At 40.6% G+C, this 144,179-nt stretch overlaps 3 protein-coding genes across 4 annotated transcripts; 1 reads left to right on the top strand and 2 right to left on the bottom strand.

The window, feature by feature from the left end:
* Nucleotides 1-16,056: 16,056 nt before the first annotated feature.
* HYAL4 (hyaluronidase 4) lies at nucleotides 16,057-20,704 on the bottom strand. The gene is given in 10 exon segments (XM_086462187.1): nucleotides 16,057-16,301; nucleotides 16,304-16,372; nucleotides 16,375-16,459; nucleotides 17,603-17,657; nucleotides 17,659-17,687; nucleotides 19,715-19,745; nucleotides 19,784-19,965; nucleotides 19,967-20,547; nucleotides 20,550-20,652; nucleotides 20,654-20,704. Coding segments are annotated over 10 exon segments (1,431 nt in total).
* A 13,616-nt stretch (nucleotides 20,705-34,320) lies between these two features.
* LOC104351270 (hyaluronidase 4) lies at nucleotides 34,321-44,032 on the bottom strand. Its single transcript, XM_009957330.1, has 4 exons — nucleotides 43,160-44,032; nucleotides 36,409-36,498; nucleotides 34,954-35,267; nucleotides 34,321-34,381 (listed from the first exon to the last, which is right to left on the bottom strand). Exons 1-4 carry the CDS (start codon nucleotides 44,030-44,032, stop codon nucleotides 34,321-34,323), a joined length of 1,338 nt encoding a protein of 445 aa, XP_009955632.1.
* A 37,648-nt stretch (nucleotides 44,033-81,680) lies between these two features.
* Nucleotides 81,681-131,442, top strand: WASL (WASP like actin nucleation promoting factor). Of its 2 annotated transcripts, XM_086473460.1 has the most exons (12): nucleotides 81,681-81,800; nucleotides 109,071-109,205; nucleotides 110,445-110,531; nucleotides 111,073-111,169; nucleotides 116,192-116,215; nucleotides 121,329-121,497; nucleotides 124,641-124,683; nucleotides 125,086-125,239; nucleotides 126,061-126,078; nucleotides 128,393-128,913; nucleotides 129,904-130,012; nucleotides 131,381-131,442. In XM_086473460.1, exons 1-12 carry the CDS (start codon nucleotides 81,681-81,683, stop codon nucleotides 131,440-131,442), a joined length of 1,539 nt encoding a protein of 512 aa, XP_086329586.1. The 2 variants fall into 2 exon arrangements, with proteins under 2 accessions (XP_086329586.1, XP_086329578.1); XM_086473452.1 differs by lacking the exon at nucleotides 126,061-126,078.
* The last annotated feature ends 12,737 nt before the right edge of the window (nucleotides 131,443-144,179 follow it).

Genomic DNA, 144,179 nt, shown 5'->3' with positions numbered 1-144,179 from the left:
ATAGGTGTTGGTAGAACAGCCAAAGAGCTGTTCTATTTTGTACATTGCTCAGCTGCATAGAAGATGATTGTAGTACCTCAGTATAAATACTTCCAAGTGACAGCACTTTCTTTATTGCCATTGGCATCTGCAAACACAATGAGCTGGCAAAGATTAACAGGCTCTACCATTTTGTACCAACGGAATTTGTCTACCTGCCAGCATCATGGCCTTTCCGTAGCTCTGTCTCTCTAAGAGAAGAATGTGACTTTTTGAAATCTCGCTACCATTACTATTGTCATTGATGTAGTAGGAAGACAACATCTTGTGTATGTGTCAGTTCTGAGAGTCATTTTTTTATATTGTATCCCCTACTTACAGTGCATTAAATAGATATTTTAGTGCATACAATGCCAGACCAATAGGAATTAATGTACACAATAAAACTCAAACACACAGTGTTGTTATCAACACTAACACTTTTAAGAGCAGTAACCAATGCTGTAAAGTTTATAGCAGGCCTGTCTGTGTATGTGTAAATAAATTTGACAAATTGAGCAATATATTTGTGAAATGATGCTCAGTATCCTCCAGTACATCTTTTGGTAGCTGCTTCTCACATAGCTTCCGAAGGAAGCTGTGTATATTTTAAGCTGCTTGCTATATCTGTACATAAAGCTCTTGATTATTTTTTTTTCCTGGCTATTTAGAATATTCAAAGCTTTGTGCTAAAATGTGCTAAAAATGAGGGGACTGTGCATAAACAAATGGAATTTCATGGCTTTTAGATGCTAAGTGATTTGGAAGATTTTCCAAGCTTGTCAGCAGAGAATCTGTGTGGTAGAGCTACTCTTTTGCTTAATTTAGCTTGTTATAAAAGGAGATTCCCTCAAATCTCTTTTCATTTTCCTTGTATTTCTATTTCTCTACATTCCTGACCTCTCTCTGTTCAATCCTAAGGTTAAATGAGGCAGGCAATGCTTTAATAAATATGTAAATTCCAGTCGGAAAATGTATTAGGAGCAATTGATGCTAGTATTTCCACTGCAGATCTCATGAAGATGATGAATTAAGAAACTTTTTGAAGGTGAAAAACAATCATAGACTTTTGTATGGCCACAAAATATGTTAAGGACTGAAGCCAGAGCAGTTCCAAGAGGTCTTAATCCAACACTTCATCCGTGGCCTGCAGAGCTCTCACCTTACAGGGAGGAATCTGTTTTTAAATGTGTTACTTGTAGGCTTCAGAAAACTCTCTTGCCCTGCCTTTCTCAAAATAAACACCTAGCTAGGGCACATTGCTGGGAGTTTAGGGAACTTGAGCCTTTTTCCTGCTACACCAAGCTGTTAGGAGAGGTACCTATGTCACAGCGTCCAAAGCTTCTCATGGATATATTTCAACTCACGCCTGGAGCCCTTATCTTCCATGTCTCGGTGAGTTCAAACTGAGGGGTTCAAACACTTCTCTATCACAGCCTTGAAGGCACTGACAGCCTTTCTGTCCCTGCCCAGCTTCCCCTGTGGCCTCCATGCACCCCAGCCCATAGCCTAGGAGCCCCTTTTCAGCTCAGCCCGGGGCTCTTGGTCCCTGCCTCAGAGATGTCGCAGGGGTGCCCATCTCGAGCCCTGTCTCTGGCCTTGTCTTCTGGGTAAATCCTGTGGGCCCACACTGTCATCTCCTGCTGCTTCTGACTGGGCTCTCTGGGCCACCCTTGGGGCTGGCTCACATCGTCTGGGGCTGTCAGCAGGCTCTGTTACCAGTAACTGGCTTTGCCCACCAGGTCCAGCCCCCATGGTACTGCGCCTTGTGGTGAAGGCATGCCCTGTCCTGGGGTCACCATCGGCTCCCAGCTGCCCATCCTTCCTGGAGCAGCCAGTCTTCACAGCCCCAACACCCTCATCTTGGCTTTCTGTTCTGAGAAAATAATCACATTACATGTACCAAGAACAAAAGCTCACTGTTTTTCCCACCACTGTAATGTTTCAGCAAAAGTACTTCTTAGTTTTTGCATCAGTATCTAAAGTTTCACCAAGCTGAGTTAGAAGTGCAGGAGGCCTGGGTTTAAGTCTCTGCTCCCGAACAAGATCAAAGAGGTCTTTCAAACACATTTCCTACAATACTAGCCCGTTGAATAAAATGAGGCAGTGTTGGGGTTTGTCAGTATTATCTGTCTCTCCCTCAGATGTGCAGGAGATATGCTGTAAGGACACCTAGCAAATCACCCTCTGGCAGTCAGATAGATGACACTTCCAGAGAATCCCACCAAGTCGCAAGTGTGAAATAGGTCTCCAAGTAGCCAGGTGGCAAGAGGGGTCAGGTGGTGATAAGGCATTACCAGGAAAGCCCAATGTGCTGAGGAATACAGTGGTCTAGAGAGCTAGGGAATACCTGAGCAGAGGTGTTTCAGGAGTTCGATAGTATCTGCACACTAGATGTAAGCATCTTAGCTCACTGTGGTTGCTACTAGTGCACATCTATTAGTAAGCATACCAAACTACTTTTGTGAGTGTCCCTATGCATTCGGGGACAGACATTTCTTTTCTAAAAGCGAATTTATGCAGACTAAAACCCCCCCAACCCCAATGCAAACAGTTGTAAAAACACTTGGTGATGATTGATTTGTCTATATACAGTACATTATAACTGCCCTGTTCTTTCCCAGGTGTCTCCATGGGGTTGGCAGGTATGATACACGATGCACAAGTCCCTCTGGGACAGCAGCTGGAGGCCAGGTGGGATACACCTGAATCCCACCCTTAGCTTAGGAATGACCCAGCTCAAACTGTATCAGGCTTAAACCAAAATAAGCAAATTCATGCAGAGCTTTTTACCTGGTTCTGATGAGGTCTGCTGCTTACAAGGCTCTGCAGGAGAGAGCTACCAGAACTGCCTGTTCCCAGGCTACCTTACCTTTATACTGGCTGGCAGAAATCCAGTCCTTCCCTGAGTGGCACAAAGTGAAGTTTGTGGCACACCACTTATGCCCATATTCACTTGTTACAGCATGTACTCTTTGGCACGGTAAACAAAGTGATCCCAACCTCCTCCCAGTGTTTGAAATCAGGAGGGGTGAGGGCTCTTGGTATGCAGACGGAAGCACTCGATGCTTTATAAAAACTCAAGTCCCTGATCAGAGATGTAAAGAGAATGAAAACAGGCCATTGGAAAAGCTGCAAGCTTCTGAAACGTTGGCACGAGTCAGAAGCGTGACAGGCAGCTAGAGGCTTGAAGTGAGTGTGTTTGCACTTTTTACTGGACTCTTCTTGAACTAGAGCACCAGGCCTCTTTAGTCAAGCCAGACATAGCTCACTGGCAAGCAATGCTACCTAACAGCAGGCTATAGGGGTGCTTGGGCAGCCCTAGCACGTTTATGAAAGCCCTGTCCATATGCCAGTATGCTGCTGCAGACTCAGAAATGTGCTTTTCTGATTAATTTGAAACCCCATCCAGCAGAAGCAGGGCAGAGTTGCCAAGGAGCTTTACAAATCCTGCTGCTCACAAGCAGGAGCGAAGCAAACGAGTGCCCACCTCTGCCCATGTAAATAGGCTGCATTTCTTATTCCTTCTCCCTGCATGGTGGGGCTAATAGCATGGATGAGTTTGGTTTGTTGACCCTGTTGCTGTGCTGCTTCCTCTGCTGCCCAGGCTCCTGCCCTCAGCACCACGGCACAGGAAGGGACTTGGAACTGTTCCGAAAGCAGAGCCCTGGAAGCCAGCAATGGGATGCAGAGTTACCAAGGCAAACACAGTCAGAAAACATCTCTTTTTTTCCTGTCTCTTGAGTCATCCTGGAAAAAGATTTGGATTGGATTCTGAGAAAATATATACTCAATAGTGAAGTCTGGAATAAGGAAAGGCAATGTCACTCTTTCTATTTTCAATCATAGGAAAGGTTTACTTTGTTTTGGAAGTGGTCCTTTCTCAAGAGATACTATGAAAAAGTCATAAGTTTCACTATATTTGTTGATTTTTACACCATCAAATCTTCTGCTGAGCAAAGAGACGATTAGGCGGGTTATCTTGCCATGGTTTTCAATGCAATGAATTAATCAGTGCCACAAAGTCCGTTTGAGAAACTACATAATCATGTTCCTCTAGGCAGATTTCAATAGATATGTGACTCTGTTCACGACCCTTTTCTGTCTGTTTCCAGTTAATATTTTAATGAGCAAGTTTTCTTCGAGGAATCTCTTGAGGAAACAGCAAATTTTATTTGAAAGGAGAGACAATTTCTAAAACGTAAATTTTACCTTTTTCCCCATTAATGCTTGCCTTGAAGCTTGTTTGAAACAATTTAATTGATCTAGTTAGAGAGATCAAGTCACTCAGATAACAATAAGATTGTGGGTATTATCCATTAACCTATCCCAAAATAGGACAGAATATAAAAATGTAAAGATTGTAGTGTAAAATTCAGGTACTGCATTATATTCAAGTAGGCAAACCATGTAAAAAAAGCTAATCTGCTACAGCTAAAGCAGATTTCTATTTCATAGGTTTGCTGGCAACATAAAAAAATACCTTTCATAGACATTAGTTCCTTTGTGTTGAATTCTGTATATGCGATAACATTTTCAGCAAGTAGACAAGACAGTTCTCACCGTGCTTATATGTTTATAGATCAGGTTTTAACACTGTGAACTAAATTAACATTAACCAGGCACCACATGGGAGGTTCATAGCTCTTCTGCCCGTGGTGCCATACGCCCAAAGATGTCTGTCCAGGGAGGCCTTGTTCCCACCACTCTGGAGCAGGCTGTACAAGAGCAGCACTGGTCCATGAACAGCCTGTGACAGTGATAGGCAGGTCACCAGAGCTGCTCACTTTACGGAGATTTTAGAGATGCTTTTCAGTTGAGTTCCTTCTTGCTTTCTAGATCTTGAGCCTGAGGACCACCTTTTGAGACTTACTTCCATGGTCTCAGGAGTTAGTAGTTTATGACTTTTCTATTCAGCAGCTGGAACTGGGAGCAGGTGGATGGGGAGAGATGGGAATGGTGCTGTGGACTAGATAAAGTTGTGCATTTAAATTGAGTGGCACTGACTATATTAAAAACCTTGTGTGGCACTTTTCTTCAAAAGTAAAGGGCCTTTGCTCAAGTTCCTTTAAGTCACTCTTGGAGTAAAGGGAGACAGGATGAATTAAAACTACTTTTACCAGTTAAAAAGCATTCAAGAAAGGATATGATATAGTTTACCTGAACCGGATAAGACACATAAACTGCTCAGAGTTTCACTTGTCAAGCTCTGAAAACCCCTGCTTATTACAATTCACATTTTTAGGGGTTTTTATGCAAGTCTGTCTGTGATTTTTTTTTTTTTTCCGAATGAGTGAATGAAAGTGCCTTGTAGAGATATACCATAGGTCGTTTCTGGTATCATTCCGCACAATTAGCTGCTCTTGCTGAGAACAGATAGGATCAGGAGTTCAATAGATGTACGCTGCCGTAGCTGCACTGACTTGGCAAGAACTATGCCAGTGCTTTTAACCTCAAGCACTGAAAAAATTATAAGAAAGACCCCAGAGGAAATATTATAAATTTCTGAGGCAAAGAAAGGACCATTTGTCCATTGGGCCCTCCCTGTGCTGTGCTTGAGGATGTCTTCTTTTGCAGGATGTACATTTGCAACATTCTGTGGTAAGGTGGGATCCTGTTCATGCTTTGGCTTTGGGGGTAGCACGTTCATTTGGGGTCTAGGGGCTCTTGTCCTGTTCTCGTCTCAGCCATCATCCACATCTGTCTTTTTGGAGTGCAGTTTGACCATCCGTAAATGGTTGTTTATGGTCTTTGTAAAGCATTTCAAGATTCATGGGCTGGACACGCTATAAAACAGCAGGTATGCACTGGAATCATTATGTGAGTGACTTAAAAGCCACCAACTATTAAAAACAATAGGCATTAAGCTCTTACTGACATTTGGCTTTATGAGTTTTCAGTCATATCTCCACAACACACAGGTTAAACCTAGTGTGGCTTGAGCAGTGGTCCAGCACCTCTGAGAAGTGTCAGCTTTCTGGGGCAGAAGTTTTATAGCTGATCTGCAGAGAACATCTACTGTGTTTGAAATACCTTGGATCTGCATCATGTACGAAAGAGACACGCCATTTCTTGAAAGGGTCCGATTCAATGACGAAATGTCATTGATTTGATCTCATCTGTAGCCATGAACATGCATAGAAATGCCAGACAAAATTTTCAGTCAGAAAAACTGGGCATGCTTGGAGAAACCCATCTACAAGCTAACCCCAGCCAAATGCTCTCCTTCATAAATTAAAACTATTATTTCTTCTGTACTCTATATTTTGCCAGCCAGCACTGGAGGAAATCCTCCAGGTGTTGAAAAGCAATGGTAAATGTGCAGAAGTTAGCAAAGCTGGCTGCCAATACACCAGCCAAAGAGTTATCTGATGGCAACCACCAAGCAGCCCAGCAAGTCACCTACCAGTGCTTCAACCCGTCGCAGAGCAGATGGGGCCCCAGAGCCCAGAGATCACATCTCACCCTCACCTTCCACTTGCCTCCAGAGCTTTGCACTGTTCAGACACTCCATCTGGACACAGCTCAGATGAGTGTCATGGCCTCTCCGTTCCCTGCCCAGGAGCTCACTGGCGTGTGGAGGATGGCAGTGTCACAGACCAGGGAGCAGGCAGCCCCGGAGAACACAGGCTGCTTGCAATGCTGCACCCAAGACCTGGCTCCACGGTGATGCTCACCACTGCCCTTGCTCCTCTGCCTTCAAATCCCACCATGGAACACAGTCCCAGCACTACAAAGCTGCAAAGTGAACATGTTCCTCTAAAACTCTCTCTGCCAAGCTTGCACAGGACCAGTCATACTGATAGTCCATTATAAAGCCCTAATATGTATTTAATGACACCAAGTTTTCTGCAATGCCAGTTGGTATTCTAATAGCCTTAATAATAGCACATATTAGTAGCATTTTTACTTGCTTGGGTAACACTCTCCACCTCCACCATGCTATGCCAACAGTAACTAATGAATGCACATTCTAGGGAATTTGTCCACCTGGAGCTGAGTAAAGCTTCAGGGAAATGGGATGTGAGCTCATTGTGAGAGTGGGTATGAGAGATTTTTGATGCTCTTTTGGAGTTATAGATGAGCTTCCAGTTTCTGCTGATGCAGAAGTCATTTTAAAAATAGATAATTCCACCTGGGCCGTTTGTGTGCCTGCTGCTCCCGACCCAGCCAAGAACCGCAGACCTGCTGCACAAGCCAAGCTGCCAAGAGGTAGGAATCCAAGATGGGGAGATGCCAATGTGCCATCTTTCAAACGGTCTTTTCCATCCATCTCCCAGATGACCAAAAAAATTATTAGCAAGAATAGATAAATGAACAACATTACTGGGTTACTATATCAGTTTTGGTGTGTCTGATGAGAGGAGCTCACCGGCAGCCTCATAGACATTGGGGAAAAGTAGAAAACCACACCTTATTTCAGGTCTTCTGTTTGGCCTTGAACGTTCCTTTTTACCCAAACACCATCCAATCATAGGCCTAATTTATCAAGTCAACAAGACAGTGTTAGGACTACAGATAGCAGATTCAAGAAGAAAGCTAAATTCTACAGCTTGCTGCTGAGATCTGCCCCATCCCCTGGGAAAATGCTGTAACCACTTATAACAAATGCTATACATGGTTTTTTTAGGCTGTTACTCAAAAGGTGGTTGTCAGCACCTCTGATAGGAGCCCATAATCAGGTGATACTGTGGACGCTCAGTGGGAGCAGGTGTTGGCCAGACTTGTGCTGAGCACTTGTTCAGGCTGGGTATTTGACTTTTGCTATCTATTTGTTATACGCTTGGTCCGCACACTGAGCATCAATACCTTGACATCCTACACGGATCATGCTTTACTGGCACCGCCCTTCTTCCTGTGTCTATTTGGGAATCCGGTTAGTATCAAAGAGCTGGTGCTAATTTTAGGCACACTGTTTTGCTAAGACTTGTTTTGACTCATAGCAGCTCCCAGGATGGTGTGTGTGGGTTATCATTTCGACACAGTCACCCAGACTCCATGATGATAGTTAATCCTTTGCCTTTCCCTACCCATCTGCTGAGAGAAATGATCCCAGCACACAAGTCCTATACGGTTGTATTTATTACCATTTCTTCCCCTTTCACATACTTCCTGGCTCCTTCCACCCCTGCCACAAAAACATGTGAGGCCATAACAGCTGTTTTGAGCAGAACCTGTAACTGCTACTGGGACAGCCACTGAAAGTGTTGAGACAATTTTCTTTGCAAAAACTCCACCAGAAAAGCCAGGGACTGAACTGGCAATTGAATGTTATTTTTCACATACTGACTGAAAGTTTTTCCTATTGATTGGCAATTAGCCTGTTCTAAAAGACTCAGGGTCAAATTCCCAGCTGGTGTAAATCAGAAAAGTCCCACTGAAGTCTCTGATTTATTTTCCAAATGGTTTAAAAATTCAGCAGGAGCTTTAAACTGCCAATGGTATACATCAAACAGCTGGCTAAAATTCAGAAAGATAGCACATTTTCTGTAATGCTCTTTGACATTAAGTATTCCTTACAGACCAGATATAATCAATACAAGTGCTAGAGCAAACTTTCTGCATGTTTAAAAACAACACAAAACAAAACAAACAACAGAACAAAAAAAAAACAAACAAACAAAAAAAACCCACAAAAAACCATGGACCTGATGAACATAAGTTTTAGGAATAAGAGTCAAAATTTGGAAGCAAATTTTACATTTTGAGCCTTTGTTATCCTTTACAGCTGTGTGTTAGTAGTTATAATGAATCAAAACTAAGTTTTAAGAGTCCTGCACTTCTCTTGGATGGAAGTTTGATACTCCTGTCAAAGTGCTAGCTCTTGGTGGGAGCTAAACAGCTTTAGGAGAATTAGGGTGGTGAAGGAAAGGGAGGGAAGCTCCAGAATCTGCCTTCTCTGGTAACAAAGACTTTGTCTTAGGAGATAAACAAACATTGCCTGGACTTGTTTCCTAACTTCTGGAAAGTGTAATGTCAGGCCTACCTCTAGCATCTATATATTTTAGGAAACCTTTGTAAACCTGGTAATTCTGACTGCAATTTTTCCTGTGCTTCCTTCAGTTGCCTAATGAAGCAGAACTGGTTCGGGGCTGCTGCTCCTTAGCAGACACGTCTTCTTTCTGGACATAATTACAGCCATACTATGTTTCTCCACCTGCTCCACATTGTTGTGCAAGCAAGTCACTGCTACTGAAGACTATATTGTACCAAAATAAGATCATGATATATGTGATATAGAGTGGTGATATTTCATTTTACTGGCCAGAAACGGTAATAATTGTTTACATAAACGCAAGACCAGGATGTAAATTACGTATTTTCTTTTATCCTGTATTCATTTAAAACAAACAAAAGCCTTTTCTGACTTTAATACAATTAGATCCTTTAGATTAGATTCTGTATTTAGAATACAGAAAATCACAATACAGAATATAAAAAAAAAGTGTAAGAAAATGTGTATTATTAAAATAAAAGCAATATACTGAGAAAGTAGAGAAAAGGATTTTACCTCCTATAGAAATACCCACTTCTTCCCTCCCAGGAGTTACAAGTAAATCTTTTGTATTCATGTTGCCTTAACTGAATGCTAGTTAAGTCTGTGTTGCTGTCTAATAAAGATTACATGCAGAAGTATGTAGTAGTCTTATTTCAGAAACCCAGTCTTTTAAATGGAGGACTTTTCCCTAAATGCTTAGCTGCCATCCCTCCTCCCACTGTCTGGGAGAAACAAGCCAGTGTCCAGTTTGTTTAACATAGATGGCTCTGGTAGATACAGCCACAACTGGGAAAGCCTTTGCCTTCAGTACTGTGATCATTTCGATGACCTCACCTGAAGATTTGGAAAAAGGCTCGGCTTTGCTTTGCTGAAGAGCAAATTCCCCATGCGGCAGGAAACTGCAGAGCTGCTCCAGCTCTAAACAAGTCTTCAGAGAATCAATGCTCAAGCCTTCACCAGTCACATCCAGTGAGCGTTAAAGAGCGAGCCACATTTTCCACAGTCACATCTAAGGTATAACTGCAGCCAGTCCCAATAGATTTCAGCATAATCTTTGCTTGTCTGCTGAGAGAGAATCCTTACAGAAACATGGATTTCAGGAAGAGCAAATAAGCTCCTGCTATCAAGAATTACTGTTTGCCCAGAATCCTAGCAGAAAATAGATTCCTTGCCATCATTAAGACGTATGGCTTTTATTTTTTTTTCAAATAGCAGAGCTTTGGCTTTCTGTTCAGGAGGCTTACCTTTACTTTATAGAGAGGCATGGGCTGAACTACAAATCTTGTTTAAATAAGGATCTGAAACATCTTTGTTGAGTAGCATGGTGGTGTGACATTTCATTCAAAACAAGGAAAGAACTGAATCCAAATCTCCTGCCACGTGTATTAATAGGTGATTATCAGCTGTTCTAGTTCATACCGTGTTTCTCCTTTTCCACTCTTTTAAAATATGTTTGTAGGCAAAACACATATACAAAGTCCTGAAGAATCAGAAGAACAGAAATCTGTAACAACAGTTGACATCTCATTTCTAAATACTGAGGAAGTCATGTGTAGCTGAGACTTTGTTTTCTGTAGGGAGTTTGTATCGTATACCAGTCTGCGAAAAGTGATATGAGTAAGCAACCCCCATTGGTTAAGTTCGCATAGCATTCACATAGCAGAGGAAAGCCACGATACCTCTGAATCTGTCGGGTTTTTTTTGAAAGACAGGCCTATTGAGAAAATCCCACATTAAAGTGAGACCCCGGTAGAAAATTCAGGTAGTAATTCAGCAGGTTAGGGTTCAAGACAAATGAAGATTTAAATGTAATTCTGTAATTTTCAGAAAATGACATATCGCAGACTTCCACCAGTGGAGCACAAGCTGGAGGTATATGCAAAAAGATACAAGAGATCTGTAATTTGTTCCTCTGTTCTCAACACAATGACAGTGGTGATCGAATTATTCAATATAAGCATAAAATAATCTGTCACAGCTGAGAGTACTAGGACTCAGGTAGCTCTTTAATCCCCTCTGCCCAAAAATGAGAATAATAAAAACAAACTCGTAACTATTAGTCTGACTCATTAAGTGTACTTTGGAGGCTCATTGTCATCAGTTTCAATACAGATTACAATTAAAAATGATTGCGCAATGCAATCTGTACAGTGTTATTGCTGAGTTTAACCATCATTTCAGGGAATTAGGCACCTGAATTATGCCAAGGCAGAACCCTTTTGCATTTGACTGTCAAACTGATGTGCAGCAAAGCCCCAGCCTGGGATTAAGATCAACATCCAGACATCTGGAGCTGGTTGAGTGATAAAGAAAAATCCCTGTCTGTAAAATCAAGCAGCAGCAATGGGCAAGAAGGTGCAGTATTACCCTTCAGCTGCCTTGAGGCTAATGGGAGGAAAACAGTTTAGTACTGAATAAGTTAGGATGACTGGGACAAGGGCTGCCTACACCTGATCAGAATTTCTGATTTAATTTGAAACACTAACTTAACCTTGCTGTCACTTGGATCTGTACCTCTTAACTGGCTACACATGCAGGTGGGGTTTGCCTGGCTGGGCCTAGATGAAAGAACAAGGCCATGAATTTTACAGTCACTTCACAGTACGACTGCAATGAGGTGCCAGCTTCAAACATCTGTCCTTTGCCAGGATGACCATAAATAGAAGGAAACAGAGAAGATATCTTTGTCAACATAAAACCAGTAGGAAATGTGATACAACATGTCAATACCAGAGAGTTACTATGAATGGAATTTCCAGATAACCTGAAATTTAGAATTAGTATCAGATTTCCCATTTCAAAGTGACTCATAGAAGAGCTGAGGATGGTGGTCAGCAGGTAATAATGTTAGAGCAGTTTTCCTTATGTCCTCTTCTCACACACAACTACAAACCTATTTCAATAACCTTGGTTGCCTCTGCTAAAAGACTGGATGTACTGAAAATTGTACACGATTTCAATTATTAGTGAGATACATACAGATTTTTAGCTGACTGTTAATCTTTTGGCTAGGTGAAAGAACATATAAGGTTATTCTCATACCTTATGCCAATAAATATTGTTAAATACCAAATCACATGGATATTTATTGGTTATCTAAATGCTTAGTAGCTTATCAAAGCCTTTAACAACTTAGATAATAAGCTCTTTTAGATGTTTTTTAGATATCTTTTGTGTTTAGGTGCCTGCATAAGCTTCTTCAAAACTCGTTTTTGCTTGTAATGCATGCTTTCTGAGCTATTTTAGGAATGTTCTAGCATGGAAGAGGACCTACCAATACCTTTGCAGTGTAATTCCCTGCGAGGCACCCCAGCTCAATGCAAGGCCTATTGAAACCCCATTGGGTTGATTCATACAGCTTTAGGTCAGACCATCAAGAGCACTAACTAAAATATTTCTGCTTATCATCTGTCCTCTGATTTTTAGTTTCATATGTTATTATTTTCACATGATACTACTAAGAAATGTTTAGCCTCGCAAAACCAAAAGGAATAATCACAATTTGTACTATAATAGGAGAAAGTATGTTTATTACACTTAAAAGAATCCATTCTCGTGGATATACAGAGATTAGTTAATTTTATCACTACCATTCAGTAAGTATAATAACATAAATTGAACTTTAATCCTCTGCAGAGAAAAAGCCTACAGCTAGAATAATTTTTTTTCCACTGTCAATTTTATTATGACATGCTGCATTACATTCTACATACCACATGAGACAGTTTTAACCATGCAGCTTCTGAGAGCCCAGGCGCAGATTCTCAGGCCTGAAATGTCTAAGGTGTCTAACTCCTACTGAAATCTGTAAAATAATTTAGTCACCACAATGCTCAGTTTTGGCATGCCGAAATCTTAGGGATATGGACGCAGAGAGAAACACATAGTCCGAAGTTTAAGCAATCTGATTCTTCATAGGGTATTCTATGACAGTTAGATCCCAGGAAAGCAATTTACAAATGCCAGAACATCAGTCAAGAATCATGAAATATAGCCAACAGTAAACACAAAGAGAAGAAAACAGAAATCCAAAAGATCCAAAAAGTTATAAAACTGCAAAGCAGAAGTGCTCCTCACAGGAGAACAGAAGAGAGGTGGTTTGATCCTGGAGATGCAGCTGATAAAAATTTATATGAGATCTCACATAGCCTGAGTGTCCAGCCTTAAAAGTAGAGGGATGCTAGTAGAGGAATCAGGAGCACCTGGTTCAGCTTTCTCTGTGAGAACAGACTCTGCATGTGAGGTATTTTGCTGTGGGGGGTAACCTGCTGTGATTTGGGAAGTATCTCCTCACTACACCATCCTGCAGGTCATCACTGTCACACTGCAGATCTTGGCTACTTGAACCTCACGAAATCGTCCTACCTGCCAATACTGTTGAGAGAGAGAGAGACTGAAGCTTGACAGATATTTCTGAAACATCTGAAAGCCTAGTTTCATTGTACTGGCCTGTGCTTTGTTGTTTGTCTGCTTGAGCTGTAATAAATAAGAATTACAATTCTTAGTGTAATCTGAATTTTGACATCTCTCTCTGAATGCAGGAAAGCACTTAAAAAAAATTGAGTCACTGCAAAACAAACCCCTACCCTATGTCTCTCCATGGAAAGAAGCAATACAACAGAGCTGATTTGTGCTATGATAAAGAGGCGTTACACCTCTGCCTAAAAAGCAAATGTGGCCCAGATCCAAACCAAGGCTTATGTGCCTGGATTGATACTGAGGTGATATGTAGGGCCCTCTAACCAATACTGCCATTGCCAAGAGCGTCTGCCCAAGGGCTACTTACCTCAAAACCAGATAAATCCCACTCCACCTGAAGTGGTCCTCAGGAGATGCCCTCTCCCCTAACAGGTTACCTTCTAATTTAGTTGTCCCACTTCAATGGATATATTGGGTGGGAGAAATCTGGGTCTGAGTGCCTGGATGCATGTTTAGATACCAAGGAATATCATAATATTTATATAAGATGCATTAATGTGTTACAAACAACTCCTAATTTGCAGAAGAGCTTGAAATTTGGTTCTACAAAACACTGTTTCTCTTTCCCATTGTTTAGTTACTATGAGCATTAAGATGTGACCTTAACAAAGACATCAAGGAGAGTCAAAACCAACATCCAATCCAATGCCACTTAGAAAACACTGAGACATTTTGTTTCCTATTATCGTGTACTTCAGTCCTACAACACAAGCAGAATGTCAAACGAATTATTTGTATACCTTTCCCTTTAAAAATCCACCACAATCAGCACTTTGATTTTAACAAACTGCATTTTTCTGAGAAAGCCGTTTCATCAAAAAAAAATTCAACTAAAATATCTCTAGTTTTCTTCACTAAAAATATGCTTTACAAAATTTTTAGTGGATCCCCTGCATTTATTTTTTGAAAGAAATAGCCTGAATTTGATTTATATTTTTTTCTGTTACAGAAAGATCATTCTAAATTCGATTTGTTTCTTATTGATTGGCTGTGGTTTAGTCATAGTCTCCCTTAACTTAAATGGAATTTAAAACATTTCTTTCTACAATGGAGTTCTGTAAAAAAAAAAATTAATGGAAGTTTTTTTCACTTGCCTTTAAGAGCTCTATTAATATAGTGTTTGTTCACCTTACAATAATTTTTTAAACATAGTTATTGTGACAAGAACTCACTGAGGTTAGATATGAGGATAATAGCATATGTCTGAAGAATGAAAAACTGCTCAGAGGTGCAAAATCACAAAAGTCTAAGCCTGATGGGATCATTAAGGTTTGGGAACAAAAGGAGTAATAGAGACCAGTGGGAGTCGGATGGTATGTTTCAAATGTTTGCCTGGGTCAAATAGAAGAAAGCAGGGAACACAGCATAGGTCTGATAGATCCCTTATTTGGTTTATGGCTATTTGTCTAATCTTTTTCCAGTTCTAGAGATTCTAATGTAAAGACACAATTATTTCACATAGATATTATATGTGTGCTTATGCATTTTTCATGTATATTACTCATAACCAAATGGTTTGTAATTGTCTCATTCAAGTAAATTCTCTTTCAAGGATACTTAACCCCTGAGAATCCGGGAAGCTGAGAAGCTGGGGGTTGACAGAGTGCCCTGGAGACATGCCAGATATTCTTTCTGCTCATGGTCATCTCTAGAAGAGTGTTCTTCTCCCTGCTGACTGGAAGAAGAGCCCTGGGAGCCTTTCCACCTCCTCCAGAGGACAGATCTTACAATGGTAGTTGCGACATAAATAAGTTTCTTGTCGAAGATGATAAAACTTGCCTGATTCTTGTTGATTGCATCTCTATAATAGCCATGGTGTCATTAGCTTTGAAACTAAAAGTCACTGGGGTATTGTCACACATTCAAGATGGAAGTAGACATGTCTGAGATGGCGTTCTTGTTCCTAGCACTACTTAAGTTTTATTTTAGTCGTGGCATTAGAAACACACAGGGAGACCCTTTGTTGATGGATTAGAATATATACATTCCTTTCTCAGTAAATACGCTAATCAACAGAGTGTGGCTTATGCTTTTTCTTCCTGATCTCCTGACTCTTTCATTCCTTTCTACCTCATGGAGGGCTCAAAGCATGAACACCTCCATCATGCAGGACATGAAAGAGGAAAACATGGGCTTGAATTCACTCAGATGAAAGAGAAACTAGAAACTTCCCCTCATCTTTCATTTTCTGGGAGGGTGCTCTATCCACTATGCCATCCAGTAAGTAATTTTTTTTAGTAGTAGCAGGCTGCTTCTGTCCTGGTCATGGCTTTCAGCTGGGCAGAAACCTGGCTTCTAGCCTCCTAAACAGCCTAATCTCAGAAGGCGGGATCGAGCGCAACACATATTCCTATGGCTCATGCGTTTTTGACTCAGCCTTCAAGGTGCCACACTCTTTCTGTGCCTTACAGGCATTAAACTTTGGGGCACAGCTGCAGGGTTTGGATTACATCTGGGACCGTAACGTGTTCAGTCCGAGCTGCAAAGTGTATGAGACTTTTTGGTGGATCCCTGCTGCCATCCTTCTCAACTGCTGAAACCAGCCCTTTGACTGAGCATGGTTAGAGAAGACTTATCAAAGGCAAAGGAAGCAGGCAGATCACTGCAAATCTTCTGGGTGAGACAGAGCCTGCAGAGCTTCCTGAATGGTCATCAGCAACTTTAACTTCCCCACAGTCAGTTCCTTCATAACCCTGATAACAGTGGCAGAAAAATGTCTCTGCCATTATTTCCAGATCTTCATTTGATGCTTCTCCTCTCACAATAAATCCTTGGTTCTCCAAGGCATCTATCTGGAAGCTCCTAGATTCGAATGTAGATATGTTGAGGCTCTCCAGGTTCTTCACACACATCATCCATTGTCCTGACAAAGATGTCTTCACACACCTCAGCTGCTGCTGTGGCATTGATACTGTAAAGCCCTAATTCAGAATCAACAAATATTTGCACTTCTCTGCAGTTGCTCTGTAAATGGTAGAAAATAAATTTTAGCTGATGTGAAACTAACCACTCCATTTTTTCCTTTTACATTCTGGAAAATATACGATATGTAAACAGCCTGCATTAACGAATTCATTGAGGATAACTTAAATTTGTCCAATTTAATGGATTGTTAGGGAGTTTTATACAGAAAATATAACACAATTGAGGTGCAAAAGGCTTTAGCAACCTCAGCTTTCCAGAAAACACCACAGTCTGTAGATCTGCAAAGAAGCCATGAGGTATACGAGAAACACAGGTGATAACAGTGTGGCTGTGTGGCAAGACGGTGGGGTCTGGAGCTGATAGAGATGCTCCAGGGGCTTCCTTTTGTCACTCAACTGAGTTGGAAAGATGTTCACCCTCCTATTCACATTGACTCTGACAGAAACCTGAGCTGAATATTTTAAAAAATTGGCTGAAGAATTGAATTTGCTGAGGACAACTGAACATTTACTTTCAGCCATTCATTCTCATGCTGGCTGGTTTTTCTATACTTTCTGCCAGGAGAAAAGCAGCCCAGAACACCCATTTCACACAGCTTTAAGGACAAAGTCTTTTCTCATGACAAAGTTTGATGTGTGGCTGTCTAAAAGCTCTAGGACATGATGGAGCCTCATTAATCAATCTTTGATTTTAATGACTAGGTCTGATATCACATAACATGAAGCCTTTCTATCTGATCTCAACAGCCTGCTTCATTTTACTTGCCCACACACAGGCACAAATAGAGTTCCCATAACATGACTAATTGCTGGGCACCACTTGTACACCTAATCTGGTTTGACTGATGTGCTAATCAGGCTCTAGATGATTTCCTAGTGTTTTATCCAGCTGGGATGAATCTGAAGAGGATGATAACTGTTGAGGAACTGTCTTCCAAAATGCCTGGTATTAGCCTTTGGCTTCCTTCCCGACCACTGATTGCCTGTGAGCCTCACAAGACCTTGTTGAGCCAGGGAGAACTGACCAAGTTCCGTGGTTGTCCTGACTGGGGAACAGCAAAGACTGGTTAAGCAGTCACCTCTGCTGGTACCAAGTACTCAGAACTGGTTCAGTCAGACAGTGTCTATTAATAAGATAAAATTAGGATCTTACATATTGCATTTAAATAAAGCACAGACTTACCTCTGAAGAAGTTAAATTCATATCTCGCCAAATAACAATGCCTGCAGCTCCCAGCACTATCTCCAATAGTGTTAATAAGATCTTGCTACAGAGAAAAGACTAAAGACATCACTGTCAGGCTAATTCAGCATTTTACAGCCTTTCTAAAGTAATCTAATGGTTTGCTCTGTGGCTGTCCCTTGGACTACATTTTCTTTTCATTCTGGTCCCTGTGAACTATATTTTATTGTGGCTAAAGGTTTGTTGTCTAGAATACAAATATTATTAAACAAAAGTTGCAAACTTAGGTAGTGGCTGAGATGTTGACAATAAGCAAGTGAACAAACACTGGGAAAAATGCATTTTAATTTACTTTGATGCAAAATTTAATTATAATTATTTGTTACCTCATCAATTACTAGAAGCCACTAAAATAATTTCATTAAAGTGGGATTTTTAGCATGAGAATTCCCCAAAGCATTTCCCCAGTTCTGTTTTTGCTGATAAGGGGAAGGAGAGAGACATTTTGCTATGTCAATCAGCTGTTTTCCAGTCCCTCTCCAATTTGAAAGCCGTGATTCCAAAGGCATGCATTGTTCTTGCTGCTTTCCCTAGGAGCTCACTCAGATTCTTATAAAAACCTTAGAAAAAGTGACTGTAAATAGGCACACACTGAAGGAGGGAGAATGTCAGCATTGTGCAACCTTAAATGAAAGGGAAAATGCAACGCTTGGTGACTCAAGAATTTCAGTTTCAATTTTTGTGCTCTTTCTAGGTTTGTTTCAGAGGGGTCTTTCACTGTATCTTTTCCTCATATCGCAGGCTGTAAGGAGAGGGTATTTGCTGCTTGGATGTTTATCCTTAATTTGAACAGTGATTAAGGATCAGCAACAAGTGAATTACTATGCTAACACTGAAGATGAAAGACCATTGATATGCAAGTGACTCCCTAGACTTCACCACCGATTTAAGGGAGATAGAGGACCACAGCACATCAAGAATCAAAGGAGAAAAACTTCAGAAGAATTAGTCGCCTGAAGGGGAAAAGAGGCAGAAACTGGGTATAAAATGGCAAAGGGGATGCACACCAGCCTGCAGCAGTTATTGATGTCTATCTATCCTCTTCTTGCAAAGCTAAGGAAGGGCAAGTTGGATAAAACTACCAAAGCAGGTGTCTCCACCTCCTTTAATGCCTAAGAATATGCATTTGCCTTCAAAAGGCACAGCCCCTTACTGGGAAGTGTAGTGTGGTGATGGCAGTGCTAGGAGAGTACTGTGACCTAATAGGAGAGGCAGCTAATGTCCTTCCCAGACAAGGTGCCAGCTTCAGACTCTGTACCTGGGCTGAAAGACTGAACAGCCTTTAAAACATGAATACAGCTCACTTGCCAAGCTCTGAAACACAGAAATTGAAACCTGCTGGTAGTGCAGTCACTGTCTACAGGGGCAAACGAAACCAGGACTGTGACAGATAGGTAATGCTGCTTTTTCACAGGAAACCTGCTGTCTTCATCCAGTTTCTGGGAGGATGTCCAGAATCATGTAAAAAAAGACTAGGGTAAGGCACTTAGCTTGAAAATACTTGTGTGTGTGCTCAGCTCATGTGGGCAGTACTCCTTGGTTCTGGGTACCATTTGCCTGCTCTGAGGTAGATGTGAGACTCAACTAAATATTTTTGTGATGGACACATGCAGAAAGACTGCTGTTTTCAATTTCCCACTCTGATGTGACACTGAGCAAGTTGCTAACATCTCTGCCTTAGTTTCCCTTCTGTAAAAGGGGCAGCTATTGGGGGATTAGTTGGTGACTGGATACCTGAGCAGAAGAAAATACATCAGGGAGGTTTAATGTATTAACTGCCTCCTACGTACTACATCAAATTGCTAAAATCCTTTTACTCCATTCAAATGCACGTTTGAGTGTAGCCTAGCAATGAATTAAAGTAAAAAAAAAAAAAAAAAAAGGTATTTCAGTCTGCATTTTTCCTTCAGAACACTGAGCTCTTTAAAGCATGTGGACAATTAACATGAACCAGCAGAGCTGGCCCAAGTAGGAGGTTTTCCATCCTTATGCACCATCTGCAAGAATGGTTAAAGCATAAACGCAGCCCACATTGTTCCAGCAAATGCTTACCATAGAGAGAAATAATAATGATTCATCTCTAGTATACGTAGTATATAGTATATATGTATATATGCATAGTATACGTGTCAGATATACACAAATGTGGGCAAAGCATAACCTCGGGATGTCATGAAGGAAATCCTTATGGTTTCATTCAACCTAAACTGATAAAAGTACAAATGTTTTTTACTGTTTCCAAGGGGCTTCTTAATGCCAGTGGAAGGATATAGAGTTGCACTGCTATTCCAGAGCCAGGAAAGTTTCATTGTTCCTCAAAACTTTGCTCTTTGGGCAGGAATCAGTGTAGTTCTGGTCATGGAAATTATAATTATGATAGTCAGGGTATGAATAGTGTCCCCACAGACCCTTTAGTCTCCTTTTCATTCCTAATGCAATTGTTTCCTTCATAAAAGCTTTTGCACTTTCATCAAAGGAAACTCTGGCTAAATGTTCAACGACATTTGCTGAATTATTCCCTTCCATTTTGGTTATGAGTTTCCTGGACTGTCTTCTGTAGACATCTTTTGCATCTCAGTTGTGGGCCCACTGAGGTCTCCAGTGCTCCCAGTCTACGAGAGCTAATCCACTGAATTCCTTACCTGGGACGTAATAGTTGGTGTCACAGCCTTCTTTTTCCAGATGAGTTTGCAAACTGAAGTTCTAGGGTAGTTCTAGTCCATTAACAGGGACTTCCGGTGATGTGTCCCAAGGATAATAGCTTAGCCTAGAAAAATAAAACATGGTTATGTTCTGCCCTCTTGCTTTAGCTAACAGGCTTCTAATCATATGGAACATTTTGAGGTTCAGTACAACATCATACCTCAGGGAGCACAGGTCAGTCAATCATTCCAGGTGGCTATGAAAGGCTTCCTCTCCCAGACTGGTGGTCAGGCTGGTTTCATAGCAAGAGAAGTCCAGATGAATGCTATGCTCAGCCATGCCAGGGACTGAAAGGTGAACAGTGCATAACAATGTCCCATTTTCAGACAGTACTTGCATGGCTTAAGAGACAACATTAGGCGGATCTCACAGTTTGTCTGTAGAATGTAACAGAAGAGGCATTAGTACTTATTCCATATATAGCTGTATGAATTGGTATCAGACACTTCTAAGGTATCCACCATGCTAACACTGAAGAAATAATCTAGCCCAAATAAAGAGGGAAGATTCCCAGCTGCAGTAAATCAGTGTAAGTCTGTGGAAGTCAGTGTAACCACTGTTGCTTGTCTCCTCAGTCTAGGTCTTACTGAAATCACCGAGGATGTTGCTATCAATTCAGTGGGCCTCAGGGTGTATTAGTGGCTGTGGCTTTTGCAGTTGGAAAGGTTGATGAAGAAACGTCTCCTTATTCTTCAAGCTTTATCAATAATAACAGAGGTAACTATAAAATAAAACCTTGGGGTTTATCACCATCTTCACAGCTTCATGAACATCCTTGACCTGCCTAGTACAGTGCCAGCCAGAGTTACTCCAAATAGCTCTAAACAAGCACACGTATTTCATTGTCATTGTGCAGTACCATAAAGGGATACAAGTTCAAATCCCTGACAGCAATAAAGCAGATCCATGAAAGCTTGCTCTGAGCTATTTATTAGCCTGGCTGCACTATCACATGGAGCTAGCATCTTCCAGACCAGCTCTGATAGCTCTGCTCAGCACTGCATGGTACAGTGTGGACCTTGATGCTAAGGTCTGTGGTCACTGCTGCAAGCAGAATCATTAGTCACAGGGTCCCTGCCAGTTATGTGTGTATTAAACAGAAAAGAAAGCAGATATACAGCAAAACCTAAATACTTATATGTAAGAGAGAGAGAGTCTTATCCATCCTCCAACTCCAGGCTCCCCCTGCATTCAAAACTCTGGGAAAATCCTACACAGCTGTACAATCAACCATCAGGGATGATGATGGATTTGTATTTGAGTCCTACTTGTTGTTGTTCTTCAGTCCTTGCCTATCTATTTATCTCTTCTGGGGTTGTGACCTGCTGGAGGTGAGGATAATATGTCATATAGGCAGCAGGCTGTTACATATACTAATGGGAACAGCGCATCTGTGTTGTCCTTCCTTTCTCTCAAAACAGAAAAACAATCAGGAACATCTTGAACCTGAGGTAGTTTTATGGACCTCCCCACTCCCCCATTTCTTTGCTGTTTTAGGGTAGAACTAACATGACACAATTCCTGGTACCTGCAGCAAAACCATCAATGTCCAGGTAGCCAACCTAGGTACTTATAATAAGTCACGGATGCTTTTAGGGTACAGCCATGTGACAGTTAGAGACATCCAAGCTCTCTGAAGTGTTTGAGATGTGCCTGTTCCTCCTGCTGACCAGGCAGGCAGTCCGCAGGACCAAGGCAGTACAGTGTAGACACTGCAGAACTCAATGTTTCCTCAGAGATATCTCACCCATGAGACCCACAATACTTCGCGTTTAGTGAAGATGAGGCTCAGGTTTTCAAAACCTCTATCCACATATCCACAAGTGCAATAACAGTATTAATGGGCCTTTTAGAAAATGATATTCATGAAAATTAGCCCAATTTGCTAAGTATCTCTCAGAAAACATATACCATACCAAGAAACCAAATTCAGCAAAGCCACTCAGGACGTTAGAAGCTGAACTGAATTTTCTCGCTAGAAGGCTGTACAGCTGAAGCTGGAAGATGGTGGGCTCACTTTTGTGAGGAGACAACCAGCTTTAAAGAGCTAGGCTTGCTGTCCCTTCGTCCCAGAGGAATGGAGAGAAGGGACAGGGTACGTCTGCCCCTTACACAAGCCCCTGCCTGGGGTCAGCATGTGCTTATGGCTTTCCAGGAGGGCTGCAGGGAGGCTGCAGCAGTGGTGCTCAGAATTTTGTTCTGCTTTGCTGACAACCAACTGGGAAATGCAGAGACCTTGCTGTGCTGGAGCACCGTCGCTGAGCACTGCTCTGGCAGTTCACAGAGAATCAGAGCTGTAAGAAAATACTGCCAGAGGGCAGCAAATCCTTACAATTACTTTTTTATATATTGCAGCATGTGATTCTAAATTGCAGCATGTTGAATTCCCCCCGGTGAGACCTGTACCACCATTCTACCTCTCTGCTCCCATGTTTGTCACAGTCTGGTTCAGGGAGGTGTCACCAGCTGGGCTAGGGACATCCCTTGGGTGATTTACCCCAGTTTCAGGGAGCATGTCCCATGCAGGACCTATGTCACTTGGCGCAAGCGTGCCAGTGGCGTGCACCAGAGGCCACCCATGCCCTGGGGCACCCTGTGGCATTGCACCCCCGGGGCAGGCAGAGCCAGCACTGCCCAGCCAGGCCGCACCGAAACTGAGGGGCTTGGCTGGAGGCTGCTCTCACTGGGGTCTGCCTGCTGGTGGGAAGAGGGGAGGCCCAGCCCTACCTCACACTGTGGGTCTGCACGTTCCTCCTTGGGCAGGGCTGGGGTGTAATTAGCCCTATGCTTTACTGCGTCCTGGATATACTGATTTGCTGCCCCACGGTTCTCTGAGCTGACACATGGGAAGTACCAGCAGTACCAGCAAGCTGAAAATAATAAAAATGCTGATAGCAACAACCACAGCAATAATAATATCACTATAGGTTAATGAAGACTGCAGGGAAGTGGCAGACCACCCTGCCCACTGAGAAAAACTTATCATGGGGGACTTAACACAGAAAGATATTTGTAGTTGCTCTGTTGTTAAGGAGGAAACAGTTACCATTTTATATTCTGTGTGAGGGCAAATCACTGCATTTAGCCACCACACGAGCACACACATGCTCCAGCTGGGAACAGGCTCTGAAGCCACTTGTTTGCAGTGTGTAGAAAGCATGTTCTGTGCCCAACCTCTGCTCAATATTTTTCTTTTTCCCCAGGTTTTTCAAATTTCCTTCCAGTTGTGCAGAATTGCATTAAGCTTAAAAATTCTCCTCTTCTTTTTGCTAGGTATTTCTTTCATTTATATCTGTCATAGTTGACAAAAACCAGAATGAATGTATCCAGTTATACTCCTTCTGCTAATTATGTTTTTCTTTGTAAACCAAGGCAACACAGAGGCAGCCCATCTTGGCGTCCAGCTGACAGTGAAAATGCACAGTGGGCAGCAGTTCCCAACAGAGAGAAAGTAGAAACTGTATATCTTTACAAGACAGCAAATAGCTCTAGCTAAGACTAAGCAAAATCAGCTTAAAACAGGCAGTTCTGAATTGAATAGAGATAGAGCGAAGTACTTGAACCAGATCACAGGATATTGCTGAAAAAAATAGCAGGCTAAATGATAAGGAAACAACTAAGCATTCATCAGATGATATAAACCCTGTATCTGTCTCCCCCAATTTATCTAGAGCTGAGGAATGCACTCTCAATCTTTGGCATCTATCTTGTAGTAAAAATCCTACTCCAGTGATGTTACACTATTCATATCAAGGGATTAGAAAAGTTACAAATGATGGTTAAAGATAATGATCTTTTCTCCTTTCTGGTGCAAATTATTACAACAATATGACATTGACGCAGTACAACCTTGATGGACTTAAACCAAGCTGTCTCAACAGGCAAGCCAATTGCCCTTATTAAAGACGTGCATGGTTTTTGCAACAAGATTTTTCACACCCACAGAGATCAAATAAAATCCCTGGATTTTTATACAATAATCCTTTTGTTGACTTTTTTTTTTTTTTTTTTTTTTTTTTTTTATCAGCAAAGCTAAAGCTGTTACACTCAGAAGTCTGCTGGGCTGGAACAAGTTTTGTCCAGTTAAGTCATGCTGTCAGCAGCGAATCTTGGTTTCTGTGCTGGATCTGGATTTGGAGGCAATATTTTCAGAGGCTGGTGACAGAGATGACCCTGAGAGCCACAGACTTTGCAGCAGCCTCAGGGAGGACAGTATGGGAGGATGCATTGCTGCTGTCCTCTACCTTCACTCATATGGATGGGGGCTATCAGCCCAGGGCATCCTTTAGTGATTTGCCTCAATGAGGTCCCGCTGAGTATCTCTGTTATGTTAGTAAATGCAGGGGACTCAATATGCAGCATAATTAATAATAAAATGGAGCAGGATCTCACCTCACAATTGTCTGACTGACCCAGTGACACTGATAGCTTATTATAGCTGAGATTCAAACCCCTTTAGTACAATGCTTCGCTGATCCTGATGAAGGTGCTAGGAATCCTGAGCAGCATGAACTGCAAGGGACATTTCAAATTTAGGGCAGGGCACCCCCAAAATACTGCAAATTAAAGTATGGAACTGGTGCAGGAGAACTATTTCTCATAGTACTTGTAAGGAATAAGCTGAATAAATATAATTCAACATTTTAACACATGTATGAGAGGTTGGAAGGCAGGTACTGATAGCAATTTTGTAGTAAAATGTAATTTATTGTGATGAAAAATTGGGGCTGCTGGACAGAGGAGAGCAGATTTTAACAGACAAGCTACAAGTCTGTGTGGGGTTAATCAGGACAGTCATCTGGCCTCTGTCATCTCAGCCCCGTTTGCCACCATAGTGCACTTTTCTTATTATGTACATGAGAACACTTGCATTTTGGTGGCTTACCAGATAGCTGGGCTCCTGAATACGGAAAATTAAGAAAATCGATCAAGTGTCCTTATGCTATTTGCTTCTCCTCCACTTCATGCTGTGTAGATGTCTCTCATCTGTAGACAATTACACCTGACTGTGGTCCAGCCTGTGAGATTAGACTCGTGCTTAGTCCTAGCAAAAAGGCAGATGGTTTGATGGATTGATTTAATGGCCCACTGAAACATCCATAAAACCAGTTTTTCTGCTTAGCTTGTACTTTCCTGATGCTCTTAATGCCAGTGACTGGGTCATTTTCTGGCATACACTGAAATAATCACAGAGCTTTTTGGCCTGCGTCCAGCCTGGCAAGGTTCTCAGTGCTCCATACCACAATTTCCCCCCTGTTTTAAGCCCAAAGGTTTTCCAGTACCCCCTTTTGCAAAGACGGTAGCCGTTATACTAGGAGCTATATTTTAGACGCTTATACTATAGAATCAGCATAACGGCCTGAATCCTGGAACAGCCTGAGTGGGCTGCATTGCTATCACATTGCCTTCATGCGATAGCATGTTTTAAAATTATATGGATTACACCATGTGCAAAGCAAGAAGATTCACAATCTTTGAGGGTACGTCAGCCTCAAGACATGAAGACTGTGTTCAGGAGTGGGCTTAAAATGACTCCCAGGATGTCTAGGTTTCCTGCTACACTGCTCATTTACATGTAGTTCAAAATACTCACCTGCGAAGAGCCACGTTTGGGGGGTGGGCTTAGAGGACCACAATACAGCATAGTCAGCCACCTGACTTCAGGCTGCTTTAGAAAAAAGTTGGAGCCCATTTTAAGGTACCAGAACTGCTTCGGCTTTCCCTCTCCAGGGAGCTCCTGAGTACATGGTGCATTCGTGTGGCATGGATGGAGGGCATTTTTTGGACCATGGCAATGGATCATTACCACCCTCTTCTTCCTGAATTTCTGAGGCTGAGAGAAAAGAGCAAACATCAACAAATTAGCGCTGACTAACTCTTATTCCTCATAGCATTTTAAATTGTGTAGAACTGGTTCTTTAAGAAATAGCTTTCCTCTCTGTCCACTTTCTTGATTCAATTGTATGTCAAATTCTAACTGAAAACTGAGTAAGTGATGCTTGATGTTCTGAGCATCTTCTTCTCACAGAAATGAATCAAAAGGTTAGCCCTGCACAATAGAAAGGAGCTGACTCTCCTCCCACTAAATTTCCTGGGAGTCCAGCAGAGTTAATTTGTTTTTGCACTAGGGTAAGATCATGCCCCCAGACTGTGCAGAACAAACACCCCCGCTCACACTGGGGTGATTACAGCTTGCACCCAGCACCAGCAGATTCGGGTGACATTCCTTTCTTCCTACTCCTACAGAGTAGCTGTAACACAACAAAAAAAAAATGCATTTGATTCACCACCACCACCAGCTGAGTATATTCCTGAGGAAGAAATACAACAATTCAGTGTTGTCAGTCTAAGGGATTATTGTAATTATTTTAAGCCGGCAGTCATGTAAACCTCGGTAAGCCTCGTGCATGGATGGAAACTTTGAACAAACCTAATGAGCCTTGCTCAGTGGCCATGCCCCAGAACAGCGTCTCCATATAGCTCTCATCAGCCGCCGTAGGACCTGATGCTTCACTGGGAGCACAGAGAGGATATTTTGAGGAACTGCTGCTGACTGTCCCTGCAGCAGCTGGTGGGTGTTGGGAACTAGTGGACTAATGCCAGTCTAAAAGGAAAAATTCAAGGGTGAACAAAGCAAATATGATTATTTCATGCTTGCTTTTCAGCTACTGTGAATCAATAAAGATGTACCACCTTACATCAGATGAGGCTGTGTTCCATTAAAAGCAAGGAAATCCCAGAAAAATTAAAATAGGAGATTGCATTCTGGAAAATCACAAATCAGGTGCTTTCTGTCAAAAGTGAGGTAACTCTACTACTCAAATTAGCTTCTTCACTGCAATCATGTCTATTTATTATTGGGTTTTAATCCCATTATACTGAGAGCTGAGTATTGCTGCTGAAACATAAATGCAACAATGGTGCTTACACATCACTACTCCTAAATCAAGGTGCACCAGTACCTGAATTCCTACAAAGGCCCAGGGAGAGCTTGTGTTGTTCCTCCCTACTTCTAGGGTTAGCAAAAATGTTATTTGTCCAAATTCCACAAAATAAAGTTTGATGCTGAGACTTACGAAAAGAGTACTTGTCCATAGAACAGTCCGATGTTTCCAAAGGGCTTCAGTTCATGGTTGTGTTAATCAACCCCATGTGATCAGCATCACCTACCATTGTAGGCACTCAAGGACTTAGCAGGATCTTTGTGCATGACTCAGTTTCACCAAACTTGAAGGAGCACCTTTGGTAGAGCAGTGGAGTGGCACGCACTGGCCCTGACTCTGTCCTGTCATCTCCAAGGCCAGCTTGCATCTCACCTGGGGACAGTGCTCTCCCATCCCTGGGTCCCATCATAGCCCACTGAGGGTGAGGAGGGGCAGCAGGAAGGTCAGCATCACCACTAGGGCCTGTGCTCTCCCATGTAGGGGAGTCCTGTATCAAACAGCCCCCGCCAGCACTTGGGTCCTCCCTGCACCCACAGAGCCAAGGCAGCCCAGCACAGGGGAGGCAATACCTGACGTGAGCCTGTTTTAACATCCCCATCGGGAGCCCTGTGCAGAAACGGAGAGTCGGATTCCCTGGGCATTGAAATGCTCATGTTGACGGTCACTTCCACTCCCCACGGGGAGAGGCACAAGCAGCCGTACACAGGGGCAAGGGTAACAACACAAAGTGAAAACAAGTGTCAGCTTAAGAAAACTCAGCTGCCCTCTGTGTACATGACCCATTGCCCATACTGCAGTCGAGGAGCGAGGCCCCATAGTGTTTCCATAGCGCACAAGGTGAGTGGACACAAAGCCAAGGTAAGCAGCAACTTTAGTAAAGGGAAAAGCTAAATGCTTTTTGTTCTGCCATGGAAAGCCAGCGTCTGAAGGAGCAATATAAAAAATGCTCTTAATAATCTGCTGTCTAATTGACTGAGAAAGTTATTACTAGCATGGAAACAAACATAATTTTTCCAAACCTGCTAGCAAATGTCAGACTGCTTGACTGTCTGAAGAGAAAAAGCAGGACTGATACTCTGAGCTGCCTGGCTGCTCGCAGCTATTGGAGAGCACCTTAAGTAAAAGCCAGGACAGTTCTTGCTGTAATGGAAAAATCAGAAAGGAGCTCTGACTCTCTCTGAGAAAACAGGCTGCCAGCATGCTAAAATATTGTCCTTGTCAAAAAATAAACAAATGTCTGAAGCAGCCACATTTGTTGTTGAAATAGGAGCAGCCGCATGAGCGAAGTTTAAAATATTGTCCTTTGAAATTACAGAAGTCTGATTATTTTTAGCTTGATAGTTGCTGTTAGCTTCCTGTATAAATGTGGTTACATAATAGACATAATCCGCACGGCCGCAGAGGCCATACGTGCCAAGCTATAAGATTATGCAACTGCCTCCGAGCTTGCTCACACCAGGCAGAAAACAAAGCCTCACATCCCTTGTAACTGTGGTCCTGCTTCTGGGTCAAACTTACAGACTCATTTATTACAATAGACACACACATATGCTCATTCATGTGCACATGTAGATATGTACATATATTAACACACACATGTCCCTTGCTTTCTTAGTCCAGCTTAAACAAGGTATTCATTGAATCAGAAGAATACTACTTTGGAATGACTCTGGTGACATTAAACAAGGAATAAACCTGCGTGTTGTAACTATCAAAAGCAGTAAAGTTAAATCTCAAATGCACACTTACTTTGGGAAACTACCAAAAGAGTTCTCCCCTCTTTTCTAATGTGATCTCTAACTGCTCCTTACTCCTGTGTGCTATGGCATGTGGAAAGCACGTGGTGCCATTTCTGAGTAAGAGCAATTTAGGAGCTTTAATCTCATTAAGCAGTATGTGTCAGCGTTGTTTTTCCTTGGGTTTTTTTTTTGAAGAATCAGGGTTTTGTCTCTGAGAAGCTGTGCCATTCCCAGCCAGTATCATTCTTCAAAGTGTACAGAACTATCGTTTCCAACTTATTTTTAGAGTAACCTATGTTTGCAAATACTCCTACTCTCCGAGCCTGGCCCAGTTTGACAGGAAATTACTTTTCCTGAAACGTAAACAAAAAAGAAGTTGTGGCTGCCACAGCATTTTAAGGGTATCAAAGTTTCTTTGGCAAAAAATCTTTCATATGTCTTCTTATTATGCATGATGTGCAATTCTAATTCACTATCTACAACAAATGCTTTCAGTGCAAAACCTAGGTAATTTTTAATTTAAGCAACATTTTTTTATCTCAGTGAGGAGTTTTAACAGAAGAAATGTACACATGCGTATTTGTGCACCATGTTACAAATCCAAACTGGTCTGAGAATGCATTCTGTTGTTTTTGCCTGTGAAAGGCAGTTGGCACTTTTTTTTTATAACAATATCATTTCCATTTTTACAAAGCCACTGACCCTAGCAGAGAACACCACGTTTGGAAAAAGCTGACAAAACACAAAAATGCTGGTGTGACTGTGTTCAGCCAGAGAGACTTTCTCATCTTTTTTCACCTTGAAGACTCAGCAGCAAAAGGGGACTTCAGAAAACGTTAAATATCCACATTCCCAAGTTAGGCCACTCCAGGAGGATTTACTTACCCTGACTTTGGCATCTGGTGAGACACTGAGGTCTTGGGCTTCTCACCGTGAGGAGCCCTCAGCTTTGGCGGGGAGCCCAGCAGGCGCCCTGGCACGGCAGTACCCCCCACCTGTGGACTGATGTGCTGCCTGCTGTCCCCCATGGAGGCACAGAGGAGAGCAGAGGCTGCCAGGTGCTGCCTCTCCCCTGCCACACGGACCCTGTGGGATGGGTTGGGTGAGCCATGACTGATGCTGCCAACTACGTATCAAGAAGGCAGCTTACTCACGGTGTATCGCCTTGCATGGCAATACTCGACTTACGGCTTTGCTACCACTTCCCTGTGGGTTTTGACCACTTCCTTAGCCCTGGCTCAGCTGTGTGAGTAGCGCGATGTGAGTCAGATAGAGGAATTAATCTGCCCTTAATAAAAAAGCATCGGGGGGAGGCACCTTTTCTTTTAACAAGGGAACTTTTGACCTGGATGGTTTCCCAATCCAGGTCAGCACAATGATACAAGGATGGGAGTGAGAGAAAAGGTTGGAAGTGGGAAGAAGATGCCAGTGGCACCTAAAGCCAGTCAAGCTGGGACTGCAGCCCCACACATTTACCTGTTGGATTGAAGTGAAACAAAATGAGTCCCAGCCTTTCTATACATTTGTGAGTTGCTCAGAACACACAACATTTTATTGAGCGCAACACCCAGCAGTGACAAGAGAGAAAAAGGAAATGAGCACAACATTTCCCCAAATTTCAAAGTTTTGGAATGCTAAATCAGCAAATTTGAGAAAAGCTGGAAGTCTGTCAGTTGTGCTTCTGTTGGTATTGTTTATCCTCTGATGAGAAGCAGAGGATTAGAGAACTCTACAGGTCAGCATCCGGTAAAAGCAAAGATAAGGAGTCTGAGTCCATTATCATCTTGAGGCAGAGGTGGTTCGAATGAAATACAGCAAATCCTTGTTCCTTTCATCTCTGGCAATTAATGCCCTCTTCCCAGGATCAGCTATGCTTTAAAAGCTGGTTCTAGCTAAGGATATCATTGTTAAGGTTATAGCACAGTTCTCTGCTGCTTTAAACTCTCCCTCCTCCAGATAATTCTAACATAGATAGAAATTTGATCATGTCTCTCCAGAGACTGGACCATACAACCTGCCTGGGGGGATCAATGAAGTAGGGAAAAGAAAAAAGAAAAAATATGCATTTTCCCTACCTTCCAGGTAACTGGGCTTTGCAAGAAAGCCTATTCACTTCACTTTGATTTCAGTATTCAGACCTGGATTAGATGAATCAGTTAGTTCATCACTTATTTTGAAGACTATTATTAATGTAATAGTAACAAAGGTGAAAATTTCTCATTAACAAAAGTTTTGACTGTATTTCACATTTCCCCAGATGGAGAAGAAAAAAAACCCACCAAGATGTAAGTAAACCATCCGCTGGAGGGGTGCTGAGTCCCTCAAAGAGCACAAAGCACCCACAAAAGAAGGGAAGGGAGCAGAGCAGGCTTTGGCCTCCTTTGCTTTTGTGGCAGCTGGCCAGCTGGCCCTGCAGGATGGTGCATGCTCTGTGGTCCTGACGAGCATCCGGCTCCAGCCAGCCCTGCATGACCCCGTCCTGCACCCACCCTGGTACAGGACACTGATGCAACGCCACGTTGTGACCCTATCCTGATAGGTGACCTAGGGGATAGTCACCTGTGGAGCTAAGTGGTGCATCCTGCCTTTTGTACTGGCTGGCATGGTTAGTGGTCCCACATGGGAGCACACAAGACGTGGGAGCACTTAGATGCATCTGTGCAATCTCTGCCTGCCCCGTCAGCAGCACGGCTGCCCCCAACCACACCACTGGCAGCTGTAGCTATAAAGAACTTTCAGGGACATTGTCTAAGAGTTAATCTTATTTTCTTTACAAAAGGAAGGGCTCTAACTAGCTGAAACAGGAAAAAAATCTGTAAAATTACATTTGCTTAGATACTTGGTTTCTTCAATAATTATTACAAAGCCCAGGCCAAATTCTGATTTTGGTCTTCTACCTAAGACAGCCTGGTGATGAGGATGCCAAACTGGGCTTGCAGTTCTTCACAGAAATATATGAGCCAAATTGAAATACCTTTGTTTCGCAGCTGTACTACCACAGAGACACTCATACACTCTTTTGTGTGAAGTGGTAACCTAGACTAAAGAAGAACCATTGGGCAAATTACACCTGGCATAAACTGATAGAGCCCTATGGACTTTAATAGGGCTCTGCCAGTGTACCCTAATAGAGAACAGACATCACAGACTGAATCAGGAATATTGCTACTTCACCCCCAGCATTTGTATAGTTTGTATAAACTTCCCACAAAGTACCACAACTTTAGCTGATGAAGACCTTATGTCAGTTTAACTGAATTATGCTATCCAAATAAATTGTGTATATAAGTCACAACAAAGTTTGTTCTTATAAGGCTACAGAAATAATGGAAAGACATTACAAAGTGACACAAAACGTTTAAAAAACATATTTCACTAACACAGTGCATGAGGATTACAGCATTTTCACATCACCTCTGGTTTCAGAACACAGGACAACATTACACAAAACAGGAGCATCCAGTTTAAATATAGACCTACACTGGTGACAGGTATTTAGCAAAACTGGGCTAATAGTTTCTATGCTCTTAATACACTAAAGAATGTGTAAGTTTCCCCTGAAGTTTAGTAAACATTGAACTGAATAAAGGAGCTAAAGCAGAATATACATAATCAATAAAATATATTTGAAAAGGTAAACACCCTGCTTAACTGCCAGTTTTTCTAAACTTTAATTTTAATCCTTTCTCTCCCACACCAACATAACGTCTTTTATGTTCACTTTTGCTGTCATCCATTGCCATTACACACTACAAAGCAAAAGGTTGGTGACAAAGCTCTCCTGTAGCTTCTCAGCACAATGTGTCATTACAGAGTGACTCGCTATATCTAGCACTAAGCCTCTGTTTAACTGAAGTCAGTCCCATTTCAGTGTCTAGGGTTATGGGGATCATTGCAGCCTTAACATATCCACTGCAGGTCTGTTATGAGGTGGTTCTTTGGCTCGAGTGAATCTGAGCATCACAGTTCACATCAACTGTGAATCTGGTCCTGGCAAGCCAAAGAAAATTTTTTTGTGGGGTTACCGTGAAGAAATGTTCAGAGGTAACAGGAGATTACAAAGAACATAGGACACTCCAGCAGATTACAAAGCATAGAGACATGTTAATGTTTAAAGTAAATTAGGGCAGAAGAGGGCCTGGCTAAGGGCCAGATTCAGACTTCCTTTCTCAATTGAGTATCCTCTCCACATAGCCTTGCTGATTTTAACCAATCTGCTACAGGAATAGGGTACTGTGTAATCTGATCAATGAAGTCTGGCCACAAATGGTCAATACAGACACTAGTCAGGGTAAAAAAAAAAAAAAAGTCTTAGACCCACATATGGATTTCTTATTAATTTCTGTGTCCATGCTGTGGAAGAGTACTCAGCTCAATGCATCATAAAAAGCCTCAAAAGAAAATTATTTTAGTATCTTCCCTGAGTCAGAGAGATGTAGGGAATTTCTTGATTTTGTCTGCAATTCAATGAAGGCATTAATTGTTTGTTACATTGAAAGGCTGTATGGAAGACAGATAGGCCTTTGATGAAATATGTTTGTTCACACATGAACATGGTCCAATGAGTAACTGCAAATGGACATGCCACAGCCTGGCAGGACGGAGTGTTATGGATGTTAAATTAATCGTAATCAGTAGCTCGTTAAACTATACCACCTCCAAAGAGGTCCCCATCTGAAGCTGAAGGCTGCAAGCCAAAACCTTGCCAGTGAGTCTGAGTTCTTCATCTTCTCCTCCCCTGCATGAGGGAGATGCGCACCGGCAGCGGGATCTGTCAGTGTGTTCCCATTTCCCATCCAGCTTGGTCGAGTGAATGTGCAAGAGCAGTAGGAGAGCAGAGTCACCAGACCCATGTAGTTAGCAGAACAGAAAGCAAAGACCTACAGTGGCCCCAAAGGCAGCAATGATGCCAAGCAGGAAGGCTGCCTGCTTCCCAAAGGGTTGGAGTGAGAGGAGAAGCACCCTCCCATCACCTTCCTGGGCAGGAGCACTGCAGGGTGCCAGCTGCCAGCACCGCCCTCAGAGCTCAGGAGCCCCCCACCTAAGCACGTATTCATTCTGCTGGTTGGCTGGTGCAATGGGAAAATGAACATTTGACCCATTGACCGGCAATTGCAGAGAATTTCAGTCAAATAGTATCTTTAAAACTGATGGCACAGAACTACCACTGGAAATACCGATACCTCTAGAAGTAATATGAATCTAGTTAGGCCTTGAAATACTGAAAAACCCATTTTTTTAAAATGTGCACTGATGTAAAACTTTATACTCTTCACATTGTCCATGCAGAAGCAGTAAGATCAGTGAGCTGCGGTGGAAGTGGCTCTGAGCACAGCGCTGCTGCTCACGTAAAACGCCATTTGACTTCAGCAAGAGCTGCAGTGAACAGTTTGCGATCCCTGGTCTGTGTGAAGACTTTCCTCATCGCCATATGTTAAATAATGCAGCCCTGAAACAAAGAGGTTCTGTGTCCTTTTTCAAGCTTCTACACGGATACGAATGCTTGTACAAGTTTATCCATTTTTTTTATTCAGGTAAAGCTTTCACTGTTGCAGCAGAAGCTTTATCTGTTGAAAGTATGAGTAAAACGAGTTAAGAGTAAAGGGGCTCGTAAAAAAGAGGGGGCAGTTTTCAAAATGTCTAATGTCTGAAACAATTCCAGGAGTGGGAGACGAAGAAAACAGAATAAAACTATTTAATCAACAGTGCCTTTTCTCTGTGCAATAAAAACTTGCTGAGGAACAATTTAAGAACACCATTTCTTATTTCCTTGCACTGCCTCAGAAGACTTTAGTGTGCAGTACAAAGCAGAAGAAGCTGCATGGCTCCTAAGAGGAAGACATAAAGCTTTTGTTTTCTTGATCTACTGAACACAACTTGAACCCAGCTCTCCATTAGCCTCTGGTCAGGCAATTCACAAAATATTCCTGTCCAGCCCTGGTAACACTGACACATGAATCTCTGCCTCATGGCTTCAATAGTCTCCAGGCTGGGTTCACCAGTAACCTGGAACCTGGGGCCCTTCTCTGAGTGGCGAGATCGGATCTTAAAATTAGTGGGTGACAAATGGAGATAAGCAGAAGAGCCGCTGTTTTTGCGGATACATCTTCCATTCTTCTTGCACACGACTTTGCTACAGAGTTTGGCTGCTGAGGTCACATTAATGACATAATGTCCTAAGGGTCCATCAATGTACCGTTTCACAGTTGAACAGCTCTCCTGTGGATAATAAAAGACCATGACACATTTCTTAGTACTTAGCATTATGTTCAAATTTATTGTATCTAAGAAGATGCTAGTACAAAACTGCTCTTGGCTAAATAACCTGTTGAGATAAACCTTCTTGGATTTATACACTGGAGTAATCTATTGGGTTTAAGTGAGCTTACTTCCATGGGTAAGATTAGCAAAATATTGATCTTTACTATATTGTCTGTTTGAATGCTTGGTAGAAACATACAATATTAGACTAGGGAGGAGTCCTAGTAAACAGAAAGAGAGTTTATATGCTAATCTGAGACTAACTAGTTCCTTAAGTAGCGATTTCTGGTAACTGCTGACAAGGAGCAGTGCGTGGGACTAATACCTTTTAGAGCACATATTGGGTCACCTCTTTGGTCCTGATCTCTCCAAATCCTTCGGTTTACAAGGAGTCACATCATTTTCAGAAACCAGCACAGAAGTCGCTGCAATTGTGGCTAGAAAGTTACAGTTTAGGTTTCCCTCTTCCTCTGCCCAAGTCAGTGGTTCTTTGCCAGAGACTTCAGGAAGAGGAGAGCAGACTGCATGAAAAGCAGAGTGGGCATGAAAAGCCCAGCCCAGGTTTAGGAGTGGGGGCTAGCCTGCCATGGCCCCCTGTGAAACCCTGGTGCAGCCTCCTGCCTCCTCCATCACTATAAGAGGGATTATTGGTAAAAGCCTGAAGAACCTGGAAGGAGGAACTAGGCCTTTTCTTGTGATAACAGTATTTTCCATGTGTCATTTCAACACTAGTGATCAGAGAAAACACACCCCCTCCAGACTCCACTCCTTCTCTGTGGATCTGTACAGACAGCCATAGCTACAAAGTAGAACACTGTAAAACGATCTGTGCTTTTATCTGTATGTTTTTGCTTCAAAATGTGTCTTTTTCCTAGTCTGGACTTATTATTCCATGATGCTACAAATGACCTGCGCAAAGCAATGTGCTCTGAAGCGATGGGACTTCTCAGCTTAACAAAATTATAGAACTAACAAGACCTGAAAGTAGTACTGAGCCATCGTCCTCAGTCACTGGCTGATGACATTGATAAAGATAGATAGGTGCTACAGCAGGTGTGGTGGCAGAGAACGGGTATTGAGGTGATTCCTAAATACCTACCTTTGAGCTGGCATATTGCATACTGCCCCAGAGAACAACTCCAGCTGCTCCCAAAGCTGCACTTTCGCCAATGGTATTGACCAGATCTGTCTGAAAAAGAAAGCCAAAACCAGACATCAGGAAAACAAAGATATAAAAATGAAAGTAAAAAAGCAGTAGGATATGAGCATCACTTTTTAATTTTTTTTTTTCCCAGAGGAAACATGGGTCCTGTGGTATAGTTTTCACAATAAAATCGCTATTTGGTTTAGAAAGCTCTTCTGTATCTCCAGAGGGTGGCATGCATGAGTTTGACTACTAAATAATGAAATCATTGTAATTTATTCACAAGTGGTCCTCCAAGCAACTGGTGAAGAATTGGATGATCTATTTTATCCACCAGTCCTTGAATGATTACCATATCTACATAGGCACCATTTTTGGCAAGTGATGATAACTATGATCTCATATCATTGGATCACCCTTATAGTGTCTAATTGCAGTTGATAGGCTTTAGACAGGGGTCAAACTTGTGCTGCTTTAGCCATGCCAATACAGTTACAGAGCTGCTGTTCCTACCAGCATGAATGTCACTATTCCAGGAAACAGGTCTTTCAAAAATAAGCCTCTCCCAGTGCTACATAGTGCCAAATGGGAAGAAAAAGCACATACATTTGCATACTGACTTAACCATGTCCACTTTTAGAGCTCCACCAATAAGCAGTCAAGTTGCAGCAATAGCAGTAACACAGCTCTACCAGAGCACAGACTGTGTAGGACAGGAGTCACTGGTGCCTTGCCAACAACATAGCAATGTCCCTTGCAAGTGTCTTAAAGTCATTCCTTGAGCCCTTGTTACCCCCAAATTTAAAGACATGATCAATTATATCAAAACCCATTTCTATCTACAACAATTGATTGGAAATTCCTGATCAGCATTTGTAATGACAGATACTACAATACTTCTTGGTTTAATGAAGAAATAACAAATTCCTTTAAAAAGTTAGTGATGGTCTTCGGTACAGTCTTTTCACCTCTTTTTAGGAGAAAACAATCCAAAAGACCAGCCAAATTATCACGGTATGGTGGTGGCACCTTAGAAATGCAAAATGAAAGAACCATGTTATTATTGTTAATTAGTACTAAATAATTTTCCACTGTGTAAGTGGGCCTGTTGATTTACCAATTCACGGTAAAGGGGTCCCCATTCCTGAAATATTTATGGCCCAAGAGATATAAAAGAAGGTACAAATAAATGCCTTGATAAAGGGAGAATCTGCTGAAGCATTGAAGACAATTATAGAGAAGTCAGAGCGAGCAGTGACTTTGACTCTTAACTGAAGGTTGGACAAAACAGTGCAGGAAAACCTGCAGAAGTCTGAAAGAGTAGAGCTTGCCTACTGACTGTTATTGTAGGGTTCAGAGTGATGTAAAGTATAATTGGTCTCACCTGAAGTTTGTGTTGCTGCTGATCATCCAAGCAGTCATTTAGAGAATGTCATTACTCTTAAAGTTATATAGTCCAGTGCTAGTTTTATAAAAGGATAGTGGCATGGGCTGCAGGTGTTACTTTCATGTGGGAAATGGTGGGTTTTTTTCATAGGGGAATTAATTTATCAGTAAAAAATAAATAAAATAAAAAAGTATGTGAATTAAAGATCAAAATATCAAATGTTAAAAGAATGTGAAATACAGCCTGACCTCTTGGTAATGAGGGTTCCCAGGCTTCCCTCATCTGCAAAGCATTTTATGAAGATTATCCAGACACAAAGGCTGGACTATGATTCTACATTAGCCACATGATGATTGAGGGATTTAGCACTTTCACAGTTCAGGTCTCATTAACAAATTAATGAAACCTTTTCAGACAGACAAAATAACTAATCAATAGATATTTAGCATTGCAGGATGAACTAAGACCTGAGCAAATAAGGATTTTGTAAGTAATATGCTTTAGGAGTTAGAGTGCTTGACCAGGAATCAGTAAATCCAGTTTCTATTCCCTCATATTCCACATTTTTCTTCTGTTACTTTTGGAGACCATTTAGATTCAGATCCACGAAGGGCTTTCAGCACTTCATGTCTAATTCATATGGATATAAAATAATCAAAACCAAGAGCATGATCCTTAAAGTTCATCTAGTCCTCTGGGTGTGTGAAGTCCAATAGCACTGATAATTTCACAACTGAAGTTCCCAAGGTACCTACACTTTCCCGCACACCTAGACTCACCAGCCTTGTCTCAGGCTAAGGCCAAAATCTGGCATTTGATTGGAATGTATATTCCCTTAGGGATGCCTAGAGGACTCTTATAGCACCTGCACAGACATTGGATTCTGGCAAGAACAGCAGCTTACTGCAAAAAGAATTGTGTGTGACTTCATTTAAACACTCTCCTTCCACCTTACATTTCCTTATTTTGTATTTTTTGTATTCTTTAAAACAAAGGTCAAATGCTAAGAGTCCTCCAAAGGGGGAAAGTATTAGAAAGATATGGGTTGAATTTTTCTCTCTTCTCCAATGCTTAAAATATACATCTCCGGCTAACCCTCCAGCAGGGTTTACCTTCACTGTGAGGTTACAGACAACATGTAGAGGGTTGCCATTTCTCTTTCTGATGCCATTTCACTTTGCACTAATTCAATGAAGGTTCAAAGGAGAGCAAAAGAAACAAGTGTGAACCTGACTACAGCTTATGATGAATTCAGCTTAACGGTTGGTAACTTGCCCACAACGAAAGAAACAAGGTTTCTGACTGTCATTTTTAGGCATAGTTACATCTTTTACTGAATGACTGGCTTGTGTTCAGTACCTCAAAAGCCATCAGCACAGAAGGATTCTTCCCTGAATAACCTATGAACAGGAGGCTGCAGCCTCTCTTTTATTTTTGCTCTCTTGTACACTTGTTCTTTTTGGTCTGGTAACTCCCTAGCTCTTTCCTGGTGACTAATACTGGGTGCTGGATTCATCCTGACAAGGATGGGAAGGAAACTGAGCAAAGAGCTCCCATGCCAAAGGTTGGTGCTCTGGCCACCAGATGGTCACACAAAGTGGGAGGCCCCACTCCCCCCTTTCCCTGCCACAGACAGAGTTAGAAAATAAAAGTTTCACACCCCATTTGAGTATTTTGTGAAGAGGAAAGGTAAGTGCCTCTCATAATGGTTGAGAGTGGCAAACTGGGAGCAGAAATAGGGAAGTGCCTCCATGAAGCCCTGGGTGAGGCACGTGAGCTCCGCCAGCAGCCTCAGACACAGCAGTCCTGATTTCAGGACTGAACCTAGTGCTGTTCCTCACACAGCACAGCTTGGCATTAGTGGGGGCTCACTGCCATGGCCCTTCCGTGTGAGTGCAGGAAGTACCTAATATGGAAGAAAACATGCAAGTTTAAAAATTTTAGATACCATTTTAAATATGAGCATCTTGGCATTTGTCTAGATTGGGAATCCTATTTTACACCTTATACTAGACCCTTATCCGTCCATGTTAGAGGACTCCCCTGAAGAGGCGACTTTATGAGTCAGCTGCCACTTAGGCATCTGATATTTCTCCAAGTGATAAACAAGTCAACAAAGCCTCTTCCCTTCTGATGCTCATTCGCGTTTAAGCTTTTGGGGGCAGTGTGCAACAACCAAAGATCCTCGAGATTATGCTGGACTATCTCCGAGCAGACAGTTGATTTGGCAGTGAGGAGGAGGCTCTAGTTTCTATCAATACTTCTTGATATTTTGATCAGCCAAGTCACTGCGTGGAACACTAAAAAAATAGGAGGTAAGCTAAGCTGTTTCAGTTCTGGAGCTGGAGAGGAAACAGGACAGTCAGTTCTAGTTACATGTTAAAGAAAGGAAAATAAGTACATCTGTAATCTTTCCTTTAAGTTTTGAACAGTCTTAGTTGCAGGCGTGCTTTATCTGTATTCAGGAATGGTAGTGCAAGCCTGGTGTGGTTGTGGGGAATGATGTCTGTACACATGCACACCTGGTCATCAGAGCAGACTATCTGCAGGTGAAGGAGGGAATTGTTAACTGTTATTCATCATTTGTTAGTTGTCATCCTGCTTTATTAATGACTTCAGCCATCTAGTCAGGAAGCACAGATGCTACTGTGTAACTTCCCTCCCCCACGCACTTAGAAGTGAATTGTCAAGGCAGATAGTTTCTAAATACCCTACAGATGGCAAACTGCTTATACACATTTCTAGCAAATACAGAAACCTTTCATAATGATTTGGATCCCAATTCAGAATTTATAAATTGTTTCCAAGAAAAAAAGCAGGATTAATTTTTCAGATACCTTATGCACAACTCACCTGATTTCCAGATGCAGTCAGGGTGAAAGGTACAGCACACATAGCTACAGCAGCTGTTTTGGAGCTGGGTCATTCATATTTCTGAAGGTCTGCTAGACCTGTGTCTCTCCCTCAGTGACTCTGACCCACAACCTTTCTTTCTATTTTCTTCCACTGTGATATTTACTGTATTTTTTGTACTGTGTACAGAAGGGCTCACACACAAGGCTTGAATGTGTTGGCAATTATTTCTGTTGGACCAGAATATCACAGCTTTTGCACAGCTTGATGGACCAGGACAGCGGCTTTCCTGGCCCAGTCCCTGTCAGAGTTCAGGTATCTATTAACCTGCTGTCACAATTTTTCTATGACCGGTTAGCCTGGATGTCATCATACTACATTGGCTCCTTTCCTTGTCATATTCATGCATATTGTTGCTGGAGCTCAGAGGCTTCCTGCTTGTTTGTAGGTTTGTGAGCACCACTTAGGGGCATGTCATGGATCAAATGTGAAGCTCCAGTCTAGTCTAAAATCTGAACACACAAATTTGAAATATCTTGGTGGTTTCAGAGTTATGAAGGAAAACAAGAACATTTTTTTCCTGGTTGTTCTTATTTAGAGTCTTCTTAAGTGCAACCCTGCAAGTTCCTGGCAGTCCCCAAGCTGTTTGCACAGACGATGTGTATAGTCTGGAGTCACATCACGCCCTGTCCTCATGTCTGCCTGCAGAGCTGGGCACTGTCCTTGTTAGAAATATACATAGTGGAGCATAACCCAAAGATGTTTCTCTGGCTATGCAGGGATCTTCCCTGGCTCCAGAGTTGTGAAGTGATCTTTAAAGCATCCAAAAGTAAATGTCTACATGCAAGAGAAAATCAGGCCAGTGACTTAAAGAGCACAACTTAAGAGGAATGCTATTCCAAATTACCACTGTACTGTTCAGAAAATAGCATAAGGTAAAGCAGTAACTTTATACCACCGCAGATTTTGAACTCATGCATAACTGGTAACAGCACATTAGTTTTCATAGCTTTCAGTAACATTTGTGGTATTTTTATATTCATCAAGAGACAAATTTATGTTATAAAAATGTATTATTACAGCCAGCATTTGAAGAATGTGCATTTATTTCACAGCCTGAGTTCTTCAGTGGAGGTGTTCTGGTGAAATCCTGCCTGTACCGACCCAAATGGCTCCTTGCCTTCAGTGGGACCCAGCCTTGCCTATTTGCCCACAATTTCTGAGTCAGCCAGGACCTGCAGTTTCCACATCACACAGAAAACAGCTCTAAAGAGTCACTGGTTGCTAAAATGAGGCAGACTGAAATCATGATTGCTTCTATGTACCATTTGCTTCCTGGGAGCAGCTTGAAACAATTCTCAGGTCGTCAGGGCTCCACTGCACCTCCCCAGCTCTAGCTCCAGGCTGAAGCCACATGCAGCCTGTGGCTTGCGGGACTGACCGTTGCCTTTTCCCTCGCCCCTTCTTTCCCTTTTTTTGTTCTGGTTTCAGTTAAGAGCTTGTCTCTGGCAGCAGCAGAAGCAAGCTCTCATACAGCTCTCCATAAACCAAAGGGAGGGAGCACCACCAGACACCCTTAGCCATCGAGAGGTTGTTTCCATGCGCTCACTGCCCCAGATTTCCTCCCCTCTTGTGGAATTGATAGCAATCGAAGCAAAACTGTGGCACTTGGGACAACTGCTAGAGAAATGAGTAAGCATCTGTGCCTCTCTATTAGGTGCATAAACAAAGTCAGAGCCACAATTGTCATTATATATTCAGAAGGTCTGCGATTTATACGCATATTTTTTTACCATCAATGTTGTGGCCACTGTATATTTATTGCACTTGATCATTGCTTGAAGGAACATTGCATGACTCAAAAACCTGTCTTCTTTATTAAAAGGACTCCACAGTGTTAGCACTAAACATTGGATCATGAAGATATTTGAACATATTATACCTCTGAAAAGATGGCCAAAGCTCATCACGCAGGAGTTAGGAACTCCAGGCCAGACTAGTTTATTTGACTCTTTTGTTTCTATACTGAATGAATTCACGTTTGGATAAAGAAACAAAAAAAAGCCCTGAGGCTCCTTTCTCATGAAAGTTTATCTTTCCACTACACTAATTAGTTTTAAACGTTACAATAATTTGTCAAGTTCATTTCACAAGCTGTCCTGAAGAATTAAAAAATCAGAATGAATTACTTCCTTAAGGAAATTATTTCTTTGTACTTTCTTTCTAAATTACCCTCATTAAAAATGTACAATGTTATCCTTCAGAAGCAGACCAAAGCACTGCAACATTAACTTTTGAAAGGTGCAGAGTTTTGTACCATGACTACAGTGCTTCCTTTTAGAGGGGCTGCTTTAAACATGAAAAACAAATGTATAAGTGCTTTTATACAAGGAAAACTTGTATAAAGTATTTTTTCTAAGAGGCTGTTTCTAATCTCTAAATTTCTAAAGAAGTCTGTCTGCTTACCTCTGTTAAAACATGAAAAGTATAGGCATAAAATGGTCTGGAGTAAACAAACACAGGCAAAACGTAGTCTTTTCTAGCAATTGAGGCAATACGTATTGCCTCCTTAACCCGATAGTGAACGAATTTTAGTGCATTTGGACTTGACTTCAATATATAATCCAGGTATATAGAAGGGTAGAGAGCAGTACTTTCCTTCCACAGCCAAAGCAAGAGGTCATTGCGGGAAGACTCAATGGCTGGGCATTTCCCCGTGTATGTTTGGGGGTGTTCTTTGTAATCATAATTGTAGCAGTCTGGGTAAAGGTAGTAACCCCACAAACCGTTTGGTCTCATATGCTCAGCCAGAAGGATAGTGTTGTTCATAAAACTCTTGCCAGCATTTTCAAATTCCTCTTTAGCCACTTTCCTGATTTTGTCCTCTGACCACTGAGGATGCCGACTCCTAACCATCTCAAGAGATTTATTTCTATAAATGCTTTTATTGCCCCAGTTCCTATCCCACTGGGGCCTCCAGTTTTCCCAGTCAATGACTGCAAGTCCCTGAAATTTCTTCATGGGTATGCAATAGTCAATGTCAGACTTTGCTTTATTAAGGTGTTTGATAAGACTTTCGTTCTGGGGCACCCCTCCATTGACAGGATCTCCATTATCTGAGTAGTAGGGGTAGTATCCCAAATGAGTGTGATAGAAGATTGTCACATTGGACCCACTCAAAGTCTCATTGGTGTTGGAAGCAATGTCAAAAACACTGAGATCCAGGTCCACCTTGTACCGCAGCCTGCACTGCTCAGTTGGTGCATTCCAAACAACCATGAAAGGTTTGTGCAGAACCAGAGGGGCCCGTGCCGGCTTCAGCAGCTGAGCATCTCCCATAGTAAGCAGTGCCACCACTGCTAACTGTTGGACCCAAACATCCATTTTTTTCCTGGGAAATTGTTATGATGTGTCCTTGAAAACAAAAATAAAAGAAGACATGTTAGAAGGACAGTAGCCACCCTGGAGGCAGGTAGGATGACAAAGGGATGTCTTTTGGTTTGATTTGGTTTTGTTAGCATTACACCCAGTGCAAACAGAGAAAAGTGCAAAATTGTGATCTTATAAAAATTAAGTCTAATTTCAAATGCTTTGGAAGACTTTACGACAGACTTCACTGTCCAGAAACGTGTTCTGATGCTCAGCTTTTTTTTGCTTGTCTTCTCACCCAGACACTTCCCACAGCTGCTTCAGACCTTTCCTTAACACTTATTTGCTCCCTGATATCTACAAAAAATGAGTTAACAAAAGAAAAACTTGAAACAACAGTATAAAAAAGAATGTGCTGCTCATTTAAAATTTGAGCTTCCAAGCGTGTTCTGTCACGGTCAGTCTGACTTGCCTAGAACATCATTATACCAGGGCCAAGGCCTTCTTTGCTATCTGTCACAACAGGAAAGGCAATTTAAACAAAAGGCAGATACTTGTACCTCACACAGATTAATCAAGAGAACTCAGAAACATTGCAATTTTCAGCATATCCAAAAAATATGTGTATTGTTGTCTACCTCTGAATTTAATTAGATGCAAGAGTGATAACCAATCTGCAGGCCAGAAGGGTCATGCTATTAGTGACTTACTGGTTTAAGCTACTCATTAAACTGGAAGTAAATTAAATATCAACATGCTAAAGAAAATAAATTATGTTAAGCAGATCTGAACTAGCTGCATGTTGTACGTTTGAAAATGGGATCTAGTCTGTAGAAGTGGGGGCTTATTAGTGTTAATTTTTCCTTTCAGAGTGCTGTTTTCCCTGACAGTTGCCCTGGCTTAGGGGCTACCAGTACCCTGGGAGCTGCCGGAGCTGCAAGGTTCCTGTCACCCCAGGCACCCCCACCTCCACTTTGCACCCCATGGGGCAGCTGTTCACCTGCTGCCTGCAGTCGGCTGCTTCAGAATCTGCCCCTGCTCCTATCTCTTCGCCAAGAAGCACAGCTCCACTCTGTCCTGGGTTTGTCATTCAGGTCTCTTTGCTAGGGAATATGGTATCTATTACGGATGCGTATGAGCAAACACTACATGGTGGGGTCCAGCTGATATATCACTTTGAATCCTGAGATCATAAAAATTCTTTGTTCTTATGAACATTACTACATCTGTAGTATGACATGGTTTATCCTCTCAGATGTTATCTTCTATCATTCACCTGTCAACTTCCTCCATTTTAGTCGCATGTTAAATCACTGTCTGCATTGCAGGTTCAATTCATGCACTAGCCGCCTGAACTTGAAATGTCCTGAAACTGGCTATTTCCCTATTTTTATATCCATTTTTAATGATTTCTCTCCTTGCCTGTAAAGTCAGACCCAAGTTATCCTATTGTAGTTAGCCTAGCTTCACTTGTCCCCGGTATTTTCTCACTCAGTTAACATCGGTTAATCACTTAACTCCTTTCCTGGACAAGGACAGCTCTTCACACCTATCCGTCCATTAGCTCACAGCCAGGATCCATAAGTTTCCTGCTTTCCAAACCAGTGTAGTCAACTCACCACTCTAAATACTAGATTTTGTAATACCCCTTGGATATTACCTTTACTATGTAACAGGATGCAAAATCTACAGGAAGGCTGCTGGTACTCTTATCCAAATCTGCCAGCAGACTTATTAGAGAAAAAAACCTTTTGAGAATTTGTTGGCTCTCACAAGTTATGTAATCCAGAACTTCTCCCCCTGTTGTTTCTCCTTCCTTACCACTCTTCCATTCTCTGGGTTTGATATTTCTTTTCCTATCTGCCACTGACCTTTCTCCTGACCTTCTGCCTTCCCCTTAAGTCTCTACTTTGTCTTTTTACCTTGTACAGAACAGCGTTTCTCTCCTCTATCCCAAATCTTGTGGTTTTCCATCTTCAGTTCCAGAAAAGCATTGAGTCCCCCCAAACAGCAGTCTGGTACAAGAGCACTATCCCAAGAGGTAGAGGAAGGCAGTTTAAGCAATGGCTAGGGGCAGTGAGTGAAGAGCAGGACTGCAAGAAGCCACAAGGCAGGACTCCCCAGGAGCAAGCCCTCATTAGCAAACTGGAGATGTGTGCTCCTGTTGTTTCCTCACCCACTCTCTGGCTGCTTGCTTTGCATGCCTAAATATAGATTTAGCACCAAGTTTTAAAACTTTTCTCACAATCCTTTAGATCCTATTAAGGATAACATCCTTGAGTGAAATGGGCCATTGTTACAGGCCATCAAGCTGGTACTACCCACAAGCGTGCCTGTTAGAAAAGGATGCCAGGCTATTTTCACTCCACTGATCTGCTGGAAGGAAGTCTTATGCTTGCAATTGGTATCTTTTTCTCTGTTTTCCTGCAGAGACTTGCATAATCATCTAAGTAATGTCATAGGCTGGGAAACAAACAAACAAACAATCAAACAAAAAGTCACAAAAAATACCTTTCCCTTCCTGTTTTATACAAACTGATGAATGCATCACAGTACTTTTCTCTCCTTTGATGCAGCAAACTGACTTAGTACACTCGTAAGTGCTTTTTCATGATTTGGACTGGCTTGCTTTGCAGTACATGAGAACAAACCCATACTATAAATATACATTTTCTCAAAAAAATGATAGTTCAGATGAAATGGGAAGAGACGAAGAGAGAAAGAAGAGACATTTAGTGACTTTCTGTATAAGAAAAGATCTGGGAAAAGATCTCAGCTGCCTATTCCCACCATCCAAACGCTGATATTGTTCAGCCCTCTGTTATTACGTACATATAATTAGATCATTTTGTCAGGTATTAATGAATAATACAGTACAGTTCTTGTCTAGAACTGACAGCCTTAGGCATTACAGCATTGCAGATAATAAATTGTAATAAAGATAGGCCAGGAAATAATAGTGCAGGATAATTTTAAGTTATATTTTTATTTCCTGGCCAACTCTTGTCACTGTCCCTGACAAGGCTTTAAATCACAGAACCACAGAATGGGTGAGGTTGGCAGGGACCTCTGGAGGTCCAACCCCTCTTCAAGCAGGATCACCTAAAACTGGTCTCTCAGGACCATTGTTGAGCTTTACTTGCAGAATATTAAAATTAATTATGTGATTGCTTAAAATTAGGTTGAATTGAAACTTGTTTTTCTTTGCGTAGCATGAACGACTTTGCTTAGTGTTAGTTACTGGAATGCTGAGGCCTTAGGCCACAAATCGTTAGCTGAACTGTAGTTGAATTTTTTCTCCAGTCAAATGGAGAAGTAATGGGAGCCTTGCATACTGAGAGAAACTGGAATAAGCCTATAATTCAAGGAAAAAATCTTAAAAAAAAGAAAAAAAAAAGAAGAGAGAAACCATTCCATCTGACACCAACAGAAAACAGGTGAGACCCAGGTGCCAGATAAGACAGGAGAGGCATGAAACTACATGAGCAGGTAAAACTCCAAAGATGCTACATCAATAATCACAGAGGAAAGGTGGCTATTAATCAAGCTAAGTGGACAAAAAGTCCATGCATGCCACATGTACAGGAGCATGAGCACCTCATGTGATAGATTGTGAAGCCTAAAAATGCACAGGGAAACAACCAAGGGAAGTCCCTCTCTGGAGGCACCCATCCCTAGCTGAAATAAACCAACTCTGTGGAAGACAGTATGGTCCAAACTCTTCTTTACAGTCAGAGGCTAAAACTGCATCCAGCCATACCAAGACTTCTGTCTGAGAGGAAGCTTAGAACGCAAGGGGATCCAGTCTGAACCTTGCAACTTGGTGAAGGGTCTTCCCGGACTCTTCCATAACAATCATGTAGGAAACACCACAAGTGACAAAACAAAAATGTTTATCTCAGGATATGTTGAGTAATTCTTGAGGGTCTTTAACTGGATTGACCAAATCTTCAATGAAGCTGTGAAGAAGCCTAGATACTTTCCTCAACTGCAGACATGCAGATGTCTGCATCTGCAAGATGAACCCCACAAAAAAAAAAAAAAAAAAAAAGGCAGAAATCTGTCTAATCCTATTGAAGCTGTTTAGAAGTTAGGGGTCTGGTCAAGGACAGTCATTCAGGGTCCTCTAGTGAATACTGGACACCTCCCAAAGCTACTGTAAATTCCTTGTTTAAATCTATATGAAATTAGTCACCCAGCTATCTCTGTTAACCTAGAAAAGGAGGTGATAAGTGCCTAGATAACATGCCTATCTTTTAGATAGCTAAAGCACCTAACTGCAAAGCATCTCACTTTTCCTGTTACTGTCTATTACACATAGGAGACATTCCAATATAGACAATTCCTTAAACGGGAGACAATTAAAAAAAAAAAAAATTATCCTTTGAAAAAGTTCCAATCCAGTTGCATTAATCTGCAATTAATTCTGATGTTATTTGCTCCTGGGAATTTAATTACAGATGCTTGTTTTTTTCTTTAAAAAGCCATCTGAAGCCAAGTGAAACAAGTTTTCAAAGAAACAGGTAAGCCTATAGCTCTGAAAGAGGGCAAAATAAATTATCTGTTGTTTCACAAATGCACAAAAGAACCTCTAAACAAGAACAAAACATCTTTTATTACAATTTCTACTGCTCTATCTTTGGACTACGGCCTTTTTAGTCTCATGCATGGGCACTAATTGGACTGCTTTAATGTTTGTTTTTTAATGAGCACAGACACTGACGATTCCTCCTTTAAGCTCATTACCAACCTTGATTCAAATTCTCCTGTTTTCCTGATTCAATGACATATTATCATGGTTAATTTAACTTCGCAAAGATGCACATAGCTTTCTGAGGCGCTACAGTGTTTTCAGAGCAGAATCTGTTCTCAGCGTTTCTGCTCTATATTCTAAAAACAAAAATTAATTCTTTGTAAGGGAAAGAAGTGGGGCCTGATCACAAATCCATTGAAGTTGATGAGATATTTTTCATTGTATTCAGGAAACTTTGGATCATGTTCTTACTGCACAAAATAACCTGTAGTTTTCTATTTGCATCAGTTTCTGCTATGCAGTTTAGGATGAAGCAGGTTATGGCTGGATTTCAATACATCCTTTAATAAATGGAGTGAAATTCACCATTTCTTGGGAAAAGTGAATTCATTTCTGCATATTCCTTTCATCATTCTTGTAAAAAGAAACAAGAAAATATTTGCTTTTCCCAAGCAAACGCAGTTAACTTAGTCTAACCTTTATTTCAACTGTGTTTATTGGTCAGAATTCCACTATATTTCCATCTCCAGATAGTCAATAACAGCTGAATTAGACATCTTAATTGCACACTTTGATTCTAAAATAAACAGCTTAAAATTGGTAAAAATATAGACTCTGACCCTAAAGATACATTTTTGCACACTATGTTTTCCAATACAGCCCAATGGTGTTCTCCAGACGGCCAGTTCTGCTTCTCTGCTGGCTTTTCTTAATTAACTCAGTGTTCTTTGCACTGTAACACACGATGTTACATCTGGTACTTTTGGTTATGATTCATACCTTGGTCATACAGCCAGCCAACACAACTTCATAATAGCCAGCAAACGCATCCTCTCATTTCATACTCCTCTGTATGCTGACTTTTCAAGGAAGTATAATCCATACGTTTAGCTATAGCACCATTCCGTGTTTTCACCTTCTGCTGAGTTTGATTGTTCTTGATGCCCGAGGTTTATAATCTGGATGAACAGATTATTTGTATGGACATATTCGCTATTCAGATTTATCTTGCAGGAGTGGGACATTTTAAGTGTTTTGACTACATATGCAGTTTAATGTCAATGGGCAACAAGGTAAGAAGACTCATTCTTCAATCAAATAAGCATTTCATAAAACTTACAAATCTTTCACGGTACACTTTAGCTAATAGTTGATGTTCTGGAGACTTCATTTCATTATCATTCTTCACCTGTCATATGAGAAACTTACAGGATATCTATGATGTCATTTTTGTACTCATTTTGAAGAAATTGGTGTAATTTCACCAGAGCTATAATGGCAAAATATGACATAAGGGGAAAGAGATTTTAAGCAGAAGTTGCAGTGAAGCAGAGAGAGTATGTAGATATAGACCTAACTTCAAGTAAGATTAAAAAAGATAGTTTAGCTGACATTTCAATCTTTCTGAAATATCATAAAGATGATCTTAAAAACTAAATCGCATTACAATTGAAGCATCTGGAAGCCCATATCCTATGACTAAGTTGGGCTTATCTCAGTCCTTCAGTTCAGACAGGCAAGGGAAAAGTACACTCTCAGTTTCAAGACTGTTGAAGTGTATGCAATGTCATATGCAGTAGGAAAGCAAGAACTCACAGACATGGTTTTACCTGTGAAGTATGAGTTAGGCTGCACATCTTTCATTGAACTCCTTAAATATTTCAGAATTCAGAAACATACTTTGAAAAAAAAAATAATCTGGAGTTTCTACAGTAACAATCACTTCAGATTCTCTTATTAACCAGTATCTGACTAACATAATTTAAAATCCAGAATAGGAAAGAGGTACAGTTAAATCATAGAGGAAAAGTGATGTTTCCAACAGAAAAGAGTCATACTTTGTGGCCTAAACTAGATTTACAACACTTTACCAAGCTTGTTTTCAGCCTCTCATATGCACTATTAACTCCTGTTTTGCAGCTGCTGAGTGTAGCATTGTACTTTCTTTCATTGTAGACATGTACTCATCTTAGCTAGTATTTCTCATATCTGTAAAGAAGCATTTTGCTTGGAAAAGAGATTAAATATGATGGCCCTTAAAAACAAAGTTAATATAACTGTATGGTTTGCATTCCACTGAGGAATGTGCAAAATCAGCAGCTAAAAGAAATGTCCTTTTTTTGAACGTAGGCTGACCACATTTGGGGTAGAAATCATTATTCTGGCTAAGAAATATGGACATTTCAAGCATATTTAAACATTTTACCACCATACAATCACATTTAAAAGTACCTTGCAAATAATGTGAGGTATCTTGTGCATCGACACATTATTCTCTATGAGGTATGATTTATATGCACACAGTATGCATCTACAAGATACCACATGCTTACCTACACAAGTATGTATATTTCTCTGTCTTCTTAGGGAATAAGGGAAAGATCAAATCTGTCCGTTCTCTCTCTGTATTGCTCCCTCTCTTCTGTTTCAAAATTATGTAAAAATTCTTGGTTTCCTGGTTTTGTTGAAAAATAGCTTGTGTTAGATAAGTTGGTAAGATGGACACAGACTGCCTGTCCTGAATCCTTCTGTCGTCCAAAAGCATAAAACTGCATTAGAGAGAAAGTATTCACTGTATCCTCACAACTACCAGACTTCAGTCTTGTTGACTCGCATGTCTTCCTAATTCTCCAGCTACATTTCTCAGCCTAGATTCCAAGTTAAAAAGTGAACAGAAGAAGAACAACATTAAAATTTTTGTGGTCTTCCTTACAGATCAATAAAGGTATGAAAATGAACATATGATCAACTTTTGCCTTTGCAATTCATATTACAGTTCACTTCCAATAGGTGAACAGTGATACCAGGTTGCAAGGTGCAAAGTAGCATCCATTTATTTGTGTGCAAAATATGTGAAAAGAAATTCAAAGAGGATTCAGGCCTATGCTATCATTGCTGACATTTTTGTAAACTGTGGATTATTCATTTTAAAGCAAATGGAAGATGCCAGAGGACATTCTTGGGTGAGTATCACAGTTTTACAGTAAATTATATTTGGGCCAGAGATCTGATTAGGCATTTCCTGTTTAGCTTTGTGTTTCTGTTATGTGCAGCTCATGGCATGCCTTAAACTGAGAGAAAACACTGCAAGGAAGCACGGGAATGAAAGAGAAAAGAACTGGTATTGAAAAGATATTCTTCCCATGGAACCTGTGATTCTTCTTTTAAAAATAACTATTTCAGTACTTCATGTGTTCTGGTTTATCCTAGTCTACCTGTAATGTCTTTGTCAGATAGTAGTTAGAGGCCAGACTCTTACATCTTTACACACACAGTTTCTTATGCCAGGTATCACATTTGTACCAACAAGACTGAGAGCTACTTGGTGCTATAAATGGTGATGGAGTTTCACCCCCGCCTTGGCTATAGGACTGGTTTCATAGAAGTACAAATCACTCCTTAAACTACTTTCACCTCAGTATAAACCTCAGTAAAACCAGGAGACTCATAACTTTTCATTCCCAGTTGTAATTTTTGATGTGTGGAATGACAGTTTTTAGCTGTGTTTAAAAGTGTGAAACAATAGCACAGGTTAGCAAAGGGCAGACATGTCGGGCTATCCCAGCTCACCAGTACAGGTTAGCAAAGGGCAGAAAGGTTGGGCTATCCCAGCTCCCCAGTACTGGAGCCAGACCCTCAGCACAGCCTGCAGCCAGCTGCATCCGTTCCGTCAGGCTTTGACATCAAAAGTGCTCTTTTGTCCATGCAGTTAAGGCTTGGGCCCTGGTCGCTTCCAGATCTCAAAGATAAAGACACCTACATCTGCGTGTTGTCACCAAAACCCCACTGGTAAGGTGTTTGACCTTTCCCTTTTCATGCATGCAGTTTAGGCACCCTACACACCTACTGAGCATCCACTGCTCCAGTACTGCAACAGGTTTGTCCCAGAATTGTCCCAAGTGCCTTCACATTCCATTTTTGGATCCCGCATCGTCTTTCTTTTCTTTTTTTTTTTTTTTTTTGATCTAACTGTTCAAGGCTGGGCACAGCCTGCTCAGTCACAAATGGGTGTGCTTGGGTCAGCTTGTCCTTGCTTCGTGCTCACATACAAGCAGTGGAGACTTCCAGGGCTGGGATTTCCTTCCCTGCTGGCTCTTCTCCCTCACTGCCCCACTGCCTTTAACACAGGGACCTCAAACATTTTTCAAATGTTAATTCTTCCTGTTGGAGAGAAAAACGTTCCCTATTGGGATACTGAAACTTTTCAGTCATTTACTAGCAAATTGGTGACAGAGGGAAAATCAAGACACAGGTCATGGTTCCCAGTACTGTTTTAGTTAAAAGACTGTCCCGTCATTTTAAATAACTGCAGGTTATTGATAACACTTTGAATACAAGGGAAAGATAAAGTAATATGGTTTAAATATGTCTGTGCATTAGAGGGAGATTAAATATATATGTGCCACAAACAATTTTTCACTTGCTGAAGGACTGAGGAAAAAAAGTATTTTTTGAGTGGATGAAACTATATAAAATCTAGAGTATTATACCATTTTACATATCTAATACATTAATTTAGAGTGCATCTAATATATGAAGCACTGATCGAATTTTTTTACGAAAAAGCTTGTTGTGTTGGTATTTTCAGTTCCATTCCATCTGTTTCTGTTGCATTATAAACTGGAGACAAACATATTTTAGAAAAAAATATTCTCCATATTAAAAGTTGTAAAGTTTATGTTAACAATACAACCTTTTATATGCAATATTAATATTTATTTCTTCCACATATGCAAAGAATAAAGGTGAAAAAATAAATTGGTTTTTTTGCCTTCTTGAGGAGCCATATTGATTGTTAGATCTGTTAAAGCCTTAATTCCCTGAATAATTAAGACTAATGTCCTCAGCAGTGTTGAGCCCACTGTTCTTCTGGCTGTAGCCCTTGATGGGTGAAAACAAAAGTGCCTACCAAGAGCATTCTGAAAAGTTCTTACTGTTTTATAGATTTTCCTTTTAATTTATTACTAAATACTTTTAACTGAAGATCATGAACATTAATTAGCACTAACAGAATACATCCTACCTTCTGGCATGTAATTTTAATAGCTTATAAGAATGTATGAATGGGTAATACCGTCCAATAAATAATGCATGAGTTTACACTGTTGCAAGGCATATAAAATAGTTCGGCTTCTTTTATACCATCTGCTTAATTCACGCATTCATTTTCTGAAAGGTTTATTGTTATTAGAGGTACTTATAAAAGAGAAAATTAAGTTGAATTGATAACACAGAGAATTCCTACAATCAGGCCTTGGCTTATTCCTGAGAAAATGCTGTAAGTTAAATTAACTTTAGCTCTCTCGAAGATAAATTCTGCTTTCAGATGGTGTAATTCAAGAAAATTCAATTGAAATTAATTAAGGGGTGTAAATCTGGAAATATTCCAGTTGAATTAATGGAGTTATTAAGCATTTATAATCTTGTGAGAGGAAAAATGTGTCCTTTAGTCAGCTAAAAACCCCAAATATGTTGGCAAATGCTTAAAACAGTTGTGTATTTCCACTGTAAATCTCTCCTTACAGTAAATAATTCCTATTCTTTGGAAAACACAAAAGGAAATATCACACTTTGCTGAACAGAAACTCAGGACAATTTGGAAAACATGTATAAAGCATTTGAGGTGAAATTAACTTCAGACTTTATTTGCATGCCAATACACAGTTTGTCTGGCATCTACATTGTCTCAAACAAATGAATTAAAAATACCTCTAGCTTTACAAATAGCCAGTACAATATATTAACACAAATAATTAATAAACAGAACTCATTGTCAAACAACCAACTGCATCCTCTTTTGGGCTCCTTTTGAGATTATCTTAAAGCATACTGTTTGTAGGTGATGGACTGCCTTACTGTGAGTCATCTTGAAACAATTACCCTGAATGTTTTGCTTCTAATGAAAGAAGTATTTGTTTTTATTTTTCGTTTGGGACTAAATACACAACCAACATACAATTAGCTGCTTTCTAGATGTGTAGTGTTGCATTCACAGCCCAGTGCATTTAAGTATTAAACTGATTAATCAAATTCTGAAATACCTTTAAAGTCAAAATGTTGCTCTTGTTTTTCAAATGTGAATTTTGTTCACAGACAATGTTTCAAGATCAGTTTTCTAGTATAAAACTGCTGTTACACATTGGAGTGTAAAGCACCAAATAGCTATTTGAGAGAAAAAAAGACATAAAATATAGTCCAGAATTGACATGCTATAGAAAATAACAGAGAAAGACTTCCTAACTAGTAGACTATAAGCAGAAGTGAAAACTTTGTCTTTACTGATTGTTAATTGAGTAAATAACACGGCACTTACCTCTATAAAATCAGTGAACAGCAGAAAACTTTGGTGGAACAGTTTACAACAGCTGATGTGTTTGTCCCGGGAATGTGCTCTTCCTAATGAGTGGGCTTTTAACTAATGAGAAACTGAAGGCATCTGAAGATAAGGGCAGAATTTTACCTAAACAGTCATCATGTCATTGCAAAATAAGTAAATAAATTCCTTTGAAAGGTAGCCTTTTTAGCAGCCTGGCTCGTGCAATAATAATTTTGTATCTCCTACTTTTCTGGCCTGATAAGGGAATGAGTGGAACAGTGTTTGAGAAGAATTGTGTTTTGAGAGTTACACACTCTGGACTGAGAAGCGACTGGCATTAACAGCAGGGACAGCTTGGTCACTGCAGTGCAGGGAGAAGGAGGGATGCTTGCAAAACCGAGCAAACAAAATAGTTCAGGAAGAGCTATTTTAAAGAATTGGCTGGATGTATGAACCCAAAGAGTAGTGATAAATGGAGTTAAATCTGGTTGGTGGCCAGTCACAAGTGGTCTCAGTATTGGGGCTAGTTCTGTCTAATATCTTTATCAATGACCTGGATGTGGGGATTGAGCGCACCCTCAGTAAGTTTGCAGATGACACTAAACTGGACAGGAGTGTGGATCTTCTCACAGGTAGGAAGGCTCTGCAGAGGGATCCGGACAGGCTGGATCGATGGGCTGAGGCCAATTGTATGAGGCTCAACAAGGCCAAGTGCCGGGTCCTGCACTTGGGTCACAACAACCCCATGCAGCGCTACAGGCTTGGGGATGGGTGCCTGGAAAGCTGCCCGGTGGAAAAGGACCTGGGGTGTTGGTCGACAGCTGGCTGGACATGAGCCAGCAGTGTGCCCGGGTGGCCAAGAAGGCCAACAGCATCCTGGCCTGTATCAGACATAGCATGGCCAGCAGGAGTAGGGAGGTGATTGTCCCCCTATGCTTGGCACTGGTGAGGCCACACCTCGAACACTGTGTTCAGTTTTGGGCCCCTCACAACAAGAAAGACATTGAGGTGCTGGAGCGTGTCCAGAGAAGGACAATGAAGCTGGTGAAGGGCCTGGAGAACAGGTCTTATGAGAAGCAGCTGAGCGAACTGGGGTTGTTTAATCTGGAGAAAAGGAGGCTGAGGAGAGACCTTATCGCTCTCTATAACTACCTGAAAGGAGGTTGTAGTTGGGTTGGTGTTGGTCTCTTCTCCCAAGTAACAAATGATAGGACAAGAGGAAATGGCCTCATGTTGTGCCAGGGGAGGTTGAGACTGAATATTAGGAAAAATTTCTTCACCAACAATGTTGTCAAGCACTGGATCAGGCTGCCCAGGGAAGTGGTTGAGTCACCATCCCTGGAGGTGTTTAAAAGACATGTAGATGTGGCACTTAGGGACATGGTTTAGTGGTGGACTTGGCAGTGTTAGGTTGACAGTTGGACCTGATGATCTTAAGGGTCTATCCAAACTACATGATTCTATGATTCTATGATTTGGGTATAAACCTCCCTAAAACTTAACCCGAAGCGCCCCGTCTTTGCTATTCCCTGAACATGATACCTGCAAGTGGAACCTCAGGGACCATCAGTTTCTGATGCCAGTGGCTGAGTGCTGTGGGATGGCGTGAGAGATGAAAGCAGGGCAGGAGGGGCCAGCAGTACCACAACACCCTTGTGTGCTCCTGAAAGAGGCTTTTAAAATGATTCATCATGACAACAGCTTAAACCGCTACATCTTACCTCAACGGCCAGTCAAAACCCCATCAGATAGATAGGGATGGGTAGGAGTCCCTACATACAGAAATATGATGGTCAAGGGCATTTGTGTATTGTAACAGTGCAGACAACAAGGTCAGAAGTGTCCACATCCCCATGTGGGAACTGAAACTGTAAAAGAAGGAAACCCTAGGTTTCCTCATCTTGTCAAGCATGGTTGTTGCCATTTAAGTATTAAATTTGAAATAAATACAGGAAACAAGTACAGAGAATTGTTGGAACAACTACAAACGTTGTTGTTGTTGTTGCCACATTTGTCTCCAAATCTGAACAGCTATTTGAATTAAATAGGAAACAAGTAGCTCCCTGAACCCTGGAAATAATAAAGGCAAGTTTCCTATGGGCTTGTGTCTCATCCTTGACTGAGCTCCAAACTCAGGTTTTCCAAGGTCAGGCATATACGGAAGATTTCTCCAGCGATGGTTCTCTGGCTTGCAGCACAACTCCCTTTTTTTCTCGCCATTTACTCAGCAGGTTGTTTCCATCAATGAGTAGAGATGAGATGGTCTCTGAGACCTGAGTCCTTCTTGAGTGCCTGGCTGATGTTTGCTGTCAGGGAAGGACATGCAATTACATAGAAAGACAGACTTGTGCCCATATCTACACGCTCTGCGAGGTCTTTAGCATCCCTTCTACAATGGGAAAGGCTGAAAAAAATTCTCATTACTGACTGTTGCCCAACACTTTCAGTGGATATGCTAGAGGGTGCATTTAACAGCTGACCCAGCCATGTCACGGGTCAGACAGTGCACCTCTGCCATGCTGCTGAGGTGCCCCTCATCACCTGTCCACAGTTCAGCAGCCCCCTGTCGCAGCCCTGCGCATCCAGTGCCCCAGAGCACAGCAAGCGGGCTCACCCAGCCGGCACAGCTTTTCCTGAGCACCTGCCAAGACTCTGCAAGAGCTTATTCAAAACAAAGTGCAATTTATTCACCTAAAATAGAACATAGGACGATGGGTAAAATTAAACAGACAGCTTTTCGTATTTGGCCTTATACCCATCTTCCTTTTTAAGCCATTGTAAAGGTCTCTTCAGCCCAATTTTCTCAGACTGTAGGCTCAGGGGTGGAGACTAACCTGATGCATGTGTGAAATGTCTCTTCCTCAATCATTTTTCTAGCTGCATCTTTCCCTTGGACAGTGGCTGCTAACCCAGATGTTCCCCGTCTCCCTCTTACTACACCCTTATCCTACATGCTAGGGTTAGCATCCACTTGGAGCCTTGGCTCTGCACAGCTCAGCCTTGCCAGCCCTGCAGTGATACCCTGCCTTTACTTATGCTCTTGTTCTGGGTCTCATTTCACCCCACTAAAACATTTTCCTTTTTCTTATCCTGCACTCAGGTGGAACAATATCAAGCAAACTGAGGTATAATTCACAAGGAATTGATTTTTATTATTTACTTTGTTCTAGCTGTTCAAATATACCACATACAATAACTTTTGAATTAAATATTATTAAAAATATCAGTATGTAAGAGTAAAATATATATACATGCTGTGTACATGTATTTGGTTTATACATGTACATAGGTAAAATCTTCAGTATAGTCAAAAAGTAGATGTGAGCACACTTAAAATAGAGTGGTAGGGTGGGAAAAACAACTCAGATATAAATTAGCAGAAAGTATGGCATTTCATTGACTAAAGTAAGAAAGAACAACAAATTCTAAATAAACGGCTGGCACCTACCAAGATATCACCCACTCCAGGGTTTTACTCAGAACCTCACAGAAAAGTGAATCCTGCAGGTTAAACAGGAGACAAAGACAGCTCAAGAACTTGGTTCTTCAAGGCATCACGAGTCATTCAGACAGCACTCTGAGCTGCTGGAGAAGTCCTTCCAACCACTGGGGAAAAAAAGCCAGCAAGACCAAAAAGCATGTGTCCAGGACAATGAAACGGCCCCAAACAACTCAGAATGGAAGAAGCAGCTTTGAGAACAAGTAGTTTCTGTTTTAAGTATTACTTGATAGCAACACTAATACTTAATAAAAGTCAGTGTAATACTCCAACCCACCAATGGTTTTGGATTTTCACCTTTCTTTCCACCTGCACTTGTGTGGGCACTAAGAACTCAGAGTTGCCTGTTGCTGTTGTTATTTTTACTTGATACTGCATTGACATTTGATATTTCAGAAATGGAGATCACGAGGGAGGTGCAACAATTGCCATGAGTCAGCAGCTATTGATTCCTGCCACCTGACAAAGGGATGCCTGTGCATGTATATATATATATATATAATTCTGACAGAGAGGAGGAGAATGACACCAGGATTTGCAGTCTAGCTCCTGCCAACCTCCCCTTGTGCTGTACAAAGCTTCTGCTAAATCCAAAAGCCCAGAGCAGCCTTGCTATGCCTCCCAGAACTCAGGTGGTAGCCATCTACATCAGGAGCCTTCCCAAGTTCTACTCCTTCTCAGCAGCCAGACATCATCCCCAGCCACGCAGAAAATGTTCTGAGTGGCAGAAGGAATGATGGCCTGCAGCAGAAAAGGGGGAACTGTAGGGAAAGACTGTTGGGGGAATAAATCAGAGAGACATTTATGCTGTTGTTTTATTTGAGCTACAAATGAAACCAAGATCTTTAAAGGAAGGAATTCAAGGGAGAAATTTGTACATTTTGTAAAGCAGTATTTGTTTAAAGCTAGAGAGGAAGCTCAGCTGTTCCCAGCCTCTTATTACCCAGCTAAAAATAATGATGTTTTTATTTCAAAGATTCACTCCTGATAAATATAATCCAGCTTCCTATGCATCAAGAGAAAAATGCCTCAGGAAATCACAACAGAAATATGAGTTGCCACTTGAATAAAATGTAGTCTATTCTCTATACAGAACTGGTTGGGTTTTTTTTCAGATAACTGACAAAATAATTAAAATGTATGTTTCCTAATTAAATACCAAGTAGTTATTAATATTAGAATATTAGTGTTTAAAGACTTTAAGAAAAATTGTAAAGTCCTGAGATATACTAAAACTCAGGTTCTACACCATGACACAAATGCATTCTGAACAATAAATGCTTCTAAAAAACTCACATCTTATTAAAAAACTGGACAACATAGCAATGCTATGAGGAATGTATATTTAATAAGAAAATTATTTTTAAGAGTTTTAGAAAAAATTAAATTCAACAATAATATATAACTCCTTATGCTCCATACCTAGGAAAAAAAGGCTGAGAAGGGGTGCAGGAATAATGCAGTATTAGACTGAGTTTTAATACCGATTTTTAAAATAAATGTTGTCAAGTTGATTAGACCTATGGGCTATGGGCTTCATTTCAAGCCCATACATGTACCTGGAACTGACTTCCACTCCTAAGGGTCTATTTTATTTGAAGTTAATGTGAAGTAAGAGGGTTCATGCCCCTGTGGTCAGATTTCCAAGTCACACCATTGCCTAAAGATGCGAAGAGGCACTTACTGACCTTGTTAAAAGCAGCTGAGCCAATTTGGCCTCATAGGACTAAGGGATCATATCTGTAAAATTATTCAAATATTTAATTCCTGTTCATTGGTGATTTCAGTGCAGTCAGGCACCTAGCTATCTTTGGGCGTAAGACCAATAGCACTGAACCAGGTTTGTTGCTTCTGAGAATATTATTACATAGTTATTTGCACTTTAAGCCCTTACGTAATTTTATAAATCTATCCCTTCAAGGGTTAGCGGGTTAAAGGATTAGGTCCCTCTCTTGCATTTCTGAACACATTTAATCATGCTTACTGGACATTTGATTTTATGGCTAGATAAACCAAAACTAAAACACACCCTAAAAATATCTAGCTAACCATGAGACAGAATAAGCTGCCTCTCCCAGCTTTCTGTTAGGACAGGGACAAATTTGGGATGCCGGTACAACTGTTAGCTGCCTTTTTGTCAATGCTTATCACCAACACCTTTTTTGGGGAACAGCACTCCGTTGTGACAGGTTTTCAGTGAAGTTTGGCTGAAGTCAAGGATGCTCAGATCACCTCTGACAGAAGAGTGCTTGGCCCCCATTGCCAGCACTCAGCCTCCAACCCAGTGCCCTATCCACCTCCCTCAAGCTCCAGGACCAAATCCAACCTACTCCACTTATTTTGCTAGGAGGCATCAGACTGTATGCTGCCGAACTGCCAACGCAACCCACAGATGCCAAACCATATATATATATATATATATATATATATATATAAAAACTCTTTCCAGTACAAGTGCCTCTGAATAATATATGTACAACCTGCGTGTGAGCAGCACTTCTGCCACGCAGCAAAGGACAGTGGGTGTGTACAGTGGGTGTATACAGCTTTAGGGTGAAATAAAGGCCAGACCTGTGAATACCAAGGCCATTACAAATCAGCCAACACTAGTGTGAGGTTTGGGATAGTGATCTGGTTTCGTCAGGAGTAAGATCAGGGATTTAACAGTGTTACAAGGAAATGTTGCAATAAGGTTAGAGGCTCTGGGCAAGGAACATCTAATGTTTCCTCTTAGCCTAACACAAAACATAAGAAACTAAAGATAAACCCCCTTCACTTTCCTTGTGTTTCCTAAAGAACCTAAAAATCCATTTAAGACAGAAACTTTGCATTTCTGCAAATATTTAATTCTATGGGTAAATGCAAAAAGTGTGCACTTCGGTATGTATCCAGTGGTTTGGTCAATCTTAGTTTTTAGGTATTCTTGCAAGGAGCTCCTGAGAATACACTCAGCATTCTAGGCCTTTGCACTTAGGTAGCTGAGATCTTACTCTGGCCATAGTTACATTCACAATACAAAGACACACTACAAAGATAGAAAATATGTTTAAAGCTCAAAGCCTGCAAACATTCATAAGCTTATCACATTCAGATCATAGTTTTGGAGAGATAAATGCTTTATTAACAACTCTTACAAAATCAGATCTGTGGCTTCCCAACTCTTGGTACACCTAGCAAGCAGGGAAAAGTAGGGCTGACTTGCTGAACACATTTCCCTGAAGATAAGAGTCACCATATCTGAAATGTTGCTGTCTGAAGAAATACCTTACTCAAAGAAGGTGAGTAAAAAAAATGTTCAACTCAAACTCAAAAAAAATTTTCCTAATTTTTTTCTGTGATATTGCCATTATTTTGGCACTCCTTTAGAAAAAAATCTTGTGCATTCACTTTTTTCTGAAGCTAGGTGAATTTTCGTTGTCACACCAAAGGGAGTTGGTAATCTCATCACATAGGAAAAGAAAAAGCAACAGACCTTGTTCCTGGTTGAACAGAGGAATGAAGTTATATTTAAACTGCAAGGAGGAAGAAATGGAATTTATTGTTCAGCTTCATGCAGAGAGGTGGCTGACTCACAGGCCTGTATGGCTGACGGTACTTTCAAGCAACAGCAGGAGATAAATGAATAAGGAGAAAAAAATGTCAATTTATGTCGACTAAAGAGGAAGCTAAAGAACAGCCATGACCTCCCACATACTTCTGCAAGGCAGCTTTCTTCTGTTTCTATTGTATAGCCAGAAAGCAAATGCTGGGGCCTGCAGCTAAATCATATCTCCACAATTTTTGTAGTTTTTCTAACATGGTGTGAAAACAAGCAGGATCATAGAAAACTCATGAGATCAGGTTATTCCTCCATGTTGAAAAAGAAGATTTTTCACTTCCACAATAAGCAGTTTTGGATGCTAAAAGAAAATAATTAACACTTGAGGAAAAGCTTCTTGTGGAAAAAAAAAGACTCTGCTTATCCACATCCATATATATATATATATACACACAGAAATCACAATCAGAAACCCACTTCACACAAAATGCACTTCAAACTTCAGACTCATTTTCTAAAGCGTGTGCTGTAAACCAGAACTTGGATAAGTGGGGAGGGTAACAGTAAGCTACCGATAAAACCAAGATAGCTGTTTTCCTGAAATTATTTAGCCCTTTTCTTTGTTGAGCACTCAGGCTCATGAAATGTTGTCAAAAAGTTGTTTGTCAGCTAGCAGAAATATGATAAATATAGACATTTGCAGAAGTGTTCAGTTTGGTCATGCCTCTTGGCCGTTGAAATGCTCTTTGTGTGGGAGAAGTGAAAAAGGAAAGACTCTAAAAGTGTTGGAGATGAAACAGGGACAGCAGAACTGTGAACCAGCACCCAGACTCCACTAGTCTTGCACACCTGCATTACACCACGCCAAAAACAGAGAGCAAACGGGTGATGTTTGTAGCACCATGGGGCAGCTGCATCTGCAGGGGTGGCGATGCTCAGCAGCTCTGGCACCAAACAGGCAGCAGCAATCAGTTGTGGGGAGAGCCGTCTCATGCCTCTGACACAAGTCCTTTCTAATAACCATCCTTCTAATGCATGGACTTCCTTTCCAGCTTCTTTTTCTTCTTCGCATTGTTTTTTCTCAATCCTTTCTGCTCTCTGTCTGAATGAGAACCCATCTTAGCCAGGCAGATGGCCTTAACCCTGCCACATTTAGCTTAGTGCAGTAAGCTAAAAAGCAGTCCCAAACAACCAGATCTAATTCTAAAAAAAAAAAGCCAAAAAAGTTTTCCATGAATTATAGAGAGGAAAATAAGAGCAAAAAGGCAAATGTTTTTCCTGGCCCGAAGAACACTGTTGGATCATGTGCTCCAAAAGTTACCCAGATGCAGAAGCTATATTTTCCTGCCTTTGCTATTCCTTCCTCTTTCCCCTTCCTACCAGAGGGCTTTGTTTTGCTTTACAAGGAAATATGATTCAACTTTAATTGTGAAATACAAATGCTACTGTCTGAAATCAACACTTTTTTTTTTTTTTCTGCAGAAGAGGCATTAATTATGAGTTTAAAGACTACCAAATAAGAGGACTTTTTCCTCTAAAAATATGGTATAATGTAAAAAATATATTATAAAGCAGAACTATTTAGAAATATGGTGTACTGAGGTTTCTAATAAGATTTAACCCAAATTATATCCATTTCTTTGAAAATTTTAACTGTCATTTTAAAGCTCTTTCTGTTTTCTTTCTCCCTTCTCTCTATTCATCTTCCTTTTTTTGGCATTTTAATAAAAATTAAATGTAATTTTCCTTCTTACATAACTAGTAAAAACCAAGGTCTTTGCAACATAACCTCAAATCCAGATTTTTGTGCAAATCAAGGAAGTAGTACAGTCATTTTCCGTAAGAGTTTGTGTCTCATCTTTAAACTAATTTTCCTTTTTCAAGCACAGGCTTCACATGCATATGGGGAGCTCCTGTAAGGAACTGGATTGCATCAGAGAAACACCCTACATGACCTAGGCTGGGACATACCCGTGCAGCTTGCCTGAACAAACTAGGTATGGAGCTGTCATACTACTCTGAGTCATGGAAAATCCCATACTTACACAATTTGAAGTACATAAACCCTTTTGACACACAATGGGGATGGTAACATGCTTCCGGTGCTGGATAACCTATTCCCTCCAGAATTAGGGATTACTTAGGCATGAAACCTTATCACCTGGGCCAGGCGGAAGCCGGGTGAGTGGGGAGTTACCTCGAGACAACGACTTGCTTCATGGTTGGGAGGAAAAGCCATGCTTTGTCATTCAGATATTTGTATTGGGGTTTCTGTATTTCAGAAGATAAGTTGGGCAATAAAAATACTTGAAACCGTTTCAGTCATTCGCCCTGCTGTTCCTAACCATGTGAATAGAAACAGTTTTGGATTATAATCTCAAATAAAACTCATAGGACTGCCTGAGAGATGCAGGAGCCTATGTGCTTTGAGGTTCAGTAGGAATCAGGCACACAACTCATTTGAATAAAAGGCTGCTTTTTCCACCTTAAATACAGATTAGTATGTCCTGATAAAATGCAAAATTATGCCTCTATTCTTAGTAAATTAAAACATATCCTCAACACGTGTTGGACTGGCAGTGGTGCACATGGTCAAGTTTACTCAATGTTTTTGCATCACTAGACCCTACTTTCAGCTAACTTGAACCCCAAATAAAAGCAAGGAGACTCTCCATGCTGTTTTGCTCCCCTGCACTTCTTTGGCTGCCCTACAGAGGAAGCAGTTACTAAATGAGTGCGAGGGGAAGCAGAGGGGGGAAGCAACCAGGTAGGAGATGCTGCAGTATGAATGGGAGAAGGGGGCAAAGGCCAGGGGAACCAGATGGACTGGAAGGGGATGAGCAAAGAGCAGCCAAGGATGGGGACAGATAGCCGCCAAGGAGTTGCCTCTTTTGCCATCTCCTGCCATTTCAGTATTTGACTTGAAGATATTTTTACAGATGAAGTGTGGTACAAAACCAAAAATAGGTGACATAATCTTTCAGGTTTTCACCGTTAATAAGGTGATAATAATTATAATAAAACATCACAAAAGGTCTTATTCTGAAGTGACTATAAAAATGATATTGTGAATATTCTCCATTTTCACTTTTCCTACGCATTTAGTTTAAAAGTTAGCAGTGTTTTGTCTTCTTTTTCTAACTGTCAACTTTGTAAACCCCACAGCAACCTAAAGGAAAGCTAGTAGCTTTCCACCCTATTAATCATTCTCAGCAACAAACGCTCTCAGATGTGTTCTCAGCCACACATTGGCAATCCCACTCTTAAATTGCAGTTGTGTCTGTGCAGATTGCCCACCTTCAGTACATTTCCTTAGCTACAACGTCTTGAAATTTATTAAATGGCTATTTTTACGGTGCACGGAAAGAAGCGGAACCCCACTCAGACCGAGCACTGTGACTCTGAAGAGCTAGCAGTGCACTAACAGGTTATTTCTGTCATGCAGATTAGCAAGTATGGCCTTGAATTCATGCTGGATGTATCTTACTTTCGTAGAGAGGGCAAGTACAAGGACCATATGTCATTTAAATGCCATTTAAACACTATTTTAAAGGCACTAGTAGGACTGCTGTGCTCCTTTTCGCGGGGATTAATTTCCTAAGTGTCATTTTTATATTGTTTTCAAAGGAGAATTGCACTTTAAATTGAGGAAGTGGCACCATCTTGTGGGTAAAAATGAAAGTGTTTTTTTCTTTAGTAAATGTAGTTTTTCACTTTTCTCTCATTCCAACCAACCCCTCCTTTTTTGGTTCTCATAATTCTACAGAGTGGCCTTTTGAGTCTAAAAAATAATCATTGTTTCAGAAGACTTTAAAGAAGAGCTGTGCCCTATTATGCAAAAAGTGCACAATATTTTAATAACTTACCATACTACACATATTTCTGAGATGTCAGCTAATGTCTATGAATGATTTTTGAAAAACTCTTTTGAGGTCAGCCCCAGAAAATTAAAAAAAAACAAACAAACAAACAAAAAAAAGAGCAAGCTAAAATATGCCTATCAAGAAAATAATGTCTACATTTGCAGTGGCAATGTCTTACTCCCAGAAGGGAGTCAAAATTGTTCAAATTCACATATAGAGGATTTCAGTTTGTTTAAAAACTGAGACCCGTGCCTTCACTCTGAGAATTATCAAGATGCAGACTCATTTTTCTCATTCCTTTTTTTTTTTTTAGATAGCTCCATTTGTTCTACTTTTAAAAGACCAGTCAGACTTGTCAGCAACCTACTATGGAGACAAAAAAGAGAAGATCAAGAATATTGTTGATGATAAGAGTATTACTGGCTTGTTTGACGTGCAAACAGCTGTAGGGCTAAGAGCAAAATGTGTAGTGCTTGAGCTCATCTATTTAAAGGCATGCCCATAATTACTGTCAGTCATCTCAGCGGGATTCACCTCACTTTAGACTTCACCAGTACAAATGTCTATACCTGAACTGGCCACCAAAGCTCCTTTTGAAGCCACTAGGGAGTAACAGTTGCTTTTAAGGTGCAGTTCATCTCATTTTATACCAGATACCTGAAATAGATCAGCTGACTCATACCCTTAAAGTGCTTATTTCTCTTCTTTGGTTATAAAGGGAAAATGATGTGATTAGCACAGACTTAGACAGCTCCTGGAGTGATCTGCACGCAGTTAAATGAATCCCACCCCTTGTGCCTCACATAAATGACATTATCAAGACTTTTTGAGCCCTGTGTATGATATTTAATTCAGCACTCCAAATGACTTAAACCAGACTGTCTTTGATACAGACCTCAAGAGCAAGCTCTAAAGATCAAAACTGAATTAAGAGCCATTAAAATAGCTTAGTATAGGGTGCACACGCTGTGTCAAGAGGTTGGCGTCATCCTTTGTGGTGAACCTATGAGAGGAACTATATATTATAGCACTGGTAGCTTTACATTTAGAAAAAAATGTTTTCAGTTCTTTTTGCCTGTGGTAAATGCACGCATAAAGTGGCATTCACAAAAGTTAATGTGCAAAGTAACAGTAACTGCTCTGTTTAATCACTGCAATGTAAGTCAACCCTAAGATATTTCTTGTTAATTGTAGCTATTTTCCAAAATTAAAGTGTCAGAATATGAGCTGGGTTGTAAACCAAAACCTAGCACAAGAGTATCCTCCTTCCAAAATCAGATACTCAGGCAAAGAATATGGTTCTGCGTTGGCGTTACCCCTTGCGAGCAAAGCTCAGAGGTTGTTTCTCTGTTGCTGAATAGAAGGCTGAACTTCACAGCACTGGGGTACATCTTCTTCCCTTGACCCTGTCACAGGACTAGCTGTCCCAGAAACATGGGGAGAAAATGGGAAGGATGGTCAGTTTTGCTGCCCAACAGTTCGTCTACACCTGCAAGGTGTGGAGATCCTCTCTGGTGAGATGAAGAGATGGGACAGGTCTTGCCCATCCTCCAGGCATGGGACAGGACAGCAGTTCAGGATCTTCTGCTGCCCAGAACTCAAGCAGGAAAACACACAACATCCCAGTGATTCCACCTTCACCCCCCTGACCGGACACACTTGGCACCCACATGTTTCTGGACACAGCTCTCAGAATTTTCAGTTCTTCAAGGTTAAAATGCTGGGGGATTATTCATCTGGGCTTTATACCGTACCATACCCTCAAGGAGGTTAAGGTGTCCATTTTGGAACTCCTGACTCAGGACATATCTACAGGGATTCCAGATGGGATATAGCCTATCTGAGATCTCCTCTCCTCAGAAAGGTTATTCCAGAACACTACATGGATGCATGTTGTAAAACAATGGCAGTATTTAACCTTGAATAAGCAAAAGAATATAAAGAGATATACGTATATATAAAGTTGTAAAGGCAAATCATAAGAAAATGCTTCCCCAAAATCTTACTGAGGAAGGCTGTAATTAGCTACCTGTGAATTTGTAGAGATTAAGCAATAGAGACTAAAAGTGCATGTAGCAAACCAGCCCAATTATTCACCCGATGAGGAAAGACACCAGAACCTTGTGCAATAAACTGAGAACATTTGTTAGAAAATTGGTTGGACCAGATGACCCTTGAGGTGCCTTCCAACCTGGCATTCTGTGACTCTATGAAGAGTTACAGAAATACAGTATAGATGTAATCTGGGTAAGATACACTGACTAGAAGTTAAATGTCCAATGTCTAAGGAAAGAGAACAATCCCTAGCCCTTTAAGGAAAGAGAACAATCCCTAGCCCAACACAAAGCCCTTGGCAAATTCAGGAGTTTGCCTAGGCTCCCTGGCTCCACATTCATAGTAAGCATTTGCACAGACCAAAATCATTATGGAAATACTGCCTTAGGCAAGGCAAGAACCTGGTTAACCCTTTGGCCAATTCTTGGACTGAATCTCTTTTGATGTGAGAAGCATTCCGTCTCATTTAAATGCTAGCCACTCCACCCACCTTTTCATGTCCTGCTGTATTTATTGGGTTGAAAATGTCACCAAGTGTAGAAGCTCTTCCTGCAGCACCCTGGGCCCGACCGCAAGCATGGTGCAGCTGGAACCTTTCCTCAAATCTCTTCCCCGGCCATTTGCAGCCCATCGTTGCTAACTAGGGACAGGCATAGAATTTCAATGGAGAATCCTCTAAACTTTAAACTTTGCATCATCAGTTTGAACAATATTTCGAATGAGACTGAAAGGACCCAGAGCTGGTTTTATAATTGCAGAAAGCTTGGTCACCACCATTCGTCATACTGATTGCCATGTTAATTTCCGCATTCTCTGCAATTCCTTGATCTGCTTGTAATTAGAATGGGCAACAGCTGAATATAGTTTCTCTTTTTCAGCATTTGTGAACACTTTAGTGTTTCTAACTAAATTAGAAATAAATTTATTGTTATGAAATGGAAGACACCAAAAGATTTATCCGGATTTATCATCATCAAGATTTATCAATCAAAGAAGATTTATTTAACATTCAGACAGAAACACAACACACAACCATTCTGGAATTTCTTCATTCAATAATCATGTATTTTAAAAAAAAAAAGATATTTATTAACAAGTCTCTATATTTTCACTACCTTCAGCTCAAGGGGGGCAGAAGTCTTTTCAGTAATGTATCAAAACAGACAGAATTTGATAGAATAGTTTAGGATTTTAAGTCTTAAAACAGGAAGTGGCTGAAAACAGAATACACAAGGGTTGAGCACTGAGCTATGGCTGTTTGGGGGTCCAGGATTGTTACCACACCTTTCATTAGTAAAAATCTTATTTACCTCACTGCAGATAAGACTACACACTGGAGCACCTGCCAAGTTCGCAGTGCATTTAAATTCTCATACATCTGAGGAGCTCAACTTGCACCCACTACAGATCTCTTTGATTCATCAGAAAGGTTTACCATTGGAGGAGGTTTACATGTTTACATTTATATGCCAGTTGCTTACAAAACCCGCAAACACATCAGCACTTTGAGAACAGGAGGTTTTTCACACTATTTTGTATTCAAGTTATCTTGAGTGACCAGCAGCGACTTCAAAATTCCATGTGAGAAAGCAGAGCTATTCTAAGCTTTCTAAGAAAAAGCTCTACCTTCTTGGAAGCCCTGCCTGTCCTTAGGTCCTGGGCTATAAAACCTCATCCAGACAGTACAGCCACATTAAAGGTTCAGTTATAGCCTTAGCTGGTGCAAAAATTCCAGTATAATAAGCATTTGTAAGGCCAAAGACAAATGATGCTTTTCAAGGTTGTTGAAGGCAAATGGTTCTCTGGTGAGAGTTTTCCTTTACTTGAGTGGCCAGGATGCATCCCTGTTGGAACAGAAGTGCAAGACAACAAAAATCAGTGATGATATGTGTACTAATACATATGTATACACACACAAATGCTCCCATCTCTGCAATACATGGCAATTTTGATGGAACGAGCTGTAAAGGAGCATAGTGCTTTCCGGATTGTGGGCTATCATGAGACATGACGTACTGATGCATTACAGACTTGTAGTGTTTTTCTAGGGGGAGGGATGTTACCCCCCTGGTGCAAAAGTACTGCTGATCTTCAGAGTATACTACAGCTGATTCCCTTTATGCACTGCACTGCTTAATGGACAATTTCATTTCCAAGTATTTTAAATCTCTGATTACTGGCTCAGACACGTGTGTTGAAACACAACTCAGTAGTGTAGATTGTTTACTGGGTTTTGTCTGTTTGCTTGTTAAAACTTTTGGCATAACTTTAGCTATTTAGTTTCACCTAGAGAAAACCAAGTACAGCAAAGCACAAACTTTTATTAGTAACTGTGCTTTTGAAGGAGAATGGAAAGCTAGACCAGCTGACCACTAACTAAGCAACTGTTTACTTGAAATTAACAAAGAAGAAACAACACGTAGAAGTGGAAATGGTGAACAAAATTATTGCTAAAAGACAGAAAGCATCGGTAGTACTACTCTCTTGCAGAGGCAGGGCCTCACTGCATTTCTCTTTTGGCACTCTTCTGATAAACACAGTGCTGAGCTGTACAGCGTTTGCATCCACACACATGGCTTGCAACCACCTTGAGATGCCCTTCCCCAGGAAGCTAATGCCAGTGCCATATCTTAAACAATCTAGAGGTCATGATAGCAGAAGGGTGAAAACAAGAAATGACTTGCACAGCATTGGGTGCATGACCAGCAGAAGGGTTTATGTTGGGAGTGGTGGGGATTTATGCTCATATATCTGTCTGTGTAGGCTTTGAGAACTGCACTGAGAACTGACCACCACCAAGGAGTGTCTGTATGTGTCCAAACACTTCACCACAAGCCCAGCCCAGCGACTACAAGCAGCTTCACAGAAGTGTGATTGTGTGCTGGTACTAGTGAGTGCTGGAATTCAATCAGAACAGGAATCTCAAGCACTCCCAGCCTGCTGGCGTTGTCTTCTGTGCTGTTCCAGATAGCTGTCCAACACCTTCATATCTCCTTTTTTCAGTATTCTTCCTTTGTATCATTACAACATCATCTGTAATCTCTCTAGTTTTCTCCTTGGTGTGTATGCTCAGCATCCTGAGTGGGTTGACTGGCCTTTATATGTGCCAAACGATTATTTTTAATATTGGAAACATTAATTTCCCCTATGCATATCTTATTTTTCTGTGACAAGAGTGGTGTTTGCTTTTTTTAAAATAATTTTTAGCACATTTATATTTTTCACATGTAGGTTAGACAGGGGTTATAAGGGTAAAACCTGTGGCTAAATACTGCAGTTGCATGAGAGTGAACTCAAAATGAAGCCAAATAGAGACAGACCAAATGTTGATGAATCCACAAAGTAAGTTTAGAGGAAATATTTTTTATAAATTTTGTACATTTAAAATACACAGCAGGAAGTATTGTGATAGTTATTTGCATTTTATTGACATACTTGTTTCAAATGATGCCTGCAAGAACAATATCCAGCTCTAATGGGATGCTGAAAGAAAACCCAACATTTTTTTTATTTATGTGGCTGTTGCTTTTTTCCTGTGGGCAAACACCATTTAGATAATTGCTGCTAGCTGGTGGGTCCTGTACCATTAGATAGCCCATCTTCCTGATGGGATGCTAGAGATGTTCTAGCCTGGCAGTTCCCAGCCTTGTTGCTTTTCATAGCTACACAAATTATCTACAAGCCGTTCTCTGAGATACTGTGGCTTACTGCCCCCGCACCCACTGAAAGAAATCTCTCCTGCAGCGTTTATAGAAGTGTATTGTTTAATAGGATTGCATTTAAATTTCTATAAAGGTTGTCAATCAAATGCTTATGACTCAGAATGGAAACTTCCTCCCAGAGAGACTTTATTTAACTGCTGACTTCTAGATACAGAGAGTGAGCAGTACACTGTAAAGAGAGGTTATAAACTTTTTTTGTTCTAAACTAACCAGCAGTCAGTTCTGGCTTCAGCAGTTTTATTACTTTTTATACATGCAGTAGAAATTGTCTATTATTGGAAAGTGCTAAATAGAATAAAAAAAGCTTTTTGACAAGGCCTATTAGACATATTTTATCATGTATTTTCTATTCAGAGCAAATTCACTGCTGCAGACTAAACAGAGACTTAAATTACGATTTGACAGATTTGTTTAGAAGCTACTGTTCTCCAACAGACCCCAAATAATTTATTAGTTTTACACAACTTAAGACAGAAGGATTCTGAATTCCTTCCACAGCAGCGACAGGTTTTATTATTGTTTTTTAGATGGTAGGATACCTAAAAGACAAATATGAACAGAAAAACTAAAGGGATTTTCTGAATTATTGAGTCCTGTCCTTCGGTGCTAAAAGCAAGACTTTATAGAATCACTTTGATAAATGTCTTGAGCTTCAGCTTAAAAGCACTTCAATATTTTGCCCCCACTTAATTCTGCTGGAGACATGTTACAGACTATCCTCACAATTAGGAACCTGTAAATTTCTGTATAAATGTATCCATTATTATTTTCTAAACATTTTTCTTAAAGCAACGTTGCCCTTTCCTTTAAATTTTTCTTCTGTGATGTGTTCCTCATGAAGTCCCTCATCACCTGATAAACAAGGATGCAGTCATTGTGGATTGTTTAGAAACTACATGTATGCACAGAAATTATATCTATTCAACAGAAGCTGTATCTATTCAATGATCAGGAAATACACTGTATCGAAACATTTATATCTTTTCTTAGGTCTTCTGTTGTTTTCCTGTGATACCTCATCTCCTCTTCCCTGTTCTCCCAGACATGCTATCTTTCCTCTGAATCTGTTCCAGTCTAATTTAATCTTCTAGAACATGGGCAGAGAGAACCACACAATTATTTCTGATAAGGTGCATTAGGGGCTTGCAAAATGGCCCTAATACCTCCCTGGCTTCCACGGGAATCTCTTCCCCGAAGCCCCTGGGCCTTGCACTCACATTTCCGAGGCCACATTGCCAGGGCAGCTCCCAACCATTCTCAGGCTTCCCCCTCAGTTAAGCACAGTGCTTTTTACTACTGAAATTCTTCTAATTCCTATGACTCATCCTCAAAGCCCTGTGCTCTTTCTGTCTAATATTCTGATCCTTCTTGTATTTAAATAAATAACGTCTCAATAAATAATGGATAAAGACAGTTCATATTGCAAAATCAAGCAGGCTGCAGGTTATGGATTGCATCATATTTGAAATAACCCACACACGGTTATAGAGACTTTGGCAAATGTTCTGTAAATTCAAGAACAATATTAAAAATTGAGTGGGTTATTATTTCATCAAAAACATTTTTTTTCAGTGCAAATATAAATTGATTTTTGTCTTCTCTTTTGAAAGTTCAGAGCTCATGCATTTATTCCAGTCTATCTGCTTTTCACCACTCCTCAGGCAACCAGCTAGCACTGGATTATTTCAGCGTGAAGGAAGCGTCCATATGACACAGGCCTGTGTCATACTCTCTTTCAGCCTTGACCTTGCACACAGAGACAGCAAGAGAAAGCAGAAACATAGGTACAGTGCAGCAGTTGGACACACTTAAACTCGCTTTGGAGATTGGAGCTATGATTCAGTTATACTTTGTAAGAGATTTTGGGTTACAGAGCACCATAAACCTTCTGAGACAACCCACACTCCCACAGAGTTACACTATGGTTATAACCATGAGCAACCTAGAAAAGAAAGTAAATTTATTTCTTATGGTTACATGTTGGCAATCTAGATGACATTCACAAGCAGGAGAACATAATAACTAAAGGCTGTCTCTTCTGCCACTAAGACCATTTCTCATGTTTTCTTGTTCTGAATTGATCACTGTAGCTAGTAGGAATCAAAATGTCTATCCAAAATAATTGTCATAATGGATCATTACAGGAATAATCCTGTACTGCCAATATACACTGCAATATCATACCTCAGCCTACTGCAGTGTGTGGGTAGTATGAAAAGAGTGTAAAGATCATACTGAGCCTTATTCCATCCGATTTGAACAAATTACCTTCTACCACACTTAAAAATGGCTTAGTTTTCAGGAAGTTTAGTGAAAAATTAACCCCACCTTAAGCAAATGCTCTGCAGGCTATGCTTATGGAAAATTATTCTCATGGTAATCAGCTGTACATGCTGACAAACTTGTTCTTTTCTTGTTGCCTAGCTGTCTACCAACCTCCGCTGGCTCCCCGCCATGACCTCTGTGAAAGAGCTGCTATAGCAGTAGCAAGTATTTTCCCAGAAAGCCTTATTAATTGTGCAGTAGGTTTCTAGTTTTTGAACAGCAGTTCACCATACTGTAATTACGGTAAGAGTATTTTAAATGAAGAAGTTTGGTTTCATCTTTTAAATAGATAAGAGAAAATTCAAGGCGAAGAAACCTAACTGGACAAAACAGGTCAGCATTGCGTGTTACGCTGTTGCAACAAACACTGCAAAACCAAGTCTAGAGTTCAAATAAAATCAGTTCTGGCCCTCTTAAAATCCACAAAAATATCCTATCAATCAACTGAAAAATGGTAGGTCTGAAGCTGAGATATATATATATATATTTTTAACATATGTGATGGTAGGCTTGAAGAACCATGACATCTACAAAAGAGAGTTACATATATTCCAAAATTTACTTGTCACAAAGAAGTATAGAAAGAAAATTGGTTAAAGGTACTTAACTAAATTTCTCTACTTCAGGTTGTCGCACGCAGAATCACTATTTATTCAAGGATGGTTGCTTTTAGCAGACGGACTCCTGTGGATGTTCTCCAAGTTTAACATCATCTTGCTCCAGATCAGCTGCTGGGTTCTCATACAAGTTTACAAGGCACCTGGTCACCAAACCGGTATGGGGCTTCAGGCACTGCTGCGCCACACATACAGCAGTATTTTAGTTAGAAAAAGAAAAAAGAAAAAATCAGCTAGATTAGTTCTCATAGGACAACTTCTTCTCCTTCAGTTTGAGTTGATGAGCATGAGCAAAGCAGATATTCACATAAAGCACTGGTATCATTTGTATGTACCATCTTAATAGACCATGGGAAGAGTCCTTAAATGAAAATAATAATAGGGTAACCAGGAAAGTACCAATTAAAATAACTTGGCTGTCTGTGCTAAATTCTAGATATTCCTAAGGTCTTAAAGAAATTGATTGCCTTTACTTACGAGGATGCGATCAAAACCAAAGATTTACTTTTAGACTTATCTCTGAGGTGAAACTGGACAGACTGCACACGTTCTTGTTGATGTATCGTATGCATAAGAAACAGTCAACTGACTGCACATATAGTTTTGAAAAAAAAATAAGGGATGGTTTTCATTCATCTCCTCAGGCCAGTTTGCAGCATGATCAATTTCATTTTGTTTATATTTGTTAAGGCTCCTACAGCATACATTTGTTAAGCTTCTAGATTTGTTAAGCATATTCTCTTTTCCCTGTAAAAATAACATAGTTCACTGCATCAGTGGCTTTAGTTGGCCTGGAGCTGATGTAAGTAAACTCCCTGAACTCAAAAATCAGGCTGATCAAGATACGCACATTCTCAGCCTTGCTTTATGAGGTGGAGCCATACACCTTCAAGAACACTGATGCATAAAGACCGCTCTTTTTCTTTTTTTTTCCCCCCCTAAATATTTGCATCAACTAGCAAAACCACACAGAGGCAAGATGATTAAAGAAGTACTAATGCACCAAAGACAGTCTGGTGCACCAGAGAAGCCCCAGGTCTGGACCCATCTGCCAGATGAAGGCTGACCTTTGATGGGATCTCACCTTTCAGCCTCCCAGAGAGCAGCAGCAGCAGAACAGGACTAGCAGGATATGGCCAGCCCTGACACACCACAGGGCTACAGTCAGGATCTGGTGGTGTGAGCCCCAGCACAACCCCAACAGGAACCAAGGTGCAGTTCATGCCTCTTCCTTAGAGTTGTTATATGCCAGACACAAAATTAAAAGTAAAAAGAAAACAAACCAAAAAAAAATCCCAAAAACAAAACCAAAAAAAAACCCAGAAAAACTACATGAAAGGTATTAAATCATCCATCAGGATCCAATTGGCAAGTTGTTGCTGAGTTGCATTACATATTTGCCAGCTGTTCGTTGACCTATTGGGAGTAAACTACTGATCTCAAGCCAGCTCTTAGAGGGCGAGTACATACACCGTACATTGTGCTGACAGTAAAAAGGGTGGATTTTGAATGTGCTTCCCTGTGCTCCCCCCCACTCAGTAAGGATGAGGCTTCCTGGTCAGAACCATGCTGATCAGGGTGGGAGGTCAGTCACGCTGCAAACAGAACTGACATTTCAAAGCCAGAGCAAGATTCCTGTTGTTAAGGAAATGTTCTCTAACAACAGATTTGCAGATCGCAGTAAGGGAAGTACATGTTTTTATTTTTTTAACTGGTGAAGTTCTTGAGCTTTATGGTGGCTGATTAATGGCTGAAGGGAGATTTCATTACATTGGATTTAAAAACTGTCAGGCAACTTAGAGGAAGGAATAAACATTCCTTTTAATACCTGTGGATAAATCAAAATGAACTTATCTACTCCACTCATGGTTATTGCTGGGTGTAAAGCTCAGTAGTCACATCTCTACTGAGGAATAAACCAAGGAAAGAGAATAAAAAGAGTGTTTCAACAAACCCTGCGCAATACAATTTTGAAGACGGGCTTTGATGCAACACTAGATGCTAGCTGGGCTGGGGAAAGAGAAAAGTTTTCCTCTAATTTGCAGAGCAGCTACAGAACTGTTCCACAGTTACTTCAGGCAATGATCCATAAATAAGTATTAAGACAAGAGAGAGGATGCCTCGAATTCCAGTATGGTGCTTGGTCCATCTTCTCCACAGTCCTGAAAAGGAGAGTGATACACTCCAATGCTTCAAGCCACAAAGGAATCGCAGAGGAGCTCTTGAAAAGAGCTAGATCTCCCCATAACTGGTTTCCAAGTTAAAACAAAATTGTTCCCATCTTACCCCAGCATATTGAAAGTACAATTCTTCATCCATAGCAAAATCAATGTTATCCTTTGCTGAGCAAAATAGAAGGGCACAAATCACTTTCCTTCAAGTAAATAGTCTGGGGTATAAAATGAGGGCTGGAAAAGGTACAGCAAACAGAAAGACATGTGTAAGGGGCACTACAGGGAGGGAAAAAGTTCTAGCTGGCACCCAAGACAGCATTCGTGCAAGAAATGAAAGAACTTATTGTCCCACGGCATTGGTTCTCAGGCTCCAGCCTGCTCACTCTCGCAGCAAGGACGCTCTGCTGTGTGGTCGGCTCACAAAAGGGGAGGATTCTTCCTACTAACACTACACTTCCACATCCATATGGAATTAGCAGAGGCTCTCCTGACTAATTAAAATAAAATTTAATTGTCAACTTTGCAACTTCTGTTGCTACTTCATGTCCTTCTGTAACTGAAATCTACAGGGTATAAACTCAATACAGAGAAAAAAAACCCATAGGTTCCAGATCTTTTTTCCAGACTATTACCCGCCTGAAACAGAGAATATAAAATCTGTGAGAAAGGAAACACAGTGACTGAATCTGAAATGGGCTCTAACTTAATAGATGATTCAGTTACCTCCAGAGCGGGCTGGGATTCCCAAATGTTTGAAGGTCTAGTGCACAGAGAGTAGAAGTGAATGAACCTCTTGTCGTTAAAATAACTAAGACGTCGTTTGCCATCAATTCGGTGATGACGCAAACCCAGTCCCCTTCCATCAAGTCTCAGTTGAGAAAAACAACATGGCTTACCTAAAAAAAAAAAAAAAAAAAAAAAAAAAAAAAAGAGAACTCGTCTTCACAGCCTAAACCCCACTTCCAACCACAAAGACAGTTCCTTTTTTTCGGTTACCACAAGCAGTTTTTAAGTGAGTGGATTGCTGTTTTCTACAGGCCCAACCAAAAAGTGGGAAACGAGCCTTTCCTCCCTGATGTGCACTCCCAGGCTGCCCTGCTGACGTGCCCCTCCGGTGCGGTGACCACAATCGTACGCTCTCACTCCTCATCTCCCCCAGCCATGTTCATGTGGGCGCCGCAGCGAGGTTTGCACTTGTCCCAGGCTGCTCCACTTGTCACCAAGGATAACATGAGATGGAAGAGAGATGGGATTTTTTTTTTTCATGGAGCGTCGTTTTAGCCTGCTTGTTCTTTGGTGTAATCACCTGTCTCTTCATCTTATGGAAAATAAGAAAATCAACTGCATGACCTAAATTCAGCACTGGGACAAAATCAAGATTTGGGAAATGCAGTGACACTACTAAAAAAAAAAAATAAATCCTTGGAGAAATAACTTCTTGCATTTAGATAATTCAGGTTTTGATAAAACTTTTGAAATATACTATGATTCATAGCACTACGAAAATTAACTTCAAGCAGAAAGTTTTCCTCACCTTTTTACACCATTTTCAACTGCAGAATATTGTTTCTGAAATTGTGTGAATATTTACACTCTGAAAGTCAAAGTACGAAAGTATGAAAAATTACTGTAGAGGCCCACATTTAAAGACAAAATTCAGGTATGTGTTTTCTGTCAAAGATAAGTCTGACAAGGATAATAAAAACTGTTTATTAAATAAGTATTTATAATAACATAAATCTTTAAAATCATTACACTTGCTTATATTGATACGCACTACGTCACTTCCAAGGTATTTCAGTACCATGGTGCTACAAGCTGATATCCTGAAATGCAAAAATACAGAAGGGCAGCTGCCCGTGAAGCTTACAGACATCAGCAGTGGGTAACACAGTGTGAACCCTAAGGACTACAGCAAGAAATTCAGAGGAAAGCCTTGGATAAACAACGACAGTAATTTCCCTAAGAGAGGTCAGAAAGAGCACTGCCATTTCTTCAGAATACAGACGGGAAATTCTAGCTGGTGACTTTCCTTTAGAGAATTTTGCTTGAATTTGGATGTTTTATGTAGGAATAGTGGCTCTTTGCTGATATTACTGCAAACATAAATATCAAAGGCAAAAATGTAGTTTTCAGTGGGTCCCCTGGACTTGTCACAAGATACTGGTATTTCCATTTCCCTTCAGGACTCGATGCTTTGCCATGATATAAAAACAGAAACAGCTTTTGCATAATTAATGAAACACAGGGTCTGAAAATAGTCCTCTTTTTCTTCCCTTTCCTGCCTACCCCTATTAAAAAAGCAAACAAAATCCTAACAATAGAGCCTGAAGGTTAAAGGGCCTTTACGAATAGCTACCAGCCAGCTGGTCTGAGAACAACATGAAGTAAAACGTATCACCTGTAACACCCAGAACTCTCTTTGAATGACAGGACCTACACAATAAGGAACAAACAGTAAAAGTTAACAGAAATGAGAAAAAAAAACAAGGAACACAAGTGGTCAGAGAGGTGAGGACAGCAGCAGCATGTAACCCACTGAAGATGTCTTATACTTCCAGCTATTTACACTGTGACCACCAACAGATGGATGTAAATCTCCTTGAAATGGCTTTGGCTATAAAATAATTTTTATTTTACGAAATAAAAAGACAACAAAATACCAGGTGTCTTGTAGAGTGCTTCCATGTATTTTATCTTTCTATGCACATTTTCGACAAGCGAAATGTTGCCCATATTCTTCAGCCAAAATACTTCCCCTTCCACTAAAATACGCACATACTTACACAAGAAAGGAATGAAAACCGAAGAGCCTGGGATTGCTGAAAAGTACTTTGAAAGCATCGATTCCTACTGGTTTTTCTTTACAGCAAAGGCCCAAGCCACTCCTGCAAGATCTGCAGATTAAGGAGTCCTGTATATACATATATTTTAAACTCTTTCTCTGCTGGAAGCTCAGGATTTTCCACCATGTTCTCCCTTTCTTACACTTTTGGACACAGTTACAGGCTCTTAAGTACAGGGAAAAGGGCCTGTAAGCAGAGCAGAAGGGGTTGCCATCTGTTCCTGCCTGATCTTTTGGGAGATATGAAGCCAGTACAGCTTCATACAAAGACTTGTGTTCACAGGTTTTCCTCCTGTGCTTCTCTAGTTCCTTTCCTCTTGTGCTTCTTCAGTTCTTTCCTGCAATACAAACAAAGTAAATCATGGGGGGGGGTGGTGGGGGGGGTGGTGTTGCTTTAGCACCTTCCAGATGGACAATGAATTTATCAGAAGATAATTATATCCTTTGATTATATATAAAAAACAACACCTTCACCTAAAAAACACTGTGGAAAACTAGCAAGGTGCTCGCTTTGACATCTGTTTTTCACCTTTGCAAGTGAGAAGCATGAGCATTTCTTTCGTGCAGCAGAAAGCCCAGCTGGGCATAAGGCAGCTGTGCTCTGGATCTTCAGGCTTTGAAAGGTCCTCAACCTCCATCCCAGCTGGTTGCTGTCACACGGAGAAAGGCGAGAGGAGGAGGGATCTAGCCGACGAAGGCTGCTGATCGCATACGTGATTTCTCCTCAGCGGGTTGCCCTGGAGAGACCCAAGTCCCTATGCTATTTTGAGGCATTTCACCTCGCACTGAAGCAGCCTGGCGCGATGGCCGACCCCCCGCCCGCCCCCCGCGGGCTGCGCCCCTCCGCACCCGGGGACGCACCAGCCCGCCCGGCCTCCGCATCGCGGCGGGGAACGCCACCACCGACCCGGCAATCTGTACGGCAGCCCGTGGAGTAACATTGTCCTTGCTGTCACAAAAGGGGAAAAGGCTTCCGAGTTCCAAATTATACCGGGTTTCACGAAAAATGTCAGGGCTTCCCACACAGCCTCGCTCCGCGGGCCCCGAGCCCCCTACGTGAGCCCTGGCCTCCCCGCGCACTCGCTCGCTAACGAGCTCCAGTTCAGGCCACGGTGCCGTTTAATGGATTTCGGGACCCCTTCGCGCTCCGCGTGACCGCCCCCCCCAGACCCGGCCTCCCCGCCCCCGGCCGGCACGGCTCCACAACCCGGCGCCCGCGGCGCCCCCGGCCCCGCTCTCCCTCACGCCCCGTCCCCGCCGTGCGGCCGCAGCCCGCCGGGCCCCAATCTGAGCCAAGAGGCGGCGGGGACGGCGGCGACCGCTCCTTCCTCTTCTTCTTCCTCTTTCTCTTCCCCTGCTCCCCGCCTCCGCCCAGCAGCCGCCAGGCCGGCCTGGCAGGTACTGAGGGGGAGGGCGCGGGCGGCGGCGCCCGCCAGCGAGCGGCCGAGGCGCGGCGGGGCCCGGCCCGGCGGGGCGGGAGCGGAAGGCGGCGCCCCCCCCCCTCCCCCCTCCGCACGGCGCATGGTCGCGGCGGCAGCGCGCTCGGCGGCCTCCCCTCTGGCTGCGGCGCGCTGTGGTCTCGCCCGCCCCCGCTGCCATGTTGGATCGTGCGGCCGCCGGAGCCGGGCCGGAGTTGGAAGTTTAGCGCCTCTCGGAGGGGCGGGAGCGATCGGCCGCCGGCGCGGAGCGGCACCGGCGCGGCTGCCACCCTCCCCGGGCCGCCGGCAGCTGGCCGAGGCCCCGCCGCCCCTCTCCACCTCCCTCCTTCCCCAGCCCCGAGAGGGAGGCTCCGCGATGCGGCTCCTGTGAGGCCGCGGCGGCAGCAGCGGAGGAGGAGGAGGAGGAGGAGGAGGGGGCCGCGGGCGCCAACAGTCGCAGGGCGGCGAGGGCAGCGCCGGGCCGGCCCCGGCCATGAGCGGCAACCCGCAGCAGCAGCCCCCGCAGCCGCGGCGGGTCACCAATGTGGGCTCCCTGCTGCTCACCCCACAGGAGAACGAGAGCCTCTTCGGCTTCCTCGGCAAGAAATGCGTGGTGAGTCCCGGCCCGCGGCGGTGGGGAGCGGAGGGAGGGAGGGAGGGAGGGGGCGGCCCGCGGCGCTCAGGCGTCGGGGACCCCGAGCCCGTCGCCACCGCGGGCGCGGAGGGCCGGGGTCCGGAGCAGGCAGGGGGTACGGGGGGACAGGCCGGCCGCGGCGCCGGGAAGTTGAGGGCAGTGCAAGTTTCAGCCCGCTCCGCTGCCCCGTCCCGACGCCCGGGAGGGGGGCGGCCTCCGCAGGCCTCGCTCCCTGCTCGCCTCGCCCGCAGCACCCCGAGCCGGTGGGAGCGGAGTTGGGGTGCTGGGGGGCAATGAATGGCGGCGGCCGCAGCCCGCTGCGCGAGTGGCGGGGCCCCCTCGGCCGGCCCGGCCCGGCCCGGCGGGGCTGCCTGCCCCGAGTGCCGGGCCCGGCCTCGCCCACTCCGCCGTGCCGGCTGCGGCTGGAGCCGTGCGCCCCTGGGCGGCTCCGAGACGGCTTCGAGCGCCGGTGTGTGCTCCGACGTTCCGCGCTGCCCTGTCCGTCGGCATTGAGCTGCCGGGCGGCGGCCGGTGGGACTCGCCCCTGCCCTGCAGCTGCCCCGCGCTCTGCAGGGGGACCTGGTCGGCAAGGGAGAAGCCCCGGGGCTCGGTGGCAAGAGTTCAGTTGCTTGACGAGGCTGGGACGAGCCCCAGGTGCACCTGCGGTACAACAAAGCAGTGTTGACGAAGTTGTAGGAAGGCTCCTATCAGTGCTAGGCCTGCCTTGGATTTAGTCTGTGCTTCTCCTAGTCTAAACAACAGATTCATCTACTCAAATGAGACTGGAAGGAGGATTTTGCTGTTTATCTATATAAATACATATCAAAAAGGCAACGCAATGGTTAAAAAAAACGCCTTGTAGTAAATGTGTTACCAGGTATATCAGCAAGTTCTTCATTGTCGGAATACCTTTTTGTGTGTTAATATAAAACTGTGTTGAAACTGTACTTATCTGTATTAAAGAACTACTTGAAGGCTTCAAAAGTTGACCACTTTCTTTAGAAGAGAAGCAGCTTTAGAAAAATCGTATTTTTTAAAAAAATAAACAAAATGCTGCTTTTTTTTAAAAAAAAAAAAAAAAAAGAAAACTCTGACCATTTGGAAGCCGTTGAAAATTGTTACCTGCCTGTCTTCTGATGCTTGGTGTCCAGCACCTAGCATACTGATGGTAGGCTCTGTGCATCTTGCTGTGACGCTATGAAGAGTATTCCATGAGCTTACAATTTTGATTTAAAGCAGGATATCCGTGCAGTCATAGTGGTTCCACATAAGTCTTTGGACTTTGAAATGGTATTGTTGATCAAACTGATTGTTGCAAGGAAAACGTAAGATGCAGTAACTGAGCAGGAAGTGGGTGATATTTACATTGGGGTGAGTTAAATAAGATGCTGTCACAGTAACTAAGTTAAATGGGTCAGAAGGTGTGACCGTAAAGCATGGTTTTTTGAAAAGTAATAATTTGTAAAAAACACCTTCAATTGATTGAACTACTTTCAGGCACACATTTCGTATTTTTTGCTCCTTTGGAAAAAAAAACCCACAAACAACAGAACTTTTCTCTAAATTTAAAAAACAGTGCATGAATTTGTGTGTAAGTTGATTTCCAGTTTGTTTTTCTACAACTTGGATTTTCTTGTCAAGTGAACACACTTTCTGGTTTTCTTACGCTCAGCTGTAACACTCACCTACTCAAGTTCTCAACTTTTCTCCATAAATAGCATGGTGAAAGCAGACTTTGGAGGTAAATAGCTTCACAGTATCAGGGTGTCACGCAATTTGTGACAGGTTGATAGCTTCATAGACATGACTTGCATTTTTTGTGAAACTACAAATTGAGATTCTTCTGATTGTGGCCCATTTTCTTCCCTTTTCCCCCAGCTCTATATGCTTTCTAGGTTAAGCACAGGCTTATCTTGCTCTAATTGAGGGTCTCTCCTCAGTCTTGAGGACTTGAGTGTTGAAGCTCTAGAGATATTTAACCAGGCTATTTTGGCTTACTGTGGCATAGCCAAAAATGGTGCCAGTTCAGGAACTAATTCATGAATAGATTGAACATCTCTGTCCCTTGGAGGGCAGTGTCTTTCAGAAGTGGAACGGGCACCTGGAGATGGTAACAGCTTCGGCTGTCTAACTTGAATCCACAATGTCTGTCTGTCAGAGCCCGATAGTACTCTTTATACTCTTGACCTTCTAGCTTGATTCAATGTTGGCATGCTATGCTGATAAATGCCTTTTCGCTGTAATGTACATGATATTTGATCTCTTACTATCTATCTTTGAATTATTCATTAGTGAAACTTCACACTGTAAATGCTACTTTTTAAGAAAGGAGAATCTTGTGAGTTTTGTAGGATGCTACACAGTTGCTTTCCCATCAGCTGAATTGTCTGTGCTACCTGGCTGCTACAGGTGGTGCTTCTGTCAGTGTGAGGCATGGCTATGCTACTGGATGGGATGTGCATCTGCCATATCGACATAATTTTAAGTTATGTTTGACTTGACCTTGTGTTTAGATCACTAATGAAATGAACGCCAGAGGAACAGTTGAGATATTAAACTATGATCCTAGATACTCTTCTTGTAGTAATAATTTGTAATATTCTTATGAAGGGCATAGTGCTGGTATCAGTCCTGAGGGGCTGGGTTAAGAAAGCACTCTGGACCTGATTTATTTCAACAGTCTTCTCTTTGGCTCTGTTTTTGACTGATAACAAGGCAACTACTTTGAAATAACATTGAGGATTCAACTACTTAACTTTTGTTCTATGGAAAAACAAAGGAATTTATCAAGTACCTTAATTTTGATTGAGTACTTGCGACCTAATGAACTCCGATAGTGACATAATTTCAATGGCATCTTAAGTAATGGTGACTGGTAAACACACAAATTACCTGGGAATTGGGGAAGTGGTGAAGAACCGTCACTCTATGTGTGTTGCTGAGGCTGATACCATTCTCTGGACTACTGCTGATATTTTGGGAATCTCATTGACTAGTAGGCAAATGTACATACAGAAGGTTACTTGTTTTTTACTCCTCCTTTTTTCCCCGTTTGCTGAGCTGTAAAATGCATATCTGAATCAATAAGCAGTTAAAGTAGCTTTGCCCATGACAGATCAGGATTTCAAAACAAAGCCACTGGCTAATAGTTAAAGCTGCAGCTATAGTTAATTTGGTTGAAATAAGAATCCATGTGTAGAACTACTTGTAATTGTTACCCAGCGTAAGGTAAGATAGCCCTTTAGCACTTTCGTTGTTGCTTAGGCATGTAACTAGTTTTTATTCAGGTACATGACATTTGTTATCTAGGTCATGTGTAAAATTCACTATATGTGGAAAATTTTAAATTTTTTTGGTGATAATATAGAAATAAAAGTCAATGTAAACTTATGCTAAGGTGAGCTATGAGTTTACTTTTGTGCATATTAGTGAAATATTATTGTGTTTATGCAAGCTTGGAAGTTTTTCCTTAAGTCTGCTTGTTAGAAATCAGTCACTTTAATTTTGCCCCAAGGAATGAGTTTTATAAGGAAAAGCAAATGTTAGGTATCCCATTAATAATTTTTAATAAAGAAGGTAGTTTTATAATTTGCGTGATTATTATTGGTCAGTAATGTCACTGATGAAAAACTAGTTTATTCTGCAGAAATAATTTTATATGTGTGAGACCTTAGGAAAGAAAACATGAGAAGTGTGTACTTGATAACATTAGAAGTAGGTAATGGAGTATGGATATTTTATACTTCTTAGAAGTGGGACTCGACACTTGGATAAGGCATAATGAGTAAGGCTAGGAATAGGTTGTTATTTGTAAGAACTTGCCATGGTTGACGTGGTAAACAGGAACTGGTAAAGAATGCAACAAGAGAAGGAACACAGCAGTGAACTAAGAAAACTGTTTTGACTGCTTTCAAAGTGCGTGTGACCAGAATAAGATTGTATGTCGGAGCCAAAGGACAAATTACCGTAATAGTTGAGAAAAAACAAAATAAAAGCCTGAATGGCAGTTATAACTCTTAATTGATAAGAATGAAATGTTTTATCAAGAAAGGACTTGTAAGATTACTTGTGCATATGAAAATAGCAGGAACTAAGACTTGAAGGTGGACTACAGGTCTGAGTAATGGGCAACTTGGTGTAGTTGAAGAATGTTGTGACTCTTCAGTTTGAGTTTATGCTGCATCCAGAAAAGGTTGAGATTGTAGCTTGAAAAGGAGTTATCTCTTGAACAGATAGGAAGAAACGAGTCGTCAGTTCAGTGGTGGTGATCTCATCTTCGCATGTGTTTTTAAATGAGATGCAGAGGCAGAAGATAAGGTGTAAAGGATAGGGTCTTGTGGAACAGAAGAATATTGAGAATTATGTATGGATTTCTTTTGGGGTCTGTCCTATCAAAAGACACGTAACATCTTCAGATGCCTCACTAGTATCCACTGGAGTCGCTTCCCTAAACAACTTGTCAGCAATAATCTTCCCTTCTAGAGGGAATGACTTTGGCTTTTGACAGTTCCTCTGAGCCAAAGCTGTGCCTATAAAACTGATTTTCACAGGAATGGGTCAGATCAGACTCTTCAGAGCAAGTGGCTTGGCCACTGTGCTCGAACTGCCTCCATGTATCTGTAGTAGGGTTATTTATCGTTTATTTTCCTAACAGCTTGCTATTAGGCTAAGGTAGTAAACTATGCTGTAAACAGATTATTCGCCCATGGATGAGAAATGTTTTGAGACCACATGTGAATGCTCTACAAGGCATTGCATCTCGTAGTTGTATGTATTTGACACAAAGCATCAATTTGCAAAGTGTGGGATTTGGTTCAGGACTAAGAGACAGAAATTTAGGTGTTAAAATCCCATCACTGTCAGTAGACATCTGTTATCTACATCTCCTGTTCAGTTTACCTTAAGACAGAAACTTAGACTTATCAGCTGAATTTCTGTCTTTGCTTCGGTGTCTGTAGTGGTTGCATCTCCTGACCTTGCTTGTAGCTCATGTGCTAGACACATAAATTTGTGTCTTGACATGCGAGGGGCGTCCTACAGCAGATTTCAGTCACTGTATTTCTCTGTTATGAAGTGTTACGTGTTTCCAAACAGAAGGTGATCTAGTAATGTAGACCTGGAACAAGTACCTCAATCTATTAAGGCTTCAGCGCTCTTGCAGTCTCTTCTGAGCTACTTTGTAGATCTTTTCTGTTTTGGAGGTAGTCAAGTGCCATAGGTCTCTCTGCATCTCTGGTTAACTGGCTGGTCAAGTATACTACTCATGCTTCTGATAATGTGCTCTGGAATCCTGTAGTGTACAGATGCCACAGGATGAAAACGATTTGTAGTCACAAGCTGTTGTGTTGTAACTTACCACCTCTTCACAGCTAAGAATCAGGTCGAGGAACTCAGAAGAGCGCAAAGTTTTAATGTAGGATTCAGACGAACAGTCATGTGTTAACTACAAGATATCCACCAAGATGTCCAAATATCACTTGTTTAGGAGAACACCTAAGGAAGAGGTGGTTTCTTGTTAGAAGATAAAGACTGAGTTTACTATTTCATGCAAATATGTAAATGGAAAGGCTCTACTTTTTTCTTCCTTTAATGGAGAATTGCTGTGATTTCTCTGTATTATCTGATAATAAATATTTGTTTGAAGCTGTTACCACTAGAATGTTTCCTCTGTGAATATTTCTTCTGGGGTTCTCAAAGGTTTAGTGTAAGCCCAGTTTGTAGCAAGTGGAGCATGTAAGATGATCCATTTTATACCATGCAATTTCAGTGTAAAAAGGTGATAATGGAGAATGTTCTAACTTTAGAGCGTAACTCTCTTTCGGAGGAGTTCAGGTGCTTCTGCCTGAAAAAACTTTCCTGTCTTTTCTGTGGAGCTTCTTGTGACTTACTGCTCTACTGCTAGTGTCTCTAGTAGTGCCGAAATTGAGAACTTGTTTACTGCTGTTATTGGTGGGTAGTGGCTGCAGTTGCCAGCAATGGCAGCAACTGCCGCTGGCAGCTCCTAGCTCAGTGCTGGAATAGGTGGAGTGAAGGGTTGAAGTGGTTTGCATATGATGAATGAGTGTCATCTAGGAACTTTGCAGTACTTCATTAACCAGCATGACAAAAATCACGGAATGGTGGGGGTTGGAAAGGACCTCTGGAGATCATCTAGTCCAACCCCCCTGCCAGAGCAGGTTCACCTACAGCAGGTTGCACAGGACTGCATCCAGGCGGGTTTTGAGTACCTCCAGAGAAGGAGACTCCACAACCTCCCTGGGCAGCCTGTTCCAGTGCTCTGTCACCCTCAGAGTAAAGAAATTTTTCCTTGTGTTCAGGCAGAACTTCCTGTGCTCCAGTTTGTGCCCATTGCCCCTTGTCCTGTCACTGGGCACCGCTGAAAAGAGCCTGGCCCCATCTTCTTGACCCCCACCCTTTAGGTATTTCTAAGACTTGATTCTTTCATTGACATTTTATAGGCAGAGCTGTCTGCAGTGGTTTGAGCTTTTAAGTGCTCAGTTTGTCAGATAAAGTTTGCTGTTCTCTTAAAGCTGTGTGGTAAGATCTATGGTGTCCTCTCTTCCAGTAAGTGTGTTTCTTAGGCTCGTCTCTTGAGGAATATTTGTAGTACAGAAATAAACCCTAGTATTAGTGCAGGAGACTTGTGGTTTCATGACCTAATACCTAGATAAAAAAATATAGGAAGTAACAAAAATGTCATGGGCACTAGACAGAGTGGCTTATTGGTAGGTTAGGGTACAATTTCTTCAAGAAAGTTTGGCGTTATGAGTTGCTTGGGCACAGAGGGATTTTTTTTTTTTTTTATTGGCCAGTTTGTTTTCCTTGTAACAGCAAATCGTATGAAGTGAATTTAGTGGATCTAGAAGTGTAACTTCATGGGTGCTTTTAAACAGCCCACTCTACCGAGACGTGACTCAGATGCTGTAAGAGATAGTTTTGTTTCTCAAGGTATTTGCTTGGGTACGCCACCGTGCTGACTTCTGTGGCTTCCAGACATGTTGTTTATGCCTGGTTAACCAGTAAAATGGGCACAGTTGGTGTGCGTCACCTCCAGGGACGGTCGCAGTTCAATTCAAAGATCCTGAAGTGAGCTGTGATCTTCACGACGGGAGCAGTATACTAGAAGGGCCAAATGGAAGAAGAGATGTAATGCAAACAATCATAGGGACATTTTCTTAGAAAGCTGCTCACTTGGTTAATTCTTCAGATTCAGTAGCGTATTTTCAGCTACCCGTGAGTTAAAGGTAGACAGGTTTCCTGACACCTCTTTGTGTTTATGCAATGAATGACACTTTAGGCATCTCAAATTAGAATGCTGGTGTTAAGAATATGTGATTCTGGAAGAAGTTCATTAAATGAATTACTCAGTTCCTGTAGACTTAATATTCTGTGGAGAAGATCATTGCTGACAAGGAAGCTGTTGCCGCAGAGCTCTACGACATACTGGCAGATTTGCAGATTGCAGCTCACCTTAGGCACTTGCTTTTAAACACACATCCCCACCTTGGTGAGACTGTTTTCCCTGTACTGTTTATTTGGCTGTCCTTAAAATCCTTACTCTAAGGCAGCTCTTTTAAAGTTTTCTGAGAAACAGTGTTAATGCGTTTTCCAGTTCTCCAGTGTGTCTAGCTTACAGCTGAAAGATCGTATTAAGACTTGCTAATCAGGGTCGTAAGTGTTTCTGTTTCTACAAATGGTTTCACACACCATTTTCCCCTTCAGAACTTTATGTGTAATTCAGAATTCCCCTGCATTAATCTCATTTCCCTTCAGAGTGAATGTGTTATTTTACCTTTATTGCTCCTTGTTAATTAGCCACTATGCAGCATCAGAGTGGTATAGTTGTATAGGAACATATCTGTGCTTACCAAGCATACGTTGTACACAGGGGTGCTGTGCCTGCAATTTAAGAAACACCGACCTAATGAAAGAAAATGTGGCTTTCTCATCTTTGAAAATCTAAGAAAACTGTACTTCATTGTTTAAACTTTTAATTATGGAAAGATAACTCTTGCCTCTAAGATTGCAAACACTTAAAAAATGCATTTGCTTCAGATGTTATTGATGATGGTTTTCCCGAAAGCTAGCCAGCACTTGGTGAGATTGTTTACAACAAAGGTTAAGTTAAAATATGAATTCCTAAATAACATTCTCTGAGTATTAAGTAACAAGGCCTAGTACTTGTCTTGCTGTCTAGGCTGAAGAACAACAATAATATTTGAATTTGGGAATTTGGCACAAAATTGTTAATGGTTTCTCCCTCTTCAAGGTGACAGCCTTGATTTATTTATCTGTTTGTGATTTGTGGATAAGAAAAGAAATGAGTATTGATTTGTTGCATTAATATCTTTCTATGTTAGGGATAAAGAGAAGTAAGAGATGTTCTACAACCTTCTTAGTACATTTTATAACAGAAGCAGTAATTTATTGACTTAAAAAGAATCCTAATTTCTATGTAGAAAATAAAGCAATAAGATTTTTATACAGCAGACTACTGTAAAGTTGGTAATGATATCTTAGGAATTAATTTAACTGCTATTTCTTTTGTAATCTCCATCCTGCTGCTTTGTTTTAAAGTCCTGCAGAATGACCTCTGTCCTCTGAATCTTGTGTCTCAGCTTTCATCAGGGTCTCCTTGCACCCTCTTAAGACACACGCTCTTTTTTTCCACAAGTTTTCTGTCCTTCTGTCTGAACAAAAGGTTTCCTCCCCTTATTTTGTCTGTCCGTCTTGTACCTCAAGTGCTTCCAGGATCCTCCTTTCTCCCTTCAGCCCCTGCATCCATAATCTGCACAAAGATCTCCAGGTAGAAGTGTCTCTTCTCCTCACTATTCTTTCTTCCACTCCCTTATCCACCTACTTGTCAGTTCCACAAGTGCTTTGTTCTCAGTGATGACCTTTGTGTCTCGTCAGACATGTAGTCCTACCCATACCCAGGGCTGGGATAGACATGGCTTGTGTCCTTCTAACTCAACAGAGCATTGCACAAGGGAAGAGGCGAGGAGAGGAGACAGTCTCTATGCCAGCCAGCTGTTGCTGCTGCATACATGGAGTGCTCTTCTGCCTGAGATGTGGCCATTAGACATTTCTCTCCTATTTCATCTTCACTGGCCCAAAGTCATTGTTAATGTTGCTATAGAAAAGAGAATTTTTGGTGGAGAAGAGGGGGAAGCGAAAACCAGAGTATGATATTGCTCAGTCTTCTTGCAGTGCTCCACCCTCCACTGCTGCTTCTCCAGGCAGGACCAGACTCTCCAGTTTGTAAGCTGCTATATTAAGAAACTGTATACTGGAAGATACGGCTTCAGCAACTCTACAGGCTCAGATAGGAAACCACAGAATTGCTTAGTCCTGCTTTGAGTGAACTGCTCAAAGTTATTTCCTGCTCCTTTAACCATGTGACAGCTCTCTCAGAGCACAGCTAAGATGTGGTCATTCTTTGTAAGCAGACATTTTTTTCCTTTACTCCCCCTCAGTCAGCCAAAGCAAATAGAAACATCACTTGGCTTGTGACACTAAATATACACAAGACATCCAAATAGTCTCCTTTCTGTAAAACTGTGCTTGATATTTGTGGTTAACTGAAAAGAGGAAGAAAACGATGAACATCCTGTAGTGGTATGTGTTCTGTGCAATATCACAGGCAAAAGCTTCCCCTTGCGTTTGCAAAGAAGGAAGCAGTAGTTTCTAATAAATAAAATGCGGGGCTGTTTTTTCTTTATTTGCCTTTAGACTGTAGTTATGAGTGTCTCAAGTTTGAAATTAATTTTGTAACTGGGCATACAGAATTATTAGTGGTTATATTTTTAGTAACTTGGCAATTAACAATTTCAAAAAATACAGGTTTGGGGCTTAATTTTGTGCGATTTTATATCTACCAGTAGTTTTTTAGCCATACAATAGGTGTTGTCATTTTGACCTTTCTTAAACAATGTTGCCCTCTCTAAGTGTTATACTGCACTGTTAGCACTGTTCTCAGTTTGTGTAGCTCCAACTTTAAATTTAAAACTCTGAGGTTTTAGAGTGTCATTGCAACAAAAAATGCTGGTTACACTTGGTCTCTAGAACTCAGTAGTGATTCAACAAACCACTTACCTATTCAAAAAAAAAAAAAGTTTTGAGAGATTTGTCTATATCTCATTCAGGTGCCAATATTCATATACTTGAGAGACTGTTAGTACATTTGTATCTCTGCACAGAGGACGTCCTTCCTTGCCTTAGTTCAAGCATGTACAAGATGCAACACACCTAGTTGCATTACGGTTTTGTTTGATAGGGTGGATGGAGATGGATTTGGTGCTGAATGTTTTTCCAGGAGGTGTAGACCTTACTTACTGAATGTCATGGCTTTCATTCCCATCTTTTTATATCATTTAGGAGGTCTCAGTTCTTCATTGAGACTTTTCCTTAACAGTCACTTTTGAACTTCTCTGGCCTTTGCTGCCTGTAAACAACAGGCTGTTCCTCTGCTCTCTGTTCATACTGTTTAGATGAGAGTTGCTTATTGAACAAGTATTTCTACTGCTGCTCCAAGCTTCGTGCTGTGTAACCAAAGGGTCCATCCCTCACACTGGCCCTACCTGTCTGGACCATACTTTTCTGTCCCTGATAACCAGAAATGACAGGCTCAAAGTGAGAGATACCCACCTAGGGTACATTGAAGCTTAGTGGCTTCACTTCAACAGAAGGATGCATCTTGTCCTTCTCTCACCTCTGGTCTCTCAGCCAGCTGTGCTAACATACTGATGCTAGCAGACTTAAGTAGGGCAGTAGCATGAGCTCAGGCACTGTTCTGTGACTGTTCATGGTGTTTAATTTGTTGTCACACTTCCTGACATGGATTTGGGTAATGCTAGCTAGTACTCACCCAGATTAATGAGTGTGTTTTTGGGAACAGAATGGTGTAAACAGTTCCTAATAGATGGTATGGGTAGGGCCACCTTTACCCAATTTATATTGTATTGGCAGGAGAGAGAGAGTTCTTTGTGCAGATGTGCATTCTGCTGTACTGCTTGCCATCAGATCCAGAAACTACCTCTGGTCCTAGTTACTAGTATCTGCGTGACCAGTAAAAGCAACCGTACTACTGGGGATGGGGAGACGGAAGCCAGCGATCTGTTCTAGTGTTGTCAGTAGCATGTACATGACAGAACAAGGGTCAGCTCTGCTGCTCCCATAACTGTCCTCTTTGACATCAAGCCAGAATTAAACCTGGGTTTCCGGCCAGCAGCAAAATTCAGTCTTGTCTCTCTGCTCCTAGAAATTGCTTTTGGAAACCAGCGAAAATGCAGGTGAGCAGAAGGTTGCAGCAGACAAAAGTGTGGCTGTGCGTGTGACAACCTGCTGCAGGGGACAAATTGCCAAGTGCATCTGACATATTGTGAACACAAGCTCACAAGGCTCCTGATTCTCTTCTCCGATTTCAGGAGAAAAAAAAAAAAATTGCTTTGCCTTCTGGTAAGGAGATGTGGCTAACTTGTAGCCGTGCTTCTACAGGCTGCATCAGGTACAGCAGGGGTGACCTTTAAGAGCTACTGCATTTCACTTACTGCACTTCTTGATTACAGAGCACTTGCCTACCAAGAAAATGAATTCCTGTCTAGAGCTTTCTTTTCTGATGTAGTTTGTAAGTAATTTAAGAACAGTTCTGTGCCTCTTCAGAGACTCCAGGGATGCGCTGAGGTCTCTTGGAATCTTTTCTGCAGCTGCATTTCAGAGCGTTTTGGCAGTTGTCTGTCAATTCAGACGCAACAATTTGTTTCCCACTTGAGCTCCCGAGACAGTTTTAGGGTGTGAAGTAGCATAATTAATGATAGTTTAATCATCACATACTCTGTCTGTTCTGGTGTCTCACCTTAATAATTGGTTCTGTCTGGGATGTAAAGATGCAAGCTCAGTTCTATCTTGTACATCCACTAGATCTGTTAGGTAGAGTTTAGATGCCTCAGTTTTGTGCACGCTCACCTGAAGTTTTTATTTTATCTAATTTTTCTTCCTTCTAGTGTCCTGTGATCTTCTGTTCCCCTCTTAACCCATATTTTTTCCCAATGTCTGCTTTTATAAGTCAGCACTGACAGGAACTGGACCCTTGATGATGCTTGGTGCTGTGCAAGCAGTTTTCCCACAGCAGCTAGCCTTTGCTTCAGAGCGGAAGATGACGATCCATCATGGATTTAGAAGCTGAGAGCTTTTAGTCCTAATTTCAGGATGGTGACTTGCATGTGAATTCTGGCTGCTGTAATTGCTCTAGCAATTAAATGACGCAGCACCAATGTCCGTATCACTGGACGTAACTTCTTCTCCAAGGTCACCGCATACAGACAATATCGCTATGATGCAAGTCTGAATTAGCAAAGGGCATTACGTCAGTTGGCTTACTCCAAATAAAAAAAAGAGCCATAAATAACAATGTCTGCCATGCACCATCAAGGCAGGTTTTTCACTTGAGATGCTTTGGGCACTTTGTTGAAGTGCAGCATGGTGCCCTGGTTTGTCAGAGTAACCTGGTCCTGAAGTGAAGTGACTGTCATGTCACTCCTTTAACTCTGGGATTCTGCAGAGGACTGTAGTGTTTGATGCAGAACTGAAGCTTTTACATGGGGTTTGGCAGATTCAGAGATCTTGGTTCTGCATCAACTGATATAAAACTTTTCAGTTCTGTACCATGTTGCACATCATATGGTGGGTGGCAGAGGCCTTCTTCTGGACGCACTTTTGAGTAACAGATGTTCTACAGGACACTTTTGTCCGTGAAGTTGGGTAGACTTTCGGTAAATTTATTCAGTAAATCACCTTCATCATCTGTAAGTAGTCCTTGTGCCAGGAGTGGATCCTGGACTACTAAGAAACGAAGATTTTTTTTTTTTTTTTTTTTTTTTCTCCAGGCTTGCTGTGTTACTGGCACATCTCCATCATCATGTTGCTGTAGGAAGATCATCAGTGTTTGTACCATGGTGTCGAAGTTTCTGGCAAACAGTTTAGTTCCTAGATCTGTTGAGTACCCAGTTACACAGACTTTAACATGATATTGATAGAATTTGCCATGCTGAACCTCTAGCAGACTATTAATGCATCGCTATTGTGTAGGTCCCGCTCCTGTGATTACTTCTTCCATGAGACTGAAAGAGACACCCTATTTCTATACTCATATGAAATCTTTTGAGCAGGGTGTAATTTTTCTTGAACTGTGTCTTAATCGGGTAATCAGCTTGTTTTCTCTAAACTGTATACTCCTGGGACTGATATTATTTTTCAATGTCAAGAGCTTTCTGCTTCTGTGTTAACAGATTGAGGCTCTTCAGGTGTTCAGAGCAATTGCTGTAGTTAGTTGATCACAAAGGAAGAGAATATCCATAGAAAAACTGGAAACCCGGTGTTTGCCTGGACAAGTTGCATCAGCGCCCTTATGTAGGAGTATCTCATGTCAAAAGGTGATATGCATCCAAAAAAATGAATCAGTGTGTCATTAATAACCGTTTTTTTTCTGTTTAATGCACCGGTATTAATGAACATTTTTCGTGTGGTATAACAATATACCTGCTGTCTTTATACTGCTGTAAAAGCACTGTAACTTATCATTGCCTAAGTGGAGGTTCTCAGAAAAGTGACAAACACTTGACCTCACAGTAAGGCTGTTGCCAGTTCTCCCAAGCAGCAAAAACCAGTGACACTGAACATGTTAACCTCACTGTCAGCTCCAGAACAGACTCAGAGACTTGCAGAAAAGTAATTCAGAAACCGAAGCGTGTAATGCTTCCAGTCTGATGCTTGATTAGGGTAGTGATACTGGCTGATGGGACTGTCAGCGCAATAAAGATTGATTGTTTTCAGTATTTCATTTTCAGTGGGATCAAAAGCAAAGCTGCCTTAAAATCTTTTTCATTAAAGTTATTATGTTGGCTCAAGTTGCTGTATTTCATTAATTCAGACAATACTCACCAATAAGAGTAAAGGTCAGTTTCAGATGTAATGTTTCTTCTAAATGTTATTTGAAACAAATATTTTCTGTCCTAACAGTTTTTAAAATATCTTAAACTGCTCTGTTCGTGTTAAAATTATGTTGGTGTGACTGTGGATTCTAAACTCTTATGTTGATCTAATAAATCTTGATTTTCTGTATTGTAAGCTTTGTTTCTCATACAAGATCTAGTACTGTTGTAAGTAGAGTGAAACAATTTTTATATTTAAGATTAAAAGATTGAGAACAGTATCACTGCCGCTGTTCCTCAATTCTGCCCATAGTTGCTCATTAGAACTGCTATGTGAAGTTGTACTGCCAGCTCTGCACTGAAGGAAAAAAATAAGTATTGCGTGATTTTAAACTGGTGACTGACCATGGGCACTGAAGTGTTGAGTGCAGAGGAAGGACACATCCTGCTGCCCTCTTCCTACAACGTTTTTGTTGTATAAATAAAAACTTCATCATTAACTATAAATGAGTAGATTCTTTACAGGTTTTGCTCTTCTGGTTGTGCTCAGCAGAGCAGGCAACTTCATGATAAGTAGCATTCTGGCACCTTACAGAGTTAGAGGAAGAATTTTGGCTTCAGGGAAGGAGCTTTTCCATTCAGAGCCCTCTGTACATTTATTTTCGGGTAGTAGGTAGTAAGTTCAGAACGGAAATTCTGAACTCCATTGGTAATATCTTAAGTTTCAAAATCTTCATCTGAACTTTTTTTTTTGAAGTTGCAGCTTGGCAGAGGTCAGTTGTATCCATTTCATTTTTCACCTTAAAAACTGAATATTACAAACTCAGCAATTCCTTTCTTTAAGGTTTTTTTTTTTTCCAGCAATAAACTACACTCAAGTATTGCCTTTGTACTCTTCATTTAGATAGTCCAAGGGGAGCATGTAACAGAAACACAAATTGTACAGGGGAGCTTTTCTTACATAGTAGAAATTGAGGGTTTGAAATACCTGGCCGGAGAATTTAAACACAAATCTTGATCTGCAGAGCCCATGCTGCAGGATATCACCAAGGGCAAGGTCTTAATGCAGTTTCTAAGAGGCATAAGTAGTAATGCCAAAAGCTAAACTAAACTGTCTCTAGCATTTTTTATTATGCAGCCTTAATCCTTTGTAAAAGAACCTAGATGTATGGGGTGATGATTGCCCTTATTGAAGGGCTGTGTCAGAACTAGGATAGAGTGGTTGATTTTCCAAAACTACTTTTGTCAGGTGATTATCTAGTTCCTCTGGTATGGCCAACATCAAATTTTTAATTTTTTTTTTTTTTTTTTTTTCTTTTACACTCGGTCTTATGATTTTCCCATATTTCAGGGGTTTTTGTTGCTCAGGGGTCAGGGTTATGGAAGAGACCACTGAGATGCCAGGCAGGTGTGAAATAACTTTTGTTTCATAAAAATAATTTCTCTTTTGCCATTAAGTTTTGAGTCATGTGCCTTGTGCTCTTTATTCTTCCATCTTAAGAACCAAGTGTTAAATACGCTGTGTGAGGGGAAAAAAAAAAGGCATTAATAAGTTTGTTACAAAGAATTTACAGCTGTGATTTGTCTAAAATGGAAATAGGTGACTTACCTTAAACCTGAGATTTGCATAGAATTGGCCACATAAGACCACCATTCTATGACACCACTTCCAAACTACTAAAGTTTGTTTACACATGGGTGAATTTAAGTGGCTTTTGGCCTTCACAGAGCATTGGCAAATGCAGTGCTTTGGACCTGCAAAGAAGGAGCCGGTACAGGCAGTAACCGTTGTACCTGTTAGCTGTACTAAAATGTCCCTTTACACGAGGGGCATCCCTCATGATAAAGGAATATCTCCATTTCCTTATCTATAACAGTCAACAGTGACCAGGCTTTCTGGTATTAATTAATGTTCATGTACTGGGGAGAAAACTAACACTAGTGATGTGGAAATTAAGCTGTCTTAACCTTTACTATTAGCAGAGAAGGTAATGTAGACACGCCCCACCTCAAAATAACAGATTTATGTCTGTGGCAGCATGATACTTTTTTGTTTCTTATCAGTAGTTCTCAAGGCACTTTACAGAGGTAGAGGTCCATACCCCTATTAAAGATGAGGAAACTGAGGCCCGGGGGAGAAACAAATACAAAAACATCATTCAACAGGTTGTTGCCAGAGCTAAATGAAAAATAGCAATCTCCCAAAGGTTCAGCTAATGCTTTAGATGTACTATTAGGTATGTCTTGTAGTCCAAAAGAGCTTTCAGTCTTGTATCCCTGGAATGAGCTTTGAATATGGCCACGGATCATACAACTGTGGCATCTTCATGCTATTTGTCCCGTAGTACGTCTACATTTTAAGACTTATAACTGGGAATAACTTTATTCGTGTTAAAAAAAAAAAATCTTATGTGTAATTATGAGTTTCCTTGTATGTGACTTGAATTATCGTAACTGTTCTGTTCAAACGTGAACTGCTGAAGGAGGAATTAAAACATGTTGAGTTGTGGAACAGTGAAAATGTGAGGGGGCTTGCATTTCTAAGTACCTTTATGTAAGTGGATTGAGTCTGCTTTACAGGACAGGACACAAGTTGTATACACGATTGCGAGACCAGTTGCTGGCTATTGTTCAAAGAGGTTTTACTTTTAATAGCCTTTTCTCAAATTTGTAATATTTTGAAGGGTGTTCTTTGTTTTATGTTGGCATGAAGTTAATGTTTTCTTATAAAAGAGTTTTTTCTTTTCAAACAATTTAAGCTGTTTTATTTCAGTGTTTCTCTAAGTATCTGAAGTCAAAATTCCTTATCATTTTCTGTCCTCAAGTGTAAAGATCGTAAGAAAAGTTCACCTAAACCTCATGTCTGCAAAGCGAATAGTCATTTTTTTATTTTTATTTTTTAAAATTTGGACCTGGGAGTACCAGTAGATGCTAAGTAGCATTTTCAAGGGCTCAGTAACAAGTGTTCCAGAGCTGGGATAATTCAGGAATTCCTAAGGTTTATGTTTCACGTCCTTTCTTTAATCAATTTAACTGTTGTTCTGAAGATTTTTACTTGTGAACGTGATGATACATATACCATTAAGTGGGTCTATAAAGTACTACAGTGGATCTAACTCTTTACAAAAAAAAAAAAAAAAAACAAAACCCCACAACAAAAAAAACCCCAAACCAACACAAACCAAAAAACAACAACCCACAAACAAACCAACCTAACCAACTAACCAAAAAATCCCAAACTAAACCAAAACAAAAAAAAAGCCCAAACCAACCCAAGCCTGTTTTGGTTTTTATGGATGATAAGGGTCTGAATTCAAACACATTTTCTCAAAGCGCTCTTATATTCTGAGTGGGTGTGAGGATCTGCTTATAAGAACTTGCATTAAATATGGAATTAGTGTGTAGCATATGGAAGAATGTTACTGTGTAGAAAATGGAATGGTCGGTGAAGGCTGAAGGAGGACCTTTAGTGCACGAAGGGAATGGGTTGCTGGTAGAAGAGAAGAGAACGTTGAGTTGAAGTCCCTTATAACTGAATAGGCAATAGAACAGGACAAAACAAAATCAAGCTCCAATTTTATCCCCTGGGTTGCGTGAAATTCACAATTCTTGTCTTGAATTTGTATGGCTTGAAACACCAATCTGCAATTTCTGAGTATAACCATGAAACATAGTTTTGAGAACTGGTTAATCTACATATCTGTACAGTGCTCTATTTGTGTAAGGATCATCCTAGTCTTGGGAGTCTTCAGTAATTTAAAATGGCTCAAAATCAAAAGGTAAACTTTAACATTTCAACTAAAAATTCCCTGAGCTTTGAAAAGGAATAGTCTGCTTTGATTCTCAGTGTCTTGGGAGGCTGGGTGTGGGAGTGGGACTGCAAGACAAAACATCTTCTGTAGTGAGAATTTTTGCTCCATGGCAGTAGGACAGTGACAAATTTGTGGATGGCCTGCGCACAGCATACCTTCTGTTGCTCTGAAACTAAATGTACAGCTGTAACAAGAGAACACAAGAACTGCGCACTGTCATGTGTCCACTGCTTCCTGGCCAGCCGAGGTTGCGGCAGTGTTAAGTGGTGAGATGCGTCTGAGTAAGAGGCTGCTGCTGCGGTGCAGGTACACAGGACATGACAGTGTTCGGCTTAGTCATCCGTGAAACCCCAGGTTGTGTATGTCATCTGCTAAGTGATTTGCTGAGCTGAGTTAGCTTGGAATATTATAATCTGGAGTGTGCTTGTGGTTATGGTTATGTCATGTCTCCGGAAGGCTGAAGTCTTGCATGTGTTGTCTGAACTGAGGTTGTAGGATTTAAAAATATCTTTATTCTGTGTCTGATAAAAGCATGTCTCTCTTAATCATGTGCTGTTTGAATTGGTTTTGTATGCTATGCTGTTTACCCACATCTTAATTGTTGGTCTTCTGTGATCCACAGTTGGGCAACAAGTGTTTGAAAAGATGTTGGTTGGCTCTAATTGAACTGGGGAGTTCTGGGAGGTACTAGAAATGTAAATGAACTTGTATCTGAAGACACTCAGAAAAATGTGAGCTGTCTGTAACTGGCTGACTGAGGATTAGGAGAGAAGCATCGCTTTGCTAGACAACTGCAGACGAGTCTGGACAAGCATTTTTATAGATCTGTTAAACAGCAGGCCCTTGCTTCATCCGTCTTTTGTTGTAGCATCGCTTAGTGACCACTAGTACCTTCTTGGCATCAGTAAGAGGTTGTCAGTGAGGATATTGCAGCTGACTTGTGTGCTGATCAGAACAATGCAGGGAGTCTGTTCTTGGATATTAACATTTTTATTTCAATTGGTTTTGGTCTCTTGATCCCTTAAGTGTTCTGGGCTATATGTTGGATGGAACTGTGTTTTAACTTAGGTTAAGATCCTCCTGTCTCAGAAATGATAGGAAATACCTGAAGTGTCTTTTTGCTGTTTCGGAAAAACTTCCTCTCTTCCTTCTCCCTTTAAATAAGAAAAAGGCAGCATCTCTTATGCAGTGGCTTTATTTTTAACATGGCCTAACTTTTTTTTATAGGTGGAAAAAACTCCTAATTTCTTAACATCTGTGTGTAGTGCATTTTTAAATAAATGGGCAGTCATAGGAAACTAAGAAATGAAAAGCAAGTTTTAAGCTTAAAATTGGACACTGGTGATTGTAGCAAGTAATTTCACAAGCAGTAGAACTGGTGAGGCCTCAGTGTCTTCAGTTGTGTAACTTTTCAACTTGCACCAAATAAAGTTTTTCTCATGTGATTGGGTATTTACAAAAGGCTCTCATGTCAGTTCTGTCAAATGATGTGAAATCTTGCTTTACTTTTCCTGTCTGGAGTAATCAGTCTGTCTTCAGAAAATAATGTCCTGTAAATGACATTAAAATTAGAAGATTGTTTCCAGCTGCTCAACTTGTTGAAATCTGAAGCAAACTTCTGAAGTTCTATATTTTCTTTTTCTATGGGAGGAAACTAGTTTAAAATCCTGTCTATAGCATCTAAAGATAACTTTTTTTTTTCAATACACAATTATCTTTAATGATAAGTTTATTAGTAATTTGTTAAATATATCTTTAACATCTACAATAGCTTAAAAAATTTAAGAAATCACAGTTTGCCCAAATTGCAAATAAAGAAGTATCCAGATCCCCAGTGGACAAACACTGTCACATGTTGGACTCATTTGTGAAGATTCTGGAGGCAACCTGGTGGGAAGACATAAATTATAAGTGAGTCTGAGAGTTGCAAAATCTAACTTACGAAAATCTAATTTTGTGTATCAAAATACTGTGGAGTCTTTGAAAAGTATTTTTATCAACAGAAAAGTGTGTGTGTGTGTACTATCAAGACAGTATCATCACACTTTTTTTTTTTTGGTACAAGACACAGTAACCATAAATAGCCTGATCCACTGTGTTCTTAAGGGGAAGAAGCCTAAAAAGACAGTTGGATTATCTGTTGTAGTTACTCTTTTGTTGCCTAGGGCCATAATCCTTGTGGTCCTTCAGGTGAAGGTGTCAGGAGGAAGCAAAAGTAGTCTGCCTTCAGTGTCACTAGTCTTTTCTCTCTCCTTGTGCTGTTTCTTCCTATCTCCATCCCTTCCTGTCTAAAACTACAGAAGTAAGTAATTACAAGTTGACACTTGTGAATACTTATTGAGACCTTTAAAATTTGGTGAAAGTGTTGATTTGTGTTCGTATTTGTTGCTGTTATGCCTGAATTGCATCTAAGCCATCATACTAGACAGTCATGCTGAAGAGGGTTGGATTACCAGGGCTAATAAATATTGTAGGATCCTGAACCTAATTAAACTAAAGTTTTCTAAGTTTCTGTGAAAGTGCTGGGAAATATTTTTGTCTACTCTAGCACATGCCTCTGCTACTTAAAATGTGGGAATTGTTAGGGAAGCATACTTGCATGTTGTTTATGTGGCCTAATTAGGGATCATCTGAATAGTGGCAGGCTTATTCAGTTCATTTAAAAGCACTGTTGGAGGAGATTGCAGTGCATGCCTTCTGTAGGATTGCGTGGTGATGAGAACATTCACCCTGGAAGTGGGTTATCAGCCATTCCTAGCAGGAAGGGAACACACTGTTCCCACATGGCAGGAGACATCCTCAGTGCCAAGAAAATAGCTGCATTTTCTCTTGAAACGGGACCACTGTGCAGAAGGGAAATGGAACTGCCAGAAGGAGTGAGTAGAGCTTGGTTCTGTAGGTCACTGAAGGCCTTCTTTTGCGCAGGGGAGGAGGTTCCAGTGCCTGGTTGCTGCAGCAGGTTTTGTTTATGTTTCTGTGTTAGGAGTGATGAGGTAAAATGCATAGCTGTGTTGAGCAGTGCAGAAATGTTTTTTGGAAGCTCTATATGTTTATGACATTGAAGATAAGGTAATTGCAGAACAACAGGAAGGTATTACCACTAACTCCTTTTTTTTTTTTTTTTTGCTTTGAATAACATCTATTTATTAAAATATCAACATTTAAATGTGTAATTGCTTAAACATAACCTTCTTTTTTTTGGAGATAAACTGAGATTTCAAGCAGTATTTCCGCTTGATTCGCCAATGCTACATCTTAGGTTTTTTCTGCAAAATACTTGTAATCTGGAGAAAGAAATGTCAACCACTGAATTCTGTCTTAGTTGCCTAATTTTATATGGATTAGTCTTGATTTTTTTTTTATAGAGTTAACTACCCTGCATCTCACATCTGCTTCTTGTCTTTCTCATTCATGACTCTTAATGAGTTTCTGTATCTTCTTCCATGACTCAGATAATGCTAGGCTATTAGAGGTTGCCTTGGTACTGAAGCTTCCTGTCGTTGTGGTCAAGATTAGTTACACCTCACTAAACATCTTCCACAGTGAAGTACTACTTGAGCTAGCATGTCTCTGTTCCTGAACTCTGCTGTCTGAGGAAGACTATTACTTAGCACTGTTTTAACGTCAATGAATATCAACGACCCTTTATTATTGAACAATCACCCTAGAAGCAAACTGCAAGCTATCTTCCTAGTCTTGTGTCAAAGAAGAAATCAGTGACCTAGGCTTCAGCATGTTGACTTAGCCATAATAAGAATTTCCACCATAGTAGGTGTTAAAAAATGCCTGCCATAGGTACCTTCTCCCCACCTGTAGTATTGACAACTTTTTGACAACTTTTATTGACAACTGTAGTATTGACAATCAGGACAACTTTTAAGGAAAAGGTAATAGAAATACTGATTTCTATACTTACAGGGTTTAGATTGCACACAGCTATTCACCATAGCTTTTTTTTCACAGAATCTTAAAATAGCTAGTTGTGCTTCAGGCTGAAAGTCTTCTTTGTGAAGAAGTTACAGGCATTGTATCGGCATGGATCTTATCTTTTCAAGAGGTTACTCTGCTTGGAAACAACTGCTACTACTTGTATTCTTACATTACAGGGCAAGGTCTTTTTTTTTTTTCCCAGTCTTACTTGTAAGATACTTGCAGAGGCTAGGAAGAAAAGCAAGTCTGTCATGTGCAATAAAATTACATACATATGCGGGCTTCTGCACCTCTTGGGAAAAACATGGCTCTTAAAATTGAGAAAAGATTGAAAAATCACTACTAATATGTCTTCAGTAGTACTGTCAACGTGTAATGCATACAATACCAAACCATTAGAAGAATACATAAAACCTAGTTGCATTTTTACAAGCACTAGTAAGGGGGAGTGGTAAGCACTGGAACAGGTTCCCCAGAGGTGATTTGCAGCTTTAAACTTAACTGGACAGGACCTTTAGTTACCCTTTCTGTGAGCAGGAGGTTGGACTGGAAGATTTACAGAGGTCACATACAATCAAAGTCATTTTATGAGTCTTTGATCTTTGCACCACAAGCAGTTGTCAGCTGCACGTGAACACTACAAAAACTATCCCGATGGGTCTTGAAAAGCTTTCTGTTCTAGTGTATACTGAAGTGGCTGGACATCCTCTTACAGCCTTAATCTTGCTGCTGCTCTGATTTTTGGCCCGCTGTGTTTTAATGTTTGTAGTTTCCTGTAATTTCTTAGCTTTTTCACAATCCACATCATAAGCAATCTAATGTGATGGCTCTTTCTTGTAATGAGATGTGCCACTGTCTGTGTTGGCTTGCGTTACTGTTTTTGAGAAACACTGAGTTACAGCAAGACATTAACTGCAGAAAATGTTCACACCAGAAGATGATCAAAGTACACAGCTATCTCCTGCCCAGTTGGAAACTATCAGTGGCTGCTGTGATCACATTCTGCAAATGTGCGATGACTAGTTGTGGCTACCTTATGCAGGCAGAAGGTGTCTTCGTGAGGCTTTTGTTGATACCACGTATCCTGCAGTACGTGTGTCCAAGGATGAGACCAGCTCTGCCAGTGAGGCAACCAGCGTACAGCTGACACCAGACTTGCTGCTTCATAGCTCATCAGTTTGAGGGGTGTGACAAGTCCCTGGAATCAATGGCATGTCCTCCAGCCAGAGGTTGACTGTGGAAAAAAAATAAAGGGAACTGAGGGGGGTTGATTCTCATCTCTGTGGCCCACCAGTTTTTGGTGGGCTGCTTTATTTCTTTCCTCTATGCACCTTTTCCAAATGTACAGATTTATAAAAAAGGGTGAAGTCCTTGCCAAAACTGTTAAGCAAAGCAGTAGTGGCAATTTTAAAATCCTGCTCCTCAAAATACAGTAAAAACTAGGTATTAAGTAACGAATCAACTTACTGTATCTCAGGAAAAATGCGCTGATGACGTTGAGTACTTAATGGCAGTCCTCTTTGATTTTGTGTGTAAAATTGGTGGTATAGCCTCCTGTGAAGAAATATTTTCGTACAGTTTTAAAGAACCCATGCTTTTAATTTCAACATTCTTTTCAAGAATGCTGTGAGAAACTGAGATGGGTATGTTAATTGGCTTCAAAATAGACAAAGTGAATCTCATTCAGAAAATGCAGTAGAATACTCAAATTATGATACTGGTGTAACTATGCTTGGATGTTGCAATTCTGCACTTGAAGTTGATTTTATTTTTTTTCCTAATTGAATTTCTGTGTCTAGGATTCATAGTGAATAGCAGTAGGTGAAGTTTATGGTTCATATATTTTTGTAAGTTTTAAATTTTGCTCATAAGTTTGTAAGTTTCCAAAGGCTGCGGATGATCAAATATTTTTGCCACTTGTCTTCCAGAAGCTGAACCGCATAAAGCATGACACCACTGCTCTGCATGATGAAAGTGAGCAGTGGCTGTGAAGTATTGTCTTTCTCCCCACAAAAACACACCTTGTATTTTTTCCTGTATTGTCCTTTTAATGAAAACATGGTAGTGGTGTAACAGTGGAATTTGTAATTATATGTTCTAACATGTGAAAGCCTCATTGCAGTCTGACAACACTAGAAATTTGCGCAATGCTAATAAGTTAAAATGCAATTGAACTCTAAGCTTGGTAGGCCTCAAAACAACACCTAGTTTAGATTCAGTGAAATTGTTCTCGAACTTGTAAATTAAGTTTTACTCATAAGGTATCCCAGTGTACATTAAATCTATTATGATTATGCAGATTGAGGACACACTGGTTTTGTGTAATATTTTTCTGTCTACTCATGGGGTAGGTGCTGGTTCAACGTTTTATATGCAGTTATTGTTGAGTTATGACAGTTGCTGCTTTACCCAGGTAATCCAGTTGGTGCTTTGGGGCTAGATAAAGTAAGAAGCAATGCATAGGGAGCCCTTTCTTGACACAAGTCAGTCTTCTGTGCCTTGAATTTAAGATGCATAATTCCTGCCAAGGCCACCCATTTTTGTGGGTAGTCTTGTTGGGGGGAGGTTAGTGGAGCTGGGCTTGTTTTGGAGGGTTGAGAAGGCTTCTTGCACGGGCAGTGGAATAGCTGCTGTGGTTGAAGGCGATGCCATCGTTACAACTGCAGAGTGGTCTGCCTGTGCTCCTTTTTGTTGTCTTGTGTCTACAACGTCGGTTTAACAGTTGGATGATGTTGGAGAAAGGAGAGAAAAGGCTGTTAGCAGAAGTTTTGAACAAAATCTGTCGAGCTATGCCCAAAATTAAGTCTTTGCGTCTTGCAACCTAAGGGGTAAATGGCATCTCGTACACCTGCAACTTAATGTCAGCTAACTGTTCCATTATGGTAGCACGGCTAATTTAAGGGTCCCTTTTTACTTATGTGACAAGTCTAGTTATGATTATTCATATTATTTTCTAGGATATAGAGGAAAAGATTCTACTCTACACTTAGTTGTAGAGCATTTGAGGAGGCAACTGCAAAGCTTTCTTTTCATCAATCAGTAATTCATCAATTAACTTTTTCTGTAGGTTACCAGAAAGATTAGTAGTCAGTCTGACAGCTTCTGAAGAGGTGGTTGCAAAGAGGAACAGAATTGTATCTTGACTTGTGAAAGTTACATCACAGTTCTTGGGCAACGGTTATAAAACTTCCCCAAGGAGTAGCTGTCAGTCCGGCTATGTTACTCCAACTCTACTTTAACAAAATTGAAATTTTTTTTTAATATATATTAAAAAAATCTCATGAAACTTAAGTTATTATAATGATTGTTTCAAATCAGTTGAAAAGCGTAACATGAGTGATACTGGTGTTTAGTAGATAATCTTATAGTGCAATAAGACATGCCTGCATTCTAGATGTCCACTGTTTTGTCAAATAGTGAGTGTTGATGAAGGCAAAGTAATGCTTGTAGAGCAGGTGGGGAAAACCTGATATGGAGCCCCTTACTCAGACTTGATATGATCCCTCCAGAAGAGTCTTGGAACTACAACAGATCTATGAAAACATCTGCTCAGTGTTCCACAGTGAAGAAGGAAATACAGGGAAGGAAATAGAGAACAAAACAGAAAACAGTATTATTGTGACCCTGTGTTCAAAAGGCTAACAAGCTGGATTTATACAGCATCTCATCCCCAATCAAAAGATGTAGTAGGACTATGTAAGATCCTTGTGAGAGTGACAAGGCTAATGAAAGTGTAGAATGTGGTTTGTTTTTTGTTTTTTTTTTTGTTACAAGAACAACAAAATTAATATCACTTCCTAAACAGTAGAGAACTTATAGGGCAAAGAAGTGTGACAAGTATCTATAAAAGCATGTGCAGTGTGAAGAGGAAACTGAAACCATTAACACTGCCTCCTAGTGTAAGAACAAGGAGGAACAGTCAACTGAAACTATCAGGTGGCAAACTTTTGGATAAAAGTAGCTAACTATTCACACAGTGCATAAGTGAACTGTGAAATACAGTCCTGCCCAGTGTTGTGATGCCCAGAAGTTCACATGGGTCTGAAAAGTGATTAGATAAATTCACAAAGGAAAAATCCAACATATGCTGCAAAAAATATATGCTGGCTCGAAGGAGCTTTGAGCTCCAACCTGCCAGTGCTGGAGGTATACTCCCGTAGTGTATTCATAGAATCATAGAATGTATTAGGTTGGAAGGGACATCTAAAGGCCATCTAGTCCAGCCCCCCTACAAAAAGCAGGGACGTCTCTAACTAGGTCAGGTTGTTCAGAGGCCATCAAGCCTGATCTTGAATGTTTCCAGGTATGGGGCTTCTACCGCCTCTCTGGGCAACCTGTTCCAGTGATCCACCACCCTCATATTAAAGAACTTTTTCCTAATGTCCAACCTAAATCTACCCTTTTCTAGCTTAAAATCATTACCCCTTGTCCAACTGCTGCAAACCCTTGTGAACAGTTCTTCCCCTGACTTCTTACAGGCCCCTTTCAGGTACTGGAAGGTTGCTGTAAGGTCTCCCCAGAGCCTTCTCTTCTCCAGGCTGAACAAGCCTAACTCTCTCAGCCTGTTTTCATAGGAGAGGTACTCCAGCCTCCTGATCATTTTCGTGGCCCTCCTCTGGACACGCTCTGACAGATCCATGTCCTTCTTGCGTTGAGGGTTCCAGAACTGGAGACAGTACTCCAGGTGGGGTCTTACCAGGGCAGAGTGGCAGGGCAGAATCACCTCGCTCAATCTGCTGGCCATACTTCTTACCTAGGCTTCCGATGCTGTTATCGAGTAGATCCTGGGCTGGATAACCTCTGCTCTGTCCCATTATAGAGCCTTTAAGCTTTATGTCCTTATGACTTGGCTGCTAAATAATTATTTCTTCAAAGGCTCCAAATTTCATTCCCTCATAGGACTCTTAAGGTAGGACACGTGTATACTAGAAAGTATGCTGAGGAACGTTCCCAGTGACTGAAGCAATGTGGTGTGGGTTAATCTTCATCTCTTATTAAAATATCTCAATTTGAAAACAGGACAATTTCAGGTTGCCAGCTGGGAATGAGCCTAGCTCATGTGAATTCTCAAACCATGCCCAAGAATTTTAGGAGTTTGCTGGTTGGCAAAGGCTAGAATCATGCCAGAGACCATTTGAACAATTAAGCAATGTAGACAGTTGCATTCCAGTACCCGAGAGTGTTTCCAGGCACTATGTAATTTACAGTTTTAGCTTCAGTATTGCATTTCTATCCAGTTTGAAGTATCAAACAGAAAGAAATATAGTTGCACAGCAGGGCTTCTCTGTGTGGCCACCGTAGTTACTGCTCTGCCTCGTACAGGCAAAGTCTTTTTACTGATGTATATGAGGAAGAACAAAAAGTTCAATTGTGTTCTTAAGCTGTCTAAATCTTGCGTAGAAGTGAAAACCTGCAGTGTAGAAGTGCTATGGGGTCATTTGAAGTTCGTGTTACTACCTGGGAAATCGTCAAAGCTGCTGCCTAGAACAAGGGACAGAATTAACAGATACTTTGATAAAAGATGAAATGTAAAATTTGCAATTTTTACCTTAAAAGTAATAGCTACTTTTTCTTTTTAGACGATGTCTTCAGCAGTTGTTCAAATATATGCAGCAGATCGCAATGCCGTGTGGTCAAAGAAATGCTGTGGTGTAGCTTGCCTTGTAAAGGACAATCCACAGAGGTCGTATTTTATCAGAATATTTGACATTAAGGTAAGCATCTTTTTCTTCTTTTTTGGGCTCTTTAAGCTTGGTTTTATTAATTCTCTATTTTGAATTGAATGAGTGTAGGTTGTTGTAGCTACAAACTCATAGAGGTTCTCGGGTAAATGGTTGTGCTTTAAGTGGTTCAGTAACAGTGCTTATTACTAGGCGAGTGCAACTTGCTCAGGTATTCTAAATCTAAATTATTTCATAGATGTCAACTTTTATGGATGAAATAAATATCAGATACAATTTTCTCACAGCTCACAGAAGCTGTCCTCTACAGATCTGATTAGTCAAACTAGTGAAGTTAGTATACTGTCACTGATATGGATAGCTGTCAGAATTCTAGTGGGTGTCACTACTTTGGACGGTATTAATAAAATAGATGCTGTCTTCTGTAGGGGTTGAAACAATCTTTTTGATTAGTGTGTTGGTGCACATGAAAACTGCAGGATAAACGAGTTTGGGGGGGGTGTCCCTCCACAATATATACATTCAAACTGAAGATCTTTATCCTATTACAGTATTTCACTCAAGACAATGAGAACTGAGAGATGAAGTGTCCAAGATGTGTTTTCATGACAAAAATGATACTGAGCAGCCTAAGTCCTACTGTCTTTGCTGAGACTTTGGAAAGCTTCCTGTTGTCTCTGCAGCCAGGAACAGCTCATTATCTGTCAGGATTCAGTGCTTGAAGTCGCTCAGATGTGTTCAGGATTGCCAGTTGGCGCTTGTGTTTGACTTTGTGGTTTGGTCACCTGACTGTTAGACTTGGTGAGAAAGCTGTTCCTTGGGTGCTGAACTATAATGCCATTTAAACATACAAAACTTCTTAAAAATGTGAGATTTTTTTTCCCTCTAAGTTAGCTGTTTTTAAGCCAAGCCTGAGATAATAACAGGAGACTGGAAGTCTCCTTTATTGCTATTACTGTTATCACTGTATTCCTATCACTGGTCAGTATTACTGCTCCCAGTACCACTATTGCAGGATTGTAGAACCTGAAGGATGTTTTTTGAAAACATCCAGGAATTTGCACAGAACACAGTGATCTGGTGGAATAGTCTTCTGCAGCTCTTCCAGAAGTCCTGGTGTATTTTGATTTTGATTGAGCTCATTCATTAACATAACAGCAAGGTAGATACTTAACACCATGCAGCTTCCAACTCTTAATAGGTTCTATTGTGAAAGAAGCTAAACTCTGCAATTAATCTAAGTTTTTAAAAATCTTTTTTTCTTCTTTTCAGGATGGGAAATTATTGTGGGAGCAGGAGCTGTACAATAACTTTGTATATAATAGTCCTAGAGGATATTTTCATACCTTTGCTGGAGATGTGAGTCTCAATGTCTTTGAATACCTATTTTAAAATGCCTTTTATTTGAACAATAGCTTCTTTCAATGTAACTGAGATTTTTATTTAATTCTGTAAATTATTTATAAAAGTACAATATTACCTGTGTTCCTTGAAGCTTTTTAAGCTTACTTATAAAAGGATATTTTTGTGTCTCAACTAGAAAACTTAATCCATAGAACAGAAGCATAAAATGCAGTCTTTATTTTCAACTCCCTTTAATGAAATTTCATTTTGACTTGCAGAAGATTTGTGAAGTGTCATATATTCTTAAAGCACAAATTTTCCTCTCCCCCCTTTGATGTCAAGCTACAAGATTTTGCTCAAATTTCTTAACCATGATCTCTAGAAAACTGATTAGTAGATAGAAATTCCTCAGACAGAATGTTTCACTAAGACTTGGTCCCAAATTTGCAGTGATTATTTTTTTCTGATTATACCTTCAGTAGGTGTAAGATGACATTTAAGAAAGCCGTTAAAACATTTTCTGAGTCATGGGTGGGGGAATATTAATGTTTTTCAGACATGTCAAGTTGGTCTTAATTTTGCTAATGAAGAAGAAGCTAAACTATTCCGCAAAACAGTAACAGATTTACTTGGACGACGGCAGAGAAAATCTGGTAAATACTCAAATTAATCTTTAATTCAGATGTGTGCATGTTGTCTTGGGAGGAGGCAGGAAGTTACTTCCATGTCTGAAAGCTACTGGAGGCTGCATTTGTGTTTAAAGTAATTGTGTTATTAAAGCATGCTAGTATTCTCTACTGTGCAAAAATACTGTTTTTCTGAAATAACTTAACTAGGTGCTCCTCACTGTAAGTTTTCTTGTAAGCTGAGACTCCAAGGTTGTCGTGTTTGAAAATATAGATCAGGAGGAAGCAAAAATGGTAAGCTGTCAGTGGGAAAAGTAGAAATCTTTCTGTAAGCTGTTTTCACATTTGACTAAGCCCTCTTTTAGCTCTGGGCTGTTTATAACTGGTTTGTTTAAATCAGCCCAAGTGGGTTGTAACAAAGATTTTACCATCTGGTATGTTCAGTAGTTCATGTGAATGAATTTTTGGCGTTGGTCCAGCATTTAGTAGAGAAATATCTTTTATTCAACATTAGTGATCTTGGCAGAGGCCAAGAACAGAAGATGTAATGTTGCCTATACTGTCCTTAGCAGCACAGGACAGCCTGAAGCACACCATGCTTTTTGGTAGCTGCAAGATGCCATAGGAACATGGTCAGTGTTTTAAAGGGAGCTCAGGCTTCCTACAGATCCTGTCTTGGTCCTTTTCCAGGGAGCCGATAAACAACTTGCCTGTCTGACATATGTCCATGAAGAATAAGGTGATATAAAACATAGGCTGGGAACACATGGATGTGCTCAGGCTTGCTGTAAGCTGTAGCACAGACATGTGTCCAAGCTACAGGATGCATTTTTGGAGTCCATTCTGCAATTGAATTGCACTAGCAATGCAGTGTAGACTAATGTAAAGGGAGGAAGCCCTCATCTCAGAGTGCCATCTTGCAAGGATTGTTGGGAACCTACATGATCTGTATGTATTCACTAGGATTTCATTCAGGTATGGTGACTCAGCTGCAGAGCATTTGTTCCAGAACCTTAAATGGCTTCTTTAAGATTTCCTTAGCTCAGAATTAGGATAAGTTCGTAGGATTTCGTGAGAAATGGGGTCATTAAGAAGTGGCATTAATAGTGTTTCTCATGCTTGTTGCGTAAAAGTAATCTCGCATCAGCTTGCGTAGCTCGAGTATTATCAGACAGGCATACATTGTGGTTGGACTCAATGATCTTAAAAGTCTTTTCCAATGTAAATGATTCTATGATTTTATCTGCTGTTCCTGAAGTTTTACTCTAACAATTGTGTAAAATACAGTGCTACAGTGCACAGACATGACTTGGGAGGAAATACGTTTGCACTATGGGCCGTGGCAAACTTTGTTTAAAAGTAGTGGTTCAGTCAAAGCTCCTTTGCACAGGACAGAGGTGAACCTTTGTCCTTCCACATAGAGTTTTTCTTCACAGTGCCACATAAGTTTTTCTTGTTTACTCTTTGAGCTAATATCTTGGTTTGTGTGCTTTGTACTCAAATTCATGTTGTAGGATAAGCTTACTCCATACATTGTCTTTTAACAAACTCCTTCTCCTCAAACACAACTTGAAGACAGCTCCAGTTAAAAAAAAAAAGGCAAAATAATGCCAAAAACAGAACGAAAAAGTCCAAGTTGTTTTTCTTGTTAAGACTGCAAAACAATTGGGAACAACCATGAGAATCTGTAGTCAAGCCACTAGATGGAGTTCTGTGCGTCATTGATGTGACTGTATCTAATTGTGCTTCTAAAATAACAGGCTTTGCACTTGCCCTAGTCAAAGCTGATTTGCTGTTTGTGTTTGTTTATATAATTGCTTATATAAAACATTAGTGTATATGATATATAAAAGTTGTGTATTATTTATATTGTGTATGTAAATTGTGTATGTGTGTTCTAATGCCTCAATAGTCTGGTGGTTTTGAAGCTTTTCTGTTTTAATGGGATTTTTACTCCCATGCCTTCCAAAACTTTCATTTCATAGCAATGCCTCCTGATATGCTTTCAACTGAAATGAGTACTCCATGTGATCGCTTAGGCTGTTACACCGTTCAGGGCTTGCTAGGAGACTTTTCCCTGGAGTCTTATGGAAAGCTGACGTTGTCGGAAGGTAGCGAGAACAGCAGTTCCGGCTCACAAAACTATGTCTTGGTGCCGAGACTAGTACACAGAATATTGTCTAAAAGCTGTAAGAGGAGGCAACAGTATTCCGCTCTTCCTCACTCAGCAAGAAATGCACTCTAGTACACAGACAATTCCTGAGTATAAGTGCATCTGGAGTTCCAGAGAGGTGAAAGTTTGACTCCAAAGAGAGAATGAACAAAAGCTTGCAAACGTACAAAGTATCTAATAGAGAACAGAACAAGAGAGAAATGCAGAGAAAGAATTATTGGTGTGTTGTCTTAATCTTTTTAATAGCAGGCTGGTTTTCATCTATCTAAATTCTGGTTATTATTTTTTTATTAATTTTTTTTTTAAAGTAAATTCTTAACTTTACATTAGGAAGACATTAGTTAGTTTCTCTGGTAGACTTACTTAAATAATCTCTCCATTTACTACTTAAATCGATCCCAAATAGTTCCCCCAGTAAGTAGGGTGAACACAGTGTTTCTCTTCTCAGTGCTTGTCAGTATAGTACTTTCTCATTTGGGGCATTCCTGCACGTAGGTACCGTTAGTTTTTTATTATCTTGCCTCAGAAATGTGAATGTGTGTATACACACAAGTGTCCTCTCCACATGCTGAGTCCTCAGCCATAAAAGGGCAGCAGAGACTTGTAGAAAGAGCCGTGTTCTTAACCGCCTTTCTGAAGCAGGAGGTTTCTTCACTAACTTTGTGGATCGCCTGTAGCTCATGGGTGGGAACTGTTAGCCCTCTCTGAAGCTGCCTTTGTCTTCCACAACCTCCTGATGTGCAATCTCCACAAGCTTTTAGCTCCTGATGCCCGTCCTAATGCACTTCATAAGCTTCAAGCTGGATACTTAATACAGAGAGCCTTTTTCTTTTTTGCGTCTTTGGTCACAGCTTTTGTTTTTTGCTGCCTAGAAGGCAAGGGCATCTCTGAAGTGCTCAGCTTGCATTGGAGTCAAGTCTCAGCAGAGGTCATGCTTGTTTCCAGGAATATTTATTGAAGGGAACTGTGTTTCTTGGACATAGGGAGCTGGTGAAGTTGATCTCATTTGGATCATTAAGCATCTCCATCTTCAAAAAAGGAGAAATTTGTAACTCTCCAGTCAGGTCATCTGCACTTCAGAATAGGAGTTCATATTTTCTAATCACCAGTGGGAACCACAGGAAAACAGATCTAGTATCTTTGAGGCACAAATTAATCTTTTTATATACCCAGCAAAAATTACAGGAAGTGTTTAAAATGTCCTGCTTTGTTTCCCACTATCTTATCTCTTGAACTCTTTCTTCTGATGAAAGTTGTAATGGATTCCTATGATTTGGCACAAGGCCACTTAACACTCCTTATGAATACCTCCTGCTTTTGCCAGCTTCACATCCCATGCCAAATGACTTGCAATCAGTCCTGCGGTCTCCTTTGCTGTCTCTGAGTTGTTGGATGAAACTCTAATTATGTTCCAAAAGTCGAGTTTGTTTTTTTTTTTGTTGTTGCAGTACAACATGAGTGGTTTTGTGAATATTCTAAGAAGAGAAAGCATAGTATTTAGCAAAAAAGCCTTCCCCCGCCCCTGATCTGATACCATTTGCTGAGGCACCCTTGCAGAGGTTCTTAGCCTCTGTACCTAAAACTAACCTGCTGTGGGCTGAGGCAACTGTCTGTCTTAAGAAGGCTTACTCAGCAAAAGTTGATTCTCAAAGGGTTTTGGTCACATTCCTCTGAAGGTTTGATGACCTTGACAGCTTTTATTCTTACCTGAAGATCAGGTGATTGATATAAGGCTGACTTGCCCTGCACAGTTAGGATTGTAGATTTTTAAAAAATATTGCTAGGACAAGGTCAGCGCCATCTGTGGAGGCACCTTCTCCCTTCCCCTTACGTTTGTGTCTGGAAAAATAGAATAGGTTAGCAGTTTTTCTGGCACTTGCTGAAAAGTGAAATATCTGTTACGAATTCTTACTACTAAACTCTTTGGAGTCCCTGTTAGATTTCAGATACTGCAGATGTGAAAGGGAGGGATGTACAGCCTTCCTTATAGAGCCATGTTTTTTGGTGTGGTGAGGTGACAACTGCTTGCACATATGGGTACTGCTAAATATAAAATTCTTGAGAGAGAGAGTGTGTGTGTGTGGGTACATGAATAGTGTAACTGTGTACTGGAGGTTTTGAAGGACAGTTGCAGGGTAGATAAATGTTCTTTGTGGTGGATAGGGATTAATAGTAAGTGAGGGAAATCTCCTTTAAAGGAGCATTTACTATTACAGGCTGAGAGTACTGAGGTGTGAAATGTTTTCAACTACGTTTTAAATCATCAAGACAAATTCTTCATGGTCTGTGAAACAGTTCGATGTTGTGAATAGAATAACAGCTTAGTACTAAGGAGGTTCTAGTTCTGTTCTATATTGTTCAATTACCTGTTGGATAATATAGGTGAAGTGGTTTGCCCCTCTGTGCCCTGTTTTCTGTGCATAAAAGAAAAAATAATTATATTTTAGGTTCTGAGGGAGAACAATACTGTATAAAAGTGCTAATTATATTTCAAATAAAAATGAAGGAATGGTCTCATTCAGTAGAAATCAGAAAGCATAATGCTTCCAAAATCTTGCTTCGATAGGTTGTACCAAAACAGCTTTTTGAATATTTCACCTTACTTTGGAGTCAAAATGTCTGAAACCAACTCAGTAGCTGTTTCCTCATGCTCCTACTTGGTTTAATCAGCTGAAATCAGTGCTTTTTATCTAAGGTTGGGGGTTTTATTGTTCTGTAATGCTTTGTTTCAACTGCACAACAAGTAGGATTTAAGGATGTTGACAGATTCTTAAGCTTAAGTTTAAGGTCATTGAAAGCTTCACTAGAAACTAAAATTTAGTATGAATTATCCCTGTGATACCTATGAATAAATAGCTCTTCTTCTTTTTCAACAGAAAAAAGACGAGACCCACCAAATGGTAAGCTTTTTGCTTGAATCACTGCATTTTATTTTTTCCTACTACTGTAATTTTCTGTTTATGTGTAGCTTTGTTTTGGACTTGTTCAGGATAGTCACATGGTGGCAAAAGCAGTGTACTCTTGTTCTGGAGGTTAGTATATTTGTTTTGTTTCCGTTCTTTGGTATTTGTTTAGTTGTAGCTTGAAAGATTTGTGGCTTAGCTGGCATTTGTAAAGAATGTTTTTGGAGGAGCATGTTTTATTGCAAATAGGACAGAGGCCCTTTAGCTTAAACTGAGAAGAGAACTTTGTACCTTGCATTGGCTGCTTGGTCTTCAGAATATGCATATATAGGATCACTATACAGAACCTTACTGAAATTAAAGTTAGCCTGTTTGTCTAAAGGCAGGCATAATGATGACAGATTTCATAAAACATCCATAAAACTTCAATTTCAGTGTATCCAGCTAACCATGTAACACAGCCTTTTGGTCATATGGTATATGTTTGTCAATAATTAAACTTTTCTTTAGCATGAAGGATTATTTGAATCTGTTTGCCTCTCAACAATACATCTCACTGGCATGAAGATATCCATTCCTCAGGAGATCCTCTCATTAAATTGATGGAACAAGTCAAAACTATTTATCAGTTTGATCCAAAAACTTTTTACCATCTATTCTAAAATCAATTAGAAAATACACATCGATGAATATGAAGTTTGGAGTCTTTGTAGTTCTGAAGTTAGAAAGTGATTTCTCCTATGATATTTCTGTTGACGAACCAGATCATAGGTCATCTCACTGTATCTGTTAGCTTGCTGCTTGAGCAAGGGTATAATCAGCTGATCATCTGAGGTCCCCTTATGGCCTTGAGGAGGTAGTCTTAAATTTGTACTAACCAAGACATTCAAGCATCTCAGAAGGTCACCAAAATAGTAATACTTAACTAATCCTGAATTATAGGAACTACTAATATCTATTATATCCAAATAAAGCCTCCCTCATGTGGAATACTTCTCAAAAAATTACTCTTTTTTTTGTTTTTTTTCATAAACAACTAGATTTTGAGGGAGTTCAGGCAATCGTCTATTTAGGCCAGGCATTTTTAGTATCAATTCCTTCAATTGGGATTGGGTTGTTTAGTTTTCAAACAATCGTAGTAATACCATCCATGATTGTCTTACCAGCTTTTCAGAGCTTTAAGAAGGTTTTAACTGTTCTGCCTCTTAGACGACATTTGCTTCTGCTCACCTAAACAGCACGTCCCTGGTAGCAATGTCTGCAGAGCAGATGGGAATTAAAACAGCAGTGGTGACTGTAGTGCCACCTACCACAACAAATTTAGCCTCTGTCTGTACTGTAAATGTTACCAACAGTAACATAGACAATTTGTTTGTCTAGTTTGCTCTCTGTGATTGGAATAAGATTTAAGAAAATTAAATCTGCAAAAACTTTGGTGCTTAAAATACTCTCATAATTAATCCTTTAAGACCTCAGGCAACAACACTTTTTTGAGAAAAATATTGCATGCTAAACTTGCATTTGTTGATCCTGTGCCTTTATCTTGAATATTCTGTGTTACACATTGTACTGTCTGCTTCTCCTTTCTAATTTTGGACTTTGGGCTGTGAAACCTAAGGCTTGTTGGTCCTTTCAGAATCGTAGAATAGGTAGGTTTATGCCTGATGTTTCAGGTTTGTAATCTCTAGTCAAGGCTTTGAGCGTCTCTGGATTTTTAGTAAAGTGTTTCAGTATCAGTCATGTACCCTTTCACAATCTATCTGTCATCTTTTTCTGGTTCTGTCAAATTCTGTAATGCCTGGCTTTCTGTGCTGGCAAAGAATTAGGTATGTTCATATCCTCTGTAGTCACAGGTGAGACATGCTCAGGGTAAGGGTTACAGCCTCTGCATTTCAGTGTTTGGAACTCGGACTAGAGCAGATACATACTACTGGCATGTAACTGAGGAAAAAAAAAGTTGTAGTATCAGCTGGTTTTGTTTTGCTCTCCATATGCAGTGGAATTCTAGTGGGGGAAAAAAAGGAACACCTCCTTTTTTTTGTAATGAGTATCAATGCATAGTTACCTTTAAAACTGAGAAACGAGAACAGTAACATTTCTGTACTCACATGATCCATGCTTGAAATACTGTGGGGAATTTTGTTTTTAGTGGAGCTTGTTTATCTGGATTTTCTGCATACGTTGAAGCTGCATGGAAAAAGCACTCCATCTTTTCGTATGACGTTTTTAATGGTACGGATTTAAGATTTTTTTTTTTTTTTTTTAGAATTGCGGGATTAAAATCAAATTGGCATTAACAGTTATGTAAAATGTATTAGTCTGTAATTTCCTGGGATTTATGTTCTGCGCATTTGTAATAGCTAGGTCTCTTTATGCAAATAAAGAAGAGTTATTGTAGTTGAACTGACCTCTTAGTGAAGTTCTGGATGAAACAAGGATTTGTGAGAGAATTAGGTTTTGAGGGAATCCTTAAGAACCGTGTGGCAGAATTTTTTTTCAGCTGCTAACTAGAACAGTTTGCATCTATTGTAGGGCTGTCTGTAGTCTGGGACAGATGCCTAGAGAGGTTCTAAATAAAATACAGAGAATTTCATAGAAGTAACATTTCAGAATGTTCTGTACTACGTTTTCTGGAGCCCCTTCTGAAGATGTCACGGATATTGATAACAGTGGATGCTTAAGGCCACTGTACTGTCAGATACTTCCTAATGATGAGCTCTATATGCCTCTCTCATCTTCATTTATTGAGCTGTCTACACCTGATGGGGAAGGTGCATGTCTTATGATGGGAAAAATTTTACTGGATATAAATATGGCAGTTCTAGAAGAGTACAATTCTTTCCAAGGTTCTTTTATCCCTCGTGGACATCTAATGTCTAAACCTGACGGTAAGAAAAATTTTCCTCTTAAAGAGTTTACTGTGATCTCTTGTGTGAATATTATCAGTACCAAGGAATTGGGCTATTATTCCTTAATTTGAGCTCAGCTGAATAAAACTTAATTTGCAAATGGCCGCTGTTTTGCATGCTTAAAACCATGTATGGTTACTTTAGGATTTTACATGCAGAAAGGTGCATTTTCAAAGGCTGCTAGGAATTGTGAGAAGAATGTCACAAACTTCGTAGCATTGCAAAGGTACATACTTATTTTTGAACGCCTGTACAGGTGTTGAAACTACAAATATCGATATAAAAGGTAAAAATAGAGAGAATATAATGGAGAAAATATAATAGGTGTTTAAGGTGAAAATGAACTCCTGCAGTGTTTTTGGGTTTGTATCTAAAGAAATTAAGACTGTAATTTTCAGTTTGTCCTGAAGACTTTACTTAACTCTGCTTGGTAGGTTTCGGGTTGATAAAATATTTGATGATTAGTGAATTTAATGCTAACTTCAGGTGGAACTTTAACAATGCAAGTTGTTTTGCTTAGTCGTATGTGGTCAATTTGTGCTTTGTTATTCTCAAAGGACAGTTGGCTGGATCATGGCGTTTCTAGATCAAGGCATTTCTGCTTAGCAGAAAACACTTTAGAAATTCTTCCTGCAGGTTCAATGCAGTTTTAAATCTTGTCCTTTAAGACTCCTACAGGAACATCGGTGTTGTCATATGGTTTTAGATGAGTTTTGTCTAGCCCACTGTTGTGTTTATGTTCTTGTTTCTTGTTCTGGCCAATACTAGGTGCTTCCCACTGAGGTGTTAAACAACAAATGTCAGCTCTGTTATCCGTTGTACTGTCTGCCTCTCCTTTCTGATTTTGGACTTTGGACTGTGAGACCTAAAGCTTGTTGGCCCTTTCACAATGCTTAGAGACCTTTGAATTATCCATACAAAATGCAGTTATGAAAAAATAGTGTCAAAATAAGGTTCAGATTTATCTAAGTCTAATTAGACTTTTTTGTTGTCTGCCCAGTAAGACTGGATGCATGAGTCTTATTTTAATTGATTTGCTAACCATTGTGTAGTAACTCATAGGCAAGTAAAGGACATTTTCAAACTGTTTCTGGCCAAATTGGTCTTCAATTGACTGCTTAATCTCATTCTTCCAAAACTGAAACTATTTATCCTTTTTGCAGGTTTCTTTAAAAATATGTGTATGTGTATACATACGTGTGTGTGTGTCTGTATATATGTGTGTATATATATATGAAAAATGCATAAGTTGTCTCTTAGTATTTAAATACTGCTATCATTTGCTTGTGTCAAGAGTCGTCTTCTGTCAAAGCTAAAAAACATGCATGGAGAACATGCTAGGTGTGTTCATTTGCTAGTATTACACAAGTAACATAATACTAAAATACTAGAATTGGCAGGAGTATAATTCAGATGCATTTTCAGTAACTATACAGTAATAATTCAGAGTTGTTTGTGATTAAGAACAAGGTTGGAGAACATAATTCATAATTTGAGTGTTTAATTTGTATTTCTGGTGCCGTTTTTACTGTCACTACTCTTCAAGCTCTGTTTCTTATCTGGGACTTCAACTGTTTTGCAAACCTGGCAAAGAGCAAGACATAAGAAATCCTGAATAGTTCCACAGATATTGTCCTATATTTGAAGACAGTAGCGTGTCCAGAGCGGCCTTCTGAAGTTCTTGTGATGTTGAGGTTCTGCGCGTGACGGCAGAAAGTGTTCCCACTTGGGGCTTAAGTCAAGGTTCTTTCCTCTCTCCTTTAAGATCAGTTTACTATGCTGCCAAGGTAGTGGCATGCTGGGTGTTACTGTTTATAGCACTCACTTCTTTGAACTTGCCTAGGATTGTAGTTATGCTGCACCTTTATGCGATTTGTACCATGTGTTCTGTGGACATGAAAACTCTTCAGTTGCAAATTTGGCAAAGAAAGTTAATTTAAAAACAAAAACAAAAACAAACAAAACAATTCTAGTTTAGAAAACTTTTCTGCCATTGCTCTGCTCTAGCAACATTTTATTTTTTTTTTCTTCAGCAAATAACTTAGTCCGTGCGTCTGAACCCAGCCAGATGCATGTGGCAAATAGAGCTATGGCTACAGTACAAGTATTTTACCACTCAAAAAAAAAAATTAAAAAAATTATACATTAAATATGGCTTTTTTGAAACACAACAGTAAAAATCCTGTACTTTACCTTCACAGGCCCAAACCTACCGATGGCAACTGTTGATATCAAAAACCCAGAAATTACAACTAACAGATTTTATACTCCACAAGTCAACAATATTTCATATACCAAAGAAAAGAAGAAAGGAAAAACTAAAAAGAGAAGATTGACAAAGGCAGATATTGGAACGCCATCTAATTTCCAGTAAGGACTTAATTTTGAGTTTGGGTTTGGTTTTTGGTGGGTGGGGTTTTTTGTTGGGTTTTTTTTTTTGGTGTCAATTATACTTGCAAACGCTCAAGACTTGAGTGTGTGACTGTTGTGTGTAACGTGAACTACAGTGAATGCTAGCTGGAATGCTGTGGGGTTTAAAAACAAGTTAGCTTATACACAAGTGAGGAGTTCACTGCAGCCGTAAACAAAAAGTAACTTGCTATCTTAAAATTGCTTCGAAAACAATTCAGCTGCATAGAGATGCCATACTGAAGTAGTCAGCTCAGTGCAGACTCATATTCGGCCTCAGTGGTCAGCTCTAACACTGTTATTCTTACAGCTGTGCCTGCTTAGCTGTGCTTTGTCACGAAAAATATGGATGTGAGTCCTGACTTGTCGTAAACAGCAGCCTTATTTGTATCTCTAGCTTTCTGTTTACAAACTTACTTACCCTGATATGTCAGCTAGTACCCATATCTTGTGATGAAAGTACATCATGCATGTATACACCTGTTAGGAATGGGTTGGGTTTCTTACCTATCTTCAATCTCTTAGGATAGTTATGATGTATCATTTTAAGCTTCATTTTCATGAAACTTGGTGTTAGTCACTTACTGAATTAACTATTGTTTTTCTGAACTATAATTTGATAATTTAATCTTCTGCCTCCTCAAATAAGTGTACTTTACTTGCTAAAGCAATTGGAATTTAAAGAGCTTGAGTTTAGTTACAGGAGGAAAGATCAGTTTCTGTGAAGTATTAGAAAACCCGTCTGAGGTTTACATGCCAAGTGAATGTCTTGTCCTTTTGAACCATTATGTGATGTGCTTTCCCAGAATAAAATTCCATAAAAGTGCTGGTATTAACAGTTACAGTAATGTTACTGTACAGTGTTTTGAGACAGTGCTCTGTAGACTGGGATAGTGGACAGAAGTAAAAGGAGAGATGGGCTAAAATGCTTCTGTAACCAGCCTGTGCTTTAGGCAATTCAGATATCAACCGTGTTCTTTCTGATGTGAGTATCAGTGAAGTGCTGCATCTATTAGCATCACTTGAACTGAAAAATGCAGAAAAGAAGGAAGAAAGAAACAAAGAAAACTGAAGAGTGATTATTGGTAGCTGGTCACGGTTGTAGCTCTACTGATGCAGACTTCAGCATGCGCTGACAAAATTGCAAATAACAATTTGCATTAGTGTATCTTACCCCAATCAGGATTTGTGGAAGGGGTAGATATAAAATGAGTTTGTGACTTGTTTATAATGTCTATTGGGTTCTGACCTAGAAAAGCTGAGAATAAGAAGATAAAATACTTAATGAAATTCAAACAAAAATTCTAGTATCATTAAATGTAACATTAAATTGTAAGTGGTGAACCTTTGCAAAAGAAGCTTGAAAGTCTATTTTGTCGGGTCTGGTTAAGTTTCCTGTAGAGTGTGGCTGTGTGTCATCTTACGATTGTAAGATACTTTAATTGCTGTTTGAGCTGGGAGCTGGTGTTTGGTATCATTAGGCAAATATGCCAGTAGGATCGCTTGTATATAACTTGAGCTGTGATACCGGTGAAGACCGACACTGTCACTGTTTGTTTACGACAGATCAAAGTTGCAGTCAGTAGATAAAATTTTTAAATGCCTTCTGTTAGACAGATGTGGACTTTCAGTGATCTGAGGAAAAAAAAACCCAAACTCTAGTTAACATTAATATAACTTATTACTGTATACACTCATTTAAGTAACATAAGAGTTGCAGTTACCTTTTAAATATGTATTTTCATTGAAAAGGCCTCTGAAAACAAATGTGTTACAATGTATAAAAGTGACTTATTTTACTCTGAGGGATGAAAAATCAGTGAGAAATAATGCTAACACTACTCCATATAAACTTTAATATCAGTAAGTGTACTAAGCTCTGAATTGTATGCTTACAACCTCTTGAAAAATGCATCCTGAGTTGCACAGATCTGCAGAAATATGTGGGTGAGATTGTATTGGCTGATAAACTTCTGTCAATTTACATGTGCCAGTTAATACATTGCAATCAGATATGAGGCTACTTATTAGGAAATGCATGTCTAATTTATGGGAATCAAGCTGTAGCTTAACATCCAGAATTCTGTAATCAATCCCACCTCATATTTTGGTAGTGAAAGGCATTTAAATACTTAGGGAAAACAGGGGGCTTTCCTTTTTTGCCTTTTCTGTAGCATAATGTCATTTTAAACCAGATCTCTTACTTCTTGCCCCTCAAACTAAGTAGTTAACTAATAATAGTTACACCAAGACCAAAACCGATCATTGAGCTTCAGGTTTCTTATTATGAAAACTTGTGGTGTTGGTGGTACTAACTGACCCAAGCAAGAATACAAAGTCTGTTTTGCTAGGCACTGTGTAAGGACAGCAAAATAGTCCTTGTAACATGACAAGCTTAGCCTGAACTGGCTACTAACAGCTCACCTGGGACTTGTAAAGCTCAGAGTTGGACTCCAGAAGACTGCGTTGAGTTTCTAGAGCTGGCCATTGGCAAAAACAAACCCGAAACACGGAGTGCTGGTAACATTGTGCTTCTGCCTTTCTAGCTGATTGTAATATCACAATATTGCATGAAAATAGTACTTTATGTGAAATGGCTACTAGAAGCCTGGGAAGATGGCAACTGAAAACAGTGCTGACTTTGAAAGAAGTGAATGGGAGAAGGATGATGAGAGAACAAATAGTGATGACAGGGACGAGGAGGTTTTCCAGCTGCATGACATTGAAGACCTTGACAGTAGCTTGAAGTTCAGTTGCTATATAAAGGCTAAACTCCTCCCTTGATCTCTGTGCAGTCCTTCCACCACCATTCATACGCACCATGGAGTGGCATGGAGCCTTCGTGTTTTGCCATGGAGCATAACCTAAGGGGGGAAATGACTGCTCCACTTTTTGACACAAGACAAGAAGTGGGAGTAAAGGCAATTTTACTATTCCATTCTTAAGTGGGGCACTGAGGAGTAAGAAATTTTTTTAGTATCTTAATGAGACTGGAGGTAGAGGCTAATATTCATCTCCAGTTATCTTGGTGTCCTGTTATTTTAGTTAACAAGGTCCTTTTTTTTTTTTTTATGCTGACTAAATGGACTTTTCTGCTTTTTTAGGCACATTGGACATGTTGGTTGGGATCCAAACACAGGTTTTGATGTAAGTAATTTAATAAGTTATTCAAGACACTGAATAATTAAAAGCTGTCAAGGCTTTTTAATGTAAGTTGTGAAGATTAGCGTTAAATATAAGGTTAACTTTACATCAAAATAGTTATAAATTGTAATTTTTATAGGATGCTGTAAACAGAGAGATGTTGGAGTAGAAGTGACTAGGAGGGATCTGGGATTGAGGGGAAAAGATGCAAAACTTAAATTTTTGTGCAAGATACTTAACCTTTCCTAAAATTGTCCTTTCTGACTGAAAAGTCAATCCAGAGACATGTACTGGCTTTGCTGTTCCTTTTAACTACATGGTTTGTGGGATTTTTCCGATACAAATGATATTTTTAAAAAAATCTTTTATTTCAAGCTACTTAAAACTGACATATCTGACTTGCAGGTGAACAACTTAGACCCAGAACTGAAAAACCTGTTTGATCTGTGTGGAATTTCAGAGGCTCAACTAAAAGACAAAGAAACTTCAAAGGTCATATATGATTTCATTGAAAAAACAGGAGGTGTGGAAGCTGTTAAAAATGAACTGCGCAGACAAGGTGGGATTCCTTTAACTTCCATGTGAAAATTAGCAGGGCATTTTTTGCCTTAAGGAGTAGAGTAGAAGCTGTTGATGATGAGCAATTTTTGATTCTCATCTCTGGACTTCATGTCATTGCAGTTGCACTGGAGTTCATAATGTTTCTGTACACCAAATGCTATGTAGAAATGTTCATGCATGACCCGTGAGAGTACTTGTTCCCTGAAGAACACAGACCTTATCTATGTCAGTTAAGTAATTAGTCTGGCTGCGAAGCTGTGCAGTATGGTCGATACAGATTTTCCAGACTGTATGTTACATATTTATTTATAATCTCAATCTTATAAATAAATTAAGATCTTAGAGGCCATATTGCTGTTGTCATAGCAGTCAAAGATGACTGACAGATGTATGTATGGTGCCCATTTACCCTGGAAGCACTGTGTAATGAACCCTGCAACAGCTAGAGACTTGCAGATTTTATATGATTTTTTAAAAGATGGGTTTTTTTCTAACTTAAAGTAAAACCTGATAGTTTTGAACAGACTTCTGCTGCAAGAAAATTCTCAAATAAGCTGTTTCCTGCTTAATCTTTAAGTGTGATCTCAGCTGATGCGTTATCTAGTGGAATATAACAAATCAGCTTGAAAATTACACTGCCAATGTCAAACTTCCAAAAATTGTCCTAAAAAAATTTTTCCTTACTAAAGCTTTTTCTCAAGAGAAATAGGATATAAATGCCATTGAAATTATAGCAGTTTGAAACTAGTGAGTAAATTGTTCGAGTGACTGAAAAGATACAGATTCAGGGTACAGTGACTTGTTACATTTGTTCTTTAGGTCCCCCACGGTGGAGCGGTATGTATTTGAGCTGGCATCTAAGTATATGCTTCAAAGTATTCATGCTGCTGTGTGATTTCTTTCCTAGATGAGAAATCTTAGTTCACATCTGTTTGACTGCAATACTAAAAATTATAGTCAAACTTATCAGTTAAATTGCAAGCAAAACAATTTTTTCCTTAGTAAGAAATCTGTCAGTTTCTTTATATAATCTTAACTCTGTTTAAATGTTTACAGAGTTGTTCATCCCAGACTGCTGGCCATAAAATTGGATTGAGAAGATTTGCCTTGGAGTCTTATGACTAGCTTAAAATACTTTAAAAATGCCTATTTTTTCCTATTATGTGTGTGTTAACTTCACGTTATGGCCACTTGCATGTATGTCATTGAAAGAAGCTGCCTCATCTTTAACATGCATGACAATAATCTGCCTCTGTGCTTTTTGATAGAGGTAGATAAAATATTCCAGTATTTCAGTGGGTTTATCTCCAATTACATTACTTGATGTGTAGGCTTGACTGCTGTTTGAAGTGTTCTTTCTCAACTGAAACGCATTTTCCTGTGTTTATTGCAAGAATTTCTGTGCTTATGTGTTCACCCTGCTAGGATGCTGACTAGAGAGTTGCAGACACGTTGTTCTGCTAAGACAGAAGTTACGCTCCTGTTTTTCCTGCCCTTTCCCCGTTGCTTGTTATTTTTAGTGACAGTACCATCAACAGAAGATTTTTACAAACTTTTTGTCATAGTGATGTTCAGATTAATGTGCATTTATAAAAACCTAAATTATTTTCTTGCTTTGCTTGTACCATCTGTTTGGGGGTAAGGGAGAGAGGATGAGGTAATGGTGCACCCTCCTTGCTGCTCCTCCCTCATTTCACTTCAGTTGAGTGCAGACAAGCCGTCTAAAAACTCCTGACCTCTGTTTCCACAGATTGGATGTGGCATATCTGTCTAGATATGATGCAAATAAACCCCTTCCCCACAACTTAAACCTTATGTTCAAAATCTACAGACTCTGGAACGTGACAGTGTTGTATTATCTTTTCAGTAATAGGAAAACTGTCTGCGGTGCTTGCTACGTTATGTTTGAAAATACTGGCCTCCAGTGGCCGAAAAGGAAACTACAGTCATGTCAGCCAAAAAGTGGTGGGATTTTTTTAAATCAAGAATGTTGGCAATGTGTCTCTTGGAAAATATAAGAAGTTTGAGAGAAGGTTCTCCCCATGTTGTTCTTTTGAAGGGGTGGAAAAAAACAGAGCAGGTTGTGGAACTTAAGAACATAACTAATTTTAGGATGGAAGGAGGCACTGAGGCACTAGTGTCTCCTACTTCCTCAAAATCCCTTTTTTAGGGATGTCTACTTTCTATTCCAGTGCAGACAGCCTGCTTGCTCAGCACATAACAGGAAGGAGATAACAGAAGAGGTAAAGAAGTATCTCCTTGAATGTAATACCCTTCGTGTTACCAAAGCATATGAAATCAAATGCCAGTTTTCTTAGTTGTATGACAGCACCTGGATTATTAAGTAGTTATGTGCAACAACCACACAACTTGAAGTACCATCAGCTTTTAGATGCTTAATGGAAGAGGAAATGAAATGGTGCTATTTAAAATGCCATCAGCAGAGCAAGTATATTTCAAGGCCGCTTCATATAGAAATGAGCCTGGGCATTGAGTTAGCCCTGAAGTTGTTTCTTTCTGTGGTCCCTGCTATAAAAATGTTGTTGGGACTAAGAGTAAGTTTACACTGCATCATAATGCATTAGTAGTTTGTTTGTTGCTAGAAGACATTACTTCAAAAAATGCTTGCCTCTGTAATTCTCTAATAAAATAATGGGTAGAAATTCTGTATTTTACTTTAAGAGGGTTTTCTAAAACCTCTTTCTCTTGCCTTCTGTCCTAGCTCAACAAAATTTTAGAGGATTCTTTTGAAATTTTTTTCTGCATTTTATCCTGACTGACTGACAGAAACACTGACTTAAGATACACTTGGATTATGAAGAAAATTACTACCATAGGACCAACCCAAAATTAATGATCAAGCTTGTTTTGTGACTTTGATTAGGTTTTTTACGTATTGCACTTGCTTCCTGCAGTGTTGATTCTTTTACAAAGTACACAACAGATGTAGGGGCTGTATTCAGCTTGGTTTGCATTCATATAAGCATAGTTTGTATTCAGCTATGTTCAACTTAATCCAGAATTGGTAAAATTTGCACAGGCACAGAGATCCTTGCAAAAGGCAAGGCCTTTTTTTCTTTTTCTGCTAGTCTCTGAAAGACTTAAGACTATTGAGTAGCATGTAATTGTAGATTGTTTTGTTTCATTTCAGCTCCACCTCCACCACCACCGTGCAGAGGAGGACCCCCTCCACCTCCGCCACCACCTCCCCATAGCTCAGGCCCTCCTCCTCCCCCTGCTAGGGGCCGAGGGGCACCACCTCCACCTCCTTCAAGAGCTCCCACAGCAGCACCTCCACCCCCTCCTCCATCTAGACCTGGTGCAACAGTGCCCCCACCTCCTCCAAACAGGATGTATCCTCCACCACCACCAGTGCATTCGTCATCTGCACCGTCTGGCCCTCCTCCACCGCCGCCACCACCGGCAAGTGGGTCATCTGTTCCTCCACCACCACCCCCTCCTCCACCCCCTCCTGGTCCTCCTCCACCACCGGGCCTTCCTTCAGAGGTTGATCACCAGCTTCCAGTTCCTGCAGGAAACAAAGCGGCACTCCTGGATCAAATCAGAGAAGGAGCTCAGTTAAAGAAAGTAGAACAGAACAGTCGACCGGTGTCCTGCTCAGGAAGAGATGCACTGTTAGACCAGATACGACAGGGTATACAGCTGAAATCCGTGAGTAAAAGCTGTTTCTCATCTAAGCCCTTTTGGGACTTGCAAATGGCTGCAGCGTTGAAGTGTGAACAGTAAATTGTGGCTTTGTTTTGGGCTGGATCATAACTTCAGAGTTTTTGAAGTGATGCTTTGAACAGTAGTACTGAGAAAATGCTATAGATGAGTATTGGTGCATGAAATTATCCTTGTTTCAAACTCATTTCTCACTTTTCATAATCCTACACAAGTCCTATAAGGCTGATACCACAGTATTGTGGCTGTAAAGAACTTTTGCAAGAACTATGAAAGATTGCTGGTCTCCTGAATGCTTCAGTAAAATCGTCTAAACAACTGCAGGGGACGAGTTCAGCGGTAATGGTAGTGGAAGGCAAACACTAGATTTCCACCACCACTATCCACCGCCTGTATCATAAAATGGACCTGTGCTCTGCAAACAGTGAGGCTGGTGAGAAGGTGGCTGCCTGTATCTGAAAAAGTGCCACCCGTGAGGGATGCCTCTGCTGTTCCTGCTACAGCTCAGGCTATTACTATTTCCTCTTCATGTCACTGAATACCTTCAAAATACATTCGCCTGTAGGTGCTGGCACGCAGTATCAAAGTCTATTACTTTCCAAAGGAATTTCAACCCAAAGCAGACCTGGTTAACAAATCCATACAAGAAAAAATATTTTGTGGTATATACCAGGGACAAAAGAAATAATGATTATGCAGCCACACAAGTCATGCCTGTACAACCACATTAAGAAGCTTTGCTTTAGCTGAGTGTGATCACTTCATGATAGTCAGAAATGAAATATTTAATCTTGAGTAGGGACTAACTACAGTTGTATGGCAAAAGAGAAAAGGTTGACTTTCTTATAAATAAAAGCTCAGCTGGAGCTAAAGAAACAAACTGCAGTTTCGTTCTTCCTTCTGCCTGAAATAATAGCTTGAACTACACGGGTTCTGTTTTGCTAATGGCATCTTTCTAAATGTGTCCTTTTTTCTAAGGTATCTGATGGTCAGGAGAGTGCACCACCTACACCTGCACCCACCTCAGGAATTGTGGGTGCGTTAATGGAAGTTATGCAGAAAAGGAGCAAAGCCATTCATTCTTCAGGTAGGTCTGGAATTTTTCTGACCTCACAATGTCAGATTTTCAAGAGTTAACACTTGTATTCAACATAAAATATGTTGGAAAAAAGCCTGGATTTCAGCATGTAGTCCGGTACAGAATGCTGTAGGCAGACCCCTAGTGATGGGTTGAATGGGTACTTCATGCTACTTTGGATTACTGGTGTATAGTCATTTGCAGTAATACTGAATTAAAAATTACTGATCAAGGTATATAAAGATTTTTTTTTTTTCCTTTTACAACAGACTTACTTTTATCTCCTAGACATCTGATGAAATAAGTTGTCAAAACATTTTGGAAGGAAGGTTTTTAATACTTTCCAAAGCTAAAGCTCTTGAGAGGATTCATGCTCTTAAACCTGTGGCTTCCAGTGTGCTTTGGTTGCCACCTGCTGGATAATAATCAGATAACTAGTGTTACTTGACTAGTCCAATACTAGTGCTGAACTTTTCACACTTCAGTGCTTGGAAAGGACAAGGCTGCCAGAGGATTTGCATTTCTCAAATACCACCTTGTGATAAATGCAGTTCAGTGGCTGCAGTGCAGCTGTTTGGTTACATCTCTTCTGTTTAGGCTTTGATAGATTTTTCTTCCAGAGCTTGCCTTGATACCAAAACTGCACTTGCAGTCTGCAGGCCGTTTGACTAGGTGCAGTATAGTTTGTTCATTTGCTGCCCTGTGTAGTAATTTCCAATTCTGGTACTTCACACAAATTAAATACCAGAAGGGTGCTAAATACAGGGTTTCCCTAGGGAAGGAAATGCTCTTACCTAACCAATAAGTAGATTAATTTTAACAGGCTACAATTTTTAAATGACGATACATATAAAAATAGTGGAAGGCTGAATAAAGTTGACGACAAGCATTGATGTTGATGTGCATTACACAGCTCAGAGTATTTCAGTAACCACAATGGTTCACAAATTCTTTTTTTATCTACTTGTACAGTAAACAGAAGTCCCATTATGTAGTAAACCTGGGGAAGGAGTTCTTACATTTCAGAAATTAATCCATCATTGAAATGTAAATCTGGAACAAACTGACCACTCTCACATTCTCTAGGAAAGAATAGTAAGTCAGTGCTAAGTGAGAAATTCTGATTCTTCTTCTCATAGCAGAAAACAAGATATGTTTTTCCTACCTGGGGAAAGGAGTGAGAAAGGAAACAAATTAGATTTAACTTCCAGCCAGTATTGATCTAAACTGAAAGTCATGTGTAGAGTATTGCCGAACGTGTTGTCATGACCTCCTTGAACTGATTGTCCTGTTTTGAGAAAGTTGTGGGAGAAATCAGTAACACTTCTGTCATGTTAATTCAGTGCATGCAAGTGACTTGCTTTATTTATCTTACAGATGAAGATGAGGATGAAGATGATGAAGAAGACTTTGAGGATGATGACGAATGGGATGATTGATCATATATTATTATATATATATATTTTTTAAGGTGAATGATATACTAAACACTACTTTCTGTCTATGGATTCTGTAAAATTATCATGTAAATGTTCTACCAATTTGCTGTATATTTTTGTTGCCTTTTGCTTTTTTATTAATCTGTGCAATACCTCATTTAATCTGTAAAGGTTTGTCATAATCCTCTACAAAGCTACTCCCTGTTAATGTGTGCAAGTTTACACCTGGATGATCATGTACATGTGAATACTTTCCATTCCATCAATAAGGGAGTTTAAATGTAATATGTGAGACTGACAAAAACCTTAATGTAATTTAGTTATAATGCAAGAAGGAAAACACTATTTTCATACCCTACTTTTTCTGTATCTAAATTTTCTTATTAAAACCTAGTATAGCACTATGTTCTTTAAGTGATGCAGCTCTTAGTTTATTTAGCCCCTTCATTTCAAATGCTACATGAATGTTGAGGCTGGTTTATACTATTGCATGGTTTAAAATACATCACAACATCGCAGTTCAAATCTTAGTGGTATGCTTTACATAAAACAAAATCACTGCAGAAATGCACAGCTAGTTGTGAAGATTACCTTGCCCTAACTGTAGCAATACTGACTGCTATTGAAGAGCAGTAGCGATTAAATCCTTCAATTGGGGATCTCTATCTGAAGTTGAACGGGGTGGCTTTACATTGCAATAGTGGTAAAGGCATCTTCGATGCAGACAAGTTCAGTCTTTTGTGGGGTTGGTTTTTTTTTTCCTTCCCAGCTCTTACTTTCAGAATGAAGAAGTGTAAATTACTGGGGGCTATACTGGAGGCTGGCAATTGCTACAGTTTGATTTATTTTTAAAATCAATTTTATGTGGTTTTCAGGCTGAAGGCCTGCGTTTAATGCTTGCTTCAATAATGCTTAATTACTTTTTAAAATTTGTAGGACATTGGTGTACTAATAAAGTAAACAGAAGTGGTATTACTCTGCAGTCTTTGCGTTATGGTACACAGCAAATGCTGAAACACCAGTCCTACATCCATAAAGTTGGAAAGCCATTAACTCAGAATATACACTTTGAAGAAATACTGAACTTTACGGCAATATTTTGTCTTAACATATGTTGGCTTTAAGACCAAGGGTTGTGATGGAAATCAAGAACCCAGTTCACAAGAATAGTATTTGAATAAGTGGACGGAAAATGGGATTCTCATTTCACAGCTTGCACATTTATATAAGTTGTACTTTGTAGTGCAGTAAACATTGGCGTATCTGCCTATTTCAAAATACTAATCTATGCTATGTGGGTATTTAATATCTGCAGCATTAATTACTGTACTTACTGTAACTTTCAGGTAGAAAATCTTTTTTAAAACCACATTATCTGACACGGAATGTTTAGTTAAGTCAGTCATATTTGGAGTGTAGTTAATGCATAGTGTCCTGGGTCTTTGACTGTAGTCAAGCTATCGAGCTAAATTTAAGTTATCAGAATTGTATTGACTGAAACCCAGTGTTGACCTGATCTTGACAGGCTGGACCTGCATGATACGGCTTGGATTTCTAACCCAGTTATAGCCTAGTCTTTAGCAAATTAATTTAGTCATGTGAGAAGAAAGGAAAGTTGCTGAAAAGTAGTGGGAGAGGTAAGATTGTAGTTAAATTATTCAGAGGATGCTAACTTCCTTCCAAGAGTAATTTAAGCACATAACTTGAGGAAAAAAATTTCCAGGTGGTCTCACTTTCTTGCAGTAACTTTCGCATTGCCCTCTGCTGCTAGAAATACTTCCTCCTAGCTTTGCTGCTGTAACGGCTTGAGCGTTGGATCAAGTGCAAGTGCAGCCTGGGGCAGCTAATGGCAGTGGAGTTAAGAGCTTGTGTATAAGGAAACTATTTGTACGGCTTTCATATAACTTCTGGCACTACTCCCTTATTTTTTGTTGCATATAGGGCATTTTAAATTTAAGCAGATGAGGCCTAGAGGTTTTCCTAACACGCTACTTCCTAGATATGTTCAGCTGTTATGTTCCCAGAATTGGAATTTCTGTAATATAGTTAATAATTAAGCATCACAGTTCATTAATCAAACTTCTATTCCAGGTTTTGGGAGCTTTGAAGTTACCTTACTGAATAAAACTTTGATTTGTAGATACTGGCCAAAGAAAGCTTTTGTTTTTTCTGTATCTTTTTCTTCATACAAGAAGTACACTCACATTCTGTGGTGTCCAGGTTAATATTTACTTTATAGTGTTTGTACATGATAAATTTCAGGCATAAAGACTGCAATGGCAGTTAAGTTAGTCATAACTGCATGCTTCAGCACTCGGCCACTTGCACTACGAGCAGAAGATAGCGTTTCATGATACTGATGCATTGTTGCTAAACATTGTAATGAAGGCCTCTCTTATATATTCTGGTTAAATGACTGTCCAGATAGCCTTAGCAATTAACGAACTAGCATGAGGCTTTTGTATCTCAACACTCTGTGTGCATAGACAATATCAGCTAGCCACTTGTACGTATGAAATCCGTAAGAACTTCTCAATCATTCAGTTTTCCATTTATCAAACTGAAATTTTTAGTATGTGAATTTTTGAAATGTACAGTGAATAGGATGTTGCACTGGTGGCAATTCATCATGGAGCATAATAAAATTAATTTGACCCAACTAGCGTAAAACTGTGTGGTTTTTAAGTGCTAATTGTGGCACAGCTTTTAAAATAGATCTGCATATTGATTACACACTTGAACTGTGGTCACCTAGCCAAGTTCACAAAGCAGTAAATAGCTGCTGTCAAATTGCAGTAGTTTTCCTGTCTCTGGAAAGTTGGATTGTGCTAGCGAATAAACACAATGAGTAAGAATGTGACACCCTGTCCTCCTGGCAGATCTCGCAGCTGCTCAGCAGCTTCCCTGGAAACAGCTACTGCTGCAGGCAACTGCAATCATCCAGCAACAGTTCAAGGTCAAACAAGCACAGCTTCTTTAATAAACACTCTAGAAGAAGTACTAAATAGTTAACTCTTGTCCATGAGTGCTCTAACTTAGGAGGTTTTTACAGATGTAAATGTGTGTCTTGCACGTTGTGATGAGTGAGCTCGATGAGTGAGCTCGGGACACTTCAGAAGCCTGCCTTGCTCCTCTAAAGCAGCTGAAGGGTCCAGCATTTCAAATTTTTATCCAGTGTACACTTTCTTTTGAAGTTTAGCACTTCCCCGATTTTTAGGCCTCAAGTGCAAGGCAAAGTTGTTACCTGCAGGGTGTGCTGAGGTATATAATTATTTCCTCTCCATTTGGTAAACAGAAGCTTAAAACATGACTTTGGAAGGAGGCTTTTCTTTCAGTTTTTTAATTTGACGGTGGTTCCTTTCCCAAGTAATCTCTGTGCAGAGGAGGAAGGAGGAGAGATCCTTCTGTTTAAGACTGTTACCAGTCCATTGCAACAGCCTTTATCTAATCATTAGAGGAATTCCTGGTCTAACTAAAGTTCCCAAAGCTTAAGTAGAGTGATAAGCAGCTTTATTTATAGAAAAGTGAAAATAGTTTGCGGAAGCTTAGAAGATACTAAACCTCTGTCTCAGAGGACCGGTGTTAGCCTCTAGCACTGCACTGAGGGCTCCTGTTGCTGTGTGTTTGTTTATTGCCTGGAGTTTTCTTGTGAGTGTGAAGGAAAGGGTTTGGTAGTGTGACCTAGAACACCAGCTGTGGAGGTGTCCGTGTTTAAGCCTGACACTTCTCTCTAAGGTAGTGTTTGAAAGTTTGAGGATGTTTACATGGTTGTGGAAGAGACTTTTTTTCTTTTTAATCACCAAACTGCTATAGCATGTCTGCTATTTTGTTCTTGAAAAAATAAACCATTAGTTGTTTAAAGTCACATGTTTGAAATTAATGCAGATACGTGTTGAGAAGTAGAATCCTTTCGTCAATATGGAAATATAAGTGATGAGTTGTTTTCTCACAAATTTTATTACACACTGAATTTTACAGTATTTGTGGAGTAACCTGCTAAAATGAGCTAGAATAGTAATTTATTCAAACTTTTTGCGAATGTAATTTTGAGTAATACCTGCAGAACTTACCCGCCTATAAACAGCTTAATGCACACTTGAAATTGTGAAGCTTGATATTTTATATTTATTGTGGGTTTTATCCATTAGTACTGACAGACATACTTAAGGGCCTTTTTTGCTAGTGCTCTAAAGAGTTTTTGGAGTCTTTGGAGTGAAATTCTTGAGCCATTACTTCATGTGTGTGTTTTTTCCCTCCCTGAAGCTTAATCATCTTTTCTGAGTTTTGTTACTCAAGCAGTATGAATTTTAAACTTGTTACTTGAGGATTAGATGAGGAAGTGTAAGGTTTTCTGAGGAAAAAAAACTTCAGAGAAGTTTTAAAAAACAGAACAAGTTTGAGAACAGCCATAATCCACATTATATTTTTGTATGTGCCAGCTGGGGGACCCAATATGATCTGGAGTTTAAAGCTTAAGAAATATGATAATGCTTATGTCATGTGTCAGACACAAAGTATTTGCTTAAGTGACATCGGCAGGCATGCAAAATCAGGAATTGGCTCTTCTGGATGTTGATGCCAAAAAACAGGCAACTGCAGCAGTTGAGCTGGATTTGGAGCCTTTCGTGGGTAGATGGGGCTTACCCAGATGCTCAGGATATGAGGTACACAGACTGACAGACTGTGGGAAACCTGCATCCTTTTTTTTTTTTCTCATTTTTATTTTTATTTTTTTTTTAAACTAGGTACTACTATAGAATTCTTCTGGTTAGAACAGTCTTTTGTACCAAAATGGTCCTTATTTCATCATCAAGAGAAGAAATGATCCTCAGCATATAGGCCTTTGTCAGGGTTATGCCTGTCCAACTATCAGCAGAGGCTCTGCCTTTATTAATTAAATGGAAAACCCAGTTCACATAAAACACTTTTTCTGTGGTTAGTGTCCTGAGGGTAGTGTGTGTGAGCATGAAAAGCAAGTGGCAAAGCAGAAATCTGCCAGGCAGTAGCATTCTCTGTCATGGTCCTACATCAAGAATTAAGTTTTCACTAATAGTAGCTTTAGTACCTAATCCTTAGAGAATATATTACTAAAACTCACCTGCTGTCCCCAACACAGGTAAGAGGAAGATTAGTTCTGGAAAGCAAGCGAGCCCCTCTGCTGTCAGTTGGTTAAACAGTGCTCAGGCCTGTGTTTTATATTTGTGACTATGCTAATAGTGGGCTATCTGTTACAAAAATAGCAAGCTCTTTGTATCAAAGTTGATGCCAAGAGCATGTGACAGGGAAGATACAGACCATGATGTTGCTGTTGGGTTTGTTTTGGAAATGAGAACTATTGATTAGTTCTCAGCATCCCATCCAGCTGCTATCTAGGTTCTGTGCTGCCCTTTTCATATGTGAGCCAATGTAATTCCTGGATGAAAAGCATAGTGGGAAGGTACATGGACCTTTTAATTTCTTCACCATGTCTATACTTTGCCAAACAGAAATAATACATCTTTAGAAGTATTTCCAGATGGCTTTTCCAAAACTGATGTCTGAATGGCATACTGTGGTTTGGAGAGGGAAATACTGATTTTCTTGGCAGGAGGTCTCCCTGCAGACTCTGTGTTCTTAGAAAAGTGTTTGAATATGGTGCGTTACATTGCTAATCTGCTCCTCAACCAGGTGACCCATCACATGGGGGTTACTCCTTATGGAGAAAATAGGTCTTAAAAACCTGCTGCTTATTCCTTATGAATTACCCTAATTCTAGTGCAAGTTATCAGATAAAATAGAATTCTTATCAGACTAGTTAAAAAGGAAGGCTACCAACAACATTAAGACCTCAGCCGGCAAGATGCCTGGGAAGAAGGCACAGCCCTACTAGGCCAAAATGGAGATAAATACATACCAAGAGTGTTCAGAGACCTTAAAAACCAAATACCTGATTTAAAGTCTGCAGAAGGACCAACAGAGTCCAGTAAAACAAGATGAAGAAAAGAAAAACTGTATGCAATCGCTCTGTAATGTTTATAGGATTCCTTTTGTGCTGTTAACATCCTCCACTCTGGCCTTACAGGATCTGGGATATTCTTCCAACTCCTGCTAAACTTGTGTCCTACCCAGGTAACTGAAGTGTCTCTTTCTCGCAGATACATTGTCACATCTCAGCCCTTACTACTCTTGGCCATTCTGGGCTTCACTACCAATGTCTTATTCCTGGACAGCTCTCCAAACCTTGTGAGAAAAATACAGTTAGCGCCATTGCCTAACACACCTTCAGCAGCCTACAGCATGCAGCTGTTGTGTAACACGTGATCCATTTCAAAGTGAACTTCAAAGAAGTTGTCCTGATGTGGATTCCTCTTTGGGGGAAAAAAAAATGGTCTTACCTACATATTTAGCTGAAGAATACTCTTGACATATTAAACGGCCAATAGAGAAAGCTTTGTGCTGATTGCTCTAACGAGCAACGTGAGAGATGGGTAGGTGGTCAAAGGATAGCTGGTCGGGATGGTCATCATCATTCCATTGTTTTATGTGAGAAATCTGCTTCCTCAGTCAAGCTGCCCGTCCAGTCTGGAGGTGATACCTGGATTTGGAATGACTTTAGAGCAGCGTTCCTTCCACCTCGCACTGTGGATGCTAGCTGACTAACCGAGTTACCTTCAGCTACACTGCGGTGCCAGGGATTAGTGTATTCTGTATTCTGACAAGTAGAAATGAATTGTCTGACCGTTACCTGTAGACATAACGTGTCTCTGTTTCCTGAAAGGCTGTAGGTGCAACCCCCTGCTTGAAATCAAATGCTGTGGTAGTTGAAGTTGTTGATTGTGTTCCTTGTGTTTTCACTGTCAGAACAGCCTTTCTGTTGGTCCTAAAAGAGTTCGTTACAGATCTTTGTGGTTCCTGACTTGCCAATGAAACTAGATTATACGCTTCCTTATGTCCTTCCCCAAGCCATTTTCAGCCCTAAGCCATTTACCTTTGGTCCATTATTCAGATGTTCCCTCTCTCCACAGATGGAACTAGCGCCTTCTGGAAGACAGTAAAAAGTCAAACTGAGTATTTCCCATCTTGTCCATTCTTTGCTATAAAACTCATTCAGGTTGGTAGCAGGAGGACAGAACCCTGGATGAAGTTGCTGCTGCGTGTGGCAGAAGCATGTTGTCTGACTCAAGAAGATTTTCTCTTGGTGCATCCACATTTTTTGGATGTGACTCCAAAGAGTGGTGGCCATCAGGGAAGACTGTGTGCGTGGGGTAGCTTGGCAGTGTGTGCAGAAACCTATAGTGAACATCATGGGGGTCGTGTCCCCATGCCACAGGCCCCATGGCTAAGCATTCAAGAGATTTAGCTGTATTCTCTCAGAAACAGACAATGTGTTACTGAGAAATCAGGGTGAGATGATGCATCTCAAAGTAGGCTCCTGCATTTGTCCAACTCAGTCACTCTTTTGACTCAACTTGGTTATCGCCACTGGCTGTCATGAGTGCGTAGACTTCCATTGAGCAGGCAGGCATCTATACTTCAGACACTTAGATGTAGGTGTCTTATCTGAAACCAGATCTCTCCCTGTCTTGCCCTGTGCCTTGGTTGCCCGTCTGTGTAATGTGCTAACAACGTATCAAAAGTAATGCACATAAGTACATATAGACCAAGGTATTGCAGTGCAGACATGTGACTCTTAAAATATTTTTAAATGCCGTTTTACATGTTAAAATTTAGTTATCTTAATTCTCAGAACAAAAACACGAGGTAAAACTTCTTTAGTTCTACTAGGCCTGGCTTGCAGAATCAGCAGCCATTTTTAAGTTCTCAAAAAGGAAAAAAAAACAACCACTTGAATCTTGTCTGTAAAGCAGGGTTAATCTGAGCAGTTCGATTATCTGTGTGTGCAAATATTGGGTCGTGCTCTACTGTTGCCTTAAACTGTGATTTTGAATTTACTGTCTCCTGTGCGATTGGAACGCTGGAAACCCAGCCACAGCATGCAGTTTCCCATGGATTTAGTTTCAATAAACTAGAAAAGTTTTAATAAACTATGTGAAAGACATGAGTTTTGGGACTTCAATTTATAGAGCAGTTGCTAATCCCCTGGTTTACAAGCCAGGTTTGCAGCACACCCCCTCTCACAACAGCTTCCACCGGGAGCACTTCACTGTGATTGACGGTGTCAGAAGCTTAACTGATCCTGAACAGGGAGTCCTCGCCGGGGCAAGCCACCCGAGCCCGAGTGCGTGATTATTGCAGGCGGCGCTTGTACGAGCGGCAGCAGCTATGTATGGCCCTGTCGTGTGGCCACTCAGCTCTGCCTGTGCGATGTATCAGACTTCCTTGCTGATTGGCCACGAATGGTCACACATTTTTCCCTAAAGATGTAAAGAACGTTCATTTAATGAGTGTAGGTCATTATAAAATCGCCAGAATTTCTGCTGCTTCTGAATCGCTGCAGGTCTGCAAGACCAAAGGGTGCAGAGTGCTGCTGCCCGGCTTTCAGAAAGCTCAGGGGCCTCGGAAGATTTTAAGTACAGGAGGCATTCTGTTTATGGCTTGGATTTACTGCAGCTCTCTGTGTGCTGGCTCCTGCTGGTTTCATCTTACTGCCTTGTCTGTCTCCATCATCTCAGTTTGAAAGGGGCCATCCTGATTTCATCAGGGTGCACATTAAAGCTCTGACTTTATTTGAGGAAAGGCAGCCAATAGCTTTGAAGTGTGTGATAATATTTTTGCTGTGGGATGACAGTCACACTCTATATCCTCCAGCCTCTCGGATCATCACAGGACATTAGGAGAAATTGTGACTGGACATGGATGATGAAATCAGATTGATTTACTTTCTTCTATTAAATTTCTTTTTTATTGTTTGCACTTGATAAATACTACAGCCACAGGGTAAAAATGTGTCAGCTATTTCAGCTAAACAATGTGATCCATGCTTACTTAAAGCTGTTGGACTTGCCATATATTTTAAGATCCCAAGATTTTATTAAACTTTCTGCATAATTTTCAGTGAACAGCTGCACTGTCAACTTAGAGACAGACAGGTCTTCCAAGAAACAAGGGCAAATGTGGCTCTTTAAATCTGATCTCCTGTTTTATTACTGTGAAGACAGTTGGGTTCTAATTGAACAGCATCTATTTTGCAGAATTAAGGAAGGAAAAACAGAAACAAAAACTTTGTCTTTTGTGTTGCTAATTTGACTGAAACTGGCAAAATGTCTCTGCCCAAAGCTCATAGATGTACTAACCCCAAAGTTTCTCTTTCAGTTTAAATATTGGTTATTCTCTGCATGTGTGCACCAGCATTTTGTTCAGGACCTCTAAGCGTTTTCCTAACGCTAACCAGATCAAACTGCAAGAGGTTCTGTAAAGCGTTCAGTCAGTAGATGTTACTGCTCAAGTTGCAAATGGGGAAGGTTCATTTCACCAAGGCTTTTACAGAATTTTGTGATAAAGGTATATGCTCTGCACACTGCTCCTTATTTCCAGCAGCATAACATTTTATCCAATCATGAAGTCTTTCCACCAAGCTGTATTTAGAACTACTAAACTGGAGTGAAGTCATAGGATGGACTCAATCAGTCAAACTGTTGGGATGTTCTGGAAATCAGTGGGATGGGAGCTCTGCCACAGCAAACGCAGTGTTACGGTGGTGCTCGCCTAGCAATAGTCTCAGAGAAGAGCATGTGTTTAATTGGTGTGATACTTTACCCACAGGTTTGGTAAGGAATAGAGGTATTGGTTTGTAGAGTGTGTCCCTGTAGGCTTAGTCTTTATGATGTTCATTGAGCAGCTCTCATGTACCATAGCTACCCACTGGGCACACCTGGTATGGGTTGTCTCTGCATTTCATTGCTGTTTCCTCTTAAATGTGTGCTATCTGAGAGAAGAACAGAGCTGATGTACAAAATATAAGGTTACATTGGAGACTGGAGCATCTGATGCACAGTATGTATGATTGAAGCCTCCAGACTTCCCTCTCTAGGGCACATGAGCATTCAGCAGAATTCATAGAGCAGAAACAAAGACAGGAATTACAGGCTCGAGAAGGGATTTGTTAGGCTATCTGAGGCAGTGCCCCATCACCCAGAAAGACATCAGTCTGTACAAGAACATATCAAGAGACCAACAGGTTCGTATTACAGTTTTGGCAATTCTTGCAAGCTGGAAAAACATTTGGCCTTTGTAACAGGGGTAATTGTTTGGCTGTCCGGAGTCCTCCATAAAGGACATATCCCTATGGTACTGGAGAAGGCATTTAAAATAAAAATCAGGCTGATTCTGCATGCTGCATTGTATTTATCAAATTCTTCTTATAGAAAATTTTTAATACCAGAACAAACTTACTTTCTCCTCCAAGTTGCAATTACATATTTTATATGTTCTGCCAGTGATTATGTCACTGTTTTCCAATAAAACCTGTAAAAGAGATTTTTAGATTACAGAAAAGCAGCAAATCTCTATTAAAAATGCTTTGTGAATTTTTTGCTTTAGACAAGTTAATGCTGAAGAACATTTATTTAGATTCATAGTGGAAGTTTCAGTTTTATCTTTCTTTATCAATCAAACAAACGTCTCATTTATGTTTATCACATTTCCAACTACCAAGACAGGACCCTCTACCTGAAACACATTCAGGGATATAAAACCCTGTGTGATGTCTGCTAGGAAGTACCTTCTTCATCAGTAGTGAGACATAAGATGAAAAGATGTTTAATTCTTTGTTCTGGTTCAGAGCCAGCGGGAAGGAAAAGCAGCTTGATGGAGCTTTGATTTAGACTGTCTTCATGGTTTAGGCTTGGCTTTTCCTTACTTCACGTGCTTACATCTCCCATGACCTGAGCAATGCCATATGAAGATTAAAGGGAAAAGTAAAGGTTGCAGGGTGTCTTTTAACATGACAATGTGGAGCCCAGCACAGAGACATGTGAGGAAAAGACTGACATTGATGAGAGCACCCTGAGCCCAAGCTGATAACACTTGGGTCACACTGAGTATGTCTCTCAGAGAGTTATTAAACAGACAAATGCACTAAAGCACACGTGGAAAAAAGCAAGTCTCTTCTATGCAGAACACTGAAATGGAGGGAAGGGGTGGCAGGAGAAAATAGAGGTGATGGTGCATGCTTCCTCCACAATTTTGAAAGTGGTAGCTGGAGAAATGAGAAGAGACATAGAAAGAAAAAAGAAAAACTGACCATAGTTAAACCTTTCTTGGTGCTGTGCAGTGTGGAGGCCAAGCTGGCAAGGCAGCCCTTCAAGTGAGAAGTCTGATCACTGGCAGCTGGTGCCCACCTCCATCTCACAGCACAGTGATTCCTCACATGCCACTTGCTGGAAAAGCAAAAAAAGGGATAGAGCACCCTTAGTTCCTCTTATATTTTTATATGGCGTTTCCCCGCATATTGCAGTGGGACTCCTGCTCACAAGCAGCCATGCTGAGACCGTACAGGAGATTCTGCCACTAGTTAGCTCAGTAATTGCATTTTAAAGCATTACAGAATATCTGGTATAAAAGGCTTCAACATTGTTTGCAAACTAAATCCCTAATTTCACTTAAAAGCTGACTATAACAAATTATGCAACTCCTGATGTCCCTCCAGGTCTTTCCCAGCTGGTTTCAACGCACAACAGCATGCAGAAGGGACTAAGGAAGACTTTCCAATGGGTGGTTGTTTAGGGAGGCTAAAAGCTCCATCTACTGCGTATTTTTAAGGACTGGCTTAATTATATTCAATCTTGTCTAGGAGCAAAGGCCACCCTGGAAGTGCTTTCTATAACTAATTTTTATCCTCTACAGAGATAGGAAGCTGACACAACCTGGTCTGTGCCCTTGAGGCACACCGTGTCTCGTAGCATGGAGCTGGCAGAGCAGGATTACAGCTCGGGTTTGTCTGACACCCAGCTGTGAGCTCGGTTCTCCATGTGACCTGTGGGATTCATCTCAGTGGGAATTAGAGAGCAGGAGCCAGCGGCATGGTGGGGTGATGCAGGCTGCTCAGCTGTGCCGGGCTATCAACATCCGCGGTTCTGTTGTCACAAAGACCTTAGGGTACAGATCCAGAACAATTGAAGCCAAGCTAAATCCATGCTGCCTGACCCTCTGTTCCTGGCCAGAGGTTCCCCCCACCTCTGCTGCACCAGCAACACAGGACTGAACCTGCAGTGAGAGGTCTGGGGAACAAAACCAGCAGAACAATCTTTTTGTTTGGTTTGGTTTAGTTTTCTTTTTCTTTTTCTTCTTTTTTTTTTTTTTTTTTTTTTTTGCCAGGTTAGCTTTTTGCTGGTTTGCCTCCCTGAACAGACTGACTGCAGGTTTGGTGTGATAGGGCGGGCAGCAACACACAGACAGGCAGGCGTGAAAGGGGCAACAGGGACCAGAGCAGTGCTGATCCAGAGCTGCAAAATTCTCCTGGAGCTGCTCCAACTGGCGTTGCACCTAAAATCCAGCAATCAGGATGTTTGGGTCACTCTAAACTGAAAGGTTTGGCTCATGACTGGCTAGAGAAAAGATAAGGCTGTCATGGGATGTGGTAGGGAAGCCTACAGCGCCCGTTGCAGATGAATGGGAGCAGACCGAAAGTCAGGTAACAGGGGCTAGTGACGCACCCAAATGTCATCAACCCGGATGAAAGGCAAAGACATTTGCCCCGTCTGAGTGCTGCCCGTGCAGTCACACACCACCTGCCCTGGCGCTGGAGCCTGTCTCACCAGCTAGGGATGCAGGCAGGGTTTGCCTGTACCTGCCCGCCC

The sequence above is a fragment of the Leptosomus discolor genome, chromosome 1 (genome assembly GCF_034619465.1).
Source record: "Leptosomus discolor isolate bLepDis1 chromosome 1, bLepDis1.hap2, whole genome shotgun sequence".
NCBI lineage: Eukaryota > Metazoa > Chordata > Aves > Leptosomiformes > Leptosomidae > Leptosomus > Leptosomus discolor.
The sequence above is the reverse complement of the archived record's forward strand: the minus strand, read 5'-3'. Positions and strand labels throughout refer to the sequence as shown.

Bases quoted from the DNA above. Each gene is read 5' to 3' on its own strand.
- WASL (XM_086473460.1), top strand. From the start codon at position 81,681: ATGAGCGGCAACCCGCAGCAGCAGCCCCCGCAGCCGCGGCGGGTCACC. The intron at 111,170-116,191 runs GTAAATACTCAA...CTTTTTCAACAG, and splicing joins ACGACGGCAGAGAAAATCTG to AAAAAAGACGAGACCCACCA. The intron at 128,914-129,903 runs GTGAGTAAAAGC...CTTTTTTCTAAG, and splicing joins AGGGTATACAGCTGAAATCC to GTATCTGATGGTCAGGAGAG.
- LOC104351270 (XM_009957330.1), bottom strand. From the start codon at position 44,032: ATGGGAGATGCTCAGCTGCTGAAGCCGGCACGGGCCCCTCTGGTTCTG. The intron at 36,499-43,159 runs GTAAGCAGACAG...TTTCTTTTTCAG, and splicing joins CTTTTCATGTTTTAACAGAG to ACAGATCTGGTCAATACCAT. The intron at 35,268-36,408 runs GTAGGTATTTAG...TATTATCCACAG, and splicing joins TGCAATATGCCAGCTCAAAG to GAGAGCTGTTCAACTGTGAA.